Source organism: Sus scrofa, chromosome 16, assembly GCF_054392235.1.
Source record: "Sus scrofa isolate SSC_HxYL_T2T_F1_AM1 chromosome 16, Sscrofa_HxYL_maternal_Yorkshire_Landrace_v2.0, whole genome shotgun sequence".
NCBI lineage: Eukaryota > Metazoa > Chordata > Mammalia > Artiodactyla > Suidae > Sus > Sus scrofa.
Window position 1 is genome coordinate 87,706,068 of NC_139398.1, and position 135,324 is coordinate 87,841,391.

The following is a 135,324-nucleotide window of genomic DNA, read 5'->3' on the forward strand; positions in this document are numbered from 1 at the left end:
AGGATACAGGTTCGATCCCTGGCCTTGCTCAGGGGGTTGAGGATCTGCCCTTGCTGTGTCTGTGGCACAGGCTTCAGCTGCAGCTCTAATTTGACCCCAGCCTGGGAATTTCCATATGCTGCAGCTGCCTCCCTAAAAAGAAAAAAAAAAAAAGGAAATTCTACGTGAGGACCCAGCAAGGAGGTGGCTGTCTGCAAGCCAAGAAAAGGGCCGCCCCCCACCCCACCCAACCGTGCTGACCCCCTGATCTTGGACTTCCAGAACTGTGAGAAATACAGTTCTGTTGTTTAAGCTGTGCAGGCTGGGCTCTTTGTTACAGCCGCCTGAGCTGACTTATGCACCACACAAATCATTCACCCTTCACTCAGCAAGTAAGAACCCTATGTGCTTGGGAAGAAGTCACAATTTATTCCCACAATTAGATTTTGGAAGCAACAGTAGCAATAAAATAATATAACGATAAAATTCAGCCTCTGAATTTTCTATTTCTCTTTCTGTTCCACAGATTGGTTTGACCTTTAGCCACCGTGGGCTCATAGAATTGAAGTCACAAGGTGTCGCAGCTGTGACAGTCATTCAAAGGTTTCGTCTTTCTGCCTGGGCTCTGTCCATCTGATTACATTGTAACCGATATTTGTTTTTGTCCCTGGGAACAAAAATTGCTCATAAATGACAAAGAAATTGCACAGCCATGGAGGAGTCAGCTGGTTAAGTGGGCCCTGTATTTACCCCTAAGCTGGAGAGAATCTGTAAAATACTGTTGTGAAAAAGGGGAGGGAGAGGACCTCCAGACACTGAGGAAATACGTTTGAACCCTGTAAGTTCGGACACTGTACGTTTTCAGATCATAAATGTGACATCCTCTTCGGAGAGGGCTTGTTTTAATAGGGGTGCCATGGTATGATGCTCTTTCTCCCACGTGGGACAATTTCAAGGACCCGTCAATGACTACAGAGAGCTTCCTCAGCAAAGGCACACACTCGAGTCCACTGGGATCGAGCCACTCTGCAGGCAGGAAATGTGGCCACTGCCGGACACAGGCAATCAGAGTCAGGGCGGTTCTTGGGGTGTGTCGCCCCCTCTTCCAGCTGGGAGCCGCCTCTTGCACTGAACAGACAGACACGTGTGCTTACTTGGTTGTCTTTCTGCGAGACAAGGTGAAAGGCAAGTGCAAATCCCTGGAGCTTTTTAGAAGAAACCCAGTCGCCGGGTGACTAATCATCCATCAAGGCAGTGGCCACCCTGGGCGTCTCCACCGAGAGGGACCCCAGCAGCAGGCCTGCAGAACCAACATCCGCTGCGCCTGTCACCCAGAGTGCACTCTGTCTCCTGTACCAAAGGACTGGCGGTAGGATAGGAACCTTCAGGCTTCCTTCCCGGAGTTCCTGCTGTGGTGCAATGGGATCAGCGGCATCTCTGCAGTGCCAGGATGCAGGTTCCATCACCTGCCTGGCACCGTGGGTCACAGGATCCTGCGTTGTCACAGCTGCAGTGTACGTTGCAACGGTGGCTCGGATCTGATCCCTAGCCTGGGTCTTCATATGCCAACGAGCAGCCAAAAAAGAAAAAAAAAAAGGGGGGGGGGAGTTCCCATTGTGGCTCAGTGGGTTGTGAACCTGACTAGTATCCATGAGGCTGTGGGTTCGATCCCTGGCCTCACTCAGTGGGTGAAAGATCCGGCATTGCTGTGAGCTGTGGTGTAGGTTGCAGACGTGGCTTGGATCCCAAAATGCTGTGGCTGTGGTGTAGGCTGGCAGCTGCAGCTCCAATTAGACACCTAGCCTGGGAACTTCCATATGCCGCATGTGAGGTCCCGAAAAGAAAAGAAAAAAGAAAAAAAAAAAGGAAAAAACCCCAAAACCAACAAACAAGGAGACCCCCAAACCTGCCATCAGAGCTTGGGAAGCCTTGTGCCTGTGCTCTCATGGCTGCTGATGGCCCCGTGGGTTCTGAGTAACTAAAGGAAGACAGACGCTGGGCTTAGAATACTTTCTTTTCGTTTATTGGGGCTCCGCAGGAGCTGGGAAAATCGTCATCTCTGACTTGGCTCATAAAGAACCTCCTGAATAAAGAACGAGGACACCCCCTCTCTTTGCTGCCAGGTTGGACGGTCCCCCCACGCCCCTCCCTCCAGCACACGGCCACCCACCTTCCCGGACTCTGGGTCCAGGAGACGCTGGGAGAGCTGGCAAGACTCGGCTTGTTCCTAGAACCTTCCTCTTGACCATGCGATGTCATCCTAGCATTTGGCATTTGTGATTCTCGGCCCTGGTGCGCTGAGCATTCCTGGCGCAACCAGGCCTTTCAGCACAAATAGAAACGCTCACTGTCCACTCACGGCTGCCAGCATCCATGGGCCCGAAGCATATCATTGCTTAACATGTGGTGTTAATACACAGTGTCTGGGGCTGATGGAAAGCTCATTGTGTTCTCGGACAAAGGGGGATGCAGTTTACCCAATAAGTCGGAAAGGAAACATAGAAATCTCGGAGGAAATGAGGAAAGGAAAGAGCGTTCGTCCAGACCCTGGCGTCTGGAGTGGCTTTTCCATTTCACAGATGCCATCACCTGCCTCTCACTCCTGGGTACCGAGCTGATGTGTGACGATGCCGGCAGGGTGCTCCCAGGACCGCGCCCTGACTCACACGCCTCCCTGGCCGTGGGTGGAGGGCAACCAGGAGGAGAGGTTCCTTTTTCTCATGGTTCTTTCCTCTCTGGTGAATCGGCTTTCTTCCAGAGCTCCCCGGAGTTCCCCCAGGCCCCTCCCTCTCGTTAGGAGGAGTTACGGAATCTGGCGCAGAATGAACCCTGAGTTTGATGAAAGGTGGAGATGCCAGCTTCTCAGCAAGCTTTGGCCTCCTCCCCCAGGACTTCAGGATTGAGACTGGCTCACAGTCCCTGAAGACAACTCAGTGCAACCTTGAGATCTTTCTGGGAAAACGCAAACTGATTAGAATGGCTTTTGAATTTATGTGGGACTTTCCTTTCTTCCAAGTTATTTCTTTTCCTTTTTTCTTTTTATGGCCGCACCCATGGCATTTGGAAGCTCCCAGGCTAGGGGTCAAATTGGAGCTACAGCTGCTGGCCTACACCACAGCCACAGTGACACTGGATCCAAGTCGCATCTGCAACTGACATCTCAGCTCGAGGCAATGGTGGATTCCTAACCCCGTGAATGAGGCCAGGGATCCAACCCACATCCTCACAGACACGGTGTCAGGTTCTTAGCCCACTGAGCCACAACGGGAACTCCCAAAGCTGTTTCTTTTAGAGGAAAATTATTATTTGTTTGTATCTCGAAAGAAAGAACAGTGGGCAGAGGTTAGATTAAAGCCCCTCGAGGCCAAAGCAGAAGAGCTTAGAGCGATATGGTGATTGCTTTATTCTTTACAGGAATTCGCGAGGGAAAAATCCGGCGGTTGTCAATTCAGAAAGAACAGTGATGGTACAGCTATGACTTCACTCTGTCGCTGGCTGGGCTCAGGGAGCCCCGGGCTGAGGACAGGGGAGGCGAGGAGCACGTAGCCTCCTTTCTGAGGGTGTCTGGGGCTCTGGGGCCGATTCTCCAAGCTCCCAACGAGATACCCATGTACATCAAAAGTGCCAGTCTTGCCTGTCCCCAAGTCCCCACAAGCCTCTCTATGGGGGTCTCAGTCGGAAGGGAAAGGGAGTCACAAGAGTTCCGCCACCATTGCCACAGCTCTCCACAGCACTGTCACCCTCTAACTTCAGACAGTGGCTGTCAGGTGCCAGAGGTCCGGGCGAGCCCATAAGGCGGATGGCCGAGGGCCCCATCACGCAGATGGCGCTAAGCCACTTTTCATGCCATTTTTCATGCTTAATCCCTTCCTGGAGGTTCGGGCGGCCTTAGTCCTGATCAGACTAAGTGCTCGGGGTGGTTTCGTTTTTCACACTGAACTGTCAGCTCACCTCTGTTTTTAAAATGTTCTTCTTTTTCACTGCAGAGCAATTCTGTTTTGGAAACAGCAAGGAAAGAGCTGGGCAGTGGGAGGGAAGAAACAGCTGGAGGAGCGAGGGTCGGCCTGCTGTGTCCCCAGTGGGGTGGGGTGGGGGGTGCATTTCTGGGTGGAGGGAGGCAGTGGCAGTCCTTCCAGGGGACTCTCTTCGGAGCCCCATTTTTCCCATCCTGGGGATCAGAGGTGGAGGATTCTTACGATGCCAGCTCAGGAGTTCCCGTCATGGCGCAGTGGTTCACGAATCCGACTAGGAACAATGAGGTTGTGGGTTTGATCCCTGGCCTTGCTCAGTGGGTTAAGGATCCGGCGTTGCTGTGAGCTGTGGTGTAGGTTGCAGACGCGGCTTGGATCCCGAGTTGCTCTGGCTCTGATGTAGGCCGGTGGCTGCAGCTCCGATTCAACCCCTAGCCTGGGAACCTCCATATGCTGTGGATGCGGCCCCAGAAAAGGCAAAAAGACCAAAAAAAAAAAAAAAAAAAGCGCCAGCTCAGCAGCTCCTGAGCTGCTCAGGCTCAGCCGACCCGGTGTCCCATGAGGCCGTTAGAACAAAATCTGCATCTTAAGGACCACGTTCTTCCTTCTCGTTAAACACGGACCTTCTCCCGCAAACCCAGGCAGGTGAGCAGGCATCTAACCCAGGAGCAGGGTACTATTTGGAAATTTTACCTAATGCATTTTTGTCCTTGAAATTCCCCTTCACCTGTGATTCTCCTGCCGCTGAAGCTGGATGCTGAGGACAAGGCTCGTTGCCTCGCAAATAGAGGACAGAGAAGGACCCAGAGAGATACGGCTTGGCATTCTCGGCTTTGCCTCCCAAACACCTTGAAAGGGCCGGCTTCCACGTGGCAAGGCGTTGTGTGGAGAGGGGCACATTTTATGTGTTTATTCACTTACCGTATCTTGGTTTTTGAACGCCACATCTCGGCTTCAGTACCAAGAGCCAGACAGTCCAGAAAAGTCAGCTCGCAAAGGCTGCACCCCAAAGCCCAGGGAAGGGGGTTCGTGTGCAGGCTCTAAGAGCACTGCCCCTTTGCAGAGACGGGGCTTGGATCCCCCATGGCTGGAGGGAGGCTGGAGGGGCCCAGGAGACGGGAGCATCAGTCCCGTTTCCTAAGGGGAGGTGCTGGTGAAGGGCCGCAGAGAGCTCTGCAGGCAGTGGGAGGGTCCCCTCGCTGTGGTGCAGCCACCCCTGAACCAGGCCGGGCTAGGCCGGGATGGACCAAACCCGGCATTCAGGACCCTCCCCGTGTTCACTTAACGTGGACATCAATGGGCTTTGGCTCAGGGAAAAGAAAACAGGCAGACAAAAATAATCTGAACCAGTTTTACCTCCCACCTGATTGGCAATGGTTGTACAACCCTAGCAGAACTGCAAGAGATGCTCTGAGCTCAGGGTTGGGATTCAGATATCTGAGGACCAAAGGGGCGGGGCTTTGGTGTGGGGGGGGGCGGGGCTTGTGAGCCTTCTGGAGGCAGCTTTGCAGGGCATGATGGAGGCTGAAGTTGCCTTCTTGGTCCTGTGAGCCCAGGGCCACATCCCTGGTTCAAGATGATGGCTGTGCCTCTGTCAGCCTCCCATCTCTGCCAGGGCTCAGCCTCCTCCAGATTCCATGGCAACCATGGATCCCTGCCTAGGGGGGGAACAGCCGAGCTTCCCTGGGGCTGCTGGCTGGGCTGGCTGCACCTGAGTTCTGGGGAAACGCTGGCCCCCCTGCTCTGCATAACGGACTCAGTTCTCCCCTCCGCTTCTCTGGCTCGCATGGCCCTGTCTGGGGGCAGAGCACTGCCCGCCACCCTCCCGGTCCTTTGCAACCTCAATGCTGGTTCTGAGAATAGTCCTGGCTCCAGGCCCGGAGAAAAATCACCTCGTCAGAACACCGAATTACAACTCAGCGGGTTGCTTAGTGAGCATAAAATTGGAGCAAAGAAAGATCGGTGTGTTTTTGTTTGTTTTGTTTTTTGTCTTTTGTCCTTTTAGGGCCGCACCCATGGCATGTGGAGGTTCCCAGGCTAGGGGTGTCATCGGAGCTGTAGCTGCCGGCCTACACCACGGCCACAGCCTCGCCAGATCCGAGCCGCATCTGTGACCTACACCACAGCTCAGGGCAGCCCCGGATCCCTAATCCACTGAGCAGGGCCAGGGATGGACTCTCTGTCCCTTTGTAGTTAGATGACAAAGCTAGTGCTATTCTCATCTACAAACGGCGATAGCAATAGGCCAGGTTTATCTCTTGTGAGGATTACATTCAATAACAAGTTTTCAGGGATCTCACCTGTAGGAAACCCTCAAAGACGTTAGCTACGGTCATCGTCCTCTTCTACCCACCGGCATCACGTTCACGATCCTCCCCCCACCCCATCCCCCCACCCCCCATCCCCGCCGCCCCCCAGCATCCTGTTCACCATCCCCGCCGCCCCCGCCGCCCCCGCGATGTCCATCGTTGTCGTCATCACTGTCACAATCATGAGCATCACCGTCCCTGTCACCACCACTTGACCCACACATCTGCGAGGATAAATTTGCCCCCTTCAAACCAGAAGTGAGTTGTTTAAATGCTCATTTACCTTCGTGGAAGTACAAGGCTCTCATCCAAATGCAGATAAATTCTCTCGTGGTCGCATCCTCAGAGTTGCCTCTGGGCCCGTGGGAACTTGCTTCTATTGGCTCATTCGAGTGTAGCGACTACCGTACGAGTGGGCACGTGTGACCCTCGATCGCCTTGGCTTTGAGCCTGGCGTGGAATTTCTCACTCACCCAAGCATGTAAATAAGTGGGAGACTATACGGAGACGTTGAGGAATACGATAGACTCAGTGTGGTATCAACGCAAACTTAGTTTCAGATGGTTCTAGCCACAAGATCTCCTCTCCACTTCCCCAACTCATTCCCCATCGTCCTGTGGTGTCCAGTTGTCACTTTTCCTTCTCTCTTTCTCTTGTTCTCTTGCTCGCCTCCTGCTCAACCCAGCTTTCAGCTTTTGTCCACTGCATCTCCTTATGACTTTTGTCATTATCGAAATGGTTTCCTACATATATTTCCATTTTTAAAAGAATCTAGTGCAAACTATTCAAAGGACGAAATTTTAATTTAGCTACAATTACAGTCATCCCTAGGTATCTATGGGGACTGGTTCCGGGAGCCCCCAAAAGTACCAATATCTGTGGATGCTTTAGTCCCTTGTAGAAGGCGTACAGTGGGCCCTCCCTGTCTGCAGGTTTGGCATCTGCAGATTCAACCAAATGAATCCATGGATGCAAAACCCGTGGATACAGAGGGTCAGCTGTGGTTTGAAAAATGCAAGAATAGCCTGAGCCACCATCTTTGAAAGACATGCTTTCTTTCAGCCTGAAATAACCATTCTATTCAACTTTTGCTTTTCACATAAGAGAGCAAGTCTCGTTCATCTCAGACTCCAGAAACACCTTTCCCTGGTATGTTTTGTTTGATTCTTACATGGCATCAAGTAATTTCCAATTATTGTCATTTTATTTCTACCTAATGAATGAAAGCAGTGGTAGAAAAGAATTCTATTTTAAAAATCCTTCTTAAGAAACAGTTGAGAAAATTGAAAGTGAAGCAGGAGGGAAGGGGCAAGGCACAATCTTTAAAAGAATGACGCGTCCTTGAGGAGGTGGCAAGAGCAGGTTGGAACCAACTCTATCCAAGAAGGTGGATGAATTGACGTGGGTGCACCCGGAGCGTCCTTATACCTCGTTGTAAGGCAGTAGCTGAAGGACATGCCCATAGGCGCCGTGGCAGTTCTGAGGCCAACCACAAAAGGCCAAAAGTGGGCAGTGCCCGATTCCTGGAAACCCCGCCCCTTCCCGGAAATCGCTGGCCTAATCCCCCCATTCATTAGCCTATGAAACGGCCCAGCCCATAAAATCCCACCACCCCATACCTGAGGACCTCTCCCCTCCTTTTCTGAGATGCCCGCACTCAGTCTGTGGAGTGTTCCTCCTACGTCCGCTCTCTCATCTTTGGAGAGGTCCTATGCGCTGTCTGTCTCTCAAGGAATCTGCTTCTTACCTTTTACTTTGCCACTCCCTGAATTCCTTCTGTGCTGAGACACATAGCACCTGAACTTCAGTAAGTCCTGGGACCAGGTGTTTGATTTTTAATTAAAAAAAGAAAAAGAAACAGTGGGTTCGGGTCCCAGTCTGGGCTTTGGCCACGTTGGAGTCCTGGTGGCTGGGTTAGAACCCCAGTATGAGGTGTAGGGTTTCAAAGCTTGCAGTGTGTGCTGGCTGAGAAGCCAGGCTGAAGCCAGCCTCAGAGGTTGGGCTTTCCTGCCTGGAAACTTCCCTGGGATTCAGCCCTGAAGCTCATGCCAGCCTTCTTGTTGGAGACTGGATTTGCTGCTAAGGGAGCAGGGAGGATTCAGGATCTTGGCACGGAGCCCCATCGATCCACTCAGCTCCCTGAAGCACAGGCTCCTTGAGCCAAGGGACATTCTCGAGGCTCCAGTGCCAACATGGCTCATTTTAACCCCTGGGGACCATCCCCCACCTTGCAGGAGCGCGTCCAGGAAACAATTACACTTGTGCCTGCAAAGGATGTGCCTGCGGGTCCACCGAGGTTCCCAAACTTCATTATTACACTAATATTTTGACATTGAAGAATTGGATTCTAACATTGCGATTGGGGTTAACGCCAAAGGACTCCAGAAAAGTTATAAATAAGACCTTTATGGGGTAAAATTCTTTAATTAGGGAAGCTGTGTAATTCCCAATTTGGCAGCACAGTAGATAGAGTTATAGTGAAATTTCATTCAGCGTGAAATCAGCCGTGGCGTTGAATTTTCAGCAAATGCAGCTTGAGGATTCAAGCAGACATAAGCTTGAGGCCAGTGCTCTTCAGCCTGCGAGATAGAAAAGGAGGTTAGACGAAGGAAGAGCACGCATGCTGCACGGAAAGTGGGGGCTTCCTGTCTCATGCTGCACCCCCTTTACTCGCTGGCTTCAGCTCTCCTCCTCTGTCCAAAGTGGTGGGGTCTGGGGCAGATAGAGGGCCTGGAAGCAGCCTCTAGGGGAACAGTATGCATGGTGGGGGGAGGTTCTGGAAGCCTGGATCAGAACAGAAGGGGGATTAGCTGGAATGCCCTTGTGGAATCAGTGAGCCCAGGAGAAGAGGGAAGCTGTCTGGAACGGGGCTGAAGTCAGTGCCCGGGGACTGGCCTGTGGGCTGAGCTGGGGAGGGGACCTGGGGTCACCATCAAGATGGCGTGGAGGGGCCAGGGGTCAAGGGCTGGTGGCCAGTGTGGGCATGGTGAGCAAGCCATGGGATGTCTTTCTGTCCACTTTCAAGGGTCTTTGTGGTCAGCAGTTCTCTGCCTCCCCTTGAGGCATTGACGATGCTCGTGTGCTATGAGTTGAATGGTGCCCCCCAAAATTCATGGCCACCTGGAACCTCACAATATGACCTTATTTGGAATAAAGGTCTTTGCAGATGTAATTAAGATAAGGATCTCACAATGAGATCATCTGGATTCCAGTGGACCGTAAACTCAATGACAGTGTCCTTCTAAGAGACAGAAGACCAAGAGACACAGAGAGAGGCCATGGGGAGATGGAGGCGAGAGGAGACAGATTAACCTACAAGGCAGGATGACCACCAGAAGCTGGGGGAGAGCCCTGGAGTGGATTCTCCCTCGGAGCCCCCAGAAGGAACCTGTGCTGCTGACACCTTGAGGAATCCAGAGCACAGGGACAAGTCAGCCATGGAGTGATGGGAGCAGAGCTTCTCCAGTCCCTGGGCAGAGTGGGGTTACCCACATGTGAATAAGCCCCAATGAGCACCTGCAAGCCCAGCCTAGTCCCTCCACCGTGCACATCCTCCCACTGAAACCGAGCCGGACCCAGTGGGGCCCCTGGGCACACAGACTTTCTGTGTCCCCCCCCATTTCTTCTCTGTAGGAAATGACTCATTCAGCCCCTTGATCTTTCCCGAGTTCCTAAGGGCAGGTTTAAACAGTTGCTAATCTGAAAACAAAACAAAACAAAAGCAAATAAAATTAAAAAAGGAATTCCCGTCATGGCTCAGTGGTTAACGAACCGGACTAGCATCCATGAGGATGCGGGGTCGATCCCTGGCCTCACTCAGTGGGTTAAGGATCTGGCGTTGCCATGAGCTGTGGTGTAGGTCACAGACACAGGTTGGATCCTGTGTTGCTGTGGCTTGGGTGTAGGCCAGTGGCTACAGTTCCAATTGGATCCCTAGCCTGGGCATCTCCATATTCCATGGGTATGGCCCTGAACGGACAAAAAGACCAATCAAACAATCAAACAAACAGTTGCTAATCTGTGAAGGGAGGGGATGCAGAGACCAAGGAGGAAAAGTCCAGAAACAAGAGTGCAGCCTTGAGGCTTGGTCCTGGTTCCTCCTCAAGGAATATACATAAAAGTATCTTTGCTTCTGCACAACTAAGCCTCCAACACATGGAGGACGTTAACGACTTGATGGAGCATCTTCCCTCCAGACAGAAGGTCATGGTCTCATCGCTTCAAGGACCAGGAGAACCAGTGCAGGGACCACCGCCAACCAGGTTTGCGTCTACGCTGATCCTTATCTGTGGCCCTATTTTCCGCTCCCAAACTCCCAGGACCCTCTCCTCTTCTCTCCAAAGGAGGACACGGTCTTCAGGGTATCAGCCTGCTCTGGCCTCTTTTACCTGGCAAAGCAATAAAAGCTACTTCTTTCGGCTTTGCCCAGAACTCTGTCTCTGCATTTCTATTCTGCGCCAGTGGACAGAAGCCAAGCAACACCATCACGACCAGGCCTTTTATACTTGGTGCAGATGCCCCCATAGCCCTCCAAGGATCTGGCGTCATCCTCTACGTCTGAGAATCAAGGCTCTTGAGCTTCCACATGGTTCCAGGGCTTTGCCATCAGTAACACCTCCCACTGCAGGGGGTGAGGCTCATCGCGGGAGGGGCTGAGCCCCTGATGGAAGGCATCATGAATCTGGGGAAAGGAGGCCCTGTGGCTTGTGGCTCCTGAGTATGGTTGTGGGGGGTTGTGGCCTCCCCACCCTGCATCCTTGAGGATGTAGGAGTGCCTTGACATGGGACATGGGGCATGGAGCATTTTATTGAGGCTGGCGGCTTGAGCAGGTGTGTGTCCACAGGGATGATGCTCATCGTGGTACAGAAATCTCGCCATCCTCTGGGTCCCCGTCCTGCCACCCGTTCCTCTCTCCCCAGGCTTCGCGCCAGCTTGTGGCCAGCTCCCCTGTGGCCAGCACTGAGTGGGCAACATACCCATCTGTCCCCCAACACATTATTAGTGGAACCTTGTGTAGGATTGTTTCTCCATTCACATTTAGCACTGACAAATAACTAAAAGTGATTCACGCTGCCCCCCCACCCCTTCCTCAGACACTCTGGGATGCCTGGCAACTAAAGCCAGATCCTGTCATCTCATGAGCAAAGTAGCATCTAACACAGCACATCTACGCCCAGCGTCAGGCTTGCAGGAAGCAGTTTCTGGAGGCGATGGGCACGGAGAGGGCAGGGCTTCCAGATGCCAAGGCCACAGCTGAGCTCAGGTGGTTAAGACGTCAGGCTGCTCCTTCCCTGAAGCACGTTCCGTAAACCGGGGTGTGTTGAGAATTACTGATTTGATTCCACTGTCAACGTCGCCCCGAAAAGCAGATACATGCCTCTCTGTGAAGGTAATTCACTCACATTCGGGGAGCAGCTGAATGCCCACCGCTTCCCTAATGCTCCTGAAACTGAAGACACCTCTAACTGGAAGGCAGCCAAAAGCCAGATTGGGACTTGGATGCACGGTTTTTAAATTAGAATCACTCACTTGGTATCTAGACTTCCGGAGGCTCTGATTCTTTGCGTCTCACACCAGAAGGAATTCAGTGAGAGACAAAGTGAGAGGCAAAAAATAGATTTATTTCTATGAGCGATGCAAGCAGGCAGGCACGGAAGCTGTGCCCCAGGGACTGGGTGGGCTCCAGCTTCGAATCCAAGGAACGTGGGACGGGAAAAGACCAGCTTCGTCATCAATCTTCAGGGTGACGTCAGGCTGACATCATAGCTCCTCCTTCGTAGCAGGTAAGAGAGTATCCGACCCCAGGAGGTCGAGGTCGACCTAGGACTGCTGTGGTGCTTATTCAAATCAGCAGAAGGGGGTCACGGAGGCTGAAATGTGCTGACTCATCTCAGTTTTCCGTCTAATGAGGGTCTCCTCTTTGGAAGGTCATCCTTCCCTTCAGTTCCCGTCTGGGCCCTAAGGATCACTGTCTTTCTTTTCTTTTTTTTTTTTTTTTTTTTTTTTTTGTCTTTTTGCCATTTCTTGGGCTGCTCCCGCGGCATGTGGAGGTTCCCAGGCTAGGGGTCGAATCGGAGCTGCAGCCACCGGCCTACACCAGAGCCACAGCAACGCAGGATCTGAGCCGCGTCTGCAACCTACACCACAGCTCACGGCAATGCCGGATCGTTAACCCAATGAGCAAGGGCAGGGACCGAACCCGCAACCTCATGGTTCCTAGTCGGATCCGTTAACCGATGCGCCACGACAGGAACTCCGGATCACTGTCTTTCTGAACTTGAATCAGGAATCATTGTACCTTTCACTTAATGACCTGAGGCAAATCTCGGGCTTTGGGTTATGGTCTTAGAGTTAAGAATAAAGCTTGCTTTGTTGTTGCAGATTTCTGGAGCAATTATTAAGGCAGCGTGGTCTCCCAAGGTCCCCTAGGTTTCCCTCTCTATCTCTGGTCCCCTCCTGGGACTTCTACAGCCACCTGTGGGCCTGGCCCACTCCATCCCTCACTTCCAGGGGGCATCACTTTGTGGCCTCCTCAGCATCTCGGGATCTGGAAAGACTTTCCTCCCTCCTTTGTGGCTGACAGCACAGCGGGGCAGGGTCACCAGGACACCAGGTCACCAGGACACCAGGACACTCTGGTGAGGGACTGAGCCGGGATTTGAACCCAGGACTACGGAGACTGAGGGTGACGGTTTCCTTCCTTCACAGGGAGCATTTCGTTGAACCACAGAGCCTTCCAGAAGTAACATTGTCTTGGTGATAAAAGTATAAACCCTCTTTATTACGAACCTGGAAAAGAGACAGGGGAACATCAAAGGATATAAACACCGACCATTTTCCCACCACACACACAAAAAAACAAATTTTTACATCTCACATACTTGATTTCCTCCTAAAATTCTTATTAGGGTTTTCTAAAGTATATGCGAGATCATTTCATATAAATTTTTAAAAACTCCTTTTCCCACGTAACAACTCACTGTGGGCCCTTTGTTCTGCGGCTCAGTACCGAGTGGGGACCCCGCGGAGGCTTGATCGCAGGGAGGGAAAATGGCAGTGCTTCAAACCCGGGCTTACCCAGTCCAACCTCTTCCCATTTCTCTCTTTTCTTTTTTCTTTTCTTTTCTTTCTTTATTTAGTCTTTTTGCCTTTCCTAGGGCTGCTCCTGCGGCATATGGAGGTTCCCAGGCTAGGGGTCGAATTGGAGCTGTAGCCTCCGGCCTACGCCACAGCCATAGCAACTCGGGATCCCAGCTGCATCTGCAACCTACACCACAGCTCACGGCAACGCTGGATCATTAACCACTGAGCAGGGCCAGGGATCGAACCCACAACCTCATGTTCCTAGTCGGATTTGTTAACACTGAGCCACGACGGGAACTCCTTGACTATTTTTGGAGGACAGAATCCTAGCAAAGGCAGTTCTGGCCCCTGGTTATTATGTCAGTGCTTCAAAAAGCTGTTTATTTTTCAAAACGAGACATCAGGAGACGTCATGCCTTAAGCTGCAGAGAGAAACTTCACTTTTCTTTCTTTCTTTTTTCTTTTCTCTATTTTCTTTTTTTGGCCACCCCACAGCACCTGGAGTTCCTGGGGCAGGGATCAGATTCGAGCCAGTTGTGATCTCCGCCGCTGTGGTGGCAACACCGGATCCTTTAATCCACTGTGTGCGGCCAGGGATCAAACGTGCGTCCTGGTGCTGCAGAGAAGCTGCAGATCCCGTCACGCCACAGCAGGAACCCCAAGAAATGTCACTTCAAAGAAGGCTCCATCGGAGTTCCCATCATGGCGCAGTGGTTAACGAATCCCACTAGGAACCATGAGGTTGCAGGTTCGGTTCCTGCCCCTGCTCAGTGGGTTAACGATCCGGCGTTGCCGTGAGCTGTGGTGTAGGTCGCAGACGCGGCTCGGATCCTGCGTTGCTGTGGCTCTGGCGTAGGCCGGTGGCTACAGCTCCGATTCAACCCCTAGCCTGGGAACCTCCATATGCCGATTGATGGGAAACACCTGTCTTTCTCACCCCTCCCGAGTCAAATCTGGGTGACCCGGAGCCCCATTTCATCACGAGAACTGCTCAGCTCAATGGAAGAAGCGGCGGTCACTGTCCTGGGGGCTGCAGAGGGTCACTGTTCCCGGGGGATTGATTCCAATGTTAGAGGGGCGGGGGGGGGGGGGGGGGGGAAGTCCTCTAGTCCTCGACTGACAGCTTCATGGAGCAGCGGTGAGGGCCACCCACTGCGTGGTGAGTGTGTTAACACAAGTCCTTGTTTGAGGTCAGAGTTTGGAACAGAGAAAAGTTTATTGCAGCACCCGAAACAAGACAGGTGGCTCTTGCCTCCAAATATCCCAAATTCCCTGAATCAAAATTGCAAAGCATTTGAAAAGGTAAATGGAGGGAGGGCGTGGTTGCTTGTTGCAGACTCCCCGGGCGGAAATCCTTTGTTCTTGCAGCTGTCCCCAGAGGTCAGGTCGAGGTGTTCCAGGAAACCTCCCAAAAGATACATGTTAGCTTCAGAGAGGAGTTGAAGCCTCCGTGGTGGGGGAAGGGCTGCCCCAGCGGGTCCTGCTGGGTTGCAAAGGCACACAGCTCTGCAGGAAGATCAGGTGCCCTCCAGCACTCCGTGCTCACTGGTTTTCTTGTTTGCATGGTGCCCAGTTGTGCTGATGGTGTGAGATCACACCTCCTCTGAGCGTGGGGAACTTGTGGAGCCCTCTTAAATGATAAAGTGCCAGGTAAGGACGTGATGTCGCGTGACTGCTCCCAGTTGTGAGCTGGTCCTCGGAATCATTTTTCACTTTGTAACTTCCTGGGGTTGGTGGGACAGGTGCTAACTAGGGGACATGGCTGGGCTTCGTGGGGATGGTACCAGTGACAGACCTCTTGAGAAGGGGGCTGGAGGAAGGGACCTGCCAGTCAGTGGCAATTCCTTAATTAACATCGCTGTTACCTTCTTTCGGTTTTTGTTTGTTTGTCTGTCTTTTTGCCTTTTCTAGGGCTGCTTCCCACGGCATATGGAGGTTCCCAGGTTAGGGGTCCAATCGGAGCTATAGGTGCCAGCCTACACCACAGCCACAGGAATGTAGGATCTGAGCCGCATCTGTGACCCACACCACAGCTCACGGCAATGCTGGATCCTTAACCCACTGAGCAAGGCCAGGGATTGAACCCGCAACCTCATGGTTCCTAGTGGGATTCGTTAACCACTGCGCCACGACGGGAACTCCAACTGGTTACCTACTTACCAAGGTTCTGCATTCCAGATTTTGTACACACTGTTGCATTTGAATTTTAGTAACAGTGATGTATTAAAGATGGTATGATGAAAAATTTTAACGTGTAAAGGTTGGAAGGTAGGAGAAACGAAACTCTGCTATCAGATGGTGTGACTGTGTACTTCCATAGATTGTTGGAATTTATAATAAGCATAGCCAGGTTGCTAAATTAAGGCAAAAACATTTTTAAAATTTGCTATCTATAAGCACAAGTTGGAAAATTAAATTCAAAAGGATGTTTAAAATGGCATAAAAACATCAAATATTTAAGAATAACACAAACCTATTTAAGCCTTCATGTAAAACACTATTAATGAGAGAAATTTACAGCAGTAAGTGGAAAAATGTACCATGTTTGCAGATGGGAAGATCCATTATTACATAGATACTAACTCTTCCAAAGGGATCTCTAGAGTCAGTGCAATTCCAATAAAAATGCCAATAGGGGGTGTGTGTGTGTGTGTGTGTGTGTGTGTGTGTGTGTGTGTAACTTGAAAAACGGATTCTGAAGGTTATATGGTTGGTTCTATGCCAAGACATTCTTGGAAAAAGAAGAGGCTGTGAACATTTTTCCTCCGAATAGTCAGCTTTACACAGGCTGTTCCAGCGTCCTGGGGCGCTGACAGAGACCCAGTGGGTGGTGGTTACACCGTTTACTTTGTGGCCTGTTACTGAGCTGTTGTTTGTTCCGTGCCGTCTCTTTGGGAAGGATGCACCGTAAAGCCACCGTGAGAGCAGAGGATAGGTGACGTCCTGAGGGGCACACGCCTCTTTGAAAGGCGGAGGGTTCCTGGTTCCTAGGCGTGGATCTCTTTTGTCCCTAAAGTAAATGATGACTTGATGAAGAAACAAAAGGCACGGATATGGACAGCTTTTGCCATTTCCACTAGGACAAGGCATCTGCTTTAAGCAGGTGATTTTCTGGGTTTGGGCTGAGCTAGAAATGGGCAGGATGAAAGGACAGCGTCTCTTCTCTCCTCCCCTTCCTTTCTCCTTCTCTCCCCTCCCCTTCCCCCCTCCCCTTCCCCTTCTCCCCTTCCCCCCTCCTCCCTTTCCCCCCTCCCCTTCCCCCCCTACCCCCCTCCCCTCCTCCCCTTCCCCCCTCCTCCCTTTCCCCCCTCCCCTTCCCCCCCACCCCCCCTCCCCTTCTCCCCCTTCCCCCCTCCCCTTCCCCCCCTTCCTGATCCTCCTCCCCCTTCCCTCCCATGCTCTTTCTCCCCCTCATCATCTTCCCCCTCCCCTCCTCCTCTTTCCCTCCCCCTCTCCCTCCCCCCTTCCCCTCCCCCCTCCCCTCTCTTCCCTCCCCTCCCCCTGGACACCAGTGGGCAGGGCTGCTCTGGGGCATGGTTCTCAGAGGTGCCTTCCTACAGACCCCGCTCAGGACTGCACGGTTACTGCCTGTGGATCTGAAGGTCGCTGGGGGCTGACGCCTGCTCACCAATGAGCTGCAAAAAAGCAACAGAGGAGAACTCACCCCACAACGGCTAAGTGCCCGGGACAAACACCTCGGCACTTTGACCTTGACAAGGTCACAGTCTTCATCTGGGCTTCCCTCATGGACATGCCTCCCCATGTGCAGGGAGGCATAGTTTTGTTTTGTTTGTTTGTTTTTGTTTTTGTTTGCTTTTTTAGGGCTGCACCTGTGGCATATGGAGGTTCCCAGGTTAGGGGTCTGATCAGAGCTACAGCTGCCAGCCTACACGCCACAGCCAGATCCGAGCTCATGGCAACGCCGGATCCTTAACTCACTGAACAAGGCCAGGGATCAAACCTGCGTCCTCATGGATGCTAGTCAGATTTGTTACCGCTGAGCTCCGACGGGAACTCAGCAAAGATTAATTTTAATTAAACTTACTTACTTTGAGTTCTTTTGAGGAGCGGTTTTAATACAGAAGAGTAAGAACAGTGCGTGTAGCTGGCATGATGTTAGTGAACAGTAGTGAAAGAAATCCAAGATTACACGAATCATAATTCCATTAAAACAGTTTTATATAAATACAGGGTAGTATCATACTGAAATTACAACTTTCGGCTTAATTTTCTTGACTTTTAAATCTTTGAGTTGTATTTAAATACATTATTTTATTGACGGTGGCATGCTTTTTTTTAACATAATAATTTTCTCTTCTGAAATAACTCATTTTATGTTCGGATAATAGGACTTCATATATTTTGAGCCTGTACCTTCGTAATAAAATGTAAAGCACTTAATCCCCTAAGCTGTACAATCTTTCTGTAACATCCACGGGGAATTTGTAGGTATTAAATTAGCTACACGGGGGCTTTGAAAATAGTCTTCGAATGCTGTAAAAAGATAGTGAGAAATTGAGAACGATAGTAAGGATTATAAGAAAAAAATTAATAATCCGAGATAGCCTACGAAGATTCAAGTAAGGTTTATTTCTATTTCCTACTTATTTGGAATTTCTTGGGGGAAGGTGCTGCCCATGGAATGTCACTGCCAGGGTCGCACTGTGGTTGTCGCATGACTGAGCTCTTACAGGAGTGCCTGGGGTTTACCAGCCTGCGGGGTTTTCGGGGCTGTGACTTCATCTCAGCTGCTTCTCTGGCGACCAGACTGACCGCTTCTGCGGGGATGCTAGGCTGTGAATCTTAGCTACGTAGAGTCTACAGGTTTTCTATGTTTCCTGAATACAACAAAATTGTGGAGATTGTGAACTAAACACTCATTTGCACCTGGTTATCGGTGTCCATTCAGATTGTCAAGAAGCTTGGTCCACTCGAACACAAGCGGCCCATTGTGATGACTGAGAAGGATGGAGAGTGGTGTTATGTCCTTCGGAAACGGTGGAAAAGAATCCTGATATTTGTACATTTCTCCACCTGCTCAAATAATAAATTCAAAAGTAAGATGGTAGGAAACTCCCCATCCCAGCCACCGAAGACACCAAATTAAAAAGCAAGCTGAGGAGTTCCCGTCGTGGCGCAGTGGTTAACAAATCCGACTAGGAAACTTGAGGTTGCAGGTTCGGTCCCTGCCCTTGCTCAGTGGGTTAACGATCTGGCGTTGCTGTGAGCTGTGGTGTAGGTTGCAGACGTGGTTCAGATCCCATGTTGCTGTGGCAGTGGTGTAGGCCAGTGGCTACAGCTCTGATTAGACCCCTAGACTGGGAACCTCCATATGCCTCGAGAGTGGCCCAAGAAATAGCAAAAAGACAAAAAATAAAAAAAAAGCAAGCTGATAGATTTTTGTTTGTTCGTTTTGTTTTAGGTTTTTTTTTTTTTTTTTTTTTTTAGGGCCAAATCCGCGGCATATGGAAGTTCTCAGGCTAGGGGCCGAATCACAGCCGTAGCTGCCAACCTGCACCACAGCCATAGCAACATGGGATCCGAGCCACATCTGCCATCTACACCACAGCTCACGGCAACGCTGGATCCTTAACCCACTGAGTGAGGCCAGGGATGGAACCTGCCTCCTCGTGGATGCTAGTCGGATTCGTTTCTTCGGCACCGCAACAGAAACTCCCTGTATTTTCTGTCCAAGGCTGTCATTAGAAAAAAGCCCAGATGCTGACCTGCTCCCAAGAAAGGCAGGGTTCCGGTTATAAGGAGAGAAAGCATGTGTCTTACCCTTGGCAGTATTTCTGGCCTTAAGTTGAGAGCAAGTGAGGAAATTGTTTATAAATACCTTCTTAGAGGAGAGAGTGGGACCTCAAATATTGAATTTGCTTCTGAACACCGTGTGAGGAGCCTGGCACACACTGCGGTTAAATATTTGCTGAATGAATGATTAACAAAGTTATCTAGAGTTGCTCTCCTTTTTTTTTTCTTAACCCTCCATTCATTTGAAAGCTATTTTCTCTTTAAGTCTACGATACTCACAGACCAGTGCACAAGCACAAATGGGGGTTTAGTCAACGATACAGTGAAACACCACAAAACTCTCACCAAAGTCAGACAGAAAACAGTCCTGATCCGCTCAGGCTGCTGTAACGAAGTACGGCAGACTGGGCGGCCGGGCTGTTCATAAACAACTGACATTGATGTCTCCCGGCTCTGGAGGCTGAAAGTTCATGGTCATGGGCCTGCGTGGTGGGGGAGTGTCGGGAGACGAGTTTCTACAATCTTTCCCTAGCCTCTCTGTTTCTATTTTCTATGCTAAAAACCCCATCCTGTCCTGCTTTACCTTACCCCGTATTCCTGCTTGACAAACAGTGGCAGTGCTGGGAAATGACTTCAGCTTAAGAACAAAGACCCAAAGGCATCAGCTATTCCTGTGGTCAGCTGAATAGGACATAATGCGCTGGTCTAGGCCCGCCGGACCCGTGCAGAGAGGCCCGCCGTGTGCACAGCCTGCTGGGTCCTGTTAAGATAAGAGGAAGATGAGCCTCGTGGCCCCAGGGGTTCATGAGGGGTGTTAGCAGAGTAGCATCAGCAGGGAGACGGAGGTGCAAACCCAGGCACGCTGTCTGCAGGAGCACAGTGGTGATTCTCTAGAATGCTCTGCATCGGTAGCGGACGCCACGCTTCCTCAATGCTAGTGATGGTTCAGTGCCTGAAGGTCAGAATAAAAGCTTAATCAGCAACCGGCTCTGTGACTTTTAAAATAATTAAAAAAACCCTACATCCTGCACCTACAGCCCCCTCCTCACTGAGGTCATCCTCCAGAGCACAGTAAGGGCAGTGTGGTTTCTTAAGGCGGCGCTCTTGGTCCCTGAGACCTTGAGTCCCCCGGTTCGGTTCTCACCTTTACTTAAGATAAATGTCTCTGTGTCTTGTTTTCTGTTAACTTTTTCTTAAGTTTCACAGCACCCGTTCTTCCGCCCCAACCTGCGGAGCTCAGCAGGGCAGGGCCGCCTTCTTCTGAATTCTCGCTCTGTCCTCATATGTTGGGAAAGATGAGGGCGGTTTCCGGGGCCTCTTTTATAAGGACTTTCATTGCATTCAGGTGGCCTCCGATGTGCTGCCAAAGGCCTGGGATCCAAAGAGCAGCTCTTGGTCATTAGGTTTCTGACAATGAATTTGGGGGCACAAAATATGCAGACCCTAACGAAACATTTCCAGCCCCCCCAAACCAGCCGTGTCCCTTCCCCATCAGGGCCCTCCCGCTAAAAGCCACCCACATGCGGGCCGTTGCTGTGACCCCCTCCTGGCTTCTCTTTAAGGCTATACCCGCAGGCACAGTCCTTAAGCCCGAGCGCTGTTTTGTTTGCTTTTGTCTTTCTAAGTGGACTCCATCGGTCCGTTTCCTTTCACGCTGGGCTTCTTTGGGCGCCTTCCGTGAGCATCGTTACTGGTCTTGCCGCACGCCGTCCAGTTCGCTCATCTCCTCGGCTGTTCAGCATCCGTCATTCGGATGCGCAGCAAATGATTTGATGATTCTACTGTTAATGGACCTCTGGGCTGTGGACGTGGCTTTGGCTCTTGGAAAGATCACTGCGTCACTGCTCTTGGGCCCTGTCACCGGTGCACGCGGTTCTGTAGAAGGGTCCCCAAAGGCAGTGCTGCTTCCCCCTCCCCCTGCCCTGCCCCTCCCCCTTCCTCCCGCTCTGCCCTGGGCTGTGCATAGAACACAGACAACACATGCCCATTCGTTTGGGGGCATGGCACCTGTCCCTCCGCATGGGCACAGCATGGCCCTAAAGCGTGGACCGCTTATCTCCTGGCTGGCCCCATTCGGGCCCCAAGATCACCTTCTCCACCTCTGCCCCATTGAAAGCAAAGGGAAAGGAATGAGTCACCCTAGGCTTTGCAGTGTGGGAACTGCAAGGATGAAGGGGCTTGAGTAGATACAGATGTTATCAGGTCCTCATCTGAAGCATCAAGGCAAGTTGTCACATGGGCATCTAGGAGGATTTCAGCGCTGGAATTGTGAATAACTTAATGGCTCAAAATATTTAATGAGATTGAATTATAATTTTAAAACTTACGTAATTACAGCTTTATATAACTTTGATTAAGTTTTTAGTTTATTAATTACAATTTGTGTTTGACCTCTAATTGTAAAACATGTTTAAAATATTTTAGAAGAAAAATAACTTTTTTTGAGAAAATTCACATAATGTACTTTGAAATTGTCAATGAGACGTAGTTTTTTTTTTTTTTTTTTTTTTTTTTTTTTTAGGGCCAACCTGTGGCATATGGAAGTTCCCATGGTAGGGGTCGAATCAGAGCTGTAGCCACCAGCCTACAACACAGCCACAGCAATGCGGGATCCGAGCTGCATCTGCGACCGAAACAACAGCTCACAGCAACGCCAGATCATCGAGCCACAGAGTGAGGCCATGGATCGAACCTGCATCCTCGCGGATACCAGTTGGGTGTATTACTGCTGGGCCACAAAGGGAACTCCGGTCCTCGTGTTTTTTTTTTTTTTTTTTTTTTCATGAATATATATTCAAATTAATACTGTTCAAATAGCACTTCTTTGTATGTTTTAATTTGAATTATATATTATAAACTAAAAGATTACTTTAGATCATGGAGAGTAAATGTTAGTCAATTTCTTTTGTTGGAATAAAAAATACGAAAGTGGGGCTCAGAAATAGAAAGCTGAAAAGGAAATCGGAAATTCTTCAGAAAAGGATGTCTGCATAAATTTAAAAAGAATCTGGGAACAACGAAATTGAGCAGACTTCTATAGAGTGGGACGCCCATGAAATTTGCACACAATATTATACATTTTATAATTAGATTTAACTATTGAAAAAAATGAAAACAAGGAAGAAAATTATAATCACCAAATACGAAACGTAAACAGGTCAGATAAAAACCTCTTTATAGTCATTATCAAAGGGGGATTGAATTTTTGATCATTGAGAATGGAAGAGAATATTTCTTATCAAAAATCGCAACTGGAAGCAACAGACACGGCTCTAGCCTGCTGTTAGAAGATGAAGAAAACGATATTCATGAAATCGGCAAATTGGGCAAGAAAGATGAAGCCTCGTCACGTCATTTTGATAGTGTGTGAGTGTTTCTAGCCAGCGCAATCTGATTCACATTGATGCCTCTGATTTTCCTTGGTGAGCCTGACAGAAAATTGAGTCCTTTCCATCACAATTATTTCGAGTGGAAAAAGAACGTGAAGAAAGCAACTTTTATATTTTAAGTTTGCAGGCAGAGTATTTTGTAACAAATTTTGTCATACTTTATGACCTAGCTTTGGCTGAGATTGTATCTGCGGCTGGAAACATCCATGCTCTTTATTGTAAAACATAAAACATCCCTTGCACATAAAAATCACACATTGCACACATGTGTAATGACAACCGGGGAAAGTCTGAATAAACAGCCAACAGCGAGTGTTGAAGACGCAGGAACATTGAAGCACGTTGATGTAATGTTCTTTTCTTCCTTTCTTTTTTTTAGGAAACTCATTCCATTTTTATTAATCTGTGCACAGTAGAATATCCATCAGAATTTACCTTTAAAATATTTTTTTATTAAAGTATAGTTGATTTACAATGTTGTACCAATTTTTGCTGTACAGCAAAGTGGCCCAATAATACATATACACACATTTTTTCTCATACTGATGTAATGTTTTTAAAGAATAATAGTATCTGCTCAATATTTAGCAAGCATGGTGATTTTTTTTTGTGATGCTACGTGTACAGTATTTATGGAAAACAACAGCAATCTCATAGTTTTGTAGACATGCTTGCAAAATTAGATAATAGGATGAACCTGGAATGCAGACAAAAAAAAAAAATCATATGAATGTTACCAAGGGAGAAATATTCAAAAGAGAACCCTACTAACATAAAAGAAAAATCATACGTAAATGTTTAAAAAATTAAATAGTATTTCCATAAACTGTCCCAAAGACGCATGTTCTGTTGAGCAAGTAACGTTTACGGAATTTAGTGTTAACTCCAGAAAGAAGAAAACAGACATTAAACTCAGTGGCTGTCATTGGTTTTATAGCTATGGTAAAATGTGTGGGCTTTGGCAAAGGAAAAGTCTGATGAACAGTTTTAGTTTCAGGCATTGATATAAAGGATGATTAAATGTCCAGAGTCAGGGCAGTAATAACACTGGTAAAGAGAAAAGTGTACAAATCAGAATTTTGGCTGAAAATCCATTTGTTTCCAGGAGTCATGACCCAGCTGTACCCATAGTGATAACATTCTTGGAGCAAGGAATGCGATAATTATATACGCTGTCTTCCAGATCTTCCCAGAAATAGAAAATCTTATCGCATTTGACCTTTCAACCCTTCTCGACAACACAAAGGGCATGCCAAATCGATTCTGCTAGAGCAATCAGACTTTGTTTTCACAAGATCAAACACTGGAAGAGTGAAGTCAAATGAGGATCCGCAAATGGGGGAGTTCCCGTCGTGGGACAGCGGAAATGAATCCGACTAGGAACCATGAGGATGCGGGTTCGATCCCTGGCCTCGCTCAATGGGTTAAGGATCTGGTGTTGCCGTGAGCTGTGGTGTAGGTTGCAGATGCGGCTCGGATCTGGCATTGCTGTGGCGGTGGCGTAGGACCCCTAGCTTGGGAAGCTCCATGTGCCGCGGGTGCTGCCCTAGAAAGACAAAAAAAAAAAAAAAAAAAGGATCCTCAAATAAAAAGTTAATGTGGTCTTTAGCATACAAAAGAAACGAATGCTGAAGCTGTACCATCCACAGTTAGTGGGTAGGAACTAGTGCTTGTTAATGATATGTATTAAAATGCCTCTAAAAAAATCCAAAGCTAAGTTTAAGCATATTGCTTTTAGAATTGAAATAGTTTTGAATTTTTTTTTTTTTTTTTAGAAAAAAGTAGCTTTTGCTCATGCGGCACATGCACTGAAAGTGACATTCCCATAAAATGTGAAAAGATAGGGAGTCCCCTGGTGGCACAGCAGGTTAAGGATCCAGCATTGTGGCTTGGATCACAGCTGTGGCTCAGGTGCCATCCTTGGCCAGGGAACTTCTTCATGCTGCAGGCATGGCCTGGAAAAAAAAAAAAAAAAAAAAAAAAAAAAAAAAAAAAAAGGGAAATGTTAGTACCAGGAAATAAAAATGTTTGAGGATGCTCGTGTGTTAATGATTCTTAAATTGTGTCTATTGTCAATCCCGACACCATCTCAACTGAAGAGACAGCTGAATAAATTGAGCTGCATTCTGTCAGTCTGGCTTTTCTTTCTAATGTTCCAGAATTGAACAATTTAAAAGAAGGACTTAAGAAATTAAGTTAATAAAGGAGTTCCCGTTGTGGCGCAGAGGAAGCCAACTAGTATCCATGAGGATGTGGGTTTGATCCCTGGCTTTGCTCAGTGGATCGGGGATCCGGCATTGCCAGGAGCTGTGGTGTAGGTTTCAGACATGGTTTGGATCCGGTGTTGCTGTGGCTGTGGTGTAGGCTGGCAGCTGTAGCTCTGACTTGACCCCTAGGCTAGGAACCTCCCTAACCTGGGAACTTCCACATACTGCAGGTGCGGCCCTAAAAAAAAATAAAGTTAATAAAGAATTAAGCAAAGCAAATACCAAAAAATTAAGGAATTTTGATTGTCACTTTAGAGTATATTTTTAAAAATAAACTTTTAATTGTGCAATAATTTGGGGAGAAAAATTTTTGACAGAAAAATGGTGAAGATAGTGCAGGCTTCCCATATACCTCATAGCCAGTGGGCCCCCCCCCCATTATTAGTGTTTATGTTAGTGTGATGTATTTGTCAAAATTAATGAACCAGTATTGACAGGTTATTAACTAAAGCCCAGACTCTCTTCAGATTTTCTGAGTTTTTACCGAATGTCTTTTTCTGTCCCAGGGTCCCATCCAGGATATGCCATGTCACCTGTAGTCAGCCTGTCTCCATAGGTTCTGCTAGGCTGTTCCATTTTTTTCCGATTTTCCTTGTATAAATGGCCTTGACAGTTTTGAGGAAAGCTCATCAGGTATTTGGTAGAAGGTCCTTTAATTGGGATTCGTCTGATGTTTTTCTCCCGCGTAGCTTGGGGTTCTAGGTTTTGGGGAGGAAGACCACAGACCTAAAGTGTCATTCTCACCACTTAACATCAAGGGTGCACGTGGTCAGCGCGATGATCTCTGTTGACATTGACCTTGAACACCTGCGTGAGGTCCTACGCGGCCGTTCCCTCCACACGGTGCTCTTTGGAACGAAGTCCCTGTGTCCAGCCCACACGTCCGTGTGGAGAGTGATGCTCCACCGCTCTGAGGACGGATCGTCTGCCTAAGTTCTCTGGAATTCTTCTGCAGGAGAAACTTGTCTACGCTGCTCCATAAGTTTATTTATTCCTTGGTTTATTTATAGCAATAAGGACTTAACGGCTTATTTTTTTTATACTTTGGGTTATAGTTCTATACTGCTTTGTTCACTGTGCTGCTCAAATTGGTCCTGCCATGACCATTAAGAACTCTTTAGTGGGCTCTATGACCTTTGATACACGTCCACCATCATTTTTAATTCAATTCCATTAATTATCGTATTAGTATTTAGCACGTCCTTGCTTCCTGGCTCTACAAGAGGCTCAAGGTTTATCTTGTGTATTTCTTGCCCCAGTCCTGAGACCAATCATTTTCCCCAGGAGTCCTGAGTCCTGGGTGCTTTGTTGCAGGGTAGTATTAGAAACCAGGATTGGGGCGCTAGATGTGGTTTTTCCTTGTAGGACAAGGGGGTCCTACACAAGGGGTGTTCTCGCTTCTAGATGCTCTGATCTGACAGAGCAAGGAAATATATGCGAGTATCCGAACTTGCAGAGAAATACATGGCTATAAGTCATCCATCTGAAGCTGAACATGAGTTCATGTCTTCAGCTCTGATCCACTCCCGCCTGTATTATTCTGGCCACTTCTCCACTGATACAGTGATTACAGAATGGTTAGCCTGTGCTCCTGTTGGAAACAACTCTATCACAGTGTTTATGTACAGTTCTTGTTGACTTCCAAATTTAGGCTCCATTCATTTTCCCCGTTACTTAGGTTAGCACTTCTTAAATGTGGCAATTCTGCACACCTGTAAAAAATACTTAGATTCTTTTGCCCCAGTCTGCCTTCTACCCTGGGACCCTACAACCTCCTGAGTGATTAATTTTTCTGAGTACAGGGTGAACTCCGTTGTTTAATGTCTTCATACGCTTTTTTTTTCCCCAGAATATCGTATCGTTGGAGCCATCCTTTTCAGATTTGGGATCTTCCACTCAGCAATATGCATTCATGTCTTTGTGCGGCTTAATAGCATTCATTTTTATTTCAGAATCATATTGCACTGAGGCAGGTACCCTAGTTTGTCTCTCCGTTCACCCGTTGGAGGACATCTTGGTTGCTTCTAGTCTTGGATGATTATGGATAAAGCTGCTGTAAACATTTGCATGCACGTTTTTGTATGCACCAAAGTTTCCACATTGGCTGGGTAAACACTTAGGAATCTGGTCGCTGAATCCTATGGTAAGACGAGTTCAGCTTAATAAGGACCTGTGAAACGGTCTTCCGAAATGGCCTTTCCATTTTTCATGCTCATGAGCAATGAATGAGTTCCTGTGGCTCTGTGTCTCTGCCAGCATTTACTCTTGTCAGTTTTCTGGATGGTAGCCAAGTCTAGCCAATGTCGTCATTCTAATAAGTAGGTAGTGGTATCTCATTATTGTTTTAATTTGCATTTCCCCAATGGAAAATCATGTCGAGCATTTTTAGTATGCGTATTTGCCATCTGTGAATTTTCCTTGGTGAAGTGTCTGCATATTTTTCCCCATTAAAAAAGTTGAGTTGTTCTCTTAGTTTTGGGTTTTACATGTCTTTGTATATTTCAAGGGCAAGCCTTTTATCAGATATGTGCCTTGAAAATATTTCCTCCCAGTTTATGGGTAGTATTTTTATTCTCTTTACAGTGTCTTTTAGACAACAGATGTTTAACATTTTATTGAAGTCCAAATTATGCATTTGATTTTTTTCTTTCATGGATCATGCTTTCTCTGTTGTAACTAAAACCACATCACCAAACTTATGCTCTCATAATTTTTTCCTATTATTTTTTCTACTGGTTTTATGGTTTTGCATTTTACATTTAGAGTTATGCACTATTTTTTTATGAAAGTTTTAAGACCTGTGCCTAGGCTTCCCCCCCCCCAATAATGACATCCAATTATTCTAGCATCATTTGTTGAAAAAGTATCTTTTTTTTGAATATTGAATTTCCCTTGCTCCTTGGTCAAATTTCTGGTGACTCTATTTGTATGGTCGTATGGCCCTATTCTGTTCCATTTATCTATTTGTTTATTCTTTTTTTCGAATTTTTTTCGGGAGGTCTTTTTTGTCTTTTTAGGGTTGCACCTGCAGCATATGGAGGTTCCCAGGCTAAGGGGTCCAATCGGAGCTGTAGCTGCTGGCCTACACCACAGCCACAGCCACAGCAACCTACACCAAGACTCTGCAACCTACACCACAGCTCACGGCAACACCAGATCTTTAACCCCCTGAGCGAGGCCAGGGATTGAACCTGCTACCTCATGGTTCCTCCATGATGGGAACTCTCTTTTTTTTTGGAATTTTTTGAGGAATTTCCATACTGTTTTCCATAGGGGCTTCATCAATTTACATTTCAACCAGGGGCACATGAGGCTTCCTTCCACTTCCTCTCCAGCGTTACTTGTTTTCCACTTCCTCTCCAGTGTTACTTGTTTTCCTTTTTTCTTTTTCGGAGGCATATGGAGGTTCCTGGGCTAGGGGTCCAATGGGAGCTGCAGCTGCCAGTCTCTGCCTCTGCCACAGCTACACTGGATCCAAGCCACATCTGAGACCTATGCTGCAGATTGCAGCATAGCCAGATCCTTAACCCACTGAGGGAGGCTAGGAATCATGCTGCATCCTCATGGACACTATATTGTGTCCTTAATCTGCTGAGCCACAACGGGGACTCCTATTGGTTTATTCTTTTGCCAACACTATGCTTTCTTAATTCCTGTCGTTTGAGAGTAAAAGCTTTTTTTTTTTTTTTTTTTTTTCTCTTTTTTTGTCACGCCCACAGCATGTGGAAGTTCCCCAGGCTTGAGATCAAAACTGTGCCACAGCTGCAGCCTGCACCACACTGGATCCTTAACCCAATGCCCCACAAGGGAACTTCCAGTAAATCTTAAATTGAGTATTGTGAGTCTTCCAAGCTTGTCCTTCTTTAGTATTTTATGGTCTATTCTAGGTTTTTGGCCTTTTGATATCAACTTTAAAATTAGTTTGTTGACAGATACAAAATAGCCTATCAGGATTTTGACCAAAATTGCCTCTTATCTGTGGACTGGGTTGGGAAGTATTGACGTCTTAACAAACTTCTTATCCATCCATAAGAAATATCTTTCCATTTATTTAGGCTTTCCTTGATTTTTTCATTAGTAATTTACATTCTTTGACTTGCAAACTCTGTAGATATAATTTTTTTAGATTTATATCTAGTCATTTCATATTTGATGCTATTGTAAATGATATTGGTATTAGTTAGGGTTCTCTAGAGCAACGTGACCCATAGATTGTGTGGGTTTTCTTTCTCTTTGTCTCTCTTTCCTTCACATCCTTCCTCCCTCCCTCTTTTCTTTCTTTCCTTCCTTCCTTCCTTTCTTTCTTTCGTCTCTCTCTGTCTCTCTGTCTCTCTCTCTCCCCCTCTCCATTCTTCCTTCCCTGAAATTGGCTCATATGATCACAGAGGCTTGGTAGGTTCAAAGTCTGTAGGGTAGGTGAGCAGGCTGCAGATCTAGGGAAATTTGCTGTTTGAGTGCAAATGAGTCTGCTGCTGGAATTCCTACTTGCCCAGAGATGCTCAGATTTTGTTCTATTAAAACTTTCAGTTGAAGGAATCAGGGTATCCACATTATGGAGATAATCTCTTACTCAAAATGCACTGATTTCAATGTTAACCTTACCCCAAAACATTCTTCACAGAAATAGCCAGAATGTTTGACCAAATATCTGAGCACTCTGGCCCAGTCAAGTTGACACATAAAATTAACCATCACAGTCTTTTTTTAAAAGAAAATTTCAAATTCTAATCATTTACTGCTAGGTTATAGGAAAGCAATAGAATTTCCTATTTTAAGTGTGCATTTTTTTTTTGGTCTTTTGTCTTTTTAGGGCCACATCTGCGACATATGAAGGTTCTCAGGCTAGGGGTCAAATCGGAGCTACGGCTGCCAACCTATACCACAGCCACAGCCATGTGGGATCTGATCCGTGTCTTCGACCTACACCACAGCTCATGGCAACGCTGAATCCTTAACCCACTGAGCAAGACCAGGGATTGCACCTGCGTCCTCATGGACACCAGCTGGGTTCGTTAACCACTGAGCCACGATGGGAACTCGTAAGTGTGCATTCTGAAACCTTGATCTACTTGCTTATTAGTTCCAGGACTGTTTTTGTTGAGATTTTCTACATAGATAATTTTTAAGACAGTTTTACTTATGTCTTTCCAGTCTGTATACATCTACCTCTTTTTCTTTCATTATTGAACCAGCTGAAATTTTCAGTACAATGATAAATATGAACAGTGAGAGAAGACTTCATTATCTTATTCCTGATCTTAGGGGAAAAGTGTCCAGTTTCTCATCCTTAAGCTGCGGATAGCTTTAGATGTTTGGGTGTTGTTCTCTCTCTAGTTTGCTGGGAGTTTTATAATAAAGAGACATTGGATTTTTCCAAGTGTCTTTTCTGTCAATGGGTGTGATCAAGTGATTTTTCTTCTTTAGCCTGTTCATATGGAAGATTACCTTGATTTATTTTTGAAGATTGAACCAGCCTTGAATGCCTGAAATAAATCCAGCTTTGTGGTGTCCAGTTCTTTTTATAAATTGATGTATAGACATTTGATTTGCTAATAGTTGGCGATTTTTTTGCATTTATACTTATAATAGATATTGGCTGTAGTTTTCCTTTCTTTTAGTGTCTTTAACTGCTTTGACTATTGAGGTAATGCTGACTTGTAGATGAGTTAGGATATGTTCCCTCTGTTTTTATTTCCAGAGGATATTATGGAGAACTACTATTGTTTCTTCCTTAAGTGTTTGGTGGAATTCACCAATGAAACCATGGGGGTCCATTGCTTCCTTTTTTTTTTTGGAAGGTTATTCATTAGTGATTCAGTTTCTTTAATAGACAGCAGGATATTCAAGTTTCCTATTTCTCCTTGTGTCTTTTGGTAGTTTGTGCCTCTCAAAGAAATTTTATTCTTTGCAGCTACATTATCAAATTTTGGGACAGAGAGTTATTTATAGTATTCTGTGTTTTTTTTTTTTTTTTTTTTTTTTTTTTTTTTTTTTTTTTTTTAAATGGCTGCACCTGTGGCATATGGACATTCCCCAGGCTGGGACTCAAACCCACACCTTCCTGAGCGGCTGCAGTCAGATTCTAACCCACTGTGCCTCAGCAGGAACTCTGATAGTATTCTTTTTACATTTTTTTCTTTTTAGGGCCACACCTGTGGCATATGGAAGTTCCCAGGCTAGGGGTGGAATTGGAGCTGCAGCTGCTGGCCTGCACCACAGCCACAGCAATGCAGGATTGAAGCCACGTCTGCGACCTACACCACAGTTCATGGCAATGTCGGATCCTTAACCCACTGAGCAAGGCCAGGGATCTAAGTGCAACCTCATGGTTCCTAGTTGGATTCCTTTCCCCTGCACCATGATGGGAACTCCTTTCTTTCATTTCTTATATTGGTGATTTGTATTCTTTATCCCCCCAACATTATCTTGGCTAGTGATTTGTCAATTTTATTTATCTTTTCAAAGAACTAGCTTTTGGATTCCTTGATTTTATTTCTTTGATGGTTTTGCTAAATCCCATACATTTTGCTGTGTTGTATATTTTCATTTTCATTTAGCACAAAATACTTTTTAATTTCTCTGAGATTTCTTCCTGACCTATGAGTTCTTTAGAAGTATGCTGTTTAATTTCCAAATATTTGGAAGATGTCCAGCTATGTTTGTTATTGATTTCTAATTTAATTCCACTTTAGTCTGTACTGTGTATGATTTCTATTCTTTAAAATGTAAGGTATTTTTCATGACCCTAGAATGCGGCTTATCTTGGTGAAAGTTCCATGTCAGCTTAGGAAGAATGTGTATTCTATTAGCTTTGAATGATATATTCTAAAAATGTCAATTGGATCAAGTTGATTGATGGTGTTGTTCCTATTATCTGTATATTTACTGATTTTCTGCCCACTTGCTCTATCAGTTACTGAGAGGGAGTGCTGAAGTCTCCAACTCTAGTAGTGGAGTTGTCTGTTTCTTCTTTCATTTCCGTTAGTTTTTTTTTTTTTTTTGTATGTGTATTTTGATTTCCTGTCATGTGTTTATCATTACGTCCTCCTGGAGAATCCAGTCCTTTGTCTTTATTTAATGTTCCTCTTTATCACTGTAATTGTCTTTGTTCTGAAATCTGCTTTGTCTGAACTATTTATAGCTAGTACAACTTTTTTACTCTTTGGTCTTAGCATCATATAATTTTCTCCATCTCTTCAATTTTAACTTGCTTGAATCTTTATATATAACATGTGTTTTTTTGGTAGACAACAAAGAACTGGGTGGTTTTTATTCTTTTATGTTATTTTATTTTTTGTCTTTTTAGGGCTCATCCATGGCATATGGAGGTTTCCAGGCAAGGGGTCCAAGTGGAGCTGTAGCCACCAGCCTACGCAACGCCAGATCTGAGCTGCATCTGTGACCTACACCGTAGCTCACGGCAATACCAGATCTTTAACCCACTGAGCAAGGCCAGGGATTGAACATGCATCCTCATGGATACTAGTCGGGTTCATTAACTGCTGAGCCATTGTTGGATTAATAGCTTCTCTTTTTCATATCTAATAATTTTTCACGTTATGCTGATATTTTGGATAGAACATTATAGAAACTGGATTTCGATATCTTCCTGTACAGGATGTAGTATCTGTTCTGGAAGACAGTTAAATTATTGGGCCAATGTCTCAATCCTGTTGAGAGGTGGTTTAAGGCTTTGTAAGGAACAGATTATTCAGATTTTGCTCTTGGTCAGAGGGTGGATCTGTTCATCCTAAGATGTGGTGTTTATTCTGACTGTGCAGCTCTGCAGAGATTTCATTGGGAGCTTGAGGCACCCAGCCAGCTTGTCTCCTCGGCAGCAGACAGCTTCTGGAACATTTCCATTGGGCTTCTTGGACTCATGCAAAGATCTGATTCAATTTATTATGAAGGTTTTGAGGCTCCCACCTGTGTCTCCTTCCTTTCCAGGCATTTTTCTCAATTTCCAATCATTTCTGCCCTGAATGGAAAAAAAATGGGGCTGAAATAATTGGAAATTGAGAACAGTTTCCATCAGGGCCTCTTTCGGTTCGAGCTTCATGCCTGCACGTGCTGCCATGAATCAGAAGTGTCCTCAGAAAAACGTCATCACGTGTTACGTGTTGTGCTCACACATTCTTCCAAGCAGGTGTCACCTCTCGTTTCCTAGTTCTCTTGGCTCATCTCTGGGTGTTCGAAGGTATTTTTTTTTTCCCAATAGAGCTTTCTAATTTTTATCAGTTTGAGGGTGACATTGATATGAGCTTCTCTATTGTTTCTTTCGTTTCTTTTTTTTTTTTCCATTTCTTGGGCCACTCCCACGGCATATGGAGGTTCCCAGGCTAGGGGTCGAGTCGGAGCTGTAGCCACTGGCCTACGCCAGAGCCACAGCAACATGGGATCTGAGCTGGGTCTGCGACCTACACCACAGTTCATGGCAACGCCAGATCCTTAACCCACTGAGCAAGGCCAGGGATCGAACCTGCAACCTCATGGTTCCTAGTCGGATTCGTTAACCACTGAGCCATGTCAGGAACTCCAAGCTTCTCTATTGTTTCTGAATCGGGAAATATCTTTCTGAAAGATTCGCCTTACTTTGGAATTTAGGGGTTTGTGTATCTGTAAGTGATGTCTTTCATCAGTGGAATAAAATTCTGAGCCATTTTCTTCTCAAATATATATTTTCCATCTTCTTCTTCCCCTATGGGACTTTTCAAGTCAAGTAGCACCTGCATAGGGTGGCCTATACCATGTTCTATTGTGAACACTGATTTAGTTTCAGTAAAATAACATAATTTATAACGTTAAAAGTATACGACAAATAAACTAAAGCTAAAAAATGACGATCTCATTTTTCAAATTATTTCAGTTTTATACTTGTCGAAAAATCACAAGCATAAAGATCTCATCTTTAGTTTTATTAGCATGTACATACATGTCGAAGTATCACTAAGCTAAAAATTATATTAACACTAGGACTCCATGAAAAAAATTTAATTTAAATGGCTCACACGCTGTCGAGATGGTGTACATGGCTTTAGGCCACAAGAGCCTTAAAAACACAACTGAGAATATTTTCTGCAAATATGTTTTATACAGTGACCTATCATTTCACGCCTCTAGGCCAACCTAAGTTAACCGGTAATGTATGTTTTTAAAAAACCCAGCTGACTGTCAAAGGCGCTAAAAAAGGCAGTTAAATTCAGCCTATTCATAACCCTAATAAACATGCTTTCACCATTATAATGGGGAAACAAAGCTCTTGGGGAGTCCAGGCAATTCTCTTACTCAAGGCTGTTAGACCATGAACTCAGGGATGTCTTTAACCCGGCTGGGCAGGATCTGGCAGGGGCAGGAAAGAAGTGTGAATAGCAATTGCTTCTTAGTAGCTCCTTGGAGTTGGCCTGTGTCCTGCCCGGGTTCCCTGGTACCCAACGGGAGAAGGGAAAGCAGCGGAGAGCCAGTGATGGGGACGTGGAGGGTGCTGAAGCAGTGACAATATGTGGCAGGTCTGAAGGCTAAGGCCAGAGTCTGCAAGGCGGAGAGCAGAACGGCACCTTCCTTCTTCCTCTTCCTTTCCCTTCCTCTGAGGCCACCTTTCGCCGTAAGATTTCTGCTCCCCAGGCCGGTATGGAAAAGCATACGGTTGCGAAGTGTGCTTCCCAGCGCCCCTACCCCACTCTCTCCCCTTCACTCCTTCCCTGGCTCCGTTCCATCTCGGGTCCAACAGCACGAAATCTAATGAGAAGTTCCTTGCAGTACAAAGAAGCAGAAAGCATAACTCAGTAGCCAGCAGAGAGAAAATTGCATATTTACCCCAATTTGGGGTTGCATTTTACTCTTTTTTTTTTTTTTTGGGCTGCACTTGCAGCATACGGAGGTTCCCAGGCCAGGGGTCGAATTAGAGCTGTAGCCGATGGCCTACACCACAGCCACAGCAACACTGGATCCGAGCTACATCTGCAGCCTACACCACAGCTCATGGCAATGCCAGATCCTTAACCCACTGAGAGAGACCAGGGATTGAACCCGTGTCCTCATGGATACTAGTCGGGATCATTACCGCTGAGCCACGACGGGAACTCCCTGTTACATTTTAGTCTGGATCTAAGGTGTGATGGATCCAAGACCGGCCTGCCTCTCTCCTGCTCCCATTTATCCTGTGTATTAATCCCCCACTAGCTTGCTTTGGCTTCTGGGCCTGGGACCCCTCTGTTTCCTCTTCCCTTCTCCCCTGTAGCTTCTGGAAAGGGATGCCAAGGCCATTCTTCATTGTGGTTCCAGAGGAGACAGAGCAGAGCTCATCCTTGGCCAGTGCACTGAAGAGCAAAAAACAGGGGGACATCACGGTGGTTGTTCTGAGGGGCAGCCTCAGGACTCAGTGACCAGTGGGTGGCATGTGGGTGAGAGGGCATGAGGAGCAGCAGGAGGAAGAGTGGCACCATCTTGGGCAGGTTGACTGAGTGGATTGATCACTGGTTAAGAATGCCCTGGACCTATCTGGAAAACTGATAGCTGTTTCCAAGATGATGGGAAAAGCAGGAGGCTGCAGCGGCTGAGACAGAAGCTTTGCTGGGATCACACCTGTGCTTTCATGGTGAGGAGCTCAGAGGTAGCAAAGAGTCCAGGTCACCAGGAGTTAATATGGGGGGAGGTAGATGCCAGGCTCTTTTCCTCCCACTTTTTTTTTTTTTTTTTTTTTTTTTTTTAGGGCTACACTGCAGCCTCTGGAAGTTCTCAGGCTAGGGATCGCATTGGAGCTGCACCTGCCAGCCTCTGAGCTGCATCTGCGACCGATGCTGCAGCTCACAGCAGCATCGGATCCTTGACTCACTGAGTGAGGCCAGGGATCGAACTACATCCTCTCAGATACTAGTTGGGTCCTTCACCTGCTGAGCCACAATGGGAACTCCTCATCCCACTTCTTGGGAGAGAACCAGAGGGGATTGTGCTGGTGTGGCTGACCTCGCAGCCTGTTCCTGAAGTGGAGGCGGTCGAAGGGAAGGGCGGGAGTTGTTCACAGCTTGCCTTTCAGTGCCTTGTTGTCAAAAGGAACGCAATAAAACCATCATTAAAAAAAAACCCAAACAAACAGTAGGCTTCTCTTCTGAGAAGTAAATGCTGTGTCCTTTCTTTTCTTTTTGAACCTTGCAGTAACAGGAAAAAGAATTACGTTTGAGCCCCGCTCCAAAAGCCCCAGTCAGGTGTCTGGCTGGTCTCATCCCTGTGATCAAATATTGAAGGTGAGGCTGTGGGATCCATACGGAGGCGGAGGCGCAGAGTTAGGTCCGGGCCGCAGGAGGGAAATGTGACATGCGGAGCATCGAGAGCGGGGTCGGCAGTCCGAGCCCTCATGCGGCGCTGCGATTTGAACTCTTTTGGAACTGGGAGAAATCCCTATGAAAAAGCCGATACCAGGAAAACCTTTGAAAGCATAGACTCCACGGACCCCAAAAAGCAGAACTCAAAGTGAGCTCGAGCAGCAAACGCATGGTCTGGGAGAACTGCCCATGTCAGAACAGAGGGAGGGGGAGCCAGAGTCAGGAGGGAGGGGTTCTCCTTCTAGAATCTCCAGGGGCGGTGCTGTGGATGGGCCGGGCCGGTCCAGAGTCTGCACACACTCGGGTTCATGCAGGCGAGAAGGAGCAGGCTTCACAAAATTTTGAAAAATGTCAGGTTTAGGCTTTTATAAAAGAATGCAGGTTTATTATATATACATTTATCTATCATCTATCTATGTATCTGTCTATTTATCTATTCTTTTTACAGCTGCACCTGCAGCATAGGGAAGATCCCAGGCCAGGGGTTGAATTGCAGCTGTAGCTGCCTGCCTACCCCACAGCCACAGCCACACCAGATCTGACCCACGTCACAGTTTGTAGCAAGATCCTCAACCCACTGAGCAAGGCCAAGGATTGAACCCGCATCCTCACGGACCCTATGTCAGGTCCTTAACCCGCTGAGCCACAGTGGGAACTCCAGGTTTATTACTGTCAAATACATGGAATAACTCAAGCTGGCCGTGGAAAGGGCTATTGAAAAGGGCTTGATTGCATAAGGAGTCAGTCTTGTTCCTGCCCATACTTCAGAAATCCTGTTTGGTTCCTCACGGGTTAGTTTCGCTATATCTGAAAGCAACTCCTTGTCTCGAATAATAAACATTTCTTCATAATCATTATACCTTTTAGCTTAGACAGTGGTTTTGCACAGAACCCAAGGAAGAGATCTTTCATGCCTGCACTTTGCAGACAGCTGCTGGCAGGCCTGGATGGCGAGGGCAGTGATGGATGGGCCCTGTCTCCCGGGTCGCCTCCTGCCAGCCCCTCCCCTCCCCCAAGGCTCTGTCTGAAGATGCTGATTAACCAGACAGGTTCATCCAGCTCCAGGGAAACCCTCCTTCCCAATAAATCTCACACGTCGTTGGTATGGATCGAGGAAAATAAAGATAAATAAGCACCCCTCCTGTCCCTGGGTACCAAGAGCCTAGTCGGTGGCGGGGGGGGGGGTTCATGTGAAGATGTGGTGGGAACCGTGGGAGGAGTCGGTGCAGGGAGGGGAGCGCTGGGGGAGGGGGAGGGGAGGAGGGGTTAATCTGCAGGTGGTGGATGTGAGGGCTCAGGAAAGTCACACAACAGTGACTTCTGGTTTAAATTTGAACCGGGAGTTGGTTGAGAAACAGAATCCAAGATGAACGAGTGATGAAAGCTCGGGGCCATGGCTGTGAAGCATGTGCTGCCTTTGGGGACCTGTGAATAGCTCGGGGTGGTTGGAGAGTGATACTGTCTGAGGGTGTGTGTGGGACCGTGTGGAGAAAACCTTTCATCAAGGATTATTCCAGATGGAACCCGGCAGACAGCAACAGGCGCTAAGGTCATGGTGGCTCTAATGCCACTGCAGAGAATTTATGTATTTATTTGAGAATCTAATTTTCTTTTTTTTTTTTTTTTTTTTTTTTTTGCTATTTCTTTGGGCCGCTCCCGCGGCATATGGAGGTTCCCAGGCTAGGGGCCTAATCGGAGCCGTAGCCACCGGCCTACGCCAGAGCCACAGCAACGCGGGATCCGAGCCGCGTCTGCAGCCTACACCACAGCTCACGGCAACGCCAGATCGTTAACCCACTGAGCAAGGCCAGGGACCGAACCCGCAACCTCATGGTTCCTAGTCGGATTCGTTAACCACTGCGCCACGACGGGAACTCCTAATTTTCTTTTTTAACAACTGAATGAAAGATTCACATTTTCCCCTTTTTTCCATAAGCACCTGCAGCATCTGCACATTCCTGGGCCAGGGCTTGAATCCCAGCTGCAGCTGCTGCAGTGCTGGATCCTTTAACCCACTGTGCTAGGCCAGGGATTGAGCCACTGTGCCATGGTGGGAACTCTTTAAATTCTATAGTACTTGGAGTTCCCATCGTGGCTCAGTGGTTAACGAATCCGACTAGGAACCATGAGGTTGCAGGTTCGATCCCTGGCCTTGCTCAGTGGGTTAAGGATCCGGCGTTGCCGTGAGCTGTGGTGTAGGTCAAGGACACAGCTTGGATCTGGCGTTGCTGTGGCTGTGGTGTAGGCTGGTGGCTACAGCTCCAATTAGACCCCTAGCCTGGGAACCTCCATATGCTGCAGGAGAGGCCCAAGACATAGCAAAAAGACCAAAAAAAAATTATTATAGTTGATTTACAATGTTCCATCAATTTCTGCTGTACAGCAAAGTGACCCAGTCATACATATGTATCCATATATCTCTATATGTATGTATTTATATAGATACATTCCTTTTCTCACAGTATCCTCTATCATGTTCCGTCACAAGTGATTGGATAAAGTTTCCTGTGCTGTCTCCCTTTTCTTCACGGTCCAGTTGACTGACAGCTATCGCTTGATCTCGCCCTGGGTGCTGGGCACTATCTGGTATCTTCTTGTTTAAGACGTGCCTCGGCGGCTCGTTTAGCCTCTCTCTCCTGGGCTAGACCCGCTCCAGCTAGTTCTTCATTCTGCCACCCGCAAGCAATCATGTCAGGTTATGGGCCAAACCCCTTCGACCCTTCTCCCGCACCTGCGTTTGGTTCCAATCGTAGCAGGCCAGACCCAGCCCTCACCAGTGTGAGCGCAAACCACGCTTCCTGTCCCATCCCCGAAGCCCAGCCCACCGTTGCCCTAGGCTTTGGGGTTCTTTTTAGTGCTCAATCCCTCAATCCACATCTTTCCCCCAAATGCTTCCCCTGATCCCTGCCCACTGAGGCAGAACTCATGCTCTACATATCTGGGTCAATAATTGGCACTCACCAAATTTAAAACAAAATTTAGAAAAAGATATAATTGCTTCCCTGCTGGGATGGGGAGGGCCCTGCATCTCTGCTTGATGTTTGCGTGTGGGCCGGTGTCCATCAGATGCGCTCCCATCATGGATAGGACCCGAACTGGGCATCTTCAGAGAGACTAAGGCAAAACCAGAAAGTCTTTTCGCATTCCAAATAAAACATAGCAGTAAGGTTCCAGTGACTCCCTGATTGTTTAAACACAGAGCTGACACGCTGCATAAACACAGTTTGAGACAAGCATTATCGTTGCCGGCTCTCAGGGAACTTCTGCTGTCAACTTCCTATTGTTTCCATCTGAATGAGTGACATTTACAACCTTTAAACACGGGATGAAAGAGGAACCGTACCTGCCTCCCTGGGAGATGTGAAGCTGGATGGAAATGCCAGTCGGAAGGATTATTACTCCCCTTCTCTGAATTTTTATTCTCCCTTAAACGTCTATTTCCATTAAACACATTCTTTAAAATGAACTGCAGATTGATAACTGTTTCGTGTAGCTTCCACGCAGAGGTGCATTTTAAACTGCTTGCTAGGATTCTTCCACGCGTTGCGGTGAAGTTGGCTTATCCACGATGGCTCTGAATTTTTTTTCAGATTTGAAAAACAAAATAAAATGTACATGACCATGGATGTTTATATAAAACCACAGAATGAATTGCGGGTGGTTAGAGGTCAAGGCACCTTTGAGGTCATATTCTGTCGGAGATTATTTCACTAAATGGAGGAAGCAAGGACTTGAGAGGTTAAGCTATCTTCTGCAACCTCGTGGTTATATTTCATCCATTTCATAAGGCATTTCACATGCAGCGGATCGGGGGGGCATGTGAGCTGTGCATGAAAGAGAAGATGGGGGCCAGACAGGAAGTGAGCAGGTGTAGGGTCTTGGGTTTCCCTGGCAACGGCCCCTGGGGCCCAAGAACAGACTCTGCCCAGAGTTGTGTTTGCTTTGCAGCACATTTCAATCTCAGAGTCCATCAGTTAGAATGTTGAAAATGATGCCGACCCTCCGTCCTATGGCAGATATGCCCTTGTGGTCCACAGCCCCCTGCCCTGTTTTGTGGATGGTGACGGTGGTGGCTTGGGTGATGAGCATTCAATAGCTTTAGGGAGAGTCTTCTTTCTTTCTCCCCCCCATTTTAAAAATTAAAGTACAGTTGATTCACTATGTTGTACCAATTTCTGCTGTACAGCAAAATGACCCAGTCCTACGTACATATACACGCGTTCTTTTTCTCATATCATCTTCCATCATGTTCTATCCCAAGAGACTGGACAGAGTTCCCCGTGCTGTGAAGTAGGACCTCGTCGCCCTCCCTTCTAAATGTCATGGTTTGCATCTACCAAACCCAGACTCCCGGAGGGGAGAGGGCCTGGCATAGTGTTTCGTTTATCATTTAGAGGTAAAGCTTGGATTCTAAACATTTAGATTAAAAACTGGTCATTGTCTTTTGTATGTGCTATTAAATGGTGGCTTTAGGAAAGAGCAAAATACTGATTCTCATAAAATGAACACACATCAAAGATTTTTTTTAACACCTGAATTAATGAAGAACTCAGTATGATTTTAAAACTGGTTCGAAGGAAAATTAAAACAATCATGCACATGCCTACATGTATAGACCATGAGGAATAAAGGAATATAGAAATGAACTTAAAAATAGATACAAAATCATGGGAGTTCCTGTTGTGGCACAGTGGTTAACGAATCTGACTAGGAACCATGAGGTTGCAGGTTCGATCCCTGGCCTTGCTCAGTGGGTTAAGGATCCAGCGTTGCCGTGAGCTGTGGTGTAGGTTGCAGACGTGGCTTGGATCACGAGTTGCTGTGGCTGCGGTGTAGGCTGGTGGCTACAGCTCCGATTCGACTCCTAGCCTGAGATCCTCCGTATGCTGTGGGTGTGGTCCTAGAAGGACAAAAGACAAAAAAAAAAAAAAAGGTGCAAAATCAATCAGTATCCACAGAGAAATAATCAAGTGCATTGCTGTCAGTAGTCTACCACTGACACGTTGGTTTAATCATTCAAAAACAATGAAAGGTGCCCTAGACTGTTATTGAATTTGCTTATTTCATTGTCTGTGAAAGACACTGCATTTTGAATGTTGCCTTTGGACTCAGCTTTACTATCTCATATAAATTTTGCCAATAGAGTTTAAATGCTTACTTTTTTTTTTTTTTTGGCCACACCCACAGCATGTGGAAGTTCCTGGGTCAGGGATCGAACCTGAGTCACAGCCATGACCTATGCCATAGCTGTGGCAATGCCAGATCCTCCACACACTGCCCTGGGCCAGGGGTTGAACCCTCAGTGCTGCAGAGACAACACCAGAAACTTCACTGGCTCCACCACAACAGGAACCCCAAAATGCTTACATTTTTCTATATCGAGTTCATATGCAGTGAAGCAAAATCAGCAACAGGATAATTCTGTTTTACACAAACATTTTCACTGGCTAACATCATGACTTTTGCTTTTTCAATTGGATGTATTTAAAATGAATAAAAATTACTTCCAGCCTAGGGTAAGGCAGCTGTTTAGGACTTCCTGCTCCATCCTGCACGGATACCCCCCAAAAGTCATTAAGGGAATCCAGTAGGGAAACCCCGGAGGTGGGTCGTGAGACTCGTATCCTCCTTTCCGAACGGCCACAGGGCCGTGAGCAACTGGGGGGTTTCTCTGGCTTTTTGCCTCTTCCCAGATAAAACACACGATTCTTCAGCGCCAGAGTCAGTGATTCCCTACCATCTGCACAGTGAGTCCTGAGCACTAGGCACAATCCTCAGCAAATGTGGGCACCGCCCCATCTGGGATCACCAGAGAAATACCCACGGGCCTGGCGCAGGGAGGGACCACTCGCGTCAAAGGCCCAGCTGAGTCTTTGCTCTGCCCGTCAAATTCTCAACTTTGCTTGTAGATACCATTTTGAGAAAGTCATAAATCTTCTTACCAAGATTCTCCTCCCCCACAGCATTGAAGCCACATAATTCCCAGTGGACATCTTTCTCCCATTTAAGTGACAGATGTGCAGGTCCAGCTCACTCAGAAATAGGAAGCAGACATAGCCTGTCGCCAGCGTGCCCTTCCCACCTTCCAAATCGCCGTTCCCATCAGCTCTGTCATTGGTGGAACCAACATCTTCTAAACACAGACTGCCCCCCACGCTTTCGGTCAGGCACTTCCACCTGTCGTCTATTTTAAAGCGGCAGGATTCAGTTGTTCCATCTTACAGAAGAGAGAACTGACTTTCTGAGAGTTTAAGAGACCTGCCAGGACTCTATTCACGGGATCCAGACCCTTCGCTGGACTGACCGAGGATGCAGGGTCGTGACGAGCTGTCTGAGTGGATGCTGTGCAGGTGGATGCTGCTGAGAATCGTCATCAGAAGCTGATCCATTAAGAAAAGATTAAAAGGCGAGGCTAGCTGAAGCTCGTGGCTTCTGAGAGGTGCATTCCTCTCCCTCCCATTGTCTTGTCTAGGAGCTGCTCTCCACCTGGGGCAGGTGAGAGCAAGCAGAAGAACGAGCTCAAAGCCCTCGGCATCGAGAACAAATAGGCTGTGACTGACAGCTGTGTGGCCAAATAATTTATTTTTTAAAAATACCTTATTATAGCTGAGTAGTATTCCATCGTGTGTGTTTGTGTATGTGTGTGTGTGTGTATATATATATATATATATATATATACCGCATTTTCTTTCTCTACTCATTTGTTAAGGACATTTAGGTTGCTACCATGTCTTGATTATTGTAACTAATGCTGCAATGAACATTAGGATGCATGTATCTTTACGTGTGAGAGATTTCTCCGGATATGTGCCCAGGAGTGGGATGCAAGATCATATGGTGGTTCTATTTTTAGTTTTTTAAGCTACCTTCATACTGTTCTCCATAGTGGCTGCATCAATTTACCTTCCCACCAACAGTGTAGGAGGGTTCCTTAAAAAGGAATGAAATAATGCCATTTGCAGCAGCATGGGAGGGCCTAAAGATTCTTATGCTAAGTGAATTGAGTCAGACAGAGGCAGACAAATATCATATAATATTATTTATATGTGGAATCTAAAAAATGATACAAATGAACTTATTTAAAATTCAGAAATAGGAGTTCCCATCGTGGCGCAGTGGAAACGAATGGGACCAGGAACCGTGAGGATGCGGGTTCGATCCCTGGCCTCGCTCAGTGGGTTAAGGATCCCGTGTTGCCGTGAGCTGTGGTGTAGGTCGCAGATGCGGCTCGGATCTGGTGTTGCTATGGCTGTGGTGTAGACTGGCAGCTACAGCTCCGATTGGACCCCTAGCCTGGGAACCTCTATATGCCGCGGGTGTGGCCCTAGCAGGACAAAAGACAAAGAAAAAAAAAGTGGAAATACAGACGGGTTCTTGAGGTGCTTTGTACTTTGCTCAGTTTCACACTCTGTCTTGGCTCTTTTTGCTCTAGGACCTTGAGTAAATTACTTAAATTAACATCTTTGAGTTTCTATTTCCTCATCGAAAATGATAATAATAGTTCCTGTCTCATTTAGTTGCTATGAGAATTAAAAATGTTAACATTAGCACATAAATGTTCAATAGATATTTTTGATGGCAAAGGTCATTTCTCTTTAATTTTTAAAATTAAATTTTTCTTTTCTTTTTAGGGCTTCACCTGAAGCCTATGAAGCTCTCCAGGCTAGGGGTTGAATCAGAGCTACAGCTGCCTACCTGTGCCACAGCCACAGTGATGCCAGATCTGAGCCGGGTCTGCAACCTACACCACAGCTCATGGCAACGCTGGATCCTTCACCCATCAAGCAAGGCCAGGGATCGAACCTGTGTCCTCATGGATACTGGTCAGGTTTGTTTCTGCTGAGCCACAACGGGAAGCCCAGCAAAGCTCGCGTCTAACGTAGATAAGGAGAACAATCTTAAGATTCAGAGAGCGTGCCAGACAAGGGTACTGAAGTTTATAGAGCAAATATGCTCCGGGTTGTTGTTTCTGAACATTGTATACGGCTGGAAAATCAGGCTCACACAAAATCAGAGTCATGCCATAAACCCAACTGGACTGCACGCAGCCACCTGTTGCCACGGGTTCTTCAGGACACACTTCCTCGAGAGCAAGAGGGAGCCTTGTCCTCAGGCAGCACTGCAGCATGATCCACTCTGGATGGAATTCCGATGCTGATTTTCTCCAATTGTCTGGAGATTAGACAGTTCAGAGATAGGACTCTCAGGGTGAATCCATACGTGCTGGTAATTACAAACATGAAAAAATGTAGCTCCCAAGTCACGCCACTAGGAGCGTGGGGTGGCAAAGATTTGGTGCTTCTCTTTCTCAGCGGAATCTTTAGTTACCATAGAGCAAGGACTCCAGTGTATCCAGAATGACTAAAGGAATGAAGCAGAAATCAGCTTACAAATTATTTCTAAAATTCGGTAGTTTCATCGAGTATGATTTCTTACTGATTGCTAACCATTCATACATTTGCAAATGTTGACAAAAACTAATATACAAATAATGCACTGATCCTAAACCTTATTTTAGATTAAAGCAGTTTTTCAATTCGAGATGCCAGGGCATTGTTCGCATTTTCCTTGTAGAGACGTCTTAGTTTTCATCAACATTATTTTTTCCTCAGCCTGTTCTATTCAGGGAATGATAAGTTAGCTTTTTTTACATTTCTGTCCTTTGCTGGGATTGGACATAAAACCGGGCTGCTTTGGGTCCTCTGAGAAGCAGACACTGGGGAAACAGTCAGACATGCGGGATTTATGGGGGATTTGACCCCCAGCCTGGGAACCTCCATATGCCACGGGAGCGGCCCCCAAAATGGCAAAAAGACCAAAAAAAAAAAAAAAAAAAAGAAGGTGAAGGGGGTTTCCTAGACACAAGTCCAAGAAGGGCTTGGCTGGGGAATGGGTATGAGCAGCTTCTGGTTCTGCAGAAGGAGCGGGCACTGATGCCCACCAGGCCCAGGCCCTGCAAGAGCCTCTGGGGCAGGTGTGGCTCCCGAGGCCAGCAGCTGGACCTGCCCGCCAGACGGCTCCCTGCAGCTGCAGGGCAGAGCAGCGCATCTCCCGGAGGCCACACCCACCTCCTCCAAGACCTGCTCTCTGATTTCCAGACGCTTCCAGCCTGGCTGGGAGGCAGAGTGGGCACTTCCCCTGGGCCCATGGCCAGGGTGCCTGTGGCGGCAGGTGGGAAACAGACGTGGCCTCTGGAGCGAATACTTGACCAATAAGGAGACGGACGTGGTACCCGGCCCCTGATGATTATCCGCAGCAGAACCGCGTTTCCCTGCCGTGCAGCACAGGCTCGGACGGGGCCTGTGGAGCCCAGCGCCGAGGGAGCAGTGGGGAAAAGAGTGAACGAGACAGGCGCAGGGCCACCGTCACCACCCTTCCCAGTCACAAGCTCAAGTGACTTTGTTTTGTTTCGTTTTGTTTTTGTCTTTTTGCCTTTTCTAGGGCTGCTCCCAGGGCATGTGGAGGTTCCCAGGCAAGGGGTCGAATCAGAGCTATAGCCGCAGGCCCACACCACAGCCACAGCAATGTGGGATCCAAGCTGCATCTGCGACCTACACCACAGCTCATGGCAACACCGGATCCTTGACCCACTGGGCAAGGGCAGGGATGGAGCCCACAACCTCATGGTTCCTAGTGGGATTCGTTAACCACTGCGCCACACAGGAACTCCAAGCTCAAGTGACTTTGGATCTCTCCACTCTCAGCCCCTCTCAGATGGACGGGGGCTCTTGGAAGACACAAGCGATGGTGTCGTTTCTCCGAATTCCCCGTGTGCAGCACCGAGCCGGCCCCAGGTTCCTTGAGGATGAGCCGAGTGTTGAGACATTGACTATGTCGCCTTCATCGCTATTGTCCCTGCAGTGTCCCAAACCGATGTGCATCCTGTATCCTCCTCCTTGGGAATCCCTTCGAGGGCAGAGAGACTCATCCTCCGTGTGCCAGGGCCACTCACACCCAGCGCAGCTTTCCGGTCCCCTCCTGGCCTCTCCCAGCCTTGCGGACTCGGCCCTTTTCCATTATTCCTGCCATTTGTCTCCAGCCTTCTTCCGGTAGGAAGGCTGTTTCTCCCCCCAGGAAAGAGCTGGGCATCAGACGGAGGTGGACACGCCTGCAGGTCCCGTCTCTGACGTCGGGGCTCCGGGCTGTTTGCCGCCCCCCGGGGAGGCTCCGGGATGACAATCAGAGGTGAGCGGCCAACGAAACACACCCTCGTGACTTGCCTCGGGGACCTTCTTCCACTTCCAGGTCATGTCTGCTCAATGCCTCCATTACGAAAATATTGGAAGCGGAAAGAAAAATGCAGAGAGAGACCACTGCAAACTGCCATGTCACCATGTTTGCTTCATTCCTTTAAAGGCATCAAGCAGCCCAGTTGAGTCTTATGAACTTCCTACCGTAGTTACTCATCACCACTGGGCACGTGGAAATAAAATACTTAATAAGATACTTTATTTTATGAAGTAAAATACAATCTACACTTATAGAAATAATAAATTAATACAATGTAAACAAATGTATTTGTACATATTTAATACATTTGTTTATATAAAAATAAAAATAAAATACTTAATTTTGTTAAGTAAAATATAATCTGTATTTATATAAAGTGCAAATATTTACAAAATGTAAATGAATGAATTTGTACATATTTAACACATTTATTTATATAAAAATAAAAATAAAATACTTAATTTTATGAAGTAAAATATAATCTATATTTATTTAAAATGTAAATATTTATAAAATATACAAGTATTGGTATATATTTAAAACGTGTGTATTTATATAAGCATAAGAAAATACTCAATAAAATGCTTAACAAAATAAAAATAAATGTATTTTGATGTATTTAATATAAATTTATGTATATTTGATGTATTTGTATATAATATAGATTAATATGTTTTATATACAAATAAAATAAAATACTTAATCAAATACTTAATGGACTACTTAAAGGCTTTTGTTCTGTTTGTATCTGCTGGGAGGTCGCCGAGACCCCTCCCAGCTTCGATGCTCCCCGGCGAGACTCAGAGGACTCAGCATCTAGCTGGACTCACAGCTGTGACGTAGTCCCATGAGGACCACAGCACATGCAGTGAAGGGGACAGTCCGGGATCAAGCCAGGGGAGAGCAGGCAGGAGCTTCTGGAGCCTTCTCCCCGCGGGGCCATAGGAAACGCTCTCAGCGCCCCCAGGGAGGCGGTGCTAGGCAGTGTGAGGTGCTGCCTCGGGGGAGCTCATTAGATCCTCAGAACTCAGAGTTTTCTCTGGGGGCTGGTCAGCCGGGCACCCTTTGCTTGGCAGGTACCAGAACTCTGTTTCCTAACCCCGACCCTAACGCGGGAAGGAAAGCAGGTTCCTATGTCAACCACATTGTTTGTACAAGGCGTTGACTCGTGTTAAGCATCTTATATCATTTAGGGGATGATGAGGGCCCCCAAATCGAAGTTCTTAGATGCCAGCCAAGGGTCCACCTTGCAAATGGGCCTTTCTAAGGACAGTGGTCTCAAGCTTGCCACACTGACTCTTGTCTGCAGTGTCTATAGTGTAGCTTTTTAAGAATTCTTGATTACTATTATGAGATTCATTTTTTTAATATACTAGTGCTGGCTAGTTTATTGAATTTTTTTTTTTTTAACAGCCACACTTGAAGCATATGGAAGTTCCTAGGCTAGGGACTGAATTGGAGCTGTAGCTCCTGGCCTACACCAGAGCCACGGCAATGCCAAATCTGAGCCGCATCTGTGACCTACGCTATAGCTCACAGCCATGCCGGATCCTTAACCTGCTGAGCAAGACCAGGAACCAAACCCACATCCTCACGGAGACAAGGTTAGGTCCTTAAACCCCTGAGCCACAATGGGAACTCCAGTTTATTGAATTTTTACGATATCCTGTTGCGGAAACTTTCAGTTGTGCTCTATTTTTCATGGTTGCCACAACTTCTGCAATAAAGGTTTTTCTGCCCTTCTTCTGCAGCTACCCCTGGACTCTAGAGTGTGCACGCATCTCAGGTTTCCCAGGCACAGCCAAAGTGCTTTCCTGTTGTATCTTGGCTTCACGCTCCACCAAGAGGGTGAGTGCTTTTGTTTCCATAACTGCTTGCCACTTCCTGGCACTGTCAAACTTTAATTTTTACGGATCCTCTTGGAATGGAGAGGGGTTTCCTGAGCTATGGACTCTGGTGTATGTATGCACATACACCTGGGGAGCAGGCCACCTACACCGCCAGGACTTGGAGCTGCTGGGGGCCAGGCGGACAGGCTCAGGACCCACCAGAAGAGACGGCCTCCCCAACCGTTTCCCTCTCTGGCAAGGGCACCCCTGAGTAACGCTGCAATAACGTCAAAGGGGGGCCTCGGTTCAAGAGCTGTTCTATTGACTCATCCTCAAACGCTGCCCCTTTCTGGGTAAAAATGAGTCAGGGCTCTTCCTGTGATTCATACACTACGCAGAAATCTCTGGCTTCCTAGGACGCCAATAAAAACTCTGGACACCTAAGCAATAATTCCCAACAGTCTTTTCTTTTTGGCCGAAGAGCGCGGGGAATAAGACCAGATGCAAAGGTATGTACTTCGCAAATCTCAGCAAAGCTCTCCAGAGGGGCTCCCTTCTCTGGAGGTCCTGTGATGGGGGGCAGGGTGCGTGATGGCCACCCACATGTGTGTTACAGATGTTCAGCCCAGAGCGTGTGCCGGCTGCTGTGTTTTCCCCGGGGAGACCTGGTCCAGGAGATGGAGGCATTCCCAGTCTGGGGTGGGCAAAGGACCCCAGCTGGCAGTGCCCAGGGTCTCCTGCCTTGGGGGGGCTGCTTGGGACACAGAGGAGAGGAAGACGGCCAGGCTTTACAAGCAGGATGCTTCCCAATGCAGAGGAGCGTAAGCAACGGAGAGGAATGTATTATGACAGTACTGGGGGCATGTTATGGACCGAGCTGCATCCCTTCGAAATTTCTGTGTCAAAGTCCTAACCCCAGCACAGCAGAATGTGACTGATTTTGGAGATGGGGTCTTTAACGGAGGTAATTAAGTTAAAATGAGGTCATGATGGGGGCTTCTAATCCCATATGACTGCCGTGTTGAGGAGAGATGGGGACCCAGCAGGGTTCACAGGGAAGAGTGCACGAAGCGATACAGGGAGAGAACCGTCGGGAAGAAGCAGCCCTGCTGGCTCCTTGATCTCGGACTTCTAGCCCTGAGACCTGAGGGGGAAGAAAGAATGTCTGTTGTTTGAGGACTGTGGTGCTTTGTTAGGGCAGCCCGAGCAGACAATTACAGGGGTGTTGTGGAGACGTGCCCACAGGGATAGACTGGCCTCGGGAGAGACTGGGGGGAGGGGCAGGTATGGGAGAAAGAAGATTCTGCTGGTCCCCTCTCCTGGGTTTCCTCTTCCAGCCCCTTCCATCTCTCCTCTGGTCCATACGGTGGAGAGGTATGTCTGTGGAAAGCCCTGCATTTTAGAGCCTGGGGCTTTAGCGAGCCAGAGAGAATGCTGGTATCCTTGACCCAGTTCAGAACTCCCTAGCCCAGGACTTGGATCAGCTCAGCTTGGGTTGGGGGCTTACCTGGGACAAGCCACTGTAGTGGGGGTTGCGGATGGGCTGTGCTAGAGGGACATGCCAATGCATTGGTGGGGCCATTCTAGAGGCCCGAGAAGGTCCTGGAAGTAAGGGGTGCAGTGGGGAGATTACAGGGCGGCCCCCCAGGAGGGTGGGGGTGGCCTCGAGAGAGTGGCATTTTGGGCAGGGAGCTGAGATGGCTCCTGTGAGGAGAACCTGAGACGCACCCAGGGGAAGCCAGGGCGCCTTCTCAGAGGGTGACAGAGAGCACGGGGGAGGAGGACACTGCATTCAGGGTCACAGCCCAGTTTGCTCCTTGGACGGTTTCTGAGTCAAGCAAGTTGTTGGCTAAAATCAGATTTACGGCCATACGCGGGCCCTGCGAAATCAGACCTCCTGGGGTGGGAGCCAGGAATCTAAATGTTTAACCAGCTCTCCAAGCAATTCAGAGGCAGCCTGAGGACTAAGAACCATTGATGGGGAGTCTGTGGGGGAGTAACTGGGAAGAATCTGCTGCCCAAAGACATCCCTGCCTGATCCCCCGTTGCTCCTTGTTGCTCTTGGCCTTTCTCTAAGGAGAGCCATGCCTTGGTAGTTGGAGAAGGTGAGGTTATATTTGCATGATATTCCACAGCTATGGAGAGTGTGTGTGATGCCTGGGTAACTCTTTCCGATGAAACCCTTGGGTACCTGCTACCTGAAACCAACACTGCTTCCCTGGGGGATCAAAGGAGACAAAATAGCTCCAGTGAAACAATGAGAAGAGCAGAGGCAATGTGGATTGGGGGGGGCATTTCAGCAAGGCTAACGCGTGGCCCTCCCTGCAAGGTGAAAATCAGGCATGCGAGACACAGTTCAGGGCCCTTTATCCTTTTCTGGGAGATGTCGGGCAGACGGCCCTTTCGTGCGGGGGGGGGGGCTTTTAGGAGGAATGGGGGCTGTGCCTGACTTTGTTGCGGCTCAGCTTCCCCTGCCAGGCCTCCTGTCTAGGTGACCGTGTTTGCACGAGGGCTGCTAAGGATACAGAGCGCGTCATCCCTGATGCACTGCACAGCACATGTTGCTTGGCAATAGGTGACTCCGCTGGCATGGCTTCCTCATGGACACGAGGTAGGTGCACCTGTAACACATGTTCTTTCCAGGTCCTGTTTATAAGGAGGGGTGATCAGGACTCACATGGCGCCGTAAGGAGGGGCCTGACAGGGACACCTGGGGCAATGGGGGACACAAGAGCATGAGGAGGCAGGCGGGAATTGGGAAGGAGGTGTGATCGGCGTTCTCTGGATGAGTCCTAATCCATCTTTGAGCGAATCATAAAACTCGGTTTGCTCTCCGTGTGTGGGGAGCTGTGTGTTGAGCACGTGTCTGCTCAGCGCGTTCCTTGGGCTCCTCCCACTTACTGTCCAACCGATGAGGAAGCAGAGATGCAGTGACTCTGCCTGAGGGCTGACACTTCCCACAGGTGCCTGCGCCGTCCTTGGTTATATGCGTAAAACGCCTTGGGAACGCTGAAGTTCTGCAATAATAGGAGTCAAAATCATTACCGTTACCTTAATGGATTCTGGCCGTCTGCCTGTGTCTAAGAGGGAATTTTGTCAGATGCTGCTGATGTCAGAGCCCAAGGCTCCTCCTCACAAAGAGGCTTCCAAAGGCCACCCAGACATCTGTCCTACCACGCTACCCTGCTCCTTCCTCCAGGGCCCGCAAGAATGCTTGGCTTCAGACATTTGATTCTCTATGAAAATATGTTGCCAGGGAGGTGGAGTTCATGCAAAAATTGGTCCTTAAGACAGATGCTGCTCTGGGCTCTTGGATACAATGCTAGGCACATAGGGATTGGTTTGAGCCATCTTAAGTCAGCGTCATCTTGGAGCCCACACTTGGGTAAGTCAATAGCTAATAATCCAATAACCTCCCAGGAGAGTGGGTTAGACCCATTGTTTGAAGACGCAGAAGCCACTGCCCTGAGAACAGGCAGCAAGAACTGGGACTCCCTGGAAGAGGGGAAGGGCCACTTTGGGAACAGATGAGCCTGGGAGGCCACAAGGGACCGACTCCATGAAAGTAGGGCCAGCCAGCGCTGACCAGTGGGGGTGGGCGGCACCAGTGAGGAGGGGGCTGGTGGAAGAGACGTGGAGGATGTGAGACAGGCGGGACTTGTTGCCCAGGTGATGCTGGAGGAGGAGACGCGGATGCCACGGGTCACGTCTGGGCTGTGGCTTGTGAGCTGGTGCCCTTCATTGGAGAGCAGACCACTTGGGGACCACGTTTGTGCGGGAAGCGTGGGGCTGCAGATGAGGACTTCAGAGTCTGACGCATTGAGCTTGTGCGGGGGCAGCCAAGTGGAGATAATAATAGGCCCTGAAGGGTCAGTGCCCAAGCTCTGTGGGGAGGTCTGCCCCTGGGCGCTACAGTAGGGGATCTCTGGGGGTGTCACTGGCTGCCTACCGTTGCCGGCAGAGTCTGCATCACATTATCGTCACCGAATTAATTTTCAGTTACCAGCTCCATTTGACCCAGGTGTTCTATGAACCAAGGCCTAGGGAGGAATGTGATGGGATCGGATTCGTGTCTTTCAAAGATGCCTCTGGGAGGCCAGCGGCTGCAGGGGTGCCAGCGGAAGCAGAGAGGCTGAGTCGGATGCTACCGCCATCGTCCCGCCGAGAGATGCTATAGGTTGGGACTCTTGGCAAGGGTAGTTAGTGACTGTGGGAAGAGAATGGTTTTTCATGATGTCTGGCAGGTGGCGTCCATAGGATTTGCTGAAGGCTTGGATGTGCCATGTGAGAAAACGACAGACCTCAAGAACACTTCTTAGCTGTGTCGTCTGAGCAACGAAGACTCGGGGACAAAGGCGGAGACCCAGGAGCAGTGGGCTGGGGAAGGGGCGCGTCACGTTTGAGACGCCCACCTGTGCATCAGCGGGGATGTCAGAGAGAGAGCTGCCTGTTGGAGCTGGCTGTCCTCTGGGATGGCTGAGGACACAGAGGGACCGCTGAAGGAAGGAGAGGGTGCCCCACGCTGGGCTCCCAGCTGCTGGAGCCGCCTCAATCGCCTCTGAGTTTGGGGTCCGGACTTTTTTTTTTTAACCATTTTGGGGAGAATCAATCCAGGCATTTCCCACGTTTCCCTCCCCCTCCTCCTTGTCCCCCTCCTCCTTGTCCCCCTCCTCCTGGAGAATCATTTACCTTTTTTCTCTGTCTACAAATTCATCAGTATAATCTTTGGTATAAAGTCTTATGGAATTTAATCACCGCGAGGCTGGGTGGCCTTCATCAGCTTACATCAAGCTTGATTTTCTGCTGTATATTTTAAGGACTTTCTTCCCATTCTTGCTTCTTATTGACTTAAGACAAATGATGCTATTTTTAATTTTCATGTCCCCGACCTCAACATGGCCTCGCTGATCGAAAGCCCGTGACCTAATACTTTTAAAGGTTCGGGGAACCTCAAGGTCATTAACACAATGTTACCAAAACTCACTTTGGCAATAACATGTATTTCCATTGCTCGAAACCTTCATTTTGAATCTCACAAGCTTCCCAAGCATCTTTTATGGTCTCTTTCAAATTCGTTTGGATAAGATTTGACATATTTTTCAAAGGGCTTCTGAATAACAGGGCCAAATTGTTGGATATTGTTGGCATGAAAATACCTGTGTGCCCCAACAGAATTATTTCTTATATTATGTTCATTTACTTTCTGGATTAATTTTATAGGAGATGAAACTGACTGCTGATTTCTTTAGGGAAAAACATGAGGAGTCCAGATTTTAATGTATTCTTTCATGTGGCCAAGAAAACTTCACTAAGTCTCAGCTTGTGAATATATATAACCCCAGTGTCGGCATTCATTTATAGAGTAGTCTAAATTCAGTCCATTAGACCAAATCCTAAAGTGCCTGTATCTGCAAAACTCTCACTGGAGTTTAAATTAATTGATAAATAGTTGCATCTTTATGCTCCAAATTATTTCAGAAGGCACAAGGCTTGACTGTAATTTCTAAGGCAGTTAGGGATGAATGAATGTTTTTAACAAAAAGATTTACATCAGTCATGAAATCCTTGCCTATTTATCTCTTAGTTCTGAGTAAAAATAGATACTCATAAAACCACCAGACAGACAGATGACCCAAACCTTGTTGCAGCGAAGGAAATGCCCCTTCAGCTGCAGGGAGCGAGTAAACTGATCGCTGGGAGGCCAGTTCTCAGCAGAGAGTCTGGGAGGTCAAGGATGCTGTGGTTTGCGCAGGTGGGACCGTCCCTTGCAAGGCTCTGTTGGGAGACTCTGCCAGCTATTTTGGGGAGGACCTTTCCTCTAAACGGACCAGTTCTGTCAAACTTTAACCATTACATTCCCTTGCTCTTGGCTTTGGCATGAACCGATCTCTGCATTGTTTTCTCATCAAATGTCGTATCAGGTTTCCCGTTTCCTGAATGATGGTGGTGGTGGTGGGTAAGTCACAACAAGGAGCATGGAGGCTCCATTCCCCACCCCCATGCCGCAAGGTGTGGCCATGTGACTCCGCCTGTGCTGATGGGAGGTGGGTGGAAGTGATGCCTGCATCTCCAAGTCATGTCCTGAATGCTGAAGCCCCAACACGATGTGCCCGAGACTCGCTCCCGCCCCTTCCCACCGCTTGGAAAGCAGGTGGTGGAGCAACGCGTCAGAAAGCCCCTGGGTTCCCGCATGAGCTCACGGAGCAGCGGGGGTCCACCTGCCCAGGACTGAGCACAACCTGACTGGGCAACGAGAAACCTCTTTTTAGAGGTCCTGCGTCTTGGGGTTTGTTGGCTTAGAGCTTATCAACAGGTGCCTAGTGAGCACGCTGTAGAGTTCCTAACTCTTGCATGACAAAGGACAGCAAACTGACTGGCTTTAACACGGAAATTTATCATCTCATAGTTCTGGAGGCCAAAAGCCTGAAGTCAAGGTGTCAGTGTGGCCATGACCTTCTGAAACCGGTAGGGGGCTCCTTTTGGCCTCCCCTCAGCATCCGGGAGTCTGCCTGCCATCTCTGGCACCCACTGGCTGGCGGGCACAGCCCCTCCTCGTCCGCCTTCGTGGTGCACTCCTCTAGGCGTGTCTGCGTCCGTGTCCTATTTCCCCTTTTGCTAAGGGCCATGGTCTTACTGGCTTGGGGCCCACACCACTGATTTCACCGTAACTGGATTGTTCTGGATACTTTTTTTTTTTTTTTTTTTTTTAATTTTTTCAGGGCCATACCTGTGGCGTATGGAAGTTCCTAGGCTAGGGGTTGAATCAGAGCTACAGCTGCCAGCCTACACCACAACCACAGAGATGTGGGATCTGAGCTGCATCTTTGACCCACACCACAGCTCATGGCCATGTTGTATCCTTCACCCACTGAGCGAGGCCGGGGATTGAACCCGCATCCTCATGGATACTAGTTGGGTTCATTACTGATGAGCCACAGTGTGAACTGCAACTACTTGATTATTTTGTAAAGATCCTGTCTGTTTCTAAATAAGGTCACCTTCTGAGGTCCTGGGGATTGGAACCTCAAGGTATCTTATTAGGAGACACAGGTTAACCCATGACACACATGGGCGTTGGCTGAGCGCTTACTTGGGTCCAGTCATTTTTTCTAAGTGTTTACATAGGTTCCCTTATTTAATTATCACAGTAACCTTGGGAAGGAATCTCGGATGATAAAAACTGGGAGCAGAAATACGGGGTAACCTGCTCCAGGTCACACTGAGACTAGGGGTGAGCCGGGACAGACACACAAGTCAGAATCCACAACCTGCAGCTTGCAGTCTTTTCCGTCCCTCAGAAAGGAGCCCTGGGAGTTCCCTTCATGGCTCAGCAATTAATGAACACGACTAGGATCCATGAGGATGCAGGTTCGATCCCTGCCCTCACTCAGTGGAATAAGGATCCCGTGTTGCTGTGGCTGTGGTGTAGGCCGGCAGCTGTACTCCGATTTGACCCCTAGCCTGGGAACTTCCATACGCTGCAGGTATGGCCCTAAAAAGAAAAAAAACAAAAAAAGCAAAAAGCCAGAAGGAGCCCTGGCCATTGGGAAGAAGAGGACAGATGAGGCCATCTCTGGGAAGTTCTTCCTGGGTGACTTGAGACGTTGGAACTGCTTTGTGTGGAGGTCAGAAGGGAAGCTGCTGGAGCAGGATGCTGACAGACATGGGTGGGCCAGGAGTTCATGGCTTCAGTCATGAAGCCTACATAGCATCCGCTGATGTCTAGAGGGTTGGAGGAGGAATCCAGGCTCTTCTGGATTTGTAGCGAAGCTATTTATTGGGAGGTGAATCCCTTTTGGGGGACAGTGTGTGTGTGTGGCTGCAGAGATCTGTCGGAACTGGAAGCAAAGCACTGAAATGCCACTGGACAGCTATGGGCTGTTTAGGGGCAAGATCCTGACACCAAATTCTTGAAGCTGTTTGGTGTCCTAGAGATGCTTGGAGTTCAGCTTGTCCCAAGAACCCACGGAAGGGGCATCTCCTGGTCAAGGTCCTTGGTGGCATCTTATTCCAGCCCTGTTTAGATGGATGGTAGTCTACCGTATTTCCAGACCTTGAGAGCAAGCCTTAAATTACCCAATGTCCCCATGTACCCTCTTCAGCCCATGAGCTCTTGAAAGCAATTATAATTACAAATAACATCAGATCTAAATCAGGATCTGAGGCACGCAGCCTGCTTTTAATCAATCACTCCAGTTCGATGCTTTATGCGCCTACTGGCAAACAACCAGAGTCTGTTCATTTCATAAGCTGGCTCAACTGATGAGTTAGGATAACCTGTGAGTTGCTCAGGCAGGGAGCAGGGAGCTGGACCTTGGCGAGAGCTGGCATCAGGGAGTGGCTGGGAGCTCCTGGGGCTTCTCAGCGGAGCCCTCTGTGACTCCTGGGTTCTGACTGACATTTCTCCTTTACAAGGTGACCCTGCGCACAGAACCTCTTAATTAGCCCTCGGATCCACGCTTTGTGTGGCTGCCTGTCAGCTTCTTCGCCGGCTGCAGCCTCCGTTGCCATGGCAGCGCTCGCCTAACAATGGACTGCGGCAGCGGGGGAGGAGCCGAGAGGCGGCAGCCCCCAGCCCGAGAGTAAATATTCATGATAAGCCCACGAGGTGAAAAACTGCATTGTCGATGAGGTTTCTTATTCTCGGTCAGCATTAGGCTGTGCTGGGGGTGGAGAACGGAGACGTTTATCTTAGGGCTAAAACACACGAGCAAAAGTACCAAACTCTCCAAAAATTACCCAGGAAGCGCCGCCCCCCTCAGCCGTTGCATTATGACTTCTTTACCATCAAATCTGCCACGGATGTTGCAAGAAGATAGGATTACTGGAGTTCCCGTCGTGGCGCAGTGGTTAACAAATCCGACTAGGAACCATGAGGTTGCGGGTTCGGTCCCTGCCCTTGCTCAGTGGGTTAACGATCCCACGTTGCCGTGAGCTGTGGTGTAGGTTGCAGACGTGGCTCGGATCCCATGTTGCTGTGGCTCTGGCGTAGGCCAGTGGCTACAGCTCCGATTGGACCCCTAGCCTGGGAACCTCCACGTGGCGCGGGAGAGGCCCAAGAAATGGCAAAAAGACAAAAGAAAAAAAATATAGGATTATCTTTACTAACAGGTGCTATTACCATAGTATGGCCTTGTCCTAGCCAGTCATGTAATAACACTGAGTTAAAGAGAATGTGATTCAAAGCCTGAGATCCAGTCACCGGATAAATGAATAGTTTTCTGAGCTGTAGGGCCCCCCTGGTCTTGTGAACACACTCATACCTTCCTGGGAGAACATTTCGGGATGAGCAAATCTGAGGGCTGATGCTACGTCTAAGGAGCATCAGGCTGCATCTACGACGGTGTCGTGCTATGTCTATGAAGCATCTTCCAAGGCACTGCTGATACCCATTCTTCGGATACTTGCAGAAGAGAAGAATGGGCACCGGCCACCAGCAAATTGAAGTAAAACCGTGAACGTGGCCTTGAGCGTGTCATCCCCGGAGCCTGACTGCAGAAGCCTAAGGCCCTGGAAACCAGCAAGTTGGCTACTAAAGGTACCACCTCTTTGTGGAACTCAGATTTCATTTCTTTCTCCTTTTCGACCAGCTCAACTGAGCCTGGGGTGTGTCGTCACCAGGGTCCTGTGAATTCACCTGCTGGGCTGGTTTCTATAGAGACCAAAGCTGCTCTGGTTTCAACACCGTTCTCTCTCTCCTGGTCACTTGGGTCTTAAATTCCCGAAGGAAGCCTGTCAGGGGCTGGTTGGTTCCAGTGCTGGTGGCAGGGCCAGTCTGGTCCAGCAGATGAGCAGTTGGGCTCTGTTTAGCCTAATTATTAACCCCACAAGGGGACCATTGATTGCCTGCTGGATCCTTAGATGCTCAAAGGAAAGTCATTCCATAGTAATGGGGCTGCTTCAAGATAAAGACGTTCCATATCAGAACTTATTTCACTGAGTGTTAAATAACTATTGTAATTGCATTACCTGCAGCTTACTTGATTATTTAATTCAGCCTGTTGAGGAATTAATTACTATTTGATCAGTGCTGTCATTGAGAGGACAGGCATAATCACCAGGGTTCTGCACTGGTAATAACACGCTACCGTTCTTTCCCTCCGTCTGATGTGGTCTAGCAGCTGGAGCCTCATTCCTATCAGCACATGAGACCTTCCAAGTCCAGGTGAATGTGGGCTGAGTATCAGCAGGCCGCCTGCAGGCAGCCTCTCTTGATGTGTATCTGCAGGTCACAGGGGGACATCGCCAGGCTTGGTGGTATCTCCACGAGTGTCTCTGGATGTAAGAAGCAAGAGCATCTTCAAGAGTGCATGTCACATTCAAAGCCCCCAGTTGGTCAAGGCTACAGGCGTTGGAAAGCCAAAGCCATATTTAAAAATTTCTGATGGACCAGCATTGCTTGAAGGAGAGGGCTGATAAAAGTGAAAACTTCTGCTCTATGAATGAAAAATTTATTAAAAAGGGACAATAAGCCATGCGTGAGAAGAAACTATTTGTAAAAAGATAACATCTGATAAAGAACTATCTAAATTACACAAAGTTCTCAAAATTCAAAAAGAAAAAGAAAAACTCAGACTGCATGCTCTTTGAGGATCTTAGTTCCTCTTTAGCAGTTAAAAGTCTGTGTGCTGGTGAGACAAATGGGGGCAGAGCCAAATGTTGAAGTCAGATCTCTCTTCTTCACCCAAGAGACGCCAGGCACTGCCCGTGGGTACGCCTGCCCCCGTTCTCCACACAACCTCATAAACCAAAGTCTGATGTAGGATGTCTTGGGATTCCCAAGCCCTCCGCAGCGCTTGTCAACAGGCAGAAATTTTCCGCCTAGAAAGCGAGATCTTGGGAATCTCATCACACCTAATAGGGGCTCCGTCAGTCGCCTGGAGCCGGAGAGCCCACTCCTCCCTCAAGCCCGAGACCTTCCTTTGGGGTCATACCTCCTCCCCTCGGTCTGCTTGTTACTGCCTTTACAGTCACACAGAATGGTGGCAGTCCCCAGTACGTGCTTCTCCAATAGGGCTTTGTTTTTTTTTTTTTTTCTTTTTAGGGCTGCACCTATAGCATTTGGAAGCGCCCTAGGCCAGGGGTAGAATCAGAGCTGCAGTTGCCAGCCTACACCACAGCCGCAGCAACTCGGGATCTGAGTTGCATCTGCCACCTATGCTGCAGCTCATGGCAACACAGGATCCTTAACTCACTGAGCAAGGCCAGGGATTGAACCCACATCCTCATGGACAATATGTCGGGTTCTTAGCCGGCTGAGCCACGATAGGAAGTCCTCAGAGAGAATTTTGGCGATAGGCTTAGAGACCCTTCCCCAGGCTTCCTTAGCCGAGCCCTGGATTAAGAACTCAGTTTGGTGAACTTGGCCATGACCAAGTGCTCTCTGCATGCCTTTTGTTGGAGTCTTGTGATAGCAGCTAAGAGTACGGACAAGACGGTAGGGATGGCAGCTACATTGACAGGAGGGAGCACAAATTCAAGAGGGCAAAGACAAATTCAAGGTCATCCTTAAACCAAGAGCTGGGAGGGCTTATCCCAGCCCCCCAGCCGGCACCTCCCCCTGGCCCAGACTCTCCCTCATTCCATGCCTCGTGTACTTCTTCCCGTCTCTTTCTGCCCTTTGCATCCCGAGGGGAATAGTTCAGTCTCAACCTGGGAAGGAAGTACTGTACCGACTGGTTCAGCTCATGTAGACGTTAGCCAGAAAGTACAAAACACCTCGCCCTCAATTTAATGTTTCTCAGGGAATTTAACAGAGAACGTGGCATTTCCACTATAGTATCAAGGGACAGACATGCTGTGTGTATATTGTCTTGTGAATTAAACACATTAAACTTCCTCTGTTTTCTACTGCTTTATTCTAACCTCAGAAGACATGTAAAATAACTATTTTCCTTTTACGGGGAAATCTTTGATTTTGGTATTTTTTCTTTTATTTCTTCAAGCATGCTCCGGAAGATAGGCAAGAAATTCTCATCAGCTTTAGATCCTATATGAATGGAGAGTGCCCGTGACTTGATCTGAGCATGTCTTTGTAGGTACAATCATACCTTTAAACATTTAATTTTTTTCCCCCCCGCTGATGGCCATCTGGTATCTGAACACGATTTATCCCTTGGATGTAGGGAAAAAGCTTTCTTCAACCAGCAAAATAAAGAGCCGACTCATTCCTCACCTCTAATGCAAATATATCGAAATACCGGTATTTGTGTCACCTGCTGTCTTTTATTACTGCTTTAACTGGAGATAAATGAGGCTGCTACCTTTGTACTGGTGAAGTCTGATGTCTTATTAGGTCTGAATTTCAGAAGAGATGACAGATCGGTGAAGATTACCATAAAGGCAAGTCATAAGTGCACTGGGAAAGATCTTAACAGGTGTGAGATTTGTGGGGTTGCTTATAATGCAATTTAATTTCAAGCTTCAAATACTGGTATTTTCTGAAAAGTTCAGAAGATGATAGGAGGCTGGCTGCACGAGGCACTGCAGAATGCGTAAATGAACAGGGGACATACACAAGCAGCTTCATTTTGAACGCACGATAATCTGTCATTTCAGCATTTAGAGTGGCCTCGTATGTATAAATAGGGACAATTTCGATTCTGCCATCCCTGTAAGAAAGCCTGACAGGTTTGGGTGTCTTCATTTAAAATGGTGCGTGCTGTGTTCAATAGGACTTTTCACGCCATGAGTCATGGTAGATTAGGTTCGTTAATCTATCATAATGAGAATATATAAGGCGGGGAAGTTTCAGGTTTCGTAGCTGGGCACAGGGTGCAACAAAATGGAGAATATATTTTCCTGGCACCAAGCACAAATGATGTTTTCTATAATGGGCTCTGGCTCTCCGTCCACTACCGCCAATTTATTAAGAGTAAATGTTAAATTGTTAACAGGGCATTTCTCTGCATTTCTCAAATGATTATTTCATGGCAAGAAATGAAGTATGGACTGCAGTTATAAAAGCCTTTATGCTAAACATAAATTCAGAGCAGTTTGCTGCAGCAAGCTATGCATCCTTGGCTAACGCCGTCGTGTGGAGCCAGCAGTCCCAAGGCTCAGACAACCGGGTGGCTGTAGCCCTAGGGCTGGGGTTCTAGCCCACGACAAGCATGCTGAATCTGCCCATGGGGGCTGAGAAGCCACGTGATGTCTTATGATGATGAGCTTCAGCTGTCCCCGTGACAGTTGGTGGAAGTGGGTGACAGTGTGCCTGGGCGCTTGTGCTGTGTATGACAGCCCGTGACTCAACGTTTACACTGACTGCGGTTTCTGTGACACCCTCGTGATGTGCCCATCTCTCTCCAAGGAGATGAGCTGCACATGCACTGGCCTGAACCCGAGAACATACATCCGAGCTACACAGACATGCACGTGAAGGGACATTTTGGCGAACCACGGCCACGGCCACGGCCAGTCCGGGACAAGGAGAGCGGCAGACTCGCACTGCGAGCCCCCAGGATCGCAAGAGAATGGAGGGCCATTGGAGGTACTGGTTAAACTCTTCCACGCATTGGTCAGCCAGGACCCTCAAAGTTGGATAGAGCCATGGATTAGTTTCTTGTGGCTTATTTGGTAAAGTAACACAAAAGAACACAACTGTTGGTTGCTGGCTTTCCTTGGTGACACTTACTGTGTTTATTTGAGAGACAATAACTCCAGTCTCTGCCTGGGTCGTCAGCTCGTGTCCTCTGTGTGTGTATATATGGATGTCAAATTTTCCCTCTTCTGGGGAGTTCCCATCGTGGCTAAGTGGAAATGAATCTGACTAGCATCTGTGAGGATGCAGGTTCGATCCCTGGCCTTGCTCAGTGGGTTAAGGATCCAGCATTACCGTGAGCTGTGGTGTAGGTCACAGAGGTGGCTCAGATCTTGCATTGCTGTGGCTGTGGTCTAGGCCAGCAGCTACAGCTCCCATTCGACCCCTAGCTGGGAATCTCTATATGCTGTGGGTGCAGCCCTAAAAAGACCAAAACACCCCCAAAAAACAAAACCCCTCTTTTTGTAAGAACAATAGTCATTGAACTAGGGTTTAGTTTAATCCACTATGGCCTCCTCTTAACTTGATCGCAGTGCCCTCCCCCGCCCCCTACTGACACATCTGTCATCACTCTCTGCTTCTAAAGGTTGAACTTTGAAAACTCCAAGCAAAACATAAATGACAGCTTTTAAAAAGTATAATTGATAGTAAAAGCTATATGACTTCATAAACTTGGACATATAAACGAACATCTGTGTTAAATCATACAAATCAAGGTAAGAGACACACCTATCACCTGCAAAAAATTTTCTCATATTCCTAGTTCTCCTTTTTTCTTATAGTGATGCCACAGTCTGTGGCAACACTGGATCCTTGACCCGCTGAGCCAGGCCCACGATCAAACCCACATCCTTCTGGACACTATGTTGGGTTTTCAACCTGCTGGGCCACAATGGCAACTCCCTTTTAATTAGATTTTCTTATTTGACAAATTTCAACACCGAGTTAAAATTACTTTTTATGTGGCTTGGGATATGCATGTGATTTTTTTCTCTTTTAGTCTATGGATGTTATAAATTAGTAGGTTTTAAAATAGTGAATCATCTTCGCTTCCCTACCTAGCTTGAATTCTCGCTGCTAATGATCTCTTATTTTCATTAATATACTGTTGGATGTCGTTAGCCACTATTTTATTCAGGAATCTTCTCATCTATACTCAGAAGTAAGTGAATGAGGTTACAAATTTTATGACTTAAATTGGTCTCCTTACTTTTGGAAGGAATATTATAGTAATCTCATAAAATGAACCGCATCCTTAAGCTTTGTGGGTTTTTTTTTTTGTTGTTGTTTGTTTTTAAGACCGTACCTGTGGCATATGGAAGTTCCCAGGCTAGGGGTCGAAGCAGCTACACCTGCCAGCATGCACCACAGCCATAGCAATGCAGGATCCAAGCTGCATCTGTAACCTACACCACAGCTCACAGCAACGCTGGATCCTGGACCCACTGTACGAGGCGAGGGATAGAACCTGCATCCTCATGGATACTAGTCAGATTTGTTTCCACTGCACCACAACCGGGAGCTCCCTGAAACAACTTGTTTAAGGAAGGAATTGACTATTCCTTGACAGTTTGATAGAATAGACCTACAAAGCAAAGAAAATGTTTTGTTGTGCTGTGCTTTTTTTTTTTTTTTGATAAGGAAAGATCAATTTATTTAATATTTATGGGATTTATACAAGTTGTCTATTCCTCTGCCAATTTGGCTTTTAATATATTTCTAGGAATGTATTTCTACAAAGTTTTTACATTTTTATGCCAAACTAGGTTTTCAAATGCATTTCTGAGCAATTACTGATAATATTCTTGTTACTGATATTTTAAATCTCGATTGTATCTGTGATCACGTCCCCTTTTTCTACCACAGTTTGTTTTTGCATCTTTTACTTTCTTCACTGGACCAGTTTTGCTAGTGGTCCAGCTAAATAATCTTCTGATGGAGCAGCTTTTGGGTCTGTGTTCTTTTCTGTGATATTTCTATGCGTTGTTGGTAAGCTTCCTGCTATGCCTACTTCTTTATTTTTTTCTTCTTCTATCGTCTTCACACAGCTATTACTTCCTGCCTGTGGCCGATGAGCAGGAAATTGAGTTCAATGCCCATTTTGGGGCATTTCAGAGGCACCCTTGGGAGAAGCCAGGATCACTCTGCGGGACGACCTTGTGGGGATGCCGCTGACGTCACCCCCTGGCGTCACCCCCCAGCTTCACCCCTTTCTGGCCATGTGACTCCCAGGGCATGTTTCATTTCCTCTGAGTGCACGTTTCCTCGTTTGGAAACTGAAATTTTAACAGATGTCTCCATCATAGGGTTATTGCGCAGTTCACAGGACTCAACACCCCTTTAGGCTCAGGACGGTGACTCGGGGTGGTGATGTTCCCTCAAGGGGGGCAAGCGGCAAGGATCCTGGTGATTGGCCATGTTCATCAGCTCTCAGGCATCAGGAGGAGACCCTCCTTCCAGCTCTGCAGTCTCCCCATGCTCCGTCAGCTTCCAGGTCCTTCTCCGTCTCGATCCACGGCTTGATTGTGCTTTCCGGGTCTTGCATCTGAGTGGGGCTACAGAACCAATTCTCATCCGTGAGACACGGTGAGATGCGAAATCCTCGGCTCAAGGCTATGAGATGTAGGTGTGCCTTCGCCATCTGCCCATGTGCCCCCTTGGCCAGGTGACTGCAGACCAGGATGAGGCTCTAGAAGTTGGTGGAGGAGTTCCCGCCATGGTTCAGTGGTTAACGAATCCGACTAGGAACCATGAGGTTGCGGGTTCGATCCCTGGCCTTGCTCAGTGGGTTAAGGATCTGGTGTTGCTGTGAGCTGTGGTGTAGGTTGCAGACGTGGCTCGGATCCTGCGTTGCTGTGGCTCTGGCGTAGGCCGGCAGCAATAGCTCCGATTCGACCCCTAGCGTGGGAACCTCCATATGCCACCATGGGAACGGCCCAAGAAATGGCAAAAAAGACAAAAAAAAAAAAAAAAAAAAGAAGTTGGTGGAGGTTGAAATGCCCTCAGTGGTTACAGGGCATTTTAGCTTATCCATTTCATCTTGACTGAGTTTTAATAATTTATGGCGTTGGGGGACTGGCCCATTTCTTCTAAGTTGTCGAATTAATGAGCATAAGATTATCTATTCTTCTCCCTTGTTTTGCTTTTGATGTCGGAAGGATGTATAGCGTAGCTCTCATCCCATTCCCAATATTATTGATTAATTTTGTTTTAAAGATGGACGTTTTCAAGTCATAATCCTTCGGTGGGTTTCCCTTACCTGCGCGATGAAATACCAAATCCACGCCCTCCATCCGGGCACCTCCCAGCCTCACCTCTGTCCTTCTCGCTGGCCTGACCTTTCATCAGCCTTCCTCACCTTTCAACCACCTGGATGTGCTTGTCATCCAGAAGCTCTTGTGGCTCCTCCTTCTTGGGCTTTTAACAGACACCTCCTCTGCCTGCCGACTTCTACCTGCACGTTCCTTTTGCTTTAGCTCCTCCAGGCTTCACCTTGCTGTTGCTTCCTTGAAGGAGGCCAGAGGCAGAAGAAGCAGAAAAGAAGCAGAGTCTGGATCAGGCAGCAACTGACATGATTTTAGCTGTTTGCCTGCTTCGTCACCCTGCTTTTCAAATCTCATCCTGCAATATTATACCAAGGGCCCTGTTTTCTTTCTTTGAGGAGGGAGATGAGGACAGCATCAACAGCAAGCATTTAATGAGGGTTTTTTTTTTTTTTTTTTTAATGCTACGGTCTGTGTTTAAAGACTTTTTTTTTTGCCTTTTCTGGGGCTGCACCTGCGGCATATGGAGGTTCCCAAACTAGGGGTCTAATCAGAGCTGTAGCCACTGGCCTACACCATAGCCCCAGCAAGGCCAGTTCTGAGCCTCGTCTGCAACCTACACCAGAGCTCACAGCAATGCTGGGTCCTTAACCCACTGATTGAGGCCAGGGATTGAACCTGAAACCTCATGGGTGGTTCCTAGTTGGATTCGCCAACTGCTGTGCCACGACAGGAACTCCGAGACCTTTTTAATATGTATCTTGATTTTAACCTTATAAAGGAGGCACTGTCATCACTCTCAGTTCACAGCAGCGGAATTGAGGCTCCGAGGGTTCATTTCTCCAGGGAATGTGCTGGGTCTCTTCTGGGTGCTCCTTTGGGCCCTCCTCCCCCACTCAGTACGACCCCTTTCTTCTCTGCCCTTGGCTTCCCCTGGACGGAGCCCAGGAGGGAGCTTTGGCAGGAGATGAAGCCTTCTTCCTGGTGTCCTGTCTGGGAACACCGTTAGGCTGGCTTCTCTCAAGGTGACCAGTCGGCAAGGTCCCCCTGCTGTGGTCTGGTCCCTGATCTCTCACTTCCTCTTCTCGGGTCTCAGCCTGGGTGACAGCTCGCCTGCTGAGAGCCCTGGTTACTGAGCCCTGCCTCGTGCTTCTCCTACACCAGACCTTTGTAAGGCATCCCTAGGTAAAGACCTTCTCCTTCCAGGCTCCAGTTGCCAGTGTGCCATCTATCTCATGTTGGAACAAGACAGAAGAGAGCACACAGAAAAACTGGGAAGGCCACTCCAGTGGCTGCCACCCTCCCTCCTTCCCAGGCTCTGGCCACAAGACGTCGCGTCCCATGTGCGGTGTTCTCATGGAGACACTCCTCGGGCTTGGGATTCTTTCTGGGCGAAGAGGTAAATGTCACCAAAACAAAACAAATAGCACTGTCTAAAATTCCTATTTCTTCTTGATACTTTTTTTTTTTTCTTAAGGTTTTAAGATCTAAAGCCTGATACCAAATAAGTTGTTTGATTGAAAACCTAAAACAAAGGAATTCAACTTTCCAGCTAATTTCTGGGGAACTTAAATGTCCTTCAGAGGCAAAATACCCAAACATGAAATGTGTGATAGGAAAGGTGTGATGATTGTCAGTGGAGGTGTGTGAGTCTAAGATGGCACAAGAAAAAGGACTGCTTTCAAAACTTAACCGCGGAGGAGATTCTGTAAACAGGTACGGAGTGGCTGCTAAGAACAATGTTCCAGCATGGACAGCTCTTTTCAGAAATGCAGATGTTTCTCGTTTTTCCTCTATATTTTTTGCACTCCATCCGGTGTTCTCATAGGCTTTGTTGCACTTAATCCAAATGAAAACTGGAGGAAGCAGGTGCTATTGCACCTATTTACAGAGAAGCAAACACAGCTAAGAGAGAGGAAAGGCTCATTCAGGGCTGAGAGCTAGGAAGCCGATGAGCCACTTGCAAATCCAGGTATTCGGAGAGTATGTCTTGCCCAGCCAGCAACAGAAGACTGAGTCCTCGGAGAAACACAGACTGAAGGAAACCCATCAGAAGACATTACTCTAATTACATTACTCTGCCATGGGCCGCATGTTTTCCTGATGCATAAAAACTGTGACCGACGGATAAAAACGGAGCTCACAGGACACTGTTAGTTGTGACTGGACGACGTCCTAACAGAGAAGGGACCTGAGAGCTGTCTACCTGCGCAGGCTTATCCTCTGGCCTCTCCCCCCTCCCTTTTTAAAATATTGGAATATGGTTGATTTACAGAGTTGTATTAATTTCAGGGGCACGGCAAAGTAAATCAGCTATACCTGTGCATCTGTCCATTCCTTTTCAGAGTCTTTCCCCATAGAAGTTATCACACAGTATTGAGCTGCTTTCCCTGTGCTGTTGATGAGGTCCCCATTACCCATCTATTTTATATACAGCAGCGTCTGTATGTCATGTCCTAACCCCTAATTTATCCCTTCCTCACTCTGCATGTCCCCTTTGGGAAAGGTGAGTTTGGTTTCAAATCTTTGTTTCTGTTTTGTAAGTTCTATTGTATCACTTTTTATCAGATTCCACATACTCGTGATCTCACATGGTATTTGTCTTTCTCTGTCTGACTTACTTCACTTAGGATGATAATCTCTAGGTCCATCCACGTTGCTGCAAGTGGCATTATTTCATGGCTTTTTTATGGCTGAGTAGTATTCCACTGTATATATGCGCCATGTCTTTTTTTATATATTCCTCTGTTGATGAACATTTAGGTTGCTTCCATGTCTTGGCTATTGTAAATAGTGCTGCCATGAATATAGGGGTGCATGTATCTTTTTGAATAATGGTTTTCTCTGGATACATACTCAGGAGTGGGACGCTGGATCATATGGTCATTCTATATTTAGTTTTTGCAGGAACCTCCATACTATATTCCATAGTGGTTTTATCAATTTACATTCCCACCAGCAGTGTAGGAGGGTTGGTTCCCTTTTCTCCACACCCTCTTCAGCATTTACTGTTTGTTGACTTGTTAACCATGGCCATTCTGACAGGTGTGAGGTGATGCCTCGTTGGAGTTTTGATTTGCGTTTCTCTAATCAGTGAGGTGGAGCATCTTTTCATGTGCTTTTTTCTGGCCACTTCCTCTTGCCCGAGTCACACATCTGGAAACCAGGGGATGCATGTTCACACGGAATAATGGGAGGTGCTTCTCCAGAGGGGCAGGAGCTTTGCTTTGTACCCCAAGAACAATTCCGTAGGACAAATGCTTTCTGGACAAAACACTCAACTGTTCCCGAGAAGAACTCTCTCGAGACATTTATGTGCAGAACATTTTCATGGTGTTTATTGTTCTCCTCTGTCACTGGCGCTTTCCTTCTTATCCGTTTATCCTTTAAACAGCTCCATCAGTCTGGGGCCCCCATCAGCCCATGGACTTAGTATCTATTTCATCTCCAGTGTAATTCCACCTGCTTGAGTTCTTATGCTGAAGTACGGCTGCCGAGTAGCCTTCCTCTCCTCTGCATCAGGATCTCTTCTTGTTCTCGCACATTCCTGAGCCAAATTCTACACTGTGCCCTCTCTCATCTTAAAGTCAAACAAAAGGTAAAAGCGAAAACTTCCTGGGATTCTGCACGCCCTCTTCCTCTGAACATCTTTGCTCCCCACGGCAGCCAAAGCCTTCATTTCCTCGTAGGAGCATATTTTTAAAAGTTATTTCTTTGTTAAAGCTTTATTGAGGTATTGTTGATTTACAGAGCTAATGATAATTTCTGCTGTACAACAAAGTGATGCATATTCACACACTCATACTTTTTCAGATTCTTTTCCCACCCCAAGAATATTGGGGAGAGTTCCCAGTGCTGCACAGCAGGTCCCTGTTGGCCAGTCGTTCCAAAGACCTCAGGGTGCATGTGCCCATCCCAACCCCCCCCCGTCATTTTCAAATCCAAGTATAGTGGAAGGACACTATGACCTAAGTCACAGGTGTGCAACGTAGTGATCCATGGTTTTTAAGGCTTATCCTCCGTTTAGAGTTCCTGCGAACCACGGCTCTCCTCCCTGTGTTGTACCGTGTATCCTCGGGGCTCACTTGTTTTATCCACAGTCGTTTGTACGGAATCCCCCTCCTTTTCCTGCCCCCCCTTTCCTCTCCCTGCTGGTAACCGCAAGTGTGTTTTCTGTACCTGTGAGTCCGTTTCTTTTTTGTCGTAGCCTCTAGTTTGCTATATTTTTTAGCGTCCACATGTAAGAGACCTCACACAGTGTCTGTCTTTCTCTGACTTGCTTGCCTGAGCAGAGGCAGGCTTGGATGCTTTCTGTCTCCTGGACTCGCTTCTCCTCTTCTTTCCAGCCGGTGGCTCACTCCTTGGGCCCCGTGGTTTTCTACATCCTTACCCAACACCTTCGCTTTCATACGTTATATGCTGGCAACTCCCCGCGTTACTCCCCAGCCCCATTCTCTCCCGAACACAACTGTCTACTTGGCATCTCTATGGGCATGTCTGAGACGTGTCTTGATGAAACAAAGCCTTCCATTACCTCCCACCCCAAACCAGTTCTTCCCTCTCGGTGGATGGCACGTCCGCTGGGGGCCAGAGGCGCAGGCCGAAGCCTTTGGAATTCTTTATTTTTTCTCCCCTTTTCTGGCCTGATCCAAGCCGTAGCTGCGACCTAAGCCTCAGCTGTGGCAATGCCAGATCCTTAACCCACTGTGCCGGGCTGGGGATGGAACCTGTGTCCCAGGGCTCCCGAGACACCACCGATCCTATTGTGCTGTAGTGGGAACTTACTATGGAGTTCTTCTAGGTTCTTTGTCCTCACACCGCACCTTCAAGCCATGGGGCGGATTTTCCAGCCATGGCTTTGAAATACACACAAATCCCAACCTTGTGCCCTGTCTCCCCCCCCCCCCCACGACGTCTCCTCCCACACGACTCACTGGCCTCCTTCTCCCGTCACCATGGTGCCCTCCCAGCTCGTCTGCCCGCCTCCTCCCATACTTCCCATGATGCCTTTTGAAACAGCCAAAGGGATCTGTTTAAACCTCATCGTCCCAGCTACTCCTCGGCTCAAGGTGCCCCGTGACTTCTCCTCACCTTCAGGATGGAGTCTAAATTCATCACCTGGGTCCTGCCACAAACCTCACTCACCTGTCACCCACCCAGATCCCTCCCTCCCGTCCAGGTCAATCTGGCCCATAGCAGGTGACTACTGTGCCCTTCTCAGGTGCCAAGATTGGAGTGGGGGAGACGCCCAAGACACATCGACACGTTAGGGCAGGTGCGGGTGTCTGCTGTGAAGGAGGCGGCAGAGACAAGGACCCAGAGGGATGGAAGAAGGTGTTTCTGCTCAGGTGAGACGAGGGCATCAGGGTCCAGACCTGCCAGGAACGCGTGCGGAGCCCTGAGGGGACGGGGGGGCGGGGGGAGAGAGCTGGGTCACTGTGGGCCCCCCTAGACCAGGCAGGTCTCTTCCTGAAGGGCAGGTGGCAGCAGGGCTGTCCCTCTTGGACTGTGTGCCCCTCTGGGACACAGTGTAGATGAGAAGAGGGGTCCTGAAGGGAAGGAAAGGCTGGGCCATTGACAGCTTGTCATGTCAGGTGACTCCAGCCCTTTGTCAGATGATGCTGTCTGTACTGTTAGGAAGAGCCTGGGGTATCACAGACGCCATAGGACTCACAGTAGATAGAGACGGTGGCAGGACTCCTTCTTGGGAAGACTGGCCATTGTGGTCAGGCAATCGCCACCTATTTTTCAGGGCTCCTGCCCGTTAGTAGCTTTTTAAAAAATATATTATTTAGCTCTGTTCCCCACTCATGGATTTTGATTGCTTTTTGTTACTCAGAGCCCCATTTCATTCTCAACTGAATATCAAAATTAAAATAAACAGAAAAGGTTTATATGCTCCTTCTTAGTCTCGTGCGTGTGAAATTGTCATCTGCAGCCATCCTGCTTTCAAAGGACTTCTTCCAAATAAATAACGTTTTGAATGCATTTCTCTTGTAAAATAATTTCTGAAACAAACTACCACTCTAATCTTTATTTGTTTAACCTGTAGCTGTTTAAAATTTTTTAAAAATTGTATAGGTCCCTAACTTTGACACATGATTATAATTTTTATCCATTATCTAGAACATTTTTCACCTGAATTTTAATAGACTTTATCTCTTTTTGTGGTTCAGAGATAGTAGATCCAAAAGAAATGTTTAGGAAATTCACAAATCTGAGATATCAAGCTTATTCATTCAACAATGTTTACTAAGCAACTCTTGTGTTCCAGGCACTAGTATCAACTGATATCCCTATTGATGTGTTTTCCTTACAAAATAATCCATCCATTTCTTGAAGAGAAAGGTAAGTGATAGATGGCTTAGATGCATACATAGATATGTCAACATGTGTGTATATATGCATGGGTGGCTGAATGGATGGGTGGATAGATTAATAGGTAGGTAGGTAGGTTGATTGATTGATTGATGATTGACAGACTCCCATATATTCTTCTTATTCTCTATTATTTTCAGCAGCTATAATTTGATTCTTGGGAGTTCCTGTTGTGACTCAGCAGAAACGAACCTGACTAGTATCCATGAGGATGTGGGTTTGGTCCCTAGCCCCGCTCAGTGGATTAAGGATCCAGTGTTGCCGTGAGCGCTGGTGTAGGTCACAGACGCAGCTCGGATCTGGCATTGCCATGGCTGTGGTGTAGGCTGGCAGCTGCAGCTCCAATTCCACCCCTAGCCTGGGAACCTCCATATGCCGCACGTGCAGCCCTAAAAAAAAAATCAATCAATAAATTAATAATTTGATTCTTAACCCAAGCAGGAGTTCTCTATATTACAATGAGATGCACCAAGACACATAGCATTCAACAAACTACGTCATCAGAGGGGCCCACACGGGCTTACAGAGCTGCAGCAGGCATGTTAGTCCCTCTGGGCGGGGGGCTGGTGGGGCTCTGTTGTGTGAGACCTGAAGAAAGGCCCCTAAAGAAGGGGGGTGATTTCTGGGACCTGGCCGGTCCCTGAAGCTGAGTTTGGTGTGATGGGTATATAAGGTGAGTATGAAATCTGTGAACTCTCAGGTGTAAGCATTTGTAGCGAGTGGAATAGCGTGTCACCCTCCCCCTCCCAAGAATTCCTGTCCACCTGGAACCTCAGAGCTGGAAATGAGGCCTTTGCAGATGTAAGTTAACAAAATGCTCTTGAGCTGAGACCGTCCTGGAATGAACATGGGGCCTAAGTCCAAGGACCGGGGTCCTGATAGGGGCCAGAGAGATGACACAGGGAGGCAGAGGAGACAGTGGATGAGCAGGCAGAGATGGGGGGGGGGATGCTTTGCCTCGTCTGGACGCCTCAAAGATCATCCTGCGCCCAAGAAGCTGGAAGACGCGTGACACAGTTTCCCCTGGAACCTTCGCAGGGTCCCGACCTCTGGTCCCCAGACTGCGCGAGAATAAAGATCTGCTGTTTAAAGTCACCAGTTTTGTCATGACTGATTAAGGCGGCCTTAGGGAAATAATTCTGCAGTACAAAAACATAGGGCTTTTTTTTTTTCCTCTCTCTTCTTGAACATGGAGAGATTGTGTTTGAATAGACTTGATGGCAACTGGGAGAAGGGCAGTACAACTGCCTGATCTTGGGAGAGTATCACAGCCTCTCTAGTCTCAAGGTCCTCATTTGTTTCGTGGGAATAACAGCAGCAACCTCATCGGGCCTGCTCCAGAGCCCACACCTAACCCGCTGGGGTGTTCTGTCTGCAGCGGACTCTCATGGGGCGGGGGGTGGGGGGATGAGTTTGCCTAAAGAAGGAGGAGCTGCTGTTCCCAGAAAGAGACAAGCAAAACCATAGATGGTGGCTGAATGCCACAGATGCCAACTTTTTTTCTTTTCCTTTTTAATTTTTATTTATTTATTTATTTTTTAATGGCCTTCTGCAACATACGGACGTTCCCAGGCTAGGGTTGAATCAGAGGTGTGGATGCCGGCCTACACCACAGTCGTGGCAACACGGGATCTGAGCCGCACCTGCAACCTACACTGCAGCTTGTGGCAAGGCCGGATCCTTGACCCCACTGATCGAGGCCAGGGATCGAACCCACATCCTCACAGAGACAGCGTTGGGGTCTTCACCCGCTGAGTCGTAAGAGGAACCCTGTAAATATCAACTTTTTGATGAATGAAATAACCTAAAAGGCGTATTTAGAATATCTAGACATGTTAATAACAGATACATGGGTAGTAATAATTATTGTTTTAATTAAGAGAACATACACGTATGCATAATTCATGAGACTGTGTCTGTTTTTTCCAAGCCATTCATGATGGCTTTAAAAAAGTTGTCTGCTAACTCTATAGCAGGTTTCTTAAGAATCTGTGTGTGTATTCCGCCACAGATGTTCACGTGGCCAAGGGGGAACCCAGGAGATTGGGTACATCCCGGACGGGCTAAGGCTCTCGGGGACCACGGGCCAGTGTCCAGGGGGGAGCGGAAGGAGGAGGGGCTTGGCCTCCAGGGACCCTGGAGAGGGCAGGACGGGGCGTGTGTCAAGGGGGTGATCGCTTAAGGGGAAGAGTCGAGTAGGCGGAGTTTCCCGGGGGACAATGTGGGCGGTTGGCCAGTTTCCTCCTCTTCATTGGCTGGTGGTCGTGAACACACCCCCCTCATCTGACCTCAGCAGCGCCTCTGAGCGTCGTTCTGCTTTGCTTTCTTTTCACTGCCGGCAAGCTGGGCTCCCTTGCCATATGAGGGATTGTATTTTTCGCTCATTTGGACAAACAGGATTCCCGAGGGCTCTGCGCGACCGCAGGAGAGAAACTGTTTGCCCGTCAAGTCGCCACATTCATTTCTGTGGGTCAGGATGTGTGGGACTAATTCATCTGCTCTTTTTGAAGGAAACTGGAGCTTTGATTTGGCTGCCTGAGGGATGCTAATAAATAATAGACAATGTCTCTCTCGCTGCTTCTTTTTTCTTCTCGTCCTCAAGAGACATCCTGGAGCGCTCTAGCATCTGAGTGCCTCATGCTTTTTCTTTGCTCCTTCCTTTATTTTTTGATCGTGTTAAATAATTTTGAGCAGCCCCGAGCAAGATGACCACAGTCCAGGGCAGTGCTGGGGATCTCACTGGTGTTTCAGGCTGCTTTCCTTTTAGAGGATGGATCGCCACTGACGGAGAAGGTCTTGGTTTCCACTCAAGCCTGCTCTCCAGCAGCGGGACATAAATGCGCTGTCACGGATGTGACACTGAAGCCTCTACTGAGAGTCGCCTGTGGAGATGAGATGGAATCAATACACGAAAAAGTGAGGAGTGAGTGAACAGCCATCATTTTGTGCAAAAGGAGAGAGAGGAAGCTGACTTGGAGGGTGAGGAGAGGACCGACGTCCCTAAGCTCTCATCGGACAGGTGCACCAGTGTCAAAAGGAAGCATCGACCAGGGTCAAAGTTCAGGGTCGACCCATTGGTTCCTGGACCTGGGGCCAGGGTGAGCCACCTCCCCAGAAACACCTGGCTAAGCGCATTTCTCAACAAAACGGTTCTGTTGGGAGTCGAGCAGGAGGGGACGAGATTTAGGGCTCTTTGTGGAGTACAGAAGTTAGATTTTCTTAGGCACAGCTGTGTCATTTTCCTTTTTGGTTTCCAGCGCCAGAGAGCCTTCTCATCAATGCCTAGGATCCCCAGACACCTCCATTCGGGGGTAGTGCTCATCTGGTCTAAGTCTTTATTTTATTTTACTTATTTATTTATTTGTCTTTTTGCCTTTTCTAGGGCTGCTCCCTCGGCCTATGGAGGTTCCCAGGCTAGGGGTCGAATTGGAGCTGTAGCCACCGGCCTACGCCAGAGCCACAGCAATGTGGGATCCGAGCCGCGTCTGCAACCTACACCACAACTCACAGCAACGCCGGATCGTTAACCCACTGAGCAAGGCCAGGGATCGAACCTGCAACCTCATGGTACCTAGTCGGATTCGTTAACCACTGCGCCACGACGGGAACTCCACCATCTGGTCTAAGTTTTTATATTTAACTCCTGAGTTCATTTGGATGTCAGGTGAGAGATAGGGGTCCATGTCCATCAGGGCCCCTTAGCAAACAGCTTCCAGAGGTGCAGGTAGCGTTGAGATACCCAGCACGTGCGCAGAGGCCCCGGGGGAGGAGGGGGTCTGTTCCCAACCCCCTCTCTGTGTCAGTGACTGTGGAGCTTCCAAAGGGACAGGAGAACGCGGCTGGCAGAAGCAGGGAGAGCAGAGAGGAAACGCCTCCACCCTCCTCTCTCTGAGTCCCGGATCCTTCTGTGCCCCGGGGGCCGAGGCTGATCTCAAGCCTGAGGTCAAGGCAGCTCAAGACTTCGCCCCCAGGGCACAGAGCTGGGCCTAGCGGGGCAGAGGAGGGGTCTGCAGTGGGTGAGGGGGATGCAGAGAAGCCTTCACAGCAACCGAATCTCCCCTACATTTGTGTCCTTGGCCCCAGCATCGGACAGAACATCTGATGAAAACTTGGGGAGTGTGATTATTTGGGGCTGTAATTGACACGTGGAAAACCTTTTACAGGCTGAGAAAAACCCATTGTTTTGCAGATGTGATGCTTTCGTCCATTCGCTAACCCAATGGCTCATCGAAATGCGATGATTCAGACTTCCTGTTGCAGCTCATGATAGTGAACCTGACTAGTATCCGTGAACCTGTGGGTTTTATTCCTGGCCTCGCTCCGTGGTTAAGGATTCAGCGTTGCCACAAGCTGCGGTGTAGGATCTGGGGTGGCTGTGGCTGTGGTGTAGGCCGGCAGAGGCAACTCTGATCTGCCCCCTAGCCTGGGAACTTCCATATGCTGCCGGTGCGGCCCTAAATAGACAAAAACCAACCAACCTGCATTGATTCCATCTAGGTTCCTGCTGCCCGCTGCCCGGGCAGTGAGGCGGGAGCGAGATGGACACCACTCCGGCCCGTGGTCCCGGGGTGAGCCACTCGGGCTCTCTGCCATGAGAGGGTCCTTAGCGAGGCACCTGCAGGTGGTGCGGAGGGGTGTCACAGAGGCTCGCTGTGACCTGGGCAGGGGGTTCACGGGGACGCCCTTATCGTGGTGTCTGGAAAGAGTCACAACGAAGACGATGGGAGGCAGAGGCCACAGGACCCTGGAAATACTGGCCCCACCCCCGTTGTGAGGTCAGCTTCTATCCGCAAATGCTGAGGCCAGTCTTAGGTCTAAGGGGCGGGGCTTTCAGAAGTGAATGAGTAGAGTCCAGAAGAGGCTGCAAAGGCCAGAGCCACGCCCTGGAAGACACCCTGGGAATGGGGCGGAACGCATCCTCGGGACATCACACAGAAAGAGACGGAAGCACAGCATCCTGAACCAAGGGGTGTGAGCAGCTGGGTGACGGATGCTCAACAATAACCTGAGCGCTGCTATGAATATTAACCTGACAGCCCCCCCCTTCATGCTCATTTAACGTCACTGAGCATCCACTCATTTCACACACGAAATTCTCTGAGTGCAAAATGAATATTTTGGCAGCACCCAGTTTAGAAATATGCATTTGTGTGTAGCTGAGAGCAAATGATCCAATGAATAAATAAATGAGAATTACACGAGTTCTGGCTGCCATCCAACGACAGACAAAAATTTAGCAGACATAATTTTTTTCATCATTTTGCTTTTAAAAGCTATAAGCCGGTTATTATTTATTCAAAATATTTAACTTTTAGTGTTAGCATTAATTGCATTAATCTAAGAAATTACATTTGAGTAGGAAAAGATTATTTAGAAATAGTTTGAAATTTATTCCCCAGAAGGGCGAGTTCAGGAAATAATTTCAAAAGCTAATACCTCTGTTTGGAGTCATTATTCACTTTTATAGTTAGTGGGTTAGAATTATTTTTAAAAAGGATAATTCATACGATAGGTAAATTCCATTCTGAGAAATGATACTGTACCATATTTTTTTGTGTTCCGGATCCAAAGTGTTTCCTTAGAGTGGAAGTTTCCTGGGGCAAATTTTTTTTTTTTTTTTTTTTTTTTTTTTTTTTTAGTGCTGTGACCATGGCATATGGAAGCTCCCAGGTTAGGGGTTGAATCTAAGCTATAGCTGCCGGCCTACACCACAGCCACAGCAACGCCAGATCTGAGCCATGTCTGCAAACTGCACTGCATCTCACGGCAACTTGGGATCCTTAACCCTTTGAGTAGGGCCAGGGATCGAACCCACATCCTCATGGATACTAGTCAGGTTCATTACTGCTGAGCCACAGCGGGAACTCCAGGTGGCAAATTTTTACAATGAAATTTTTGGAGTCCTTCTTCCTGGAGGAGAAGTGCTAGAAGGAATGATGGCTGAGGATCACGACAGGACCGCTTCGGGTGACAATCCCAAATGCAAAACACAATAAAGCAAACAGCCACCCAAACAGGGCCGGAGAAGGAGAAAGTGGGAGCATTCTGTTCATACACGTAAATGAGATATTCCAAGGGACCTTTGTGGATTGGATAAACGTATTTGTTGAGTTACTCCAGGCATTTCCAGACAAACACAAATGGGGTTTTCATAGAAAAAATATCGCAGAGCTAACTGGTATGATGGGATTCGGCCCAGACAAATCCAAACCTTCGCTGAATGTAAAAGGCTTGACAGTTACAGGAGCCGTACACCTCTGACCAGCAGAAGACTCAGTCATGAATCTCCTGCACCCGACGATCACAATTATGATGAGAGAGGCACCGTTTAAGTTGGTGATTTCATTAAAGTCTTGCTAGTTAGGGGTAAGACATGATAAAAGCCTGCTCCGAAGCACTGTTCTTGGAAGAATGCTGAGTGCGAGGGAAGATTAGGGTGAGTCAAGCGCTTGTTTTAAAACAGCAAAAAGCGGGAGTTCCTGTTGCGGCTCAGTGGGTAACGAGCCCGACTAGTGCCCAAGAGGACGCAGGTTTGATCCCTGGCCTCGGTCAGTGTTGATTAAAGATCCAGCGTTGCCGTGCCTGTGATGTAGGCTGGCAGCTGCAGCTCTGATTTGACCCTGAGCCTAGGAACTTCCATACGCTGCAGATGCAGACCTAAAAAAAGCAAAAAAAAAAAAAAAGAAGAAGAAGAAAAGAAAATGAAAAACTCCTCCACAGACCATCACATGCTCTTTGAGGATCTTAGTTGCATTTTCTGGATGGTTTTGATTTCATCTACTTACCGGGAGAGCTCATACCTAAGTCCTGGCTTCAGGCATAGGGCGGCAGAGATTTCTTCTCCATTTCATGATAAGAAAAATGGGTTCCTCTTCCTGTAGCCACCTTGCCAAGCACGACAGCAAGAGAAGATGCAAGGGGTCCCGGGCTTCACACCCCTGGCCGGGAGCATGAGTGCGCCACACAGGGTGGGTTCGTTTTTGTAATTATGCTCCACGACGTTTAATAAACTTCAGAACCCAGAGTCCTAGCCCAAGCTAGGCACACGCATCCTTTTCTAAATGTCCAGAAAAGGAGTTGCACAAGAGGTTCAGCGAGGGGGTTATGTGTAATTCGTGTTTACGAGTTTCTTCCCATAAAACAAGATGCGGCAGCATCAGGCTCCAAGGAGGAAGCCTTAGGCCCTGAGTTGGGGGTGACACTCGTGTTACCCTCCAGCAGGTCTTATGGGTTGAATTGTGTCCCCAGAAAGGCTGCACTGGAGTCCCAGCCCCAGTGCTCAGAAGGCAGCCTGTACTAGACACAGGGTGTTGACAGGCAATCCTTAGGGTGCCCCTAATCCAACAGGGCGAGTGTCCTGAAAAGTAGGAGGGTTCGGACACACACACACACACACACACACACACACACACACACACACACACACACACACACACAGAGGGCCACTTGAGCATCAAGGCAAGGTCCATCAGGGTGATGCTGCTAAAAGCCAAGGGACATGAGGGGTTGCCCCGGTGGAGCCAGGAGACATCAGGCTTCAGAAGGAACAGCCCTGCCGACGCCTCCATCTCAGACTTCTGCCTCCAGGACTGGGAGACATGAACTTCTGTCGTGTCAGCTGCCCCGCCTGTGTGTGAATTAGGCCCCCCAAGCTGACTGATGGCCCAGCCAGCCTATTTCTTTTGGCCGCCTTGTGACATCTGGAGTTCCCTGGCTCTGAGCCTCAGCGGCAACCTAAGCTGCAGCTGTGGCAACGCTGGATCCTTAACCCACTGAGGGAGGCCAGGGGTCGAACCTACATCCTCAGTGACACTGTGTCACGTCCTTAACCCACTGAGCCACAATGGGAACTCCACATTTCACAGTTTTACCTCATACTTGTTCCTCTCTGAGGCTGGAAACGAGGCACAACCAAGAGACACACCTTTGTGTCTCAGATGCAGATGAAAAGCGAACATAAGGCCACGAGTCTGACCCCCGGGGAGGGAGTGTTAACAAACCAGTGGTCCAGCCAGGGCAGCACAGGGATGGAGGCAGGTCGAGAAAACTCCATCACAAGACATCTTTGTCAGCAAACACGCGGGTCCAGCAGGCCAGGGGCACCATCGCTAAAGCCTGAGGACAGATGCGGGTGGAGACAGGGCTGGAAGCCACAGTGGGGGTGAAGCAGGAGATGGATGGTCCCAGACTGGGAAACTGGAATCTGTTCCCTGCGCACAGATGCTTCAAGGTAAAGGTTACGGCAGAGCAAGGAGGAGCTGCGTCCTGCTTGGATCAAAGATAGAGGCCACCCGTGTTTCATTCTTGAGGTCAAGGAGACCTCAGGAAATACTCATGAGCAGGACGCTTCCTCAGGGGGCAGGAAAGGAGCATCAGACCATAGTCCATCCTGTCAACTTCCCAGAGACCCTGGTGGGAGAATCCATCCCGGCTGAAAGATGCTACACATAGAGGGGAGGACCCTGCGTCAGGCCCGGTGTGGGCTCAAGGCCAGACGAAGCAAGGTGATTGGCCGGGGGAGGCCCGGAAGGACCGCCCCCATGCAGGTGATTTAAATGACCGCCAAAGCACGTGTGGCTCTCTTCCTGTCTCCGTCTTCCTCTCTGCCCCCACCCCCCACCCCCGAGCCTGCCTGGGCTTCCTCTTCACCTGCCTTCCCTCTCTTCTCTCTTAATAAACACCTACCTGCCTCATCACCCTCTGTTTCTTTCCCGAATTCTTTCTCTAAAGGGACAAGTTCTGGGGACTGACATCACGTGCTTAGGGGTCCACGTTCTCGCCCCACAGCCACCCAAGAACTGGGGTGGGTCATCAGCTATGATCAACACCTTGCAATTTTGAGGATCTCACTTTGGATTCGAGCTGCAGCGGGGAGGGAGGCCCTCTGAGGGCGGGCATCACTTTTTGGCCTTCCGTGAATTGCACTTCAGGGGCAGCCGGGCTGTGCTGGGTCAGTGACATGCCAGCCTGTACAGCAAATGTGATCAAGTTCCTGTGCCCCCACAAATGCAAAGGAACCGCGCTCGACGAACCAAGTCAGCCCAATCCCTTCCTGGGTGTGGGCTACACACTAGCCTCTCACACTGGATTTTTATCCGAACTCGTGGTTAAGGTTTCAATTTCCTTGTCAAAGATCCTTGCATTGTGGGCTGTGCTGGGAATTTGATAAATGATGCCTCCTACCTGGTCTTGTGCTGGCATCAGAAATGCCTCCTTTCAATTTATCATCCGTCTCCTTGGTGTCAGAACTGCCTTGTTCCTTGTCTGGGTGCTCCCTCCCTCTGGGTACCAGGAATGGCTTTCAACAGCAGACCGGGGGGCTGTGCTCCACCCTTGATGATGGGAAATGTGGAGCACGCAGCTGGCTGCCGGCTCGCCGGTCCTTGGAGACGCCCTCCCACCGCCGACAACCGAATTCTCAGTGGCAGCAGACGTCAGCACAGGAGGCCTGCCTGGCAGTCTTTCCAGCGTCCTCTTTCTCCCACCCCCGAGCCGGACCGAGAGTTGAGAGAAGCCCCCTCCCAGCGCTTGGAGGACGTGCAGCAGAGGCCGGCGTGCAGCCTTCTGATGGGCACCGCATGTGAGTTGGGACCACGTTGGCTCCAGAGGGGCCAGAAAGAGAAAAGTCCATCCCCCCTTGGTTGTGAAGCCGGGGTCAGGGCCAGGTTGCAGACAGGCAGGGAGCCTCCAGGAGGCCTTTGGGCCCATGGCACGGCCCCTCCTCTGGCAGATGTGTTCAGAGGCAGCAGCCTCCAGTGGATGATGCTGTGGATGGCGTGTCCAGAGCCAGGCAGAGCCCCACTGACCCAGCAGGGGCCGGGCTTATTTTCTGTGCCTCATAAGAACCGCTGCCTGCTCTCCCCTCCATGAGCCAACTCTCACCAACATGAGAGGTTTGGATGCTTTGAATCAGGCAGCTCGTTTCTGGGCCCCAAGTCCCCAAGCAGTGCTCTTCCTGTCCCTACAGCCTGCCAGCCAGGTGGTGGCCACACCCACCTCACCTTCAGCAGTCCTGCGAGCGGTGCCAGTGGGCATCGTGTCGTGGTTCTAGTCTTGCACCCTGGCCCGCCAGCAGTGGCACACACCTGACCCACAAGTCCAGGGACCAGGAAGTGTTTGCAGAGCTATCACGTGCCTGGTCCTGGGGTGGAGGCGGTTTGCACTGAGGCAAAGCGAATAATACTCCAGTGGGGAGAAGCATTCTCAGGCATTCAGGTTTTAGATTCCCTCTCGATGTGTAAGAAAGGAACCTGGGAAGAGTTCCCGTCATGGCCCAGTGGGTTAAGAACCAGGCTAGTATCCATGAAGATGTGGGTTCCATCCCTGGCCTTGCTCAGTGGGTTAAGGATCTGGCATTGCTGTGAGCTGTGGTGTAGGTCCCAGACTCGACTCTGATCGGATTGCTGTGGCTGTGGTGTAGGCCAGTGGCTACAGCTCCGATTTGGCCCCTAGCCTGGGAACCTCCATAGGCCTCATGCGCAGCCCTAAAAAGAAAAGTAAAAAAAAAAAAAGGAATGGGCCCTGGGCACTTCCCCATGGAGAGAGAGGTAGAGGCCTCACAGCCTGTGCTGCACCTGTCGCCTTGTGCGGGACACCGTTCCCTGTTTCAGATGCAGTCTGTGCTCATATGACACCTGGCCAGCCCATTGCTCCGTCTGTCCCCAGTGGGGAGGGGCCCAGTCCTTTTGCTGTGGCACAAGAAGAGTACATGCACGTCGATGGTCCTGCATGGGCCACAGGAGGGACCCGCTGGCGCTGGGGGACCAGCGCTTACTGCAGAAGCTGACCTTGCTCCCTCTAGTCTCCCTGCCAGCAGAGTGGGGTCTGAGGCTTGGCTGCGCCCTTTTGCTTGGCAACTCTGCCACCGAGAAGCAGTGGGCAAAACGCTCTGTGCCTGTGGACAGCAGACGCCGAGGACTCGGCCAGCCCCCAGGAGTGCAGTGCGCTGGGGGAGGGTGGGGTCTGTGTTCAGAGCACAGGGGGTGCATGGAGCCTGGGCTCTGCCTCCCACCCCTCCCTGCATGTCCCTTCTGCCTGGCAGCGCTTTCTGTGGTGCCCATCCCTGCTAAAGCGCTGGATCCGTGCCCTCATCCTGGCCCCACTGCGGGGGGCAGCCTGTCCCACCACCAGTATGAGCCTGGTTTTGGAGGCAAACCCCACCCACTCGGGACGGGCCCAGGGAATCCGTGCCTCATGCAGCGGCCAGTGTGGCCTTAAGCACATTAAACCCTTACTTCTCCCTAGTAAAGTAGCTTTGCTTTTTTGAGCATGTAATTCATGCATATTATTTAAAAAAAGCAGTATCTTTTTTTTTAGGGCCACACCCATGGCACATGGAGGTTTCCAGGCTAGAGGTCAAATCAGAGCTGCAGCTGCTGGTCTATACCAGAGCCATAGCAATGCTGGATCTGAGCTGTGTCTGACCTACACCACAGCTCGAGGCAAGGCTGGATCCTTAACCCACTGAGTGAGGCCAGGGATCGAACCTGCATCTCCGTGGATACTAGTTGGGTTTGAAACCTGCTGAGCCACAGTGGGAACTCCTGCAAAAAACCCCTCACGCCCTCTTCCTGAGACCCCGAGCAGCTCCCCAGCAAGGACCCAATATCTTTCCTAAGTGCGGGCACTGAGCTGGGTGCTGGCCAAGGAAGGGCTGGAGGGGCCCCCCTCTGAGTGTCCAGGGGGCGAAGCCCCAGGATTAGAGGAGCTCATGCCGGGGGCTCCAGGAGGCCCCGCCCTCCCCAGTGCCCCTCAGGCCTTGGCCACTTATGTTCCTCCCATGTCCTGGCATTTGGTTAAAGGAGAGCGAGCATCCTTCTCCGACAGAACCTCTGCCAACGGGAAGCCATCCATGCATCTTGCTGCCACCAGCATGGAGGCACCTCCTTCTTATCAGTCTCCAGAAATATCTGTCCTTCCTGCTCCAGCTCCTTGAGCCGCTGGTTCACAGCTGTCCCTGGGGCGCCAGTCACGGCCAGACCCTCGGGTTCAGACGCTGGAGGGTCTCCAGGCGGCCTTGGGACTCATCCTCGGGAGAGCAGACCCATTCCCTGGCACTCTCGCTCCAGGGCAGCTGTGGCCACATACCTCTAATAAGACCCGGGTCCACCGTGATGGAGTTACGGCTTTCAGCTGTCAGGGAGAGGGGTCCTGGGAGCCAGGCTGAGGGAGGGGTGTCTGCAGAGCCGTCGGAAGTGAGGGCACTGGGACTGGTCTGGGGGGAAGATGCTGGCTCACAGCAGGGGTTCCTCTGAGCCTGGAGGGGAGGGGAGCTTTCGCCCTGGCGGTCCCTCTGAGTTATCAGAGCTGGAGGTGAGCAGGTGGGCCTTAGCGTCCTGACAGCAGCCAATCCTTACCTCTGACCGCCCCCCAGGGTGGGGATCGGTGGGGGGGCTGCTATCTTGGGCAGAGCAGCTGTTCTCCACCGCCAAGGGCAACCCCAGGCATATTACTAGGGCCACTTAACAAAGTACCCGGGTGCATGGTTGAAACAACTGGCATTTCCTGCCCGTGTTTGGAGCCTGGAAGTCCAAGGCTGGTTCCTGCTGAGAGCGCCAACCACGGGGTCTCTTCCAGACCTTTCTCCGTGGCCTGCAGTCTCTCTACGTCATCGTTCCTCTTGCATCTGTCTCTGTGTTCAAATTTCTCCCTTTTATAAGAACTTCAGTCAGATGGACCTAGGCCTGTGATATCGTGATTTATAATAAGAAATATATGTTTAGTCTTCATCCCTGGTTCCTGCACAGAGCTCCCAAAACTCCTGGAATTTCCCGAATAATGAGGGATGAAGGGGTCTTTTGTTAAGGAGGTGACTTCTTTTTTTTTTGAGGTGACTCTTGGACAGCATCAAAGGATGGGGACTGGCTCCCAGGGGACCCAACCTGGTGATTAGACGTTGGAACTTTCTGGCGTTCTCATTGTGGCTCAGGAGCAACAAACCCGACTAGGATCCATGAGGACGTGACTTTGCTCAGTGGGTTAAGGATCCGGCATTGCCGTGAACTGCGGTGTAGGTCAAAGACGAGGCTCAGATCCTGCATTGCTGCGGCTGTGGGGTAGGCCAGCAGCTACGGCCCTGATTCGACTCCTAGCCTGGGAACCTCCATAGGCTGCACTTGCGGCCCTGAAAAGAAAAAAAATAAATAAGTTGGAACTTTCCTTCCTCAGTGGCCAGTGATTTCATCCGTTATGCCTTCGTGATGAATGAGGCCTCCCTGAAACCGAAAAGCACAGAGTAGGGAGCTTCCAGGTTGGTGAGCCGGAGGGCGAGTGGCATGTTCAGAGGGGCAAGGGCATGCCTGGGTCCACACCTTGCCCTCCGTGGCTCTTCCCCCTGGCTGCTCCTGAGCTAGATCTTTTTGCAAGAAACCAGCCATCTAGTACACTGGTCTCCTGAGCTCATAAGCCATTCTAGCCAATGAACAGAAGCCAAGGATGGGGTCATTAGAACCTCCCACCTACAGCCTGTTGGCCAGAAGCCCACGTGACAGTCTGGATTTGAGTGCCCTCGGAAGCGGTTGGGGGTGAGGGCTGGTAGGGCTGAGGACTTAACCTGTAGGATGTGATGCTGTCTCCAGGCACAGGATGTCAGCAAGGAATTGAGGAGCAGGACACCCAGGTTGAGCCCCCAACTTGCTTGAAGGTGTGGAGTCAGAATTGTGAGGCCCGCCCTGACGACCTCATGTTAACCAGTGGCGTCGGCAATGACCCTGTTTCTAGATAAAGTTACGTTCTGAGATACCCAGGGGTTAGGGCTTCAGCATATGAATTTTGCTGAAGACATACCTCCACCCATAATACTCAGGAAGGTGACACCTGTGAGCCAAGGGCAGATGACACCACACAACAGGGCGATGGGGCGTGTGGGCCCCAAAGAGGCCATCATGGCACCCACCTCCACAGCTTCACTGAAAGCTTAGAAAATTCCTGACTGCTCTCAGCTTGGTTTTCATTTTGTGGCTGAAAGCCCGAAGCTTTGTCAAGTTAAGTAAATTATGTCTGGCTGGTATTTCTACATTATTGACATTTATCCTGCCATCCGAAGTAGATACACCATAAAGATGCATATTAATTCAGTATTTATTTGAGTTTCTGAATTTGCTTCCTCTCCATCCCCCATTTGGGCTTTTAGAATCATCTTTTTTGTTCTCCTGCCTTATAAAGGTTCATAGTTTTCTCAGGCACACAAGGACATAATTTTTCACTTGACCTTTAAAAATGATTTTCACCTTTAAAAGAATTTTTTACTTTAATAAAAGGTTCCCATCATTCTGACTATCTTCACAGCGCCGTCGTGTAAACTTTTCAAGGAAACCCCCTTATAACCACAAGTTCCACTGGGACCTTGTTAACTGGAACTTTGGGAGAGGATGAAGGCACAGGCTTGCGTATCACATTTCACCCAAATTTATTTACGTAGCAATAAATCATAATGAAACAAAGTGACAGGGGCGGGGGACGTGGGTCCCGTTCCTGGCTGGCCAGCCACTCAAGACCCAGGGCGAGTTTTTCCACTCCAGTGTCTGCCTCCCTTTGCACATCTCAGGCCGATGGTGGGAGCCAGTGTCCATGTGGGAGAAGCCAGTCCAGACAGCCAGGGCCGTTCATCCCAGCGTGTCCTTGAGACGCCTGTCCCTGGGAACAGGGGGAGGTGGATTCTGGCAGAGCTCTTTGATTCCAGCTCATCGTGACTCCAGTTTGACACCCGGTGTGCTGGGCATGGGGCAGCCTGGAGACGTTAGCCCTGAACTGCTGAAGGGGGCACGAGCAGGCTAACACCTCCCCACGTGGCCTTCCCTTCCCTGTCAGAGATCTGACTGCTCTGACCTGCCCAGGGTTTGCCTTTTCGGAAGGTTCCACTGACTTAGCAGATAGCTGACTCCAAGAAAAAAGTTCCTGGGGAACCCCAGAAGACTGTCATAAATCATGAGTGTTGCTGGGGAAGGGCCGCTGGTGGTTGATGTGACTTGAGATTATCATTCAAAGATGGCAGACCTGGAGTCCCTGCCGTGGTGCAGTGGGCTAAGAATTGACTGCATCCTGCTGAGTAGCATTGAGAGCTTTGTCTAGATACTCATGTTGCAACAGAACAAAGGGTGGGGAAAAAAAATGTAATAGTAATGTATACATGTAAGGATAACTTGATCCCCTTGCTGTACAGTGGGAAAATAAAAAATAAAAAAAAAATAAATTTACACATGTGATAAATTTGCATAGAACTAAATCCACACACATACACACATGCAAAAATGCATGCATATAATTTTGATAAAATCCGAATAAATTTGGTGGACTATTAAAAAAAAAAAAAAAGAATTGACTGCAGTGGCTCGGGTCATGTGATCCCCAGCCTGGCCGCAGTGCGTTGAAGGATCCAGCTCTGCTGCTGCTGTGGCCGAGGTTGTAGCTGCAGCTCAGATGCAACCCCTGACCCGGGAACGTCCATGTTTCATGGGTGTGGCCATTAAAAAAAAAGATGTCGGAGCTATAATTGTGTTACTGTAACCATGGGCACCAGAGACTGAGTTTTGTTTGGGACATCGAGAAGGGTCCTCTAAGGCAGACTCCATCAGAAGGAAGTCCTGGGAACAGGGCCCAGCATAGAAGCATGGATACCCACGTGCAAAAGAAATACTCAAGGGGGAGCCACCCAAGGGGACTTCACAAATTCGCCCTGGACTCTTTTTTGGGGAATGAAAGCAGAAAACATTATACATGTATGCTTTTCCCCAATATATGTCTTTTTTTTTTTTTTTTAAGGGCTGTACCTGTGGCATATGGGAGTTCCCAGGCTAGGGGTGGAATCAGAGCCACAGCTGAAGACTGCGCCACCAGCCACAGCCACACCAGATCCAAGCTGTGTCTGTCTGTGACCTACAGCTCACGGAAACGCCAGATCCTTTAACCCACTGAGCGAGGCCAGGGATCGAACCCGCATCCTCATGGAGACTAGTTAGGTTTGTTTCCACCGATCCACAATGGGAACTCCCAATACATGTCTTTATTAATACAGTTAGCATCTTAACACCATCTATTGATAAGATATGAACATGTATTCTGAACATTTAGAGAGCAGAGATATTATGCAGCATCTTGGGTGATTCTGGCTCCCCTAGAATTCACAGGTCATAGGCTCTCACCCCCACCATCAGCGCCTCAACTTTTGATGCTGAGCCTCTGGCTCTGCGTCTGCTCTGCAACAGGAACACAATGGCAGTGCACATTTACTGTTGTTGTCCTATTACTATCGCTATTATTGTAAGAAATAGTGTTTGCTCAGGGGGCAGAGCTTGGGTTCTAATCTGCAGGTCCAGGTCCTGGCACCCTTATACGCCCCTAAAAACCAATGGAATTATAGCCAGTGCCGTACTTGGCAAATCACAGAAGGATCGCGCCTGTTCCCCAAATGCTCACTGGTTAAAACTTCAGCAAACTGGGGACAAGGTGACTCCAGGTACTTAGTCTAGCTCTCCTTATAACCCCGGAAGGGGAACTGTCACCAGCCATCCCGCCCTGTCGCAGGCACCTGGCCGCTCTGAAAGCACCCCACTGCATGCACCAGCATGCGAGCGTCAGTGCTAAGGTGGTGACGTAGAAGGAGCACTCCGCTCTTGGTAGCAAAATCACGTTTTGGCTCCTTCTTTTCCTCGCAGCATTGCTCCCCTCTTATCCCTGTCGATTCTCATGAAGGTCCTGGGGGAGGTCAGAGGTTAGGACCCTACTTTAACCAAAAAGGAGCCTGAAATCGGAGGGGTACCTGGCCCCCTGGGCTTTCACAGCTTGTCCCTAGTGTAACAGCTCAAGAGGTTGGCAGGACTAATTTGCTGGTTTTCTTTTCAAACTTCTATTATTTTTTTTAATTTTGGGATTTGTTTATTTTTTCAAATAGAAGCGTAGTTTATTGACAATGTTGTGTTAGGGGTACAGTGTATGTGCTAATCTCAAACTCCTAATTTATCCCTTCCCGTCACCTTTCCTTTCAGTAACGACATTTGTTTTCTATGTTTGCGGGTCTATTTCTATTTTATATTGTTTTGTATATAAGTTCATTTGTATCTTTTTTTACAGATTCCACATATAAGTGATATCATATGGTATTTGTCTTTCTCTATCTGACTTACTTCACTTAGTATGAGAATCTCTAGGTCCATCCCTGGTGTTGCCAATGGCATTATTTCTTTTTTATGGCTGAGTAGTATTCCATCTTGTCATTCTGTGTCAGTTCAGAGCATTTGGATTTCACAGGCGCTGGATGACTTTGGGGATTAGGCTATTACCAGACATATGTCAAAGAAGTGACTTGAAGAAAATAAGTGGTTTAATTAGTGAAGACAAATAAAACTCACATGTGAAGAAAATTGGCAAGAGCTGCATGCCTCTAAGATTTTCCCTTGGTCTGTGATTACAATCTCGCATTACATTTTTAAAAGATGTGTTTGTTTCCTTTTATCTCACTTTGGGGATAACAAGATTGGTCATTAAAAAAAAATTATATTTACAAAACAGAAATTGACTCACAGACATAGAAGGCCAGCTTGTGGTTACCAAAGTGAAAGTAGAGGGTAAATTAGGAGTCTGGGATTAAAATATACACACTCCTATATATAAAGTAGGTTACTGTATAGCACAGGAAACTATAGCCAATATCATGTAATAATGGAAAAGCATGGAAATAACGTCTCTTGTAATAACCTATAATGGAAAAGTATCTGAAAAAGAATACATATATCATATAATAGGTAGACATATAACAGAATTCCTTTCTCTACTCCTTAAACTACTATAATACTGTAAATGAACTATACTTCAATTAAAAAAAAAAAAGAGAATGACAAGATTTCTGTTTTGAAGTCCAGGTCTGAGAGCAGCCCCAACCCCATCCTCGCCCGCCCCTACCCCCGGCTCTCGCCTCCTGGACCTCAGGCCCCCAGCTGCCAGGAGCACCGTCGGCAGTGAGACTGGCCGTGCTGGAGCGGCGCAGCCACGGCGAGTCCATCCTCCCCAGAGGCCCTCTTTATGTCTGCACGATCCTCTCCCTGGACCCAAGGGCCTCTGCAGCCCTTCGGATTTTCAAAACTGTTTCAGACAGGGTGACGGATTCAGGGACAACTCAGGAAATGTTTTCCGAAAACCCGCTTTGAGCTATAGGGGTGTGACCAAACCAGACTGCAGGCCACTGGCTAGGGTGCCGTCGAGTCCATCCGCTGCCCCCCGGGTTGTGAGGAAGGCAAGTGCAATGCTCATTGCAGGTGCCAAGCAAAGCGTTCAGACAGCTAGCGCTCAAAAGACGTGGTTTTCCTGAAACCTTTCAGAAAAAAAGTTTTGGAAGACGGGGGTGGGGGAGGGCTGCTGGGGGTGTGATCTGCTCTTCGAATTTCTTCTGATTGGATGCTGGGGAGGTACCTGGGAGCCGCCGTCATCAACCTGGTCTGGCTCTACCTGCTTGTGGGCAGCATACAGTTAACTCCTTCCACCTGGGCTGGGGATGGTTCCGTATCTGCAAAACAGCTCAAAAGACATGGCTCAGGACATCGTCTGTAGTCCTTGAGGGGGAATCAATGTCCTTGACTTTGTTTAATGACGAAACTATTATTATTTGACCTTGCTAGTCTGTTTTCCCTTCTTTCTGCATTTTCTCACCTCTCTGATTATATTCAGTCTTAGGAACTCAGGGACAAGAGGCAGGCAGAGGTCATCGGGGGCTCTGCTCAGGAAGAGTCCGCAGGGTCCTGGCTGGTTACAGGAGCAGGGTGAGCTGAAGGCGACAGGGTAAGCACGTCCTGCCCTTGCTCTCAGGGGATGCAGAACCTGAGAGGCAGGATGGCGTGTGGGTGGCTAGGGAGTGGGCGACTACCACCATCACCCTGCCCCCTCGGGGATGCTGAACAAGCCTGGCCTCTGAGTGACAAGCTCCAGTAGCCCTCTTAAAGTAACACAGGTCTTACAAAGCACTCAGGGCCCGTGGGAGAAGGAGAACTGAGTAAGAGATGGAGTGGAAAGAGGGGACCCTCTTTCTGCTACAGAGGTGTTTGCAGGTAATGGGAACCTAAGCACAGCAAAAGGTCTGCTTGAGGAGGGAGCCCTTTGGGGGCCGCATAAGGATTGAGAGCATCGCTACTCAAGACAGAACACACTCAGCACAACTGGGGGTAAAGGATTCAGTTCTGTTTTAGGGGAAGAGGTGTTAGGCTCACAGGTACTAATACGGTGCCGGCTTCATGGACGCCTGGACCGCTGTGCCCAGTAGCCATATTGTCTTCCTTCTACAAAGGAAGACTTCAAAGACCCAGATGTGCACAGGTACACCTGGGTTCCCTTTTTGGATGCAGTGTGGGTTGCAAGCACTGAGGGGCTTTTTGACACAGAGGAGTCAGCTCATGGGGGGACGTTAAGAACACGGCTGACATCTGTTCCCTTTGGATCAAAATAAGTGGGTGGAATATGAAGATTCTAGGGATTCCGTCAGGGCTGGAACTTTCTCCGTGTTGGCACAAAGGACGTTGTGACAGCCTAGGACATTCAGGAAAAGGCATAGTCTTTGCAACATAAAATGGCAGCATTTCTTTCCAGCTTCCAGCCATTGGCCAACTCATCCATAAGACATTATAAAAGGATCTTCACAGAACCCATTTGTGAGAATGAAAGAATTACAATTTTCAATTATTCCGTGACTACATTTCCCCTACTGTTTAGCTGGAAGGTTAAAAGAAAGATCTTAGGAAGAGGTATTTTATTACACACCAAAGAACAAAGCTGAGAGAGCTAATGCTTCCAAACTCATGATGGCAGGTGGATGCCAGCCAGATGCTGGTAGGTAACAAGTAGCCTGCTGTGGGGAGAATGGTAGTTTGGATTCATGTGGCTGAACCCACAAATGGAAGCAGCCTTGTCGTGCCAAGGAACGTTGCCAAATCAAACATGTCACGATGCACCTGAAGTCCTGCAGAAGTCCCCCTTTTCCCTTCTGGAAGCTTCTAGCCATCTCCCCATCAATCCCCACTGGTGGGCTCTGGTGCTTGTATGCAGAACTGCAGCCCTTCCTTACTGTTTGGTCAGATGGTTAACTCTATTCTTTTAAATCTAATTTTATTGGAGTATAGCTGACTTGCAGTGTTGTATTAGTTTCATGTGTACAGTGAAGTGAATCAGTTATGCATATAAATATGTCCATTCTTTCTCCCATATAGGTTATTGCACACAATTTAGTAGATTTTCCTGTGCTATAGGGCAGGTCCTCATTAATCATTTACGTGTTATTCCCACCCTCCCAATTCTGCCCTCCTCCCAATGGTTTCCCCTATTGCAACCCTAAGATTGGTATGAAACCTGTGAGCTTGATTCTATTTTTAAAATAGGTTGTTTTGTATCAATTTTACTAGATTCCATTTGTAAGTGATATCACATGATATTTGTCTTTTTCTGACTTATTTCACTTAGTATGATGATCGCTAGGTCCACCTATGTCGCTGCACACGGCACTAGTTCATTCTTTTTAAAGGCTGAATAATATTCCATTGCGTATATGTACCACATCTTCTTTATCCAGTCCTCTGTTGATGGACATTTAGGTGGCTTCCATGTCTTGGCTATTGTAAACAGTGCTGCCATGAACATGGGGTGCATGCATCTGTTCAAATTAGAGTTTTCTCTGGATAGATGCCTAGAAGTGGAATTGCTGGATCATAGGATAGTTCTATATTTTGTTTTTTTAAGGAATGTCCATACTTGACAGTTAACTTTAGACTCTGCTTTCAGCCTCATGTAATGAGAGAAAAAAAAAAGTAAATCTGCAGGCAGAAGAAGTGTGTGTGGTCCCGCTCTTTTCTTGCTGTAAGAAAGCTGCTTGACCTGGGTAAGATTTTTCTTCTATGTAAAGCGAGAGTATTATAATCACACTTATAATTAGAGCTGTCAGCAGGAACATAGAGAACGTTTTTGAGAAAATATTTTATGAACTCTTCAGAATTTGACAGATGTCAGATTTTACTTTCTCAGTCAAATGTTGATGTTGAGCCTGTGGTGGGACTGCACTGCCAACTCACTTGTTCTTCTCTGGCTCTATCCCTACGTGACAACAGCACCCCCCATCCACAGGAGCTGAGCCGGAGCCATCGCAGATGCTTCCAATCAGGCTCAAAAGAGATCCATGCAGCTCACTGTTACCAGGGTCCTGCTGGCACTGGCGGGGCATCCTGCTCTGGAGAGTTCCAGGGCTACCACTCCATTGGTGTCTCGCCTCTCAGCAGAGCGATAAGTGCCTGCACACCTGGAGGCCAGTCTCTCAGTGCACCACAGAGGCCACACACATTCTTGGATGGAAGCTCTTGGGTTCTGGTCATTCTTAAAGTAATCAACTACCTGGAGGTCCTCTGGTTCCTTCTCATTTTAGGGTTGCTAAGGCAAAGTCTTTTACTCTCACTGAAATAAAAACTCAAATATATTTTCAGTCAAACAAGAGGTCACCACTTTGGGGTCTCATTAGAAGCACTGTTTTCATATAATTTGGAAATTTACTTTGACAGTGGAAATTGAAAGGAGGTGACCTCACTAGGACTGAAATAATCCGCAGATCCAAAATATAATCCACAGACTCGTGTGTGTGTGTGTGTGTGTGTGTGTGTGTGTGTGTGTAAGAGAGAGGGAGAGGAAGAGAGATCTGAAGAGACTATTCAGAAATAAAGATTCTCTGAGAGATACATCCTTATTTCATTCTTTTTTTTTTTTTTTTTTTTTTTTTGTCTTTTGTTGTTGTTGTTGCTATTTCTTGGGCCGCTCCCGCGGCATATGGAGGTTCCCAGGCTAGGGGTCTAATCGGAGCTGTAGCCACCGGCCTACGCCAGAGCCACAGCAACGCGGGATCCGAGCTGCGTCTGCAACCTACACCACAGCTCACGGCAACGCCGGATTGTTAACCCACTGAGCAAGGGCAGGGACCGAACCCGCAACCTCATGGTTCCTAGTCGGATTCGTTAACCACTGCGCCACGACGGGAACTCCAAGAGATACATCCTTATTTCAACTCCTAAAACTGAGATCATTCACATAAATGACTGTCTTTGGAATCCAGAAATTTAGAATAAGTTTCAGACCTCAGAGTAGCCTGGAGAATTGAGGTCCAGATGCCTGTAGTTTAAAGTAGCTGGAAAGAATACAGGTCATATGTGATATTGCGATTTGTGATAAGAAATACGTATTTGCTCTTTGCTCTGGGTTCTGGCACAGACATCTTAAAACCTTTGGAATTTCCTAAGTGATGAGAACAATAAATGTGTTTTTTGTTACGTTAGTGAGGTAAGTTTTGGAAAGCACCTTAGAATGGAGGCTGGATCCCAGGGGACCCAACCCTGTGATTAGAGAGTGTGACTTTTTGTCCCATCCGCCTGAACTCCAGGTGCTAGAGGTTGAACCCACCGCAAAAGGCACATGACTTAATGGCTCATGCCTATGTAATAAAGCTTCTATAAAACCCAATGGATGGAGTTTGAAGAGCATGGCAGTTGGCGACCCCGAGGAGATTAGGGGACAAGAGTGTGCCAGGAGAGGGTACAGGAGCTCTCTGTCCTTTCCCTGCACCTGGCCCTGTGCATCTCTTCCCTCTGGCTCTTCCTCCATTATACTTTCTAATAATAAACCAGTAATACAGTAAGTAAAATGCTTCTCTGAGTTCTGTGAGCCATTCTAGAAAATTAGTATAATCTGGGGGCGGGGGGGGGGTGTCTTTGGAACCTCCGATCTTAAGCAGGTCGCTCAAAAGCACCGGTGACCTGGGCTTGGGACTGGAGTCAGAGGTGTGTGTGTGGGGGGGGCCAGTCTTGTAGGACTGAGCCCTCAACCTGCGGGACCTTATGCCATCTCCAGGTCATGGATTCTAATCCATGATTACGTGAAGCTGCAGGACACCTAGCTGGTATCTGAGAATTGCTTGATCCTGTGGGACCCCCACCCCCACCCCGGCACTTGGAAATGGGTACAGGATCATTTTATCAAGGAATCAGAGTAACTTGAGTTCCAGCATCTTGCCATATCACCTACTAGTGGGGTGACCTCAGTCAAAGATTTCACTTCTCTGGGCTATTCTTCCAGCCCAGGCCAGGCTTGGCTGACCTCAGCTGGGCCCACACATACAGATCAGCCAGAGATCAGGCAGTGTAGACGGCTGCTCCTGACACAGCTCTCTTCCACATGGCCTCTCGGCCCTGCCAGGCGGGTGGTAAGGGCAGACTTGTTCAAGGAGTGTCTGCAGAGGCCCTAGGGGGTGCATGTACTAAGCTAGGGGCTGGCACACCATCCTTCTGCCATGTTCACATCACCAGCACAGTCCAGATCCAGAGAGGAGGGACATAGATTTCACCTCTTGATGAAAGAAGGTGAAAAATCATATTGCAAAGGGACACAGATAGAGTCCAAGAAATAAAAGCTACCATTTTTGGAAAAATGACTTGATGCAAAATGTAAAACAAAAAGGGCCAAAGCCAAACCCAAACCAAAGCAAAAGTTCAGGTCATAATTTAGACTTTGGAGGGAGAAAAGCATTTACGTTTCATGAATGGGTGGCTCCAGACTTGGTATCTCTCAGCACGTTGACTATACACAGCCAGCTCTTAGACCTTAGGGAAGCACCTTGATACAAAGTTTCATTCTTGTATCTGTTCCCGGCAATGACCTCTTGAGGTCCCACTGCAGGGGATGGGAGAGGAGTATGGGGGGAGGTGCCGAAGAAGTGGCATCAGGCTTTACCTGTGTTCAAATGGCCTTTGTTTCTTTGGCCACACACCACATGCTCCTCACCCCTGCTCTCCATGGGCTTGGAGACCTACGTCCAGAGCTGACCCAAAGGGCGCAAGATGGTTTCCAGACAAGCCTAGTCGAGGCTCAGCTTCTCCCTAGAGGCGCAAGGATGTGGGGATCACCCTGGGGTCTCTCACGTCAGCGATGCCCCGTGACCTCCCCTGGGGGGCGCTGTAGACCAACAGTGGGCGGGATGCACCTCTTCTTTGGCGCAGAACAACCCCCCTGCAAAGTGTACAGAGGACCCGCGCCAGTCCATGGCTTTGTCTCAGCTGCCGAGACTCCCGGGAAGCGAAGGATGCAAGGCTACCCTGGTGAATATGCTAGAAGTAAGGTCCTGGGAGCCGCCTGTGGCGTCCAAGAAGACTCTCTCCTTAAGGAAGCTCCGGCCTGGGCTGTGGGACTTAGGCTGCTGTCCGCCATCGCTGGTAGCTGAGCCGCCCATGTCCATACAAGGCTTTGATGCAAAGGGGATGACCTAATATCGACACGTCCCTGGTCGCTATTAAAACTGAAGCAAACTCTACCTTCGTGTAAGAAAAACGCTAATATGGTGAGCGGCAACCGTCAAATCTGCACACGTGTGTAAAATCAGAGAGGTTTGTTAGCGTAAAAAAATGAACTGCTATTCATTGTTACTGCTCCAAACATTTGTCCCAGAATTGAAGTTGAGCAATGAAAAAAAAAAGAACTGTAAAACCAGGAAGAATATGGAGACTTTCCTTAAACCAGGGCTTTATTTTATTTTATTTATTTATTTTTTTGCTCTTAAGGGCTGCACCTGTGGCATATGGAAGTTCCCAGGCTAGGGGTCAAATTGGAGCTACAGCTGCCGGCCACAGCCACATCCAAGCCACAGCAATGTGGGATCCAAGCCGTGTCTGCAACCTACACCACAGCTCAAGGCAACACCAGACCCTTAACCCCCTGAGCGAGGCCAGGGGTCAAACCCGCCTCTTAATGGATACTAGTCAGGTTTGTTGCCTCTGAGCCACAATGGGAACTCCTGGGCTTTTATTTTTTAAGAGTGGAAAGCATGAGTGGGGATAGCACTTTATCTCCCACTGGGACCTCAGCCGCTGCGTCTAACAAAGGAAAACCTTTCACTAAGAGTCAGGGAGCCGCTTATTACCTGGACACCTCTCGGAGCAGGACAAGGAGCTCATTAACCCTCACGCCAGGCCTGTGAGCACAGAAGTAGGAGGTCCAGTGAGTGGCTTTTCATAGACGCTCCAGTCAGATCCCAGAATCATTGCACACTTGCCCTGCAAGGGATTCTGGTGCCACCGTCCAAGGTCAAAATTCTTCCTTGTCCCTCCAGTGGGGCCCAGACCCTGGAGCACATAGGAGGCTGGATGAACAGCAGCTCGGATCAGACTCTCAGGGGCCTGAGAGCCAGCACTTCTGGGTCCATTGCAGCCCTGAAATGCCACAGTGAGTGCTGCCCTTGGAAGTGAAGGCACCTGGTCTTTCTCAACATCTCATCTTGTAAAATGTAAGACTTCAGAAGTAAACGTTTGGATGAGATGCAGAGTATAAATTACTGTGTTTCTAAAATTATTTTTAAATGATTTTTATTGTTGGCTTACAGTGTTCTGTCAATTTTCTACTGTATAGCAAAGTGACACAGTCACACATATATGTATACATTCTTATTTCTCACATTATCCTCCATCAGGCTCCATCATAATGACTAGATAGAGTTCCCAGTGCTACACAGTAGGATCTCATTGCTAATCCATTCCAAAGGCAATAGTTTGCATCTATGAACCCCAGACTCCCAATCCATCCTACTCCCTCCCCCTTCCCCCTCAGCAACCACAAGTCTGTTCTCCAAGTCCATGAGTTTCTTTTCTGTGGAAAGGTTTATTTGTGCTGTATATTAGATTCCAGATATAAGTGATATCATATGGTATTTGTCTTTCTTTTTCTGACTTACTTCACTTAGTATGAGAGTCTCTAGTTCCATCTATGTTGCTGCAAATGGCATTATTGTGTTCTTTTTTATGGCTGAGTAATATTCCATTGTTAATGAAAATGGAAAGTGTGTTTCCATTTTCCCAAAGGCCATCTCACAGGCGTTCCCATCATGGCTCAGAGGTAATGAATCCAACTAGTACCCATGAGGATGTGGGCTTGATCCTTGGCCTCGCTCAATGGGTGAAGGATCCGACGTTGCCGTGAGCTGTGGTGTTGCAGGTGTGGCTTGGATCCCACATGGCTGTGGCTGCGGTGTAGCCTAGAAGATATAGCTCCAATTTGACCTAGCCTGGGAACTTCCACATGCCCCAGGTCTGGCCCTAAAAAGCAAAACAAACAAACAAACGAAAACCCCAAAAAACAAAACATCTGGGCCTGGCGATTACAAGTTTGCCCCTTCCCATGGTTTTTCCCTGCCGGGGTGCTAAGGATGACCCCAGAAGAGGCCAGATGAGATGCAGACCTTGTTAATCATGCAGGCTGGGGCTTGGGTGCCTGCAGAGAAGTGCCTCCGCATCTTCCAGGCCCTCTGGTGCCCAGCACGCCCCCATCTGTCCACTATCTGCTGTGGTGGGCACAGCTCCTAATGGGACAAGCCCTCCCAGGCTGTGCCCAGGAGGCCTGTCTCACCTCACACAAAGGCCAGCCTCGCATCCTCCAGGGAAGAGTGAGAAGAGAGTACCTGGAAGGCCGGCCTTGTCAGGAACCCCCCAGAATGCCATCCGTGGGAGGACACAGGTGCGTGTTCTGGCTTCTACCTCACTGGCTATGCATGCCTGAGAAGCAGCAGGTGCACCTCAGGGTGGACTGAGGGCAAAGGATCTCTGCCACACAAACAGGACCTTCTTGCCATCCCAGAGGAAGCACACTGGACCCCCGTTCCCTCTGTCTTTCTGCCTTCAAAGCTGATGGGGTTTTGGACCCAGATCCCGCCATTTTTCTACCCTCTTAATGGCAGGTGTTAGACGTGGGCCATCTCCCTGCAAACATCCCCAGGGAGGTCACTAGGGGGTGACTCTGTCTCTGTCACCGTCCTTCTCTCCCCTCCTGTCTCTGGATCACCCTATGATCATTTACACACTGTCTGAAAGGAAGGATTTGACAAGCCAACCTACAAAGGGTCCCCTTTGAAGCTCACCGCCTTTTTCAGTTGATTTTCTCTTCTCTTCTCTTCCTGAAATGAAAAATAAATCGATGTGCTGCCAAGTCATGGCCCGTGGGACTGTGGCACCTTCTCTCCTGGTGCTGGGGTGGGGGGGGGCGCCGAGGGGCTCCTACCAGCCCAGGGGATGGAGGGTGAGGAGATCAAATCTTCTCAGGCTGAGACCAGGAGGGAGTGGTCCTCCCTGGGAGGCGGCGATGCTGACAGAAGGGAAGCCCAACAGCCAAGGGCCTCTGGGAGTGAGCCAGGCACGGGGGGGTTCTCCCGAGGAGATGAGAAAGTCTGCGGTACCAGAAACGCAACTGAGGGTTTCTGGAAACTTCAGCCAGGACATGAGCCAAAAAAGGCTGCTGGGGCATCCGTCCATCCAGCAGGGCTCATTCATCATTCATCCTGCACACTTTTCCACTTGAGACAGACCAACCCCACATCCCAGGATATAGTCCAGGACGAACCCCATGTGCTCTGGAGACACCGCCGGTCCTTCCCAGAAGAGCTGCTTCCAGCCCTCGGCCCTCCTCAGCCCTCGGGGACGAGCCTCATCGCCGTGAGTCACAGGGGAACAACGCTTAGGAGAAGCCTTTAGGTGTCTGGGGTTCAGCACCCCCATTCTTTAGAGATTTCGCCGTCTTTCTTCTGCTTTGCCACCTGGGGCTCTGCCTGGCTGGTCACATCAGCCCCCACTGGCTCCGAGTCTCACTAACGCGGGTGCAGGAACGCCCCCTCCTTGACGGGGAGGGAGGCTGGGGGCCTGCCGGGAGGAGGCTGTGTCCCCTGGGAGCAGAGGGGACCCTGCTCTGGCTGCTTAGCTGACCTGAAACCCAAGCCCGTCCCTGGCAGGAGAAGAGGGAGCATGGCGCCAGCATCTTCTCCGCTGGGCTGATCTTGGCTGACACAGGGGCTGTTCCCAGGGCCGTGTTAACTGGGATTCGATGGAAGGGAGGGAAGGGAGAGGCCTCATGGTAGCGCTTCCTCAACAAAAAAAGGTTTCTAAGCTCAACGCATCAAATGGACTTTTCAGAACCCCAAACGGACAAGTTTGTGGTGTTGCAGCCTGTTTCACCTGGATGGACGGCTTTAGTTTTGTAAAGAAGTGTGGCCGGCTTCTCCATCTCCCCGAAGAAGGGCTGTCAGTCTTTCCTGGGGGAGGGAAGAGGCCCCGGGAAGGCGGGATCACCTCTTTTTATTAAACTGTTTGGAACCGGGTAGCATATTCATGAGACTATTCAATTTAAAAATGTATTTCATTTCCTTAGCACAGCAAATGATCCCTCGCTTACGACGGTTGGGGAATTTAATATTGAAGGGATTTCACGTGGCGGTTTGCATCTGTGAATGTTCCGTTCAGAGCCGAGGTGCCGAAAAGGAGGAAAAGCCGAGGCTGTTGAGCTCAGCAGATGGAAACAGGACATTCTGCTGATCTCAAGAGTTTGTATGTAGCACAGAGAACGTGAACCCAAACACCCCCTCCCCTTAAGAGCTGGCGATGCCCCCCGTTTGCAGTTAGCAGGAACACACGTGCACGTTGGCAGTGGGGTGGGAGGGTGCCTTCGGCTGGCGAACAGGCTGTGTGTCAGCCGGAGCTGACAGTATATGCAGTGAGGTGGTGACCAACCGTCTTTCAGGGCTAAATGGAGACGCGGCAGAGTCTGGCTGGGGCTGCATGTGAGGCAAAGGCCAGACCCCGCTCCCCCGAGGCTCTGAGCCCTCAGTCACACTCACGGCTTCCCCGTGCCCACCAGTTGTGCCAGAGATGCACAACCATCTCCCAAAGACCGGGAGACAGCTCTCTGGACGCATGAGGAAGGACACGGACGTGCAGAGGGGACGAGTTCCAGCTCAACAGACCGATGGGAAAAAAAATCCCTTTGAAGACTTTAAATGTTGGGACAGTTCGGGGAGGTGTTAGAGAAAAAAGAAACAATGGCCACATAAAGAGACGGGGCCCTTGTCTAATTGCAGGAAGCCTTGAAAATAGACGAGGGACCAGCGACTTCGGCTGCAGGTGCCTAGCAGGTCCCTGGTGACTTTATAATAGCTGGATGTGTTATTGTTCTTTGCCCCATTTAAGCAAATTGGAATTTCTACCTTCGTTCCACATTGAATGAGGATTTTTTTTTTACTCTAACTATTTAACACATGACAACCGCTGAGCTTTCTTACTTCTGATGATGACTAGAAAAACAGAAGCACATTCTGACACATCCTTGAATTTTGAAAATTCCGGTGACCGCCAGTGAATGGCATGGTTCCCAGCTCCACGTGCTGTGTCCAGAAAGAAATTACTGTGGATTCTGGTTCCGTCCTTGAACGAGGTCAGTTAATGACAAGAATGTGGAGGAAGCCCCTCTCTCTGGCTTGGTGCCGTTAATTACAAAGGTATATCCAATATGCCAGGGCAAATGGTGTGCTGCTCGTGCCTAATTAAAATAAATACAAAAATTTAAATGAACTAAATAGATTTTGGCACTGGTCTGTAGTTACAGGGCCACATTTAATGTGTGGATGTCATGCGAGCAGAGGAATAAATCTTAACTCTTTGCTTTTAATGGACTGGCATCTGGCCAGAAGCAGGCGGTGCAGCCGGCTGCTCCATGCCCTGCGTCTACAGGGACTGCCTGAGCCCTCTGTCCTCACCTCCATCCCCTGGGCTCTGCCCCCATGGCAGCCCTAGGGAAAGCACTCCAGATCTGAGTTCAGGGAGGAGAGTTTATTGCTTGAATCCCTTTCTTCTAACAATTCAAAATGTAAAGAGCTGCAACAAAATGTACGTACTTCTCACCTTGCAGGAGGAGCCCTGCGGCATCTTTCAGACAGAAACGCGTCCATTTGCCCAGTCTTCTGCCACATAGGCAGTCGGAAAGGAAGCCTGCTCCAGACTGGGTGGGGAATGGAAGAGATTGCAGGTATGTGGGCAAAACTGCATTCTCCTGGGTGCTGCCCCCTGCCCCCCCATTCCATGTCTGCAATAATATGTGGAGGGGCCGGAAGCTCCCCTGTGTGTTACCCATCAAGGCGGTGCTGAAAATCGAATGCCTGGGACGTTATGCACAGAGGCCCACTGTCTTGGGGCCACTGTCTAGAACTAGGGATGCATCAGCTCTTCCTGGACGGCACCGGGGGGCCCTCTGTGCTGGGACTTCTGGTTGGTGGGGCTGTGGACGTGAAAGCAGCACAACTGCATTGCAGTATTTTGCAATTCACAATAGCATTTGTTCTAAGAGGATTATAAGGAAATACAATTTAGAGAGTGTACAGAGTGTCTTATCACAGGAAGGGGCTTTTTGGTTAAAAGGGATGGAAAGCCAACATGACCCGCTTTCAGCAGAGTGAATCACTGGGAGTCTCGGGGTGGCGGGGGGCTGCCCAAGGAGCAATGAGAGGAACAGAAATGCAGCAGGAACTTTGGAGAACCAGTCTTGGCCCCTCCCAGGATTCCCTCTCCCGGCGGTCCTCCTTCCACCTCGCTCTGTGGGCTTGTGTCACCCCCCCCCCGACATACACACTTCCTAAGAATCTGTGTCGTTCTTCACCCTGGTGAATGGGAAGCGCCTGGGCTGCACATCCTACAATTTCAGCCACTGAGAGAGGCCATCAGGGTAAGACCTCTTGTCCAGAATCAGGGAACCAAAAGTAGGAACTCACGGGGGTGGCCTGGTGGGGGCAAGGAGGAGCCTGGCCAGTCCTGGGTGTGCTGTGTGGGCACACAGGAGGACAGGGGGTCCCTGGCGTGGGTGCTGCTCTCAGAAGAATGGGAACCCAGGTGATACACATGAGAGATGCCCATGATGTGGACGCCAACCTTGGTGCAAAACACAGCTCTGGGCAGAAAGTGTAGATGGAGCACAGGATACAGGAGCCGGGAGGGAGGATTGAGTGGCTCATGCACCCAAGGAACCAATAACTTGCTGCTTTAATCAGAGGTGTTGAACCAAGCCTGAGACATGGCTCCGTGAATGCCAGTCCCTCGAGCAAGTAAGTGAAATGAGTTTGTTTCAGAAACGCGGTCCCATGAGGTTCTGCCAGGTCATGGGGAGCATCCTGCAGGGCAGTGAGGCACCGCCTGGGACAGCTGGAGCACATGAAGAAGTGGCATGTATGACACACTTTGGGGACAAATGTTCTGACAGGTGGGTTCCCCGGGCAATAGAGAGGAGGGCACTTCAGTGGGAAGAAAGCTTTGAGAAGGGGTGAGAAGAGCAAGGAGCCTGAGGGTCACCTGGAAAAACTGACTCTCCTCTTTCAAGGTCATCTCCAAACACCCATCCTGAGGCCCCGGGGTGAGGGCTTCAACACGTGCATTTGGGGCCACCTGAGGCATGCAGAAGTTCCTAGGCGAGGGGTCCAATCGGAGCTGAGCTGCCGGCCTACATCACAGCCAGAGCAATGCCAGATCCGAGCCAGGTCTATAACCTAGACTGCAGCTCTGGTCAACACCAGATCCTTAATCCACTGAGCCAGGCCAGGGATCAAACCTGAATCCTCATGAATACTAGTCAGGTTCTTAACCTGCTGAGCCACAGTGGGAATTCCGAGGAGTTTGTCTTTTTTCTCAATAAGCAGTTATGATCCGACTCGATCCCCTGAGGTAATTAGATTGTAGACAAGGACTGCTGGGGGCTAGACTGAATTTGAAGACAAATGAGAAGGTGCCTCCTTTTAGTCCTATGTTTTGTGTTGCTGAACAGAAATCACAAAGGCTCGAGTTAGGTCAGCAGACCTATCTTCAGGTTGGCACCCCTTGTAGCTGGGGCTACAGAACAGCTTTAAATGGGTTCTAGTGGCCTTGCCAGCCCCTAAGATGCCCCCAGGGGTATCCAGACAGGAAGGGGAGAAGGCCGGGCTCTAAAGAAAGACATGGGGTGTTGGTGTGGCCAAGTCAGCAGGTGCTGACACAGGAACCAGGGATTAAGTCTCTGCAACATAAAGTTCATGGTGGAAAAAAAGCTCCAACAGTATAAGGGGCTGGGGCACTAGGCAGGCTGCGGGGACTCCCAGGAAGACCCCCGCTGTGGCTGCTGGGCGGGGTCCCGGTGACGCAGGGAGGCTGGGTTGGGAGAGCAGCCCCGTGAGGCTGCACTGCAGTCATTTGCTGATACCCAGCTCCTCCTGGCTCCATCAGCATCCTCACCCCTTTGCGCCTCCTCCTGTTGGACAGTTGTGCTCTCAGGCTTGGTTCAGGCACAAAGACAGGTGTTCTCTCTTGTTTATGGCTTCATCGGCGCAGGGCTGCAGTAAACCCCGTCCTCTTTCTGAGGGATGCGTAATTAGTGCCAATTTTGGCAGCCGGCTTCTTAGTGCTGATTAAAAGCACCAGAGGCGATGGTGAGAATTATCAGGACTTTCTGTCTTCTCCCAGAGCTGCTCATTAGAGTTGCCGGGAGGAACCGACTGCTGTTAACATCCTGGATGTAAGAGACGCAAGCGGGGACCCATGGAGATCCTTTCGCTTTGCACTAATGGGCCAAGTCCTGAGGCTGACCTTGGGCATCTTCAGATCCAGTCTGCAGATCTAGTCCTCAGTTTGCGATCCGAAGGCCAGCCCCAGCCAGTGTGCTCCAGATTCGGGCTGCCTGTAATTTTCCTTCCATTTGTACCCCTTAGGTACTGGAAGTTTTCTCATCTAAAAATACTTAAATTTGTTGTGTCATTTTTATGGAATTTAGTTATTGAGGAGCATCCAAATACCATCTAGGTATGACCATATAAATAGCAGAAATCAGGAAGTTCCCCTCGTGGCTCTGTGGTTAACGAATCTCACCAGGAACCATGAGGTTGTGGGTTTGATCCCTGGCCTTGCTCAGTGGGTTGGGGGTCTGGTGCTGCCATGAGCTGTGGTGTAGGTTGCAGACAAGGCTTGGATCCCACGTTGCTGTGGCTCTGGCGTAGGGAACCTCCATGTGCAGCGGGTGCAGTCCTAGAAGAGGCAAAAAAATAAAAAAAAAAGTAAAATAAAATATAATAAAATTCACTTTGGTGTAAAAAAAAATTAGAAATCAGAGGCAAAACCTGTCATTAAAATAGAAAATACACATTCATCTGCTATCTTGACACAACTAGACTTAAACATGGGTTCAATAAAACACCATGACCAAGAGAAAAGGGAAATGTTTAATCTTATCTACTGTTTTTGCTCCGTTAAACTGATGACCGCCACACGTCTGACCCTAGGGAAGACCGGTCCTAGCGCGGAGGAAGCAAGCTAACACGCATGCGCAGATGATGCGAGGTGCAAGAGGAAATGCTTAGAGCAGGTACGCAGCCCTTCGCGGCTGCAGGCGTCCAGGGTCCTGGACCAGCGGGAAGGAGGGAGGCGTGTCAGCCTGGGGGACGCTGTGCAGAAAGTGGCAGTGGTGACTATGTGGAGAGGGAGGGCTGAGGCTGTGGGGGACGTGGGGGTTTCCTTCTGGCAATTGGGGGATAGGTGGGGAGGGGGCTGAAAACCAGAGAGCCTGGCGGTCAGGGGATGCTGAGGCATCCAGTTCAGGGAGAGGTCAGAGGTCTGGGTGGCGGAGGTGGCAGGGCCGTGGGGAGGAAGGGACAGGCGACAAGTGACGTGCGTTTCATAAGGGGAAGCAGTAACTCTTCTGTCATTTGGATTTTGTCTGTGCGTGGTGGGACTTCAGAGCTTCCCCAGACGGCTCTTCTGAGCTTCCCCTCAGGCTCTGCCTTCTGAGGCACCAGGGGCTTTAGGGTTTGGACCTTCACTTCATCCACCTCTTCCCAGCCTTTCGTGCTGCTGAGCCCTGGCGCCCTTCCCTGGGATCCTGCGACACCTTGGCACTGACCGTGGCTCAGCTTGCCTACAACGGGGCATCCAGCTGTTTGGTCCAAAACCACCCTGATGTCGCTGTGAAGGTATTTTTTTTAGATGAGATGAACATTTAAATCCGTATCCTCGAATGGAGCGGAGGACCAACCCTCCCTGATGCAGGCGGGCCTGGTACAATCCGCTGAGGGCTCTAAGGGGACAGCCTGGTGTCCCCTGAGAAAGAGGACATCCTTCTCCAGACCGCTTTTGGGTTTCGGCTGTGGCATCTGCTCTGGGTCTCTAGCTGGCCACCCTGCCCTGAGAACCTCAGACTTGCTGGGCACACAAACCCCCTGCTCTCATGGAGCTGATACTGTGTTGGGGACCCACAGGAAATGGACAGAGAAGAGAGTATTTGGTGTAGCCGGTGGTGCAGAGCTCTGTGGGGGTGGATGTGCAGGTGGGGTAGGTGGGGGGCATGGGAGCTGACACGGGGGCTTTTGCACAGAAGGCAGGCGGGAAAGGCTCGGATAATACGGTGACACTGGAACATGGGTGGGGAGGAAGCGGGGGATAAGCCATGGCCGTATATTTGATGGATGCAACAATTTCCCAGATCACCGAGGAATCCAATCAGAAGTGTTTTGTCTGCCGGGGGTCTTCTCCAAAATGCTGCATTTCCCACAGCTCCCCCTAAAGGTCAGCTCCCCCTAAAGTGTCTCTCGTCTTTCTTTTTTTCTAGTGTTTTTCCTCATGTCTCATAACCCTGGCATAATCCTCTCATAATCTAGTTATTCCAAGGATGGAAGGATGAGTTAAGGTACTTGATAGCTGGTGAAAGTTTCCTCTGCTGTCGTGTGTGGAAATCTGGCCTCTGAGGATGAAACCTTCTGGAGAGTTCTGTGTGTGTGCAGGAGGCCTTGATTGACAGGGCTTCTTTATTTTATGGCTGGACTTAGGAAAAGGTTTGTTCAGCAGTCCATCCATCCATCCATCCATCCATCCATCCATCCATCCTTCCATCCACCCTTCCTTCCATCCATCCACCCTTCCTTCCATCCATCCATCCATCCCCCGTGTACCTGTCATATCAACTTTGCCTGGAAGAGTGTGATATGTCGGTGGTCTGTGTTCACCAGAACCCAGGGATGAGGAGCAGGGAGTTTAAGGGCCAACTCAGGCAGATATTTCATGGTTACGCTTTCAGTACCTCTGTCTTCCAGCTCTGATTTTGGTTTGCATTTCACCCCCACCCACAATCCCTGCCATCTCTGGGTTTAGAGCGTCTCTTAGGTTCTGTGCATGACAATTTGTTCCCCTTTGGGGGCATGTGTTATAGAAGATATGATATATGTGGTGTGGCATCAGATTGGCAGGCAGAGCTTCTGGGTACCCATCCTGGCGTCTGTGCCTTCCAGCCCTCTGACCTCAGACAAGTCGTGTCACTTCTCCGTGCTTCCAAGGCCTCCGCTACAAATGGAGATGCAAATCCGCTGCCCTCTCAGGGTGCTGTCAACACCGGATGTGAAAACGTGTGTCCATGTGTCCAAAGTTTACTACTGGGCTTAGCACGTGCTCCTCACCCAGTGCGTGTTGCTGATACGTCGGTCATTGCTGTCATTGCCATGAGAGCCGTTCCCTGCTCTAGCCCGTGTCTGTGAACTTCAGGGCATGATTTTCCCCCCGGGTTTATCGCTTTTTAAGCTTCCTGGAACGTGTTAACGTTTCCCATTTGTTGGTGAGTCTCTCTCTGTTCTCTCTGTCATGGCGAGGCCATTCCTCCATCCTTTTGTTCTTCTCGCTCTGTCTCTCTCTTTCTGGTTGTCATTTTCATCGCACTTTCTTGATGGGGAAGAGGCAAAGGTGGATGCTTGAGGGCTCCCAGTCACCTCAGCTCATTAAGTCCATTTCATTCAAACGGTAAACTAGCTCTCCTTTGTAGTGGTGGGCTGGGAGGGCCCTGAGCTCTTAAATAACTAAGCTTCTTCCTCCACAGTTCAACCCACACCCCCTGCTCTGGGTCTGAACTTTCTTTCTTTTTTTTTTTTTTCTTTTTTTTGTTGTTGTTGTTGTTGTTGTTGCTGTTGTTGTTGTTGTTGTTGCTATTTCTTGGGCCGCTCCCGCGGCATATGGAGGTTCCCAGGCTAGGGGTCGAATCGGAGCTGTAGCCACCGGCCTACGCCAGAGCCACAGCAACACAGGATCCGAGCCGCGTCTGCAACCTACACCACAGCTCACGGCAACGCCGGATCGTTAACCCACTGAGCAAGGGCAGGGACCGAACCCGCAACCTCATGGTTCCTAGTCGGATTCGTTAACCACTGCGCCACGACGGGAACTCCTGGGTCTGAACTTTCTTAAAGCTGTCACCTCGTGTCAGCTGTTTCGACTGGGGCCACAGATCTTTGCAGTGTATTTTAGCATCTTTCTTGGGGATCCCAAATCATTTTATGTAGCCTAAACTTTTCGTTACTAAGTCGAGGTTTAAATTATGACAACTGACCCGTCGCAGGTAACACGTCTGCCCAGATAACATATCTCTACACATCGTGATTCCCATTTGCAGGTTAAGGAAGAGTGTTGCGCCAGGTCCCTTCTTATTCTGTGATTTTTAGCTGGAAAATAGGAACAGCCGTTCTTGATACTGGTTTGCAAAGTAGTTGTGAGGTTTCATAAAAGTGAGGCAGGTTAGGAGTTCCTGTTGTGGTGCAGTGGTTAACGAATCCAACTAGGAACCATGAGGTTGCAGGTTCCATCCCTGGCCTTGCTCAGTGGGTTAAGGATCCAGCGTTGCCGTGAGCTGTGGTGTAGGTCGAAGACGTGGCTCGGATCCCGAGTTGCTGTGGCCATGGTGTAGGCCGGCGGCTACAGCTCCAATTAGACCCCTAGCCTGGGAACCTCCATATGCCGCGGAGCGGCCCTAGAAAAGGCAAAAAGACAAAAAAAAAAAAGTGAAGCAGGTTAGAATCTGTGGGCGATCCGCATCATACTGTAATCCTGCTGGATGCAAAACTCCAAGAATAAAACTCCCTGATTCCCTGGATAAAACACTGGGTCTTTCCCCTCGGTGATCCCACTGTGGTCGCCTCGCAGCTGCCCTCCGTGCCCACAGCTCTCACCAGACCGCTCACCTGCTCGGGGCTCCCTGGAAGGTGCGCTCGTTGGGCTGTGCCTGTCCCCGGGGCAACGGGTTCCCTGCGTCAAGGGCGAGTTCTGCGTGCCGACAGCAGGTTATCTGTGCTGTAGAGACACAGCTGCATGGTGGCCTCTGGATTCCCTCTTCCACATATTTGTATTTTAAAAACTTTCTCTGTGCCCTGATGAACTTTTTTTGGGCAGAATGGCTTTCTTTTGTGAGTCATATGGTTAATAGGGAAAGATGTGCTGGGAAGTTGGGGGGGAATCTCTCGTTCTCCCCTAAGCAAATGATGAATCAGGAAAGGGTGTGTACCTCTGCAGAACCCCAGGAGGCCACCGGGGCTGGAGTCGACTCACTGGAGGGCAGAGTTGGGGGTCAGGAGGTGTCATGGCTGGTGCTCGCCCACAGGTGGGTGAAGCCAGGTCCCGGGGATACTGCCAACCCTGGCAGACACAGCCAGGTCCTGGGGTCTGCCTGCAGGACCTAGGAGTCCCAGAGCTTGTGTCAGACTTCTCTCGGGGAAGGTCAGCTCCTGACACAGCTGGCACACCCACACCACACATCAGCCTTAGAAAACCGGAGGAGCAGCCCTCCAGCGGAAGAAGCTGCTTAAATGCCCGCGCACACTCTTTGTTCTCTCTGTCCACTCGTATCTTCTTTTAGAATCGTTTCCATTTCTGGATAGTCCCAGATGCTGGAGGAGTGTCTCTTCCTAGGACAGCATCTGAGGTAGGCTGGTCACCCTTGCACCTCCCACACCAGGGCTCCATCCACCAGCTCCCCCAGACCTTCTGACCTGTGCTCTGTCTGTCCTCAGTCCCAGGGGGAGCTCGGTGGCTTCACGCCCTGAATCCCCCCCCAGCGCAGTCTAAAGATGAAGCTTCAAGGCAGGTAAATTGCTCCCAGCAGAGACTGCGGTATATATACCAGACGGGAGGCTGGGTTTCCGTTTTCTAATGGGCTGTGCAAAAACCAAGAGGCATAACCCTATCCTGAACACTAGTTAATTAAAGACTAAAAACTCCTCTCCTCTGGTTAAACAAAGGAAGGTTGGCAAGCAAAGAGGCTCCCGTCAGGGCATGTGCTCTGCTCCAGAGAAGGACAGGAAGCCCAGTGGGCCCAGGTTTTTTGTTTTTTTTTGTTTTTTTTCCCAGACCCCAGTGAGCTCTCGTGCTGTGGAACAAGACCCCGGATGCAGGGAGTGTCCCCGCACTGCCCAGATGCCTGCAGGCACAGAGGCCATGCAGCCCACATCTGACCCAGAGATGGAGGCAGAGGTGGTTCAGCCAGTCAGAACAGGAGACGTGGGGCAAAGATCAGGGTGCTGAGACCTCAGGGGCCTGGCGCTTCTCGGCGGAGGAGCTGAAATCAGGGGTGAGGGATGGGAACTGGCTGGTCTCTGCAGGGCTGCCCACACCACCCCCAGGATGGAGAGGAGAAGGGGGTGACACCGATGGAGTGAAGCCAGGACAGGTGTGGGCCATGCTGGAGCGGACAGTGGTGGCCGCAGGTGGAGTGCAGCCAAGGAGCGGGGACCCGAAGCCACCTTCCAGGAAGCGGGGGTGCCGGCTCCAGCTTGTCCTGCCGAGGCAGCAGCATCATCTGCCGGTCAGCATCCAGGCTGGGGTGGCACCTGCCCTCCCCTCCCTGGCCCTGTGGTCACTGGCAGGCGGCAGCGATTCGCTCTGCCTGGATCTTCTCATCTCTTCTTTAGGGATTATTATGAACAAGCCCTTGAGAAGTCTGTGAAACAGGCCCCAGAGACTTTCTTACGTAAAGATCTGGAGAAGCACCTGGTACGTGGGAGTCATATGAATCCTACTGTGCCTGCCGCTACCTCCGTGACCACACGTGTGGTCCTGTGACATCCTGCTGCCAACGCCCAGGATTTTTTTTTTAAAGAAAGGGTAGGTCTAGAGTGATAGTTCCCAAACTTTTTTGCTATACCTTGGACTCTCCTGGGAACATTCTGAAAAGTTCAAAGCCCAGACTGTCCCCTGCACCAACAAAATCCCCCCAGTCCCAATCTTTGGGTTTGGGACTTAAACATCGACACTGTTTGAAGCTTCCCAGGGGATTCCAATGCCGACAGGTTTGGGAGAAACTGGCCCTGATGTTCTTTGAGCAGAGAAAGTCCTCAGGTGCCAAGACTGTGATTCTTGGGGACCCAGGGAACTGTTCACACCATGGCCCGGGGAACCACCCACGTCTGTCAGACTCTGCTGTGCGGATGCAGCTGAAACTCCATCCTGATCGCAGCAGAACAGGTCCTCAGCCGTGTTCCTGTGTCTTTATTCCAACAGCGTGGTTTGGCTCTCGTCCTTCTCCAGGTCTGTTCTCGCAATCAAGTCTTTTTCTGGGGATGTTCGCTGCAGCTGGATCCTAGGATCACGCCATCTCCCACGACACTCTCCTACCACTCCTGTGGGACGCTCCCCCCAATCACAGGAGACTCCAAAGAGAACAAACCATTTCAGAGTGGATTTACCAGGACTCAATAAGGGGCCATTTTGCACATTAGTTCTGAACACCTTCCCTCCTCTGCCTCGGGAGAGAATCCATCATCTTTGGCAGCAGAGCTGAGCTGGGCTCCCACACAATTCATTACCCTTCCTACCTGCCCGGGCACTTCCCCTGCTTTTTTCTTCCAAACGCAGCTCTTATTTCTGTATCGAAGAGGCTCGGCTCTTCCCTTTGGCTATGATGCCACAATTTACCCACATCAAGTCTTCTCTCCTCTGTATCTGCCCGTTCTGAAGTTTAGATTTATCTATTTTGTTCCTGGGTGAGAAATTTCCCTTGTTGTTTAGAACAGTTGGAGGGGGGAGCAGTTGCCAGTGATCAGATGCTGCAGAGCCCTGTGTGAAGCTGGTGGCATCTCCAGGGGAAGGTCCCATAGCCACCCTTTCCCCAGGCTTCTCCAGTGTGACACCGACACAAACCAGACATCCCAGCATTTACATTGGAAAAATTCGAGGATAAGGTTTTTTTTTAAATTATTTTGTCATTTTTTAGTTTTTCTTATTTTGGCTGCACCTGCAGCATGCGGAAGTTTCCAAGCCAGGGGTCGAATCTGAGCCGCACTTGCAGCCTACATCACAGCAGCAGCAACGCCGGCTCCGTAACCCACTGCACCCAGTGGGGACTGAACCAGCACCACCACAGAGAGAAGCCGGATCATTAACCCACCGTGCCGTAAGATCAAGTTCATTCTAATGTTTTCTCCTCGCCACATTCAGGTTTCTTTTTCTTTTTATCAGAATCACACGTATATCACCCTGTATTTATAAAACGTGCTGTAATTTTCTCCCAGAGAATCTTACACGCGTCTTGTTTATTGCTGAGGCTCAAACCGTGGTATGTGGGCAGCTCGGGGAGTGATGATTTCTTACCGTAGAAAACGTGAACCTACAGACAACAGGGCGGTTGCTTTCAGCCCCTCGGCTTGTCAGTCCTCCTCTTACCCTCCAGGCAGGTGGGACAGTTTGTGGTTTTTGCCCACCTTTGCCTTCTCAGCCTCCCGTGTCCCTCTGTTAAAGCTGTGTCTGCTGGAGTCCCCATGTCCTGTGCCCACAGCTTCAGATGCTCCAAAGCGGGCTTCTTTTCCCTTCTCAGCGGGGTTTTAGTCGAAGGTCTGGCCACCCTCTCTTCCTGGATCTTTGCATCTTTCTGCTCATGGACTTGGAGACCGGGGTGTTAATTGTTATGCAGTAGAAAACAACCAGATAAAGATCCTCAAAGGACCGGGGCGGGGGGTGGGGGAGGCAGAGCAAGTTTCCTGTTGTTTTTAATGGTGTGTAAGGAAGCCTGGTAAATGAAACGGGACACCAAGTAAACACAAACTAATGCCTCCGTTTCAGATAGAGGACAGCGAAAGGGCAGACAGATGTCTGTCGCTAATGGCAGGCAGGTGTTGCAGTCAGCCCCCTTCTTCTCTCCACGTCAGAGAAGCCCCGACGGTGCTCTGATGCTCGCCAAACCTTCACAGTCACGAATTCTGATCCCGGGGGGTCTGTGCTCCCCTCCAGGGAATCTGGGCTGGACTGGGGGGAGCAGGTGTGACTCTCGGGTGACCTGGACCCCACAGAGCTGCCAGCAGCCTGGACCGGGGGCCCTGGCTGTCCCTGCATGGGGTGCACCCTGTGGTTCCTCCCTCGGGGTCTCCCTTCCGTGAACCCCAAAGGCAGCATCACCTTGGAGTCTTCACACCCAGCGCTTTCTGTGTCCCTGAGGCACCAGCTCATGGGCTGACACCTGTTCCGTCAGAGGCTTGTCCTCTCTCTGCCCGGCTCTCATTCCGGCCTCGTTGTCTTAGGAGAAACGGGCTCCCTTCTGCTTATGGGCCCTGGCTGGTGTTCCCAGGGGACACAGGACATTTCAGTGAGCAAGCGACAGAACAGCTCCACATGGCTCTGGCCCTCAGTTACATGGTGTTGTCTGCTGTATCTCCTTGTTGCATCATAAACATTTTCCTGTTATGTAAATGGACAATGTTGAGATCTTTATAAATGTCGCTATGCTAACAGTTCTGCACAAGAATTGTTGACTATTTACCCTGGGCTTAGAGATTTTTTTGCTCTCTATTTACCTGTCATTAACATAAAATAGGGAGACTTTGGTGCTGGAAAAAAAACAACACTTTAAATAAGTCTCCTCGGAGTTCCCATCATGGCTCAGTGGTTAACGAATCTGACTAGCATCCTTGAGGACGCAGGTTCGATCCCTGGCCTCACTCACTGGGTTAAGGATCCGTGTTGCCGTGAGCTGTGGTGTAAGTTGCAGACCTGGCTCAGGATCTGGCATTGCTGTGGGTGTGGCATAGGCCGGTGGCTACAGCTACAATTCGACCCCTAGCCTGGGAACCTCCATATGCCACGGGGGCAGACCTAAAAAGACAAATAAATAAAGTCTCCTTAACGTTTATACATTTTCAACTACAGGGATGACCACAGCCAACATGTTTGTATAAGAACTGGCCTTAAATAGGACAGAGCTATAACTCAAAACTCCAAATGAGGACAGATCTTGCCTAATCCCACAAAGAAAGAGGAACAGAAGCCTGGAGAATCCAAAGCAATGAATAAGGAAAAAAGATTTTACACCTCAGATGGAAGTAGTTATTTTGCATCTGCAACTGGTGCGAGTTTCTTGGGCTGCTCTGTGTAAGGTGGCTTATTGACTCTGCTCTGGGCAAACACCCCAATGTCATGGGCAGAGAGGGTTCTGGGGACACTCTGCAGGATGGGCCACACGTGTGTTGTCCTCATGCTTGGATACAGTTCCAGGCTCCGGGGAGGGGAGAGCATGTTCCGAATCTCGTGCACCCTGCCCCGCCCTGCAGACCCCATGACTTCCCCCTCTGCTCTGGGAATGTGGGCAGACACGATGTGGCCAAAGCCTTGGCAGGTGCCTGTGCTCTGGGGCTTGCTCCCTGGTGCTTCCGTCATCACTGCAGGAGGGAGGAACATGCTGGGTGGGCCCTGGTCCCAGGAGGCAGGTGAGAGATGCCCAGGGCGGAGACCAGCACCAAGCCCAGCTGGGACCACCGACGTGTGGCTGTGTGAGGTGCATCAGCTAAATAAGTGCTTACTGCTGAATGAGTTCTGCCTTTTGTGCTCATTATATTAGTTTTATTATGGCCATAGGTGGCTGATAATATCTACGCACGGTGGGGTTTTCTCTTAAAAATATACGAGGTCGTAAGCACGGACCCCACATCTTCTCTCCGATCCCTCCCCCTCGACTCCCTTTATCCCCCCTCATTCCTTTTACTGCTGGGAGTCTGACCTGGAGGAGATGTGATAGGAAGTGAACAATGTGATGCTTTTCCGGACATGAGGGACGTGCCGTCTTGTGGGGTGCTGGGCTCTGGGGACGGAGGGAGGTTCCCGAGCAAGGGGGGTCTGCAGCGCTGAGCACACAGGTATAAACAGGCAGCACCCTGGCTTCACCTATTGGCCGTGGGGACTTGAGTCAATTACTGGGTAGCGCTAAGCCCCAATTTTCTCATCTGTAAAATAGCGATAATTATACTAATCTTCCAGGGCTTTTGTGAGAATTCAATGAGCCAAGGTAGAGGCATGTGAAACAGTCAGTCCTGTTCGCGGCCCTTGGAAAGTGCTCAATGTGGCAGCTGGCAGATAATCCCAAGAGAACACCTGCGTTCTGCTGGTGGAGAGACCCTGGCCGAGTGCGTCCACTTGTGCATTTGATGGAGGAGAAGGAGACTGTGGGGCCTGGAGTGGCTGAGGTTGTGGACGGATGGCTGCTTTTGTCTAAGCAGTGCCTCACCTTCCGTGAATTGTGAGTCCTTGGAAGTTTTGTTGTGTGATGATAGCCAATTACAGCATGCGCCAACGAACCCTGGGTGCGTGGCCATGGGGCTGAGCCCCACAACTGCTTCTTTTTTTAAACAAATTTTTATTATGGAGGTCCCATCCTGGTGCAGTGGAAATAAATCCGACTAGGAACCATGAGGTTGTGGGTTTGATCCCTGGCCTCGCTCAGTGGGTTGGGGATCTGGTGTTGTGGTGAGCTGTGGTGTGGGTTACAGACGGGGCTTGAATCTGGTGTTGCTGTGGGTGTGGTATAGCCCGGCAGCTGCGGCTCCGATTGGACCCCTCACCTGGGAACCTCCATGTGCCGCAGGAGTGCCCCTAAAAAGACAAAAGACACACAAGAAATTCTTATTATAGTTGATTTACAGTGTTCTATCAATTTCCGCTGTACCGCAGTGAGCCAGCTGTACATATATAGAATTCTTCTTCTCACACCTTCTATCATGTTCCATCAGAAGTGTTTAGATGTAGTTCCCTGTGCTACACAGCAGGAGCTCATTGCTTATCCACTCCAAATGCAGTAGTTTGCATCTACCAAGCCCAGACTCCCATCCATCCTGGTCCCTCCCCCTTGGCAACCACAAGTCTGTTCTCCATGTCCATGAGTTTGTTTCTTTTCTGTAGAAAGGTTCGTTTGAGCTGTATATTAGATGCTAGCTGTACGTGATCTCATGTGGTATTTGTCTCTTTCTTTCTGGTAACTACTGAATCCTATACACATAGTATTTGACCAGAGGCGTCGGAAGCCAGCAAGTGTATTCCAGCACTGCTCTGCAGCAGTTCGGTTAGCCTTGTGTAGTACTAAGGTCCAGCCCCACCTTCCCAGACAGCTGAAGAATGAACCTCTACAAAATGCCTCTCTGTCAGACATCACATTGGAAAAGCAGATAAACGTACAGTTGTCAGTATCTGAGCTTTATCTTTCAGTGAGGGTCTCTGGCTTACGTGCACACTTGGAAGAAGCTGCTTTGCTTTCTGGTGGCATCGGTAAGATTTATAAACACTCTGAATCCTGTGTGTGAGAAGTGGAAACATCACTTAGGGTCATTTGTGTATTTATTTTTCCCTTTTTAGGGCCACGCCTGTGGCCTATGGAAGTTCCCAGGTTAGGGGTCAAATCAGAGCTGCAGCTGCCCGTCTGCGCCACGGCCACAGCCATGAGCGATTCTTAACCCACCGAGTGAGGCCAGGGATTGAACCCGCATCCTCGTGGATACTAGCCGGGTTTGTAGCCCACTGAGCCACAGTAGGAAGTCCCACTTAGGGTCATTTGATCTTTCTACCATCTCGTTGATTCCTCTTGGTTTATCTGCGGGAAGAGGGAGCACAGTCTGAAATTGCTCCATGAAACAGTTCATCTTTGCTCCTTACACAATGAATCAACTCAGTTTGAGAGACATCAACAGAATCCCTCAATATTTAAGGCAATCGTTGCTCTGTAGGATGAATCATTGATCTTGAGAGGTTCTCTAGCCTCAAGGGCTGCCCAGAGTTTTGTGTCCCTGGTCAGGTTTCCTGGGAAGCAGCTCTGAGATGGAGAACCTCCACGTGCAGAGAGCTCATTGGGAAGTGCTTTGGGGTCCAAGGGAAGGCAGCAGGATGGGGCAGAGTGGGGTGCAGGGCTCTGATGCAGCTACAACAGAGGCTGTGGCAGATCCCGGGAGCAGCCCTGGAGCTGAACATGTAAAGGTCCTTTTGGGTGGTCTTCTATTCGGAGGAGGGGCTGGACCTGGATACCACCTCATGGGCCAGTCACTGGTCAGGGGCCACCCCGGGGAATGGGACATCACCTTGGTGAGGTGGCTCTCTTCAGCCAAAAGCAGGTTCCAAAGCTAGGCTCTGCTGCATGCTACCAGCTGTCAGCATCACAGGGGTGAGATCTGGGCTGTCCACTGCAGCCAGAGCAGCGCGGCGCATGCATGAGCAATACATGGTCTACCCAAGAAGCTCCGTGCGACCTCAGACCTGGAAGAATTCCTAGGAAAGGCCAAAGAGGGCTAGCTTCTGAGATGGGCCTAGGACCATGGTGACTATCGCACATCACATGCCCTGGGGAAAAGTGGAGGTGAGGAGCTGATGGAAGAGCGAGAGAGGGTCCTGGGGAGGCGGGCTGAGACCAGACGTGGAGAGATGTGAAAAGTCGACTCAGAGTGACGTGCTGTGACCTCCGCTGAGCCTCCGCCCCTGGGGATGGGGGAGGTAGAGAGCCTAGTTAACCAGTGATCCTGAAAAAAGTACACCTGGTAAAATAGTTAGACAGGATTGGACAGATAGATGGGGATCAAGAGGCAGAAGGTCTCACAGGCCAGACGTAGTGGTTTGGGATCGATTTGGCCCCAAAGCAGAACAGTTCAAGGCGCTGGCTGTGGAGTGCTGCGGTCGAGAGCAAGCCCCAGAGTGGTGCGGGAGTGTCAAGAGTCGTCAGAACAAGATGATCCAAAGCTCTACTGTGTTCCAGTTATGGATCAACACACATTTCTAAGCTCCTGCTTGAGCACCAAGAGGGTATTACAATCCCAGACAGGAATTGCCTTGACAGCAAATGCCATTTTATAAAGTGTTTTCACTCTATCTTCTGAAGTTGTGAGAAATTAAGCACCACCCAAGATGGCAGATACGTGTGTCCAGTGTAAAAGGAATGAGTTGACTCTCCAGCACTGGTAGAATGACTGACTGGTGGCTTTTGTTTTGGATGCTGGCATCCCCCGCCCCCCTCATTTGAATATGGAAGAGGATATGATGAAAGCCAATGAGATGGAAAGATGTGTTTTCCACTCATCTGTAGACGGAGCAGCCGCTATCAATCACTGTCATTAATTAGAGTTAATCAATTACATCATTAATTTCTTGAGTCATTGGCAATAAAAAACATAACAATGTATATTTGCCCAAATGATTTGCAATCTCGCTGAAAACAGACATCTAGCAATTAAATACAAAGAAACTCCATTAATTTGTACTGCTTTAACTTACCAAAGCAGTTAATTAGAAAGCGGAATAATTAGTCAGAGATCGATACAAATCAACGGATGAGCGGCAGTGAGAAAGATGCCCAAAGAGGGACCAAGGACAAAGTCATTGCCGAGAGGTGAACTGCTGATGTTAGTGTTTCAGGAATCTAGTTGATGGTAAAATAGGGGTTCTCACGCAAATATGAGCAATAATAATCAGAAAACACTGAAAAAATGCAATTCTCAATTTAAATATTTGAAAAATAACGGTAGTTGTTTCTACTTTGATTTTTAATTTTTTCAAAAGAACTTTTATTATAGGTGATTTACAATGTTTTGTCAATTTCTGCTGCATAGAAAAGTGACCAGGTCATATATATAAATATATATACCTATATACACATTCTTTTTCTCATATTACCTTCCATCGTGGTCTATCCCATGAGACTGGATAGAGTTCCCTGTGCTCTACAGCAGGCCCTCATTGCGTATCCCTTCTCAGTGTAATAGTTTGCATCTACTAACCCCAAACTCCCATTCCCTCCCACTCCCGCCCAGCTTATTTTATTTAAGAGCAAACTTTAAACAAAGAGGAAGCTACTCATAGTACAATAGAAACAAAAACGGTCAATTAAATTACCTTCGGTTGTTTGCCTTTTATTCCCGAAATCTACCCCTCAAAGGGAGGCAGTTACTGCCCTGCATGTAACACTACCTTGGCTCTCAGGGCTTCCGCCTCTCCTGGGACCCAGGCTGTGAAGGGGTGGCATTGGTTCCAACACCCCAACCACAGGGAACCCAGCAGCTCTAGACAAAACATGAAAACTAATTCTGGGTGGGACCACAAGCAGGTGGACGCCGGAGGGGTTCAAGCCTCAGGAGGAAACCAGGAAGCTGCATTTCTGGGGTTAAGAAATGTGACTCTGCTGGCACAGGTGCGTCCCAGACCGAAAGGAGGTGGGGACTTCCGTAAGTGCGTCAGGAGAAACGGAAGCCTTAAAATTAAAAAGAAGATACACATGTGGAATTTCTTCCTCCCCTCTTTCCCTGTTGGTGACCATAAGATTGTCTCCTAAGTCTGTGAGTCCACTTCCGTTTTGTGAATAAGCTCATTTTTTATATTCCGCAGATAAGTGGTAGCATACTATATATTGTCTTTCTCCATACAGATACACACCATGAATATATAAAATAGATAAATAATAAGGACCTACTGCATAGCACGGGGAACTCTATTCAGTATCTGGTAATAACCTATAATGAAAAAGAATCTGAAAAATAATGTATAAATATATGTATGTGTACAGTTGGTTTACAATATTGTGTTTAAGTTATATATATATAACTGAATCACTTTGCTCTATACCTGAAACACAACATTGTAAATCAACTATACTTTAATAAAAAATGGAAAAAGAACCAAAAATAAGTACCCATTTTTATAACACACATTGTAAAAGTTTGTAAATCCTGAGCTATCACATGCTGAATAAACAGAGATGAGAGTTTGCCTTAATGAGCACCTGGGTCATAAATATTTTTATCTCACTAACAACCTGCTATATCCCTGTGAGGTGGGATTTCTATCCCCAACCTAGAGGTGAGGACGTGGAGGCCCCAGCAGGCAGCTCAGGTGCTAAGAGGCAGAGCTGAGATGCAAACCCGCCCAGATGAGCTTCCAGGAATTTAACCCTTCAAGGCATTTAATAAAAAGCGTAAAGAGCTTTACTAATCGAACAGCTCAAAAGACCCATGGCTGCAGATTTGACCCACAGAATCCAGAGGAGAGCAAATCTGCATGACTCACAAACATATGAAAAGATCAAATTCACCAACCTGGAGGGAATGCAAATGAACTTAGAAAACAAGTGTCACCTGACACACACCCGACTGGCAACAACTAACAAAGAACCAGGGACCCACAGCTAGGGAGGTGCCTGGGAGTGAGAGGGGGCGTTTCCCGTGGGGTGTGAAGGGCGCCCCCTCAAGTGAGGGCTGCTAGGGTTGACAAGGCAGCGTCTGTCTGCCCAGAATCTTCCGCTGGGAACCCATCTCACAGGTGGGAACACAGGAGTCTTGCAGGCCCATGTGGACAAACGTATTCTCTCGAGGTAGCAAAACTGACAACCATCAGTGGGGGAATTGCTGAATGGTTGAATGATGGATGCTGTCTCCGCTGTATAAGTCAGTGTGCGGTTATTGCAGGAATGCACTGGAAGCTATAGCAAGTGGATTGTGAAGAATTCTACAAAGTGCTGCAGAAAGTGGGCTGCAGAGAACCATGCAGAGTCCTGTGACCTGGAGATGCACCTGCCACCTGCCTCCACACGGATTGAATCTTGAGCCACTGCAGCTGCCCCCCGCAAGGGGCTCGGGGTGGAGAGCTGGAGGGAGGCGCTCTGTGCTCTGGGAAAACTGGCAGCCCAGGTCTGCAGATGGTTGGATATTTTCCGGAGATTGTATGAGCCCAATCCTTGCATCTCTTCGTATCCAGAAAAGTGCTAAAATTCTTCTTGGTGGCGCCTGCTCCTTGTGACTAGCGGTGACCTTCACGAGAGTAGCAGCGACTTTCCATAAAACATGTGCTTGGTTGCATGGACCTCCCCCTTCCCCAACAGCCCATGTCTGCTGACGCCCCTGCCTCTTCGGAGCAGTTTCTCAGCTTTCTGAGAGGCTGCCTCCTGGGCGGGAGTCCTCATTTGGTCCCACATAAAACCTAACTCTCAATGTTTAGGTTGTGGATATTTTTTAGGTCGACAGTTTGCTCTTATTTCTGTAAAGAGTAATGGACACTCTCCGTGTTTGTGGGACCGTCTCCTCAGAAGGCAGTGTTGCAGCCCCGGCTCCCCAGATGGAAGGTGGGGAGAGGGACCCCATGCTGTGGTGGAGGAGACGAGGAAAAAGAGACAGGAGGAAAGAAGACCATCCTTTCAGTTCGAATCATAGGGAGTTCCCCTGTGGCTCAGGGGCAACCAGCCTGGCTAGGATCCATGAGGATGCGGGTTGGATCCCTGGCCTTGTTCAGTACGTTGAGGATCCAGCACTGCCGTGAGCTGTGGTGTAGGTCGCAGATGTAGCTCGGATCTGGTGTTGCTGGGACTGTGGTGTAGGCCGGCAGCTGCAGCTCTGACTTGACCTGGGGACCTCCGCATGCCACAAGTGCAGCCCTAACAAGAAAAAAAAAAAAACTAGAATAATAGTACAATCCAATTTATATAAATGATACCTGTGAGTCCCTGAACACATCTGGAAAAATAGAGACTGTGTTAGATCAATAGCCTCCCTCCTCTGTCCACTGACGGAAGGGGTGCTTATAATAAATGAGCAAAATGAGGGGCAGACTCGCCTGCCTCGCGGAGCATAGGTGAGTTCACCTGCTTGTACGAAAGCTGCAGGGTTGGTGCCCCAGAGCCGAGGCCAGAGCGGGCAGGCGCAGGTGGAATCCAGCTCTTCTGCTTCTTATTTCACTCAGAATATCCAGTCGCGCTCATTCTGTAATCTCAAATATGATGAAGATTTTTTTTTTTTTTATGGCGCACCTGCAGCCCATGGATGTTCCCAGGCTAGGGATCAAATCGGAGCGGCTGCTGCCAGCCTACACGACAGCCACAGCAATGCCAGATTCAAGCCACATCTTTGACCTACATCTTAGCTTTCGGCAACGCTGGATATTTAACACACCAAATGAGGCCAGGGATGGAACCTGCACAGTCGCAGGCATTCTGTTGGGCCCTTAATCCGCTGAGCCACAACAGAAGCCCCAATAAAGACATTTTAAAAGAAAAGAGAAAGGTTGAGGCCCATGCTTCCAAGGAATAACAACCATAACATCTCCTTCGTGGATCAGCCCATCTCTTGCCCTCAGTCCAACATCCCTTGGTGATCTTGATCTTGGGCCATCTGGATGGAGCCCCAGGGCTCTCTGGCCTCTCCCCCCAGTGCTGGCCATGGGCCCTGCCCTCAGGGGCCTGCCTGGCTGTTCGGTCTCTCCAGGCTCAGGCCAGGGCAATGAGCTCCAGCAGGCTGAGCAGAAGGTAATGAAGACTGGTGGCCAGAGGAAGGGACCACAGGATGAAAAAAGCAGGGTGTCAAAGATGCTAAGGGCTGACATGCAGGTGTGAACCGGGTCAAGCTGGGGCCCAGCAACACGTGGGAAGAAAGACGGCTATGATTATAGTTAAAGCCGCAGAGCATAGATTTTTAAGCCACAGATTACTTTTTATCCCCCCCACCCCGTTTTTTTCTTCTGGCTGCACCTGAGGCATGCGGAAGTTCTCAGGCCAAGGAACGAGCCTGCCCCACAGCAGCGATCAGAGCCGCTGCAGTGACAACGCTGGATCCTTAACCCGCTGTATCATAAGAGAATTCCACACGTTTTCTTTTTAGTAACGGAAGCTCCAGCTAGAAAGCTGCGGAAATGCTCTAACTCATAAAAAACTACCTTTTGCTGCAACTCACCCCATCTTTCTTCTGTGCACAGGATTTCCAAACATCCCATTGCTTGCCCTCTCAGAGGATGGCAATCATAGGACAAGCAGGAAGAATGCCTGGTGTCACAGCTCTGGACACCCTTGGTGGCCTCGTTCCAGGGAGGGGACAGCCTGAGCAAGGCAAGCTGGCTGTCCTCCCATCTCCTGGGGCACCTGCAGGACAGTGGGTGCTGGGAACCAGAGTGCCCTGGAGGAAAGGTGCTTCTCCTTCCTTGTGTCTGGAGAGAAGGGGTGGCAGTCCCCGCCCTCAGGAGGCGTGGGTGCCCCTGCCAGCTCACCAGGACAGGCAGTGTCAGGGGCATCGTCACCCTTCTCTGTGACTCTTCAACCTACATAGCATCTTTCAAGGTCAGGTATTGATGTTCAGTCCCAATATCAAATCCATATTGAAGAGGAAATGCCTCCTCTCCCCGTGTCTGTTGGAATAAAAAAGGCATCCGGGCTGGCTTAAGTTTCTGCTCCTGTATTGCCCAGCCTGGCTCGGCTGAATCCTAGCGGGGATCCTGTTCTCTGTGCCTGGAGGGCCGGCGTGGGGGAGGGGGCGTGGGGAGGGAGGGGGAGGGGGGCCGGGAGTGGAGGGGCAGGGATGGGGGATGAGGTGCTGAGCACCACCTGTTACAGCTCATATACAGGGACTGCTTTCTTTCATTAAAACACCAGATTTTTAAGTTTATATTTCTTTTCACACGGCACGAAACAGCATGTCATTTAATATTCAGAAGACGCTGACCCCCCGCATGCACCACCCACCCACACGCACACACCCATGGGTGTGCGCCCGCTCGCACACGCCCATTCTCACACACACTGGCACTCACACATTCGGGTGCAATAAGCACGCACGCGTGGTTGCACACACGCATCTTCCTTGCCTTTAGCGTCAGTTCCGATTCCGGGCCTGGCAATTCCTCCGCGTCCATGCGGATGTCGATCTGGACCTCAGCCTATCCTGATCCTCTCCCGGGAGTGACCAGGTACCATGTGCCCCCTTCGTCATGGTTTTCTCTGAAAAAGAAGCTCCCCCCCGCCGCCCCCGCAGCACCGCCTCTGTCTCCTGTGTGGTGAACACGCAGTGGAGAGGGGGCAACTGCGCCCCCCTGTAAATCAGGTGCAGATGGAAGATGCGAGGTTCAGAAGTGCCGCCGGGGAGCATAAAGGGGCCTGTGCACACATAATCGGGTGTTTTACATTTTGTGTATGGGGCTGCTGACAGGAACATCTTTGGGGGGTTCGCTACTCTAAAGACCAATGGGACCTCTGCTTTGCAGATAAAGGAGGAAGCTAGCTAGCTGCCTTCAGCTTTCCTTCTGCTCTCCACTGGGGAACCCTGTGATTTGCATTTTAGATGGAAATGCATGTAAATCAGCACTTATTTTCAGATGAAATCCTACCATCGAGAACAATCTGGAGTCATTCTCTAGTACAGTGTGCATTTGATCCCCACGTAATTTCTCGGCATATGGATTAAACCTTCAGTAAGGGTGGTGCACCCGTGGTTGGGCACGCAAGACAATTGACAGTTATTTTGCAGCAAAGGCGGAAAAATCTAATTATAATGCCTTTTCCAGCATCTGAGACAGAGCAAGGCTGGGTGCCAGCTAACTGGCTGGAGTGTGGGCCAGCCAGTATCGTTACCTACCGGGTCAGTTCCACTCCTTCAGCCTTCAGTCCAAAGAAAGATCTCATTGCTTTTGGTTTCAGTAAAGCAAAAGAATGCACAAAAATCAGCCCCGATGAGCCACCCCTCAGGGACAGATCTTACCACCTGGCTGCGTTCTCTCCTTCCCTCAAATGATGGATATATTGTTCCAGAAACCACATCTGAATAAGAAGGAAAGCCCTGAGCAGAAGGCTTCACGAAGGAATGATTTGCAATACTCAAGGCTCCAGAAAAGTTGATGCCCATGAAACTTAGCAAGTTGCAGCTCTTTTGGGGTGTTAAGAAAACAAAGAATGGAGTTCCTGTTGTGGCTCAGTAGGTTAAGAACCTGCCATAGTATCCCTGAGGATGCTGGCTCGATTCCTGGCTTTGCTCCACGGGTTAAAGATCCAGTGTGGCGTGAGCTGTGTTGTATGATGTAGATGCAGCTCAGATCTGGCGTCACTGTGGCTGTAACATAGGCTCAGCTGCAGCTCTGACTCAACCCCTGGCCCAGAAACTTCCATATGCCGTGGGTGTGGCCTACAAAGAAAAGGTGAGGAGGTGCTCTGAAGGCTGAAGGGTGTGGGACATCTAAAGGCACCCTCCTTCTGCCACTATATAGATTTAGAGAAATTGCAGAGAAAAGTCACTGAGCCTGAAATAGAACAGTACATCACCATAAAGTATTAGCCTATAAGACAGGAATCAATATAGACAGTATAACAAGCACCCTGAGTGCTTTCATAAGACTCGTGTGATACAAAGTATCTTGAATGAGATGCAGGATGGTCAGAGAGAGGCTGTGTGATCCTCAGAGCATCACAGGGCAATGAACTAGGCAGCCTCTCAGATGGTCCTACCCTCAGGGGTAGGGACTGTTTTGAGAGTCGATGGCACACACTCTCTTGATGATGCCAGGAGAGATCATTCAAATGATTGGGGAAAAAAAGCTAGACTTTTTTTCAATCTTTATCACTCTCGTAAATCTATTATTGCTATGAAACTGCTTTTGAAATATGAATGGATAGTTCTGGCCGACATTTCACTTTCTGTTTTGGGACTTTGGGGGAGGGTAGGAAAAGGTGTGAAGCTGAGAGTTCCCCCTTACCTCTAACCATTGTTCTGTCTCCAGATCTCTGTGTGGCGGGCCAGCTGACGCCCCTGGGTGTGGCAACAGCCACTGTGCATCTGCAGCCACAGCCCACCCCCAGCATCTCTCAGGCCAAGAGTCAGATGGGAGGGAGGGAGGGAGCAGGTGGAGGTTAATTAGCAGGAAGAGCCGGCTCGTTAGTGGTGAAGGGGTGTCTGCTGGGAAGCTAAGGAGGCGGCAGCCCTTTAAAGGGAAGAGACAAGGGGCATTAGTGACAAATCGGTATTAAAATGCAGACAGAAAGGCTTCGGCTAAGTCATTATACTCACTCCCGTAATGAGAGGCCAATAAATAGAGGCGTCCCACTGGTGGGGCCACAAATGGAAGTGCCTGGGGACCATTCAGGAACGGGTCCTGCAGAGAGCAGTGACGGTGCTGTAGGGCTTGAAACACTGTGAATCGGAGAAAAGGATGGAATAGGGTGATTTAGTCAAGTGATGTAATAACCATTTTCAAGAATAAAAGGGGCTGTTGTGCTGAGGAGGGTGACCAGCTGTCCGGTCTTGCCAAGGAGGTTGGAACAAAAGGAAGTGAGCTGACGGGGAAGCAGCAGGGGTGGCTGGCGTGTGGTAGGTGGGGGACAGGCAGGGATGGCAGGCTGGGGGATGAAGAGCCAGCCACAAAATGATGAGCCCCAGAGACAGGTCTCAGAGGGGACCTATAAATGATCACGCCTGGAGACCTTTGGACGCACGCCGCTGGAGCCCCCTTCACTGGGGCTCTGTGGGGAACCTGGTTGTGCTGCGTAGGAGAGCAGGGTGCCCCCCAGAGGTCAAGGGGTGCACTGTTCTCAGCCTGCAAGGCCTCCGAGGATGGTTGACACAGAGCACCCAGGGCTGACACGGCCCTGGGGGGTTGACTCCCAGCCCACGCCTCCCCACCTCCCACTCCAGATGCAGCCCACCAGCAGCGCTGAGATTTTCGCCTGTATTTCGACCACCTTCCTGCCCCACTTCCAGGGCAAGGGCTGGTTCAATTCACCCTTCCTCTTGCTACCAGCCAGATCCTCCAGGCACACACTTCCAAGTAATTCTATAATAATATCAGTGGCCCAAATAAGACAAAAGAAATCCTTTAATTTTATTTAAAAAATAATGGAACCACTTTTTTTTTGGTCTTTTGGTCTTTTTTTAGGGCCACACCCGTGGCATATGGAGGTTCCCAGTCTAGGAGTCTAATTGGAGCTATAGCTGCCCGCTTACGCCACAGCCACAGCAACACCAGATCTGAGCCGCATCTGCAACCTACACCCACCACTGCTCAGGGCAACGCTAGATCCTTAACCCACTGAGCAAGGCCAGGGATGGAACCTGCAACCTCATGGTTCCTAGTCGGATTCGTTTCCGCTGTGCCATGACGGGAACTCTGGAGCCACTTTTGAAGGTGCAAGTGCAGAGTTCTCTGATTCTAGAGGGTATGGCTCCTGCTTCCTTTAGGAAGCATCTCTCTAATCTTTTGAGAACAGAGGGTGTACATTCAGTTCATGTGATGCCACAAACTCTCTGTGTCAGAGCTGGTTACCAGCAGGGAATCCCTCCTGGGCTCTTGATGGCTGTCACTTTCTGATGGTACTTTTCTTGTCTTAATATTTCTCGCTTTGGATCAATATGATGGAAGATGAAATTTCACTGATTGAACCTTGACTGAGGATGGGCAGAAATAAGTACAGCCATTGCTTGCTTTTCTTGCCTAATCCTCATTGAAAGCTGAGTTCGTCTCTTCTCCGATTTCATAGGCGTGCACACGAGTATCACCCCTCACTGCTGCTCAGCGATTCGTCGATGCATCTCCGCAGCAGTCACCAGGCATTGCCATGCTTGCTTAACGGAGGAGATGGGAGCAACTGAGAAATTCACCACTGAGCTTTGTGCAATTAGATGAGAGAAACAACGTCCTACTCAGCCAAATGCTTTCTTTGGCTTGAGATGATTTTGTTTTTCATGGAGAAGTTGCAAGGCCTGGGATGGCGTGGCACCTAGGGAGAGAGAACCTGGAGGTGGGATAACCCGGCTGACATCTCTTCTTGACATTGGTACGAGGGTGAAGAGAAGAAGCTCACGGCCCCACGTCTCCCGTCTACCAGAGGGTCTGAGTGCTTACAGGTTTGTCCAGGAAAAACGCTTTGGTCAATGTTTAAAAATCAACATATTCACATAACATAAAATTCAGGACTTATGAGCATTCTTTCAGTGGGTTTTGTATATTCACAAGGTTGCACAACCATAACAGCTATTGAATTCCAGAATGTTCTCACAAAGCCAAAAGAAATGCTGTACCCCTAGCAGTCATGCCTTCCCTCCCCAGCCCCCGGCAGCCACTAATCTACTCTCTACAGATTTGCCCATTCTGGGCACTTCTTATAAATACAATCATATAATATGTAAGCTTTTGTGTCTGGCATCTTTCATTTAACACAATGTTTTTGAGCTTCAAACCTTCATTTCTTTTTATGGTTGAATACTAGTCCATCGTGTGGAATTGTGTTTATCCCTGCAATCAGCCGAGGGACATTTGGGTTCTTTCCGTGGCTTGCCACAGTGTGTTGTGAGTAATATTGCTTTGGACTTGGGGATACAAGTTTTGTGTGAACACAAGTTTTCAATTCTCTTAGGTATTTGCCTGTGGAATTCCTGGGTCATGTTCACATATGTATTAACATAACATAATTCTATGTTAAACTTCAGAGGGCCTCCCACCTGCTTTCCACAGCGGGGGACACCGTTTTACCCTCTCGGCAGAAATAACGAGGGTTCCCATTCTCCGTATCCTTGCCGACACTTCCCCTTTTCAGATTGCAGCTGTACTAAATGGATAGTTTTGACTTAGAGTTCCTTAACTCTTATGATGTTGGATATCTTTCTGTGTGCTTCTTGGCCATTTATCTTTTTGGTTGGTTGGTGGTTTGGTTTTGGCTGTACCTGCAGCATGCAGAACTTCCCGAACCAGAGATGGAACCTTTAGCACAGCAGTGACCTGAGCTGCTGCAGTGACAATGCCAGATCCTTAACCCACTTCGCCACAAGAGAACTCCATCTCGTTGGCCATTTAGATACCTTTGGAAATATATCTATTCAAATCCTTTGCCCGTGTTTTAATTTTAACTGGAACATTTATCTTTGTTAAGGTGGCGTTTTAAAATGCTTTTACATGCAGGCAGAGCTCATTTTACTGCTCTTCATTTTATTGTGCCTCACAGATATTGTGGTTTTTACAAATTGAAGGTTGTGGCCACCCATGTTCTCAGATGATGGTGAGCATTTTTTAGCGTTAAAGTATTTTGTAATTAAGGTATTTACATCATTTTTTAGACATAACATTTTTGCACACAGTAGACTAGCATAAACAAAACTCAGCAAAGTAGTGCTGAGTTTTGAAGGGCCACAGACCATTGCGCTACATAAGATTTCCTTTCCTTCCACAGTGAATTTTTCCCCGTGGGGAGCAATTTTGCTGCCTGATTCTGCTCAGATTGCAGGCATTAGGTCAAAGCTAGTGCCCTTCAGTGAAAGTAGGGTGATTTTGTGAGAGATCCTATCACGGCCTTTGTGTGAATTAATACGCTCATGGGCACAAGACCTGCATTTAACCCTGAGCCCTTCTTAATCGCCATAGGTCCTACCTGCTGTTTCTTAGTTATACCTGCATAGACTGCAAAGACGGATGGTGATGGTTTTATTCCTCCTGCCGGGAGAAGACTCGAATGCTGACCCACGAACATACATGCCTGGGAACCAATTTAGCACCTTGTTTGACTTAGACGCAATTTACCACTTCATCTTACGGTCAGGGCTTACCTGTGTTTCTCTTTTTTTAGAGCTGCACCCATGGCAGATGGAAGTTGCCAGGCTAGGGGTCAGATTGGAGCAACAGCTGCCAGCCTACACCACAGCCACAGCAAGGCCAGATCCGAGCTGCATCTGCAACCTACACCACAGCTCACGGCAGTGCCGGATCCTTTCACCCACTGAGCGAGGCCAGGGATGGAACCTGAGTCTTCATGGATACTAGTCGGGTTCATTGCCACTGAGCACAATGGGAACTCCTTACCTGTGTTTCTACCTGCCAAATCTCCCTTGCTCGTATGTTCATGTAATACCTATGACCTGGGATAAACACTTGGAATAGTAACATAAATGCTACTCCTTCCAACTGGGTTTGAAGGATCTATGAAGACGCAATGTCTTGAAAACCTTTTTCACTCGTTCGCACCCATTGTGGGCTTGTAGGGCACCCATTGTGGATTAATACAGATTTCCCACCATTTGCGCCATTTCTTTTTCACTGAAAAGAAATGATGCCAGTGCTTTGTTAGAATACCTGCCTGATGGTCCTATTTTGCTGAGTGTCACTGGTTCCATATGGGCATTCTTGGAGTCAGGAATGCCTGCTTCTTGAGCCGGCTTGGCAAAGGGACAGAGTGACAAAGATGCCAGGTACCTAAGCTAAGGCCCCAGGACTGAGGCTGGAATCAGAACAGAGTGTTCCCCCAGTGGTGGCCACACTGATCTGGGAGTGGTTGGCTTAAGTGAGGGGAGTGGAGGTCAGCGCTTACCCACCTATGTTCAGCATCAGACACACGTCCCCAGGAGGCTGCGAACAGAGGCTCAGGTGAATAATGAGGACCTGTGGGGACCACCATGAGCTGCATAGATAGTGTCAGGCCGGTTAAGGTGGAAAGGCACTATAGGATGCTGTGAACATTCCAGCTCAGTAACTGCTTCTGTTGGGCGGTGGCCCAGTGGGACTTGAGGTGTCGTCCTCTCCGGATGGCCAGGGAGCAGGGCATGATGAAAACTCACGGAGCAGGAAGTTCCCTTGTGGTGCAGCAGGTTAATGGTCTGGTGTTATGGCAGCTGATGTGTTATGTTGCAATTGCGGTGCTGGCTTGGGAACTTCCACCTGCCATGAGTACAGCCAAACAACCAACCAACCAAACAAACAAACAAAAAACCTTGAGGGACAGTGAGCAACCCTGAAAGTGTCCCATCCTGGAGACACGGGCCCCAAATCCACATTGAGATTCTAGAGGAGAAGGAACTATGCTTTGACTGGGTCTTTTTGGTGTTTTCAGCTAGAAAACTCTTCAAGAGAGGCCGATGGATGCCCGTAAATGCTGTATTCCTAGAGACCATGGTGTCATTTTATATGGGGCTCCAAAGTGCCTTGATTCTCTAATGAAAAAAACCACCTTTATTTTTGCCCTGTATTTTCCTAAAATGTCTAGAAACTTAAATTAGGCCCTACTAAGAACAGGTCTACTAAGGACAGTCTGATATCTGTCCTTACGGACTTGGTCTACGGGATCGTGAGATTGGGGATTCTTTAAGGGGCAGGGTTAGGGCCCTGGCTCCTTTATCTCCTTCAGAGGTAAAATGCTGCATCTCCTCTCTTCCCAGTAATTTCTATATGCTCCATTACTCAGGGTCTCACTTGGCGTTTTTCTGTAAGGAGACAATGGTTGAGACGGTTGGTAGGAGCCGATGATGGAGTTAAGACATTATATGCTTTGTAACCCAGGGTCTTAGTGTCATAGGAAACTGGAGTAAGAATGACCCAGATGTCTCTATGACGTGTCCACCAAGGACAGGCTGTGGGATTGTCTGAATTCAGTGGCATTGGATCCCCTGTTTCCATTTATGCTCGGCCAGTCCCAGTGGTAAGAGTCCTTCAAGCTACAGTCAAGGCCAGGATAACCAGACTGCAGGACTTTTTCGAGAAACGCCAGCCCATCAATGCGAGGATGTTGGTTTTCTCCATGGAAACAGGCTCAGCATGCCTGGGTGGTACTGGATTGCTGGGAAGTGACTGGACTCACTGAAGCTACCTGCACTGTAACTCCTGAGAGAAGCCATGCGAAGCCCCTCCCACCCCTCCCATGAGCAGCGGGTAAGTCTGGACCTCCCAGAGGCTGAAGGGTCTATGCTAAGCGAACAGACAATATTGGTCTAGCTTAGGGATGTGGCATTGCCCTGGTGAAGAGAAATATGAACCGAGAAAGCAAGAACTCTTCGAGAAAAACCTTGAGGTGTACTGGTTGCCTTAGGGTTCTTGCAGCCTCCCCTTAAGGACTCAGAAGCCTGGGAAATGGCAGAATTGCCTACTCTGGTTGGACGACCTGAAAGCCCACAGTGACCCAGATATGCACTGACTTCTGGAAATAAAAGCAGATACCATGGGACGTTCCTTTGAGGATAGATAAGGGGACCTCAAACATGAGAAAATCCTGACCTCTATACCTGTTTTTTTCCCACTGGTCAAGAAGTACCTTCTGGTGAATGGATTCGCGAGTCCCCCAGGACAGAGAGGGGTCTGACTGGGTGCTGTGGGTAACACGCTGAGTTGTGACCAAATCAGAATGAATGGCTGCAGTGAGTGTTCTGGATGACCTCTGGCTTCCTGTTGGCTTTTTTTTATCTCCCCATCCTGATGGTTCAGATAACGAAACAAGGTCATCCCAGGTAGTCTGTCTACGGCAGGAAGCCCTTTGTTTCCTAAGAAGGGCTAGAGAAGGGAAAATCTGATGGAGGGTGCCCTGAGAGCTCATGTTTCATGGCTTCTTCTCTTTCTTCTTGTTTTCTCCATTGTACTTAATAATGTTTCATGTCATAAGTTTAAAATAAGGCATTATCCTCAACTAGAGAAGATTAAAAGATTAATGATCACAAGAACCATTGTAAATTGTTCTCTTTTTCTCGCTTTCTTTTCTTTTCTTTTTTTCCTTTTCTTTATTTCTTTCTTTGTGCACCTGTGGCCTGTGGAAGTTTCTGGGTCAGGGACTGAATCTGAGCCACAGCTGCAACCCATGCAGCAGCTGAGGCAACACCGTATCCTTTAACCCACTGTGCCGTGCTGGGGATTGAACTCACGCCTCCGCAGTGACCCGAGCCGCTGTAGTTGGATTCTTAACACACTGTTCCACAGTGGGTACTCCATAAACTGTACTTTCTTGTTGGACTTCTTAGCAATTTATTTGGCAATAAATATCTCAGTTCTGATCCTCTGAGTCTACATTGGAAGGGAGTTGTGTTTTCTTGGATAATTTCTTGAAACCTTTAATTATCTAGGAGAAAACATATGTTCGTTAGTGAGGTATAGATGTGCAAGATATAGAAATCCAGAATAAGAAAGCTTTTAAAACTGGGTACATTTAATCATCTCTCCGTGTGTCACAAGTGACGCTCAGAGGAATTGATAACATATTTACTCTGCTTTTTTCTTCTGGAGAGGCAGGTGGCAGTTGACTCTTTAGAATAATTTACCATTCCATGTGAAGTGAAACTTTTGGCATGAAAAAGCAGTGAAAAGCATGGACTCTTCATTAAATAATTATTTATCATCTTGCATGTGGAATATACCTTGTTAGGTACCACCAGGTCTACAGAGTAACGTGACCTTGTGTCTCTGACCACAAACAGCTCAGTATCTAGTGAGTTAAGATGAAAACGTGCACAGGAAACTGAAACCCAATCACTGGAAGACCAGTTTTGTAAGGCGAGATGGCATGTCACAAGTTCAGCATGTCCGATGAGGGTGGGCTTTAGCTTGGGTGATTCGAGGGCAAGTCACATTTACGTGAGATGGTGAAAAAGTACGTAGAATGGAAGAAACTAGATGTGAAGGAGGACGTTAGGAGGGTATTTGCCAAGAGGTGCAGAGGTGGGGAAAGGAAAGGACAGCAAGCAGTGGTGACTGATGGCCGTGCAGATGCACATGAGGGATTAGGTGTGTGGGGGGTGCAGCTGGACTCTCAGAGTTTGCTCTGAGCCAGTGGCTGCTCTTGATCATTTCTGAGCACTGGAATGATACACTCACGGGAGAAATGGTCTGGTAGTGGGTGGACCAGTGGCAGAGAGGTGGTCAGGAGCGTCTCGTGGGAGTCCAGGCGCGAGAGGGTGAAGGCGTGGCGATCCAGAGGGTGGGCAGTGGAAAGGAAGGAATGGAAAATGCCGACTCAACCCTGCGAAGGAAGCTTCCCAAGTCTAGGCAATTGATTGGCTATGTCGGGAGGCAGAAAGGACAGGAAAGAATAAAAAATGAGAGTTTTATATCCGATTGATTAGACACATGATTCAAAGAGAAGTCAGGAGGAGGAGGTGGTTTGGGAGGAAAAATTACTGTGTGTTGGGAGCTAAAGGTCTAATAAACAGGTGCAAGGGGTGGGCGGTGAGAGATGAGTAGCTCTAGGCAGGAGAATTGGTTTAAGAGTTAGCTTGCTGCAGGTGCAGTGAAAGCGACACCTGTGCTGAGGTCACAGATGGAGAAGAGTAACAGCGTTGGGAAAGCATCTTCTCCAAAGGTAATGGAACTCACATGCACAAACTCTTCCCTTTGTGAGAGGTGAGCTCCTGCTTGGGCATCTCATGGCGGCTCCAGTTCAATATGTTCAGAGCCGATCCATCAGTTTCCACTTGCCCTCCTCTTCCTCACCATCCTCTGGTTCTTATCTCAGTTGCTGATGCCAATAACAACCAGCTGGACCAGCAAATGGAAGACCTGGAAACATCTGGGCCCCTCTTTTCACTCTCTTTATCCTGTGTCTTAGTAAACATAAATGCTCAAACATACATTGAGTGGGGTTGTTTCTTTTCTTTTTTTTTTTTTTTTTGTCATTAAAGACAACTTTCTCTACCCCAAAGTCAGGAATATATTTCTCTGCATAATTGTTTACAAGTTTTATAATTTTCCTCTTACATTTATGGCACTAATCTACCAAAAATAAGTTTTGGGTAGATGGAGATGAGGTATCTCTGAGTCCATAGATCTTCATCCATGTAGAGAAGTATCTCAACAACATTTATCGAAAGGATAACTCCACTGGTCGTGTCGCCGTGGGCTTATGCCAAGAGTCATGGATAGGCAGATGTGTTTCTAGGCCCCATTGTGCTTCATCGAGTCCTCCAGAACCGATACCATACTGCGTCCGTGGTCATGCTTGGTAATAATTCTTCAGATGCGGTAGTCCATGTCCTAATTCTTCTTCAAGTATGACATGGATATTCAAGTTCCTCTCAGGGCCTTTCATTGTTGGTATGTAGAAATGAAATTTATTTTGATCGGCTGAATTTTTATAAACTTTCAATTTTGCTAAGTTCTCCTTTTAATTCTAATGAATTTTAGTGAATTTATTTCTATGTGTAAAATTTATATCATCTCCATTTTCAGTTCTTATATTTTTTTCCTTTCTTTGTCATTGGCTGGGCCTTCTAGTACAACATGGAAGAAATCTATGATATAAAGCATCGTTTTCTTTCTTTTCTTTTTTTTTGGGGGGGGCCACACCCATGGCATATGGAAGTTCCAAGGCTAGGGGTCGAATCAGAGCTATAGCTGCCAGCCTACGCCATAGCCTCAGCGACACCAGATCCAAGCCTCGTCTGTGACCTACACCACAGCTCATGGCAATGCCGGATCCTCAACCCACTGAGCAAGGCCAGGGATCGAACCTGCAACCTCATGGTTCTTTGTCAGATTCGTTAACCACTGAGCCACAACTGGAACTCCATAAAGCATCCTTTTCTTGTTTCTAATCTCAAAACGAAAGATTTTAACTTTTAAACCATTATATCTAGTGTTTGCTACAGGTTTGCTTTTGTTTTTTGTATTTTTTGCAGAAGAACCTTATTAGCCTGAGAAGGAGCCATGATTAAATTTCCACAATCAGAGTTCCCATTGTGGCTCAGTGGTTAACGAATCCGACTAGGAGCCATGAGGTTGTGGGTTTGATCCCTGGCCTTGCTCAGTGGGTTAAGGATCCGGCGTTGCCATGAGCTGTGGAGCGGCTCGGATCTGGCGTTGCTGTGGCTGTGACTGTGGTGTAGGCCGGCAGCTACAGCTCTGATTCGACCCCTAGCCTGGGAACCTCCACATGCCGCTAGAGCGGCCCTAGAAAAGGCAAAAAGACCAAAAAATAAATAAATTAAAAAAATAAAAAATAAATAAATTTCCACAATCAAACCAACCTTGAACTGTGGAGCTAAACCTAATTTATTCATGATAACTATACTTTTGGTTGGATTCAATTTGTTTGTATTCTGTTTAGACTTTTTGCATATATGTTTGAGACGTGTTGATCTGCAATTTCCTTTCACCTACCATTGTGTCCGATTTTATATGAACGTTACACTAGTCTCAGAAAATGAGATGGTTTCTGTTCTCCAGATGTATTTATATTATTTGATTTTCATATTAGAGAAAAAAATTGTGTGTGACAAAACACTTGGACCTAGAGTTTTCCTTACAAGGGTGTTTTTTTAGCTCTTTATTGTGGACAATTCTGTTTGTATTTTCTACAGTTACTGGTATTAAATGCACCGTCTGACCCTGTGATTTGCACTTTCCTCACGGGCTCTCTACATTTCTCTCTGCTTTGTTGACTTTAATTTGACAGAGTATTTTTAAAATCAGTTTTTCCTCTTCACTGACTTAGAAGTCATGTACTGTGTTTTTGTCCTTTGAATACTTCTCCTAGAAATTGTACGTGCCTACTTAATCACTTTTTTTTCCTTTGTTCCTTTCTTTTTTTTTATTTATTCATTTTTTTTATTTTCCCACTGTACAGCAAGGGGGTCAGGTTATCCTTACATGTATACATCACAATTACAGTTTTTCCCCCAGCCTTTGTTC

General features: G+C 48.7%; 1 long non-coding RNA gene across 5 annotated transcripts; it reads left to right on the forward strand.

Moving 5' to 3' along the window:
* The first annotated feature begins 14,804 nt into the window (after positions 1-14,804).
* On the forward strand, positions 14,805-71,674 carry LOC102159490 (uncharacterized). Of its 5 annotated transcripts, none has more exons than XR_014830761.1 (7): positions 14,805-14,993; positions 48,053-48,149; positions 50,609-50,741; positions 57,541-57,668; positions 70,155-70,281; positions 71,208-71,281; positions 71,452-71,674. It is a non-coding gene; the product is annotated as an uncharacterized LOC102159490 (long non-coding RNA). The 5 variants fall into 5 exon arrangements; XR_014830760.1 differs by lacking the exon at positions 57,541-57,668 and adding an exon at positions 62,257-62,386; XR_014830762.1 differs by lacking the exon at positions 57,541-57,668.
* Positions 71,675-135,324: the final 63,650 nt, after the last annotated feature.